The sequence below is a fragment of the Lonchura striata genome, chromosome 9 (genome assembly GCF_046129695.1).
Source record: "Lonchura striata isolate bLonStr1 chromosome 9, bLonStr1.mat, whole genome shotgun sequence".
Classification (NCBI taxonomy): Eukaryota; Metazoa; Chordata; class Aves; order Passeriformes; family Estrildidae; genus Lonchura; species Lonchura striata.
In genome coordinates this window covers 24,945,104-25,061,765 of record NC_134611.1, presented here as the reverse complement: position 1 = coordinate 25,061,765, position 116,662 = coordinate 24,945,104, and the positions used below count along the sequence as shown (strand labels likewise).

The following is a 116,662-nucleotide window of genomic DNA, read 5'->3' as shown; positions in this document are numbered from 1 at the left end:
TATACCAGCAAGTCCATATTCCTGGGAAGTGAAGCTGGGACTTGAACAAAAGGAACTGCACATGACTGGCAGAGTCACTGCTGTGCAGCCAGGCACACTCTTCTCTGGACAGCCTTTGGGACATTCGTTTGTATTCCTGTCCAGAAAAAAAGAGACAAAAAATAACACAGTTCCCCTCTGCCCTTCAGCAGATCCTCAGCAAAACAGTAAGTAGACTTGACCTTACTGATATTTTGTGAATGTGACAGAAATGGTGTTCTGCTTCAGTCAAATCCCCGACAACCTTCCATGGATCTCTGATGCATGGTACACATGCCTAATTAAAAGAAAACCCAATAAATTAAAAAATGTGCATCAGCTTGTCAGAAAATTGCCTGCATCTCCATTTTGACAAGGCCTGCCAGTGCACTGCAGTCTGTTCACAAGCACTGTCCAAGTGCTGTACTTGCATTTTACCATCTCACCACTACATATAAACACAGAGCAAGTCATCGTAACGACTCTGAGGTGCCGTAATCTTTTGTACAATTACAAAAATGTAACTGAAAGTCCAATTAGATATGAGTACATCTTCATAAAACAGGTATCGCACACTCAAGATTTCTGTAGAGAAGGCGTGCTTCGCTCAGCACCTCAGGAAGCACGTGAGAGCACGAGCACACGAAGCAGCCCCTGGCTGCCCTGAACTCGCCAGCACTTCACGGGACCTCGAGGCTGCCCACAAGCCTTCAGCCCGCGCCGCACGAGCAGGAGGCCGGGCGGCGGCGGACGGGCAGCGCCGCTCCTGCCCTGCCGTGTGCTGCTGGGTGCCTCGGGGGCGGCGGAGGGCAGGCCCGGGAACCCCGCTTGCTGCGGTGACACCCGGCTCGGGGTGAGAGCTCCCACCGGCAGGAGCACCGCGCCCCCGGCACGGGCAGGTGCCGCCGGGAATCCCGCCCTCGCCGGGCGGCAGCTGCGGCCCCGCCCCACGTTCCCTCAGCGCGGGGAGCGGCCCTGCCCGCCGGGCGGGCGGGCTCACCCCGCACGAACAAAGCGGCCCCGCCCAGCGCGGCCGCCGCCATCTGTCCCTCCCTCCCTCCCTCCGCCCCCGCGGCGGGGCGGCTCCGGCCCGCCCCCTTCGCTTTCCACTTCGGCAGCGGCGCCGGGAGGGCCCCGGGGCGCCTGCGGGCGGGCGGCGAGCGGAGCGACAGCGGCACCAGACAGACCGCGTACCGGGCCGGGCCCGCCCGCCGCGCAGCCGGGCCCGCCGCCATCTTCCCCTCCCGCCCCGCCGGTGCCGGTGCTCACGGGCCCGGGGCCCCGCAGGTGAGCGGGCGGGACGGAGGGCGGGGGCCGGCTGGGCTGGGGCTGCGGCCTCTGCGGCGCCAGGTGGGCGCTGCCCGGCGTCCTCGCCGGCCCCGGGGCTCGTCCGTGGTTCCCCCGCGGGGGGCGCATCGTCCCGGCTGCCGGCGACGCCCGAGCGCCGCCGCCCCTTTGTTGTGGCCCGGCCGGGGCCGCGCTCCGTGCCCGGGGCCGCGCTCCGTGCCCGGGGCCGCGCTCCGTGCCCGGGGCCGCGCTCCGTGCCCGGGGCCGCGCTCCGTGCCCGGGGCCGCGCTCCGTGCCCGGCCCGCGCTCCGTGCCCGGGGCCGCGCTCCGTGCCCGGGCCGCGCTCCGTGCCCGGGCCGCGCTCCGTGCCCCGGCCGCGCTCCGTGCCCGGGCCGCCCCGCGGGAGCTGCGCCGGGGCCGTGCGGCCCTGCCCGCGCTGGTGCGGAGCCCACGTTCCCGGAATGCTGCTGCGGGCTCGGCGCGGCGCAGCTGACCGGGGCGGCTGCTGTAAACCCGGCGGATCTGGATATCCTATATATTCGCGCGTGGAGGGGAAGAAAATGTTCGAACAGCGCGGGGTACTACAGTCATAATGCGCTAATATATAGTATTTGGAAGTTGTTTGGCGTTTCTTGTTTTTCTGCCTTATATTTTCACTGTGATGTGAAGTATTGCATAATTTAATGTCACCTTTTTGTCATTCGCGGTGCGGAATGCGCTGGGCAAGGCTTGTGCGTGTTGTAACAGGGGCTGGTGAATCCTGAGGCTCTGCGGTCACCTCCCAAGCGTGGAGAGACAAGGATTACCGGGTGGCTCGGGAGCAACAGCTGATCTAAGCAGGGGAACAAAATGGATTACTAGATGGCAAGCCAGCGAAAAATCTGTCCGAGGCAGGAAAGACTGGTGTGTAAGAGGACACCGATTTGCTGTGTATTGGAGGAGAAAAGGTCTCCTCGGAGTTCAGCTGTGCGAAGTTTAGTGACGGTTTTCTGTTAAGGCCTTAGTATGCTCAGTGCATTTCATTTGCGATAATGAATTGTATGATTTAGAGTGAAATGGGTGAGATGGGTGTCAGCAAGCTCTGCTGACTGCTGTGGGAATCAGTTGTGATAAAAAATGGGCCTATAGTCTTCCTTTTTTTCCGTTTTTTAAATTATAAATTCTTCTGATATGGAATAACTGAAGATGATTGGGGGCACTTCAGAAAGGCAGCCACCAGGGACTGGCTGCGCCCCGAGCGCTCTGTGGGCTCTGTGTACCCAGAAGTCTGGAGTGGCCTCTGGGAAGGCAGGAGAGTCAAATGTAAGCGACTGTGGGGTGGCTTGAAAGGTGAAATAGCTTAATGCAAAACAGCCAGCTTTTTAAATATGTATGACTTGTTCACACTGAGGTTTTCTGTGACAGCTCACCAGGATGCTGGGGTTGTTGGGTCTGCATCGCAGCTGTCAGTGAACTGAGGCTCCTAATTTGGCATTGAGTGTCCCTTTAATTGTGTCACTGCTCTCAGAGCATGACACTTAAGATTTGAACTGTAATTTTTTCTTGTATTTCAAAATAGAGACTTTATATTCCTTGCCTGGTTTTCTAAATGTATGTTCTAAGCTAGTGGCAAGTGATTTGAGTTGATAAATAACATATGAATAATGCTTACTGTAGAATTTCACTATTTTCTTTCAGTATTAAACTTTTAATTTTTATCATATGAATGCATATGCATTTTAATCTTCTTCTAAGAAAGCACTAGACAGTCTCTCTCTTTAAGCTACCTATCTTTAGATGCTTCTAGTTTATAAACATTTTCCTGAAATAGTATATTTATATGCATAAGTGGCTATAAATATGTTAATATTTTAAGAGTTATTGTCTTATTCTTTTAACACCATGAGAGGGTTCTTGCTGTTGGCATGTTCTTAGACTATGAGTAAGAGCAGAACAAGGGTGAAGCCTCTAGCTGGAGATTTAGCATTTGACATTATGTTCCAAAGAGCTTCTTTAAACAACATCTTACCCACTAAAGTTAAAGGGAAAGATGTGTCAGGTTTGTGGCAAGAAGATTTTTGTTGTCTTGATGCAGAAAAATAAATACAGAGCTAGCAGAAGATAAGAGGGAGTGGACAGGAGAAGGAAGGAAGATGTGGAGAAGTGCCATTCTGAAAAGACTGGGCAAGATAAAAAGGTTGTTTCGGAAGTGTAGTTAAAACAAGGCACCTGAAATATTAAGCTCTAATTCTTATTTGCTTTCATTTATACCTCAAGCTAATGCTGTGCATCAATCATTCTTGAGTATTAGAGCTTGAGCTGATTGTGACGTTCTGCACCATATGTGCTGGCAGAAAGCAGTACAGTGTGATGGACCAAAGATGCAGCTTGAGCTCTAATCTTGAGTTTCCCTGCTGTTGTTTGGTTTTGAATTATTATTTCTTTTATTTGTACTGACATACCACTGAATGGCAGAAAACCTCATCGATTATTATAGAGGGTGATGTGTAAGCCTATGTATAGTTATAATTTCATGATAAAATGCTGCTTATTACTTTGACAGCATAATGCTTGTAAGAGAAGTCTGAGTTCATCAGACTAAAAACCATCAACTGTGAAAATCTTCTCTAGTAGGTTTACTGTTCTTTTCTAGCTATTTGTGTTGCACTGATAGGGAATGCACACTGAATATTATCATAATACTTGTAATGGATGAGCTTATTGGCGTACTTCAACTCTTTCAGAAGTTCAGTATCCAAACTAAGTCTGGATATTGTTATACACTTTTCTTTACTGTACCCCAAAAGTGCTGTTACTAGTCCTATATCAAATATGGAGGGTGCAATCATTCCTTACCCTAATTTATGAAAATTAGGTAAATGAAGTTAAGTGTTCAAATTGTCAGGGGTTTTATGTTCAAGACAAACCTCTTATTTTTAAAAAACTACAATGGAAAATGGAAGACAGATGCTGAATTTTACATAATGTAGATGCACTGTGAATCAAAGTACTGAATAATAAGCTTATTTTGTCATCAGTATAATATATGATTAAGACAAGCTTGGAAACTGTGTAGGGTGGCTTCCTGTTTACACTTCTGTCCTGCAGAGCCTGTTGAAATGCTAGACTTGGTGTTCCTTTCTTCAAAGGAATTCTTAGTCTGATTTTTTTTTTTCCTGATGGAGAATCTCAGTATAGCTTTACCTAAGCCTTACTTTGTCTTTTGACAAGAAGGTTAATTAGTTTATATAAAACCACCAGTATCATGAAGCCTAATAAAAGAGAAGTGTAAATGCTTTAGGTGAGGTTGTGCATTAAGATGTTAATACTAAACTGCTGGTTAAATGTGTATTGATATTTTTTTTCCCTTCAGTGTATAAGGGTAGGGTTGAATTTTTTTTCTGGGACCAAAAATCCATATCCAATTGTCAAAAGAGGAAGTTTAAGCAGGGCTAAAACTTAAGGAAAAAGCATCTTTCTACAGGTTCGGGATTGTGATTTGTGGGTGTGTGTATCTTTCTTTCAGCAAAGCTTTCTGCAAGCCAGAGTTTAATTTTTTCTTTTACCTTTACTAGTTGAGAGTGTGCTTATGGTCTCTGGGCGTGTCTTTCATGAAACCCATCAAAATACATGGTGATTGGAGTCTTCTGTGACTAAAATGAGAATTAGACCCAGCCATTTTAAGAAGTTAGGCTGTTTCATCTGGCACAACTAGGTCTCTGTTGTTCCAAAATAAACTGTGCTCCTATAATCAAATGCTTTGCTAGTCAAATGTTCTGGCAAAAACTTAGGTGGAAAAAAAAAAGTTGCATATAACTGTGAGGAAGATGGAAAACTTGGGGGTTTAGACAGTAGTGCAAAAAACCATGTTATTAAGGCCTAAGGTACAAATATCCCTTCAAGTTCACTAGCATTGGTTTACAGTGATAATGAGGAGCTTCATGGAATAATTGTCTTTTCCTTTCCTCTCTGGTAAATAACTATTTTCTTGTTAATACTCTGACTGTTTTATTTGACTTAGTCAAACTCGGATTCTGTGCATCTTTCCCTAGTAGGAGATAGTTTGTTAACACCAGGATGAACTACATGAAGGCTGCATAATTTTTCAGGTTGTCTTGGCAGATGGGTTGCCCACAGCTGGTTGTCTTTCAGTTGCTGGATCTGCATAAGTGAATGATCTCATGAGGGAATTAAGAACAACTTTTATGTGCTCTTTTGAATTGTAAGGGAGAGACACTGGAAACTATAACCTATTGCTGTGGTTGTCTTGCTCTGTGTGGTCATCTCCCCCCACCTTTATTCATTTGTACTGTCCTCCAATATCTCCCCTTCTTCCTGGGGCTGTTGCCTCCTGCTGAGGGTTCCTCACTGGCCTGGTTTCTTCTCTGGTATTAAACTGATTATGAGAGTGCACTGAAGTCAGGTTAAGCCTTTGCTGCTGCCAGAGAGCAAAGCTCTGCCAGTTCCTTGTGCCAGCATGAGTGCCCATGTGCTCGAGTAAATGCTCGAGTTGCACTGGGCTCAGCACGCTGCCCAGCTGTGGGGCTGGCAGCTGGCTGGGGGGAGTGCAGAGCTGAGAAGAGGTACTGCCCCTCTTTGCAGTAGTAACATGGGATTAAACTGAAATTTTCCTGGTGTTAAATCATATTCTTATAGCTACAGGAGTACTGCTGTCGTGGAGGGGGGGTTTGGTTTGGGTTTTTTAGGGCTCCTGATAAAGCATTGCTGGGCAGATTGGCTTAGTGGATTTCTCCCCTCATCCACAGATCTTTTTCTGCAGATCAGTTTAGGAGTTACTTGTAAAGTCTTTGTACCATTTGAAAAATAAAGTTCAGGAGCTTCTACTTTGTCATACTTATTGGAATCAAGCAAGACTTAGCCAAAAGAAGAATTTAATTTAGGTTTCCTAAGAGGAGTACATGCTGCAGTTCTCGTATCCTTGGAGGAATTGTGTTGCAAAGGAGCTTGGACCTTGTAGCTGTAGGAGCTTTAAACAAACAGCCTGCTGGCCCCAGCTCCATCTGCCCTCTTTCTCTGGCTGGCTGGACAGCTCATTAGGACACTGAGCCAACCACATGAGCTGGGGGAAAAGCTCCTGCAGTGGCAGAAGTGAGGAGGGCTGTGGAAGGGCCAGGAGCACGCAGCTGGAGGCGAGTGAGTGCGTAGGGTCTGGCAGCCATCAGGCTCTGTCTTAGGCCACATTGGGCTGGCAGCTTTAGATCCTTCATGAGGGGAATAGACAGGAATAGTCATCCTTAGGAAGGAAGAATAGAAACCCCTGGCCTAGCTGTCATATGCTACTTCAAAGTTAAGGTAAGGAGAGATGGCATTTTTAGTGTGCTGTGCTTTTTATATGTATTAGAAATATTTAAGTTCATATGTGAGAGCTCTAGATGATGACATAGTAAGTGACTCTTATGCTCTTTGAACTTCACTGTTTGCATTTCAGAGAGGAAAATTTTACATATTGCTGACTTAGTAAGCACAATATTTTCACACTGCTAGGGGATTCCTTGGTATATTTGTTTATCTGGGCCCCTATTTATGCATAGGACAGAAACAGAAAAGTTGCAAGTGCATTGGTAGATCCTAATTATGGCTTCATAATCAACCTCAAAATGAATTACTTCCTATAAATCTGCATTTTTATTGGTAGCCAACATTTGCTAACCAAGCAGAAAATAAGATATTGATGAGGGCTAAAATTCTTTCTTTCCTTTTAGGCTGCCATCATGACGGCTGAAGAAACAGTGAATGTTAAAGAAGCTGAAATAATTAAGCTAATACTAGATTTTCTGAACTCAAGAAAGCTTCACATCAGCATGCTGGCACTTGAGAAAGAAAGTGGGGTCATTAATGGCTTGTTTTCAGATGACATGCTCTTCTTAAGGTAGGACTCCTTTTTCTGGTGCTTAAATATCACACTTAGGAAAACCAGGAGTTGGACTATGATTTAGTCACCAGCCCTGTGCCATTAAACAAGAGATTGTCCCCTCATCTTATCTTGCTTTTTTGTGGTCCCATTCTGTGGCCCAGCCCTGCAGTGTGTCCCAGCTCTGGAGTCGCAGACATCCTTCTGTGAGCTATTCAGAGTCACTGAGCAGGCAGCAGGAGCATGCATTGACATGGATTTTTTTTTGTTTGCATGTTCATTTTAACTTTGTTATTTTTCTGGCACACCAATGGATTCAAGTGGGAAGGAGCCTTAACAAGTGCCAATGCAGAATAAGTTGGGGAAAAACTATAGGCATGAATAAGATGGGAAAGCAAGGGCTGTTGGCATCTGTGATGTGGCATTATCTGCTTACCAATCACATTGCCCTGAAGGTGTGGTTTATTTACTTCTAGAAAGTTTTTGCGGTATTTTATGCTAAGATCAAGGCTGAGTGGTTTCCAGAGTTTTTCCCCAAAAATATTATGTCTTTCAAAATAATACTTAGATTTATCTTAAATTTAACAATGTGAAAGGGAGTATCTATTATCATCAAGGCATGAGGGTTGGTGCAATTTACCATTCAGGATATTGCCCTCAATATTATCAAAAAGAGTCAGTATCCATCCACACTAGTTTTTCAGCATTGATATTTTCTGTTCATGCCAAAGGTACTTCATAATATTGAAGCATGAGAAAGCAATTTATCCAGCTGTTCTTGAAACATTTAAAAATACATTTTATCACTGAACAAATCTTCTCACCTGTCTTCCCATTTCATTAAAATTTATATATATTAGTCTAAAATGAAATGAAAGAAGAATTTCAGAAAGATTCAAGTTATTAATCAAACTTTTTTGTTGTTGTTTCATTGTTAGCTTAGTTGGAGAAACTCATCCTTCCCTTGTAGCTTTCCCTCAGGCCTTTTATAGAGAGCTCTGTGTAATAGGAGGGCATGAAGAAAGAGAACTGCTCTGCCTGTGCAGTCCAGCCCACTGATCCTGTTGGAGCTGCTGTGCAGGAGACACAGGACCATTTTGTCGTTTCTAATGTGCCTTTAAAACTACTTAAAATGCGTCCTTCTAGTATGCGGTTAATTTTTCAAAATATTAAGAACAGACTTGGATTTTACTTTAGTATTATTAAACATTTATTTTGGCATCTGTGCAAAACATTGACTTTTCAAAGTGGATTGATGACCTATTGTGTATTTAAATTATTGTGTTCTATTTAAATGAACATCTTACTTAGAAAAGGGATGTTCTTGTCCAGTAACATTCAAGGAATGATCCTTTCTTTTACTAGGCAGCTGATTCTTGATGGTCAGTGGGATGAGGTTCTTCAATTTATTCAGCCTCTTGAATGTATGGAAAAATTCGACAAGAAAAGGTAAAATAGAATGTATGTCAGAGTTCATTTTTTTTGAGTTTTGGAAAACACATGGATTTCTAAGTAATTGTCTAGAAAAACAGTAGTTATGAGTTTTTCACTTTCGTTTTTGGTTTTTTGTAGCCTGTGTGCTGTTCTAAAATGTGTGCCTATGTTTTTAAACTTGTACTTAAAACATGTGTACGCATTTCTGTAATGAGGTGTCATGTGCCATACACTTTAGGAATATGATGCATGTTGTACAACCTTTTAATAGATGCTCTATCATACTTCTGTTCAAGATATAATATGATTGCTATACTTCCTTTTTTTCTAATTAGCCTTCTGATATTTATAATAGAATATTTCTGAAAGCATATTCTTAATATTTCTGAAAGGTACAGAAAAAATATTTCCTGTTTAAAAAAAATACATTGTGGTTACCAATTTTTAAAAATTCATATCAGAGTTCCTTGTCATGACAACAGCTGTGTTTAACTCAGAAATTCAATGTAAAATATCCTGCCTGTCTCTAGAATAATGTTTAACTACTCTGGAGCAAGATGTATAGTATTTATCTTCTCACCTGCAGGTTTCGTTACATTATTATGAAGCAGAAATTCTTGGAAGCCTTATGTGTGAACAATGCAATGTCAGCAGAAGATGAGCCTCAGCATGTAAGAATTGCTTCTGGTTTGGGGATTTTTTTGTTGTCAGAGAATCTCCTGCAACTAATCTGATTAAAGGCAGAGCAGAAGCTCCCAGCGTTAAATACACAAATTTTAGCTATTACCAAATGGTTCCATAAACACTGGTAAAGTAATCAGTATTCTTTGGAAGTGAGTGTGGCTCCCTGAGCTCAAATACAGTTTTACATAAAAGGGTTGCTTGAAACTTTGCAGATAGATCAGTGACCATATGCTGTGTCTGTGGTCCTGACCCTCAGATTTACTTTAGGCCACTATGCTGAAGTATAGGATTCTCCTTTTTTTTAATACTTTTACCCCCCTAGAAATATTCTGAAGCAGGTGTCAGAATCACAGAAATTTATTGTGGTAATTTGAGGCAGATGAAAGTTTGAATGAATTTTATGCTTAATTTCTGTTTGTTTTGGAGAGGAAGGTCAGAATTGTTTTTCTGAGGGAGCAGATGTTTTCACAAAGGACTCTTTCAGTTAAATGTGCAAACAGCAGGAGTTGTGGACTTAAGTTTTTGATATGGAAAGATACATTAACTCAAACTAGCAAAGAAGGAGTGCAGATTGTGAAATTAGTTACAGTTTTTCATTTATTTTGACAATACAGTAGTACCAAATTTCTAAGACAAAAATGTTATGCAATTAAAAATGAAGAATGACACTAGTTTTAAGGCAAGTGATTTTGGTTTCCAGACTGAATTGATTCTAATTCTCTGTCCCATTACACCTATGTTGTACTTCAGGGTTTTTTCTTGGCAGAGTAGAGAAAGTTAAAAGTATGTCCATATTTCTAGGTGTAAATAGGAGGAGTACTAGTCCTTTAATTTCTCAATCTGTATACTGTTACTTGGACAGCAGGAGAGGGAAAAAATCAGATTAATGTTCCTTATTTCGTTGTTGCCAAATGTGTTGGTGTGATGTGGGTCAAAGTATTGAAGTCTCTAGGTAACAAGAGTAAGTGGGGATTTTTACTGCTTTTTAAATCTGTGTAACTAAAAATGTCTGATTTTGCATATTTAATATGGTTCTTGGCTCTTAGCTATCAACAGGCTTTGTAATAAAGCCCTCTATTCATTTGGAGGTCTTACCTTCTGAGAACTCTTTGAACTTTTTTAACATTTTTGATTGAACAAGAGAAAAATCTCAGTGTAAAAGCTGCTAATCACTGGAAATTAGAGCAATCTACAAGGCTTTTTTTAAAAGCTACTGGCATAGGTTATAGAAATAAAGGGAAAAATAAGTCAGCTGGCTTTGAGAATGGAAGTAACCTTTTGTGCTGCAATAGAATTGGAGCTGCTCAGTCACAGGTTTAAAATTTTAAGCCCATCAAACCTGCAGTGACATGAAAATATTCCAAAAATGGGACTGGATGGGGGATTCTAGGAAGTCAAAGCATGTAGGAATTTGTCTCTGTTGCAACTATGCTTGGATCGGCAATCTCCAACTCTTACTGCTTATATGTTACTTAAAAAAAACATATATAGTAATAAATGAATGATAGCAGACAAATTTTGTTGCTGCCTGTTCTTTAAGTGTTTTTTCCTTGTGGGAACACATGCACTGCAGATTGCTGTGTTGATATTAATGTTTCCATAGCTGGAATTCACCATGCGAGAGGCCGTGCAGTGCCTGCATGCGCTGGAGGAATACTGTCCCTCTAAGGAAGACTACAGTAAACTGTGCTTGCTGCTGACGCTGCCTCGCCTCACCAACCACGCCGAGTTCAAGGACTGGAATCCCAGCACGGCTCGGGTGCACTGCTTTGAAGAAGCCTGTGTCATGGTGGCAGAGTTCATCCCAGCAGACAGGAAACTGAGCGAGGCCGGCTTCAAAGCAAGTAACAATCGTCTGTTTCAGCTTGTAATGAAGGGATTGCTTTACGAATGTTGTGTGGAGTTCTGTCAGAGTAAAGCTACAGGAGAAGAAATCACAGAAAGTGAAGTATTGCTGGGCATTGATCTTTTGTGTGGTAATGGCTGTGATGATTTGGACCTTAGCTTATTATCGTGGCTGCAGAATCTGCCAGCTACTGTGTTTTCTTGTGCTTTTGAACAAAAGATGCTTAATATTCACGTTGATAAACTCCTCAAGCCCACAAAAGCTGCCTATGCTGATCTTCTGACACCTCTTATCAGCAAACTTTCTCCTTATCCATCATCCCCAATGCGACGGCCTCAGTCAGCGGACGCTTACATGACCCGCTCTTTAAACCCCGCCTTAGATGGGCTCTCGTGTGGCTTGACAAACCATGACAAGCGGGTCACAGACCTCGGGACCAAAACTTCTCCCATGTCACACTCCTTCGCTAATTTCCATTACCCTGGAGTACAGAATCTCAGCAGGAGTCTCATGCTTGAGAATACTGAATGTCACAGCATTTTTGAAGAGTCACCAGAGCGGTAAGTGCAGCTGGAGCTCTGTTTTTGCCTTAGCTTATGTTGCACTGTTTCTGTGTTCTTACCTGCACTGTAACTCTAAACAAAATTGTAACACTGAAACATAATTTGGTTGTTTAAATTCTGTTGTAATTAAACTCTGTATTGAGGGTGTTTTCTTCCTTATGCTTTTATGTTCTAAATAGATTTTCATATTTGGGTTTGAGTCTTATGTATTCCATTTGGGCCTTCTTAAAGTTTCCTATCACAGAGCACAAATAAGCTCTGAGTATGTGATATGGTCTAGCTAGGGTTTGTTTTCAGTATTATTGTGTTCTTCCATTCCAGATAAATAAATGGACACAGTGAAATAGCTGTAACTCCCATCTTCTTTCTCCATTGCATTCTGTCCTCAAGTCTCGAAAAATAATTTTGGTCCTGACACTGTAAATTAGTTACTTAAGTATACTTGAGCAATTTCCATATCTCATTGAAGTTGGTGGAAATGAGTGTGGCATTGTTGTAGCATTCCTGTATCACGTAAATTGTTACAACTGTAGCTCAGCTGAAATATTTACTTTGTATTTTTTAAACCAAAGATGAGTAAAGCAGCTGAAGGTATTCTGGGTTTTGTATCAGACTTTGAGATAGTTGGGTCATACTATTAATAAGCTCTCTAAGGAAATGTAGACTTCTAAATTAGCTTTTGAGAGAATGTCTTGGTAACTGGGAAAAATGGTGCTTATGAGTTGAGAGTTTATCTTCATGTTTCTGCCTGGCCTTTCTTTTGATCAGCAGTTCTGTCCCTTTCTAATGGTTATAGTCAGACTTCCCTGGAAAGCAGATGCCAGCCCTTTTGGCCTCTTAGAGGACCAGATGTGTAGCTAGCCCTGCACTTGGGTGCAGTGGCCAGCAGATGACATTTGGGGTTGTGGTGATCAATCCAGGCCACAGCTGGTGTCTCTATTAGTTTTGCCTTGGAGCAATATTCCATATGTTGTGTTATGGTAAAGAGCAGCTGTAATTAAACCCACTAAAAAGGAAACAAACACTGCCAAACTGATGTCAATTCACCAGTGATAATGGAAATACAGTCATGTACCTCCTGAAGATACTAGTTTATGGTGAATCCTCTAATTTTACTACTCTATAGCAAACTTTAGCACTTGTGTGAGTAGACCAAGGTCCAGTGTTAAAACTGATTTGTGAGAGGTTTTTAATTCCCTTTTCAATATTGGAGTACTAGATTAATTCTGCACAAATAGCATCATTGTGCGGGCTAAAGAAGATGATTCATTGCTGCAGATCTTTAGGTAGGCCTTTTCATGTGAACTTTGCAACATGTTTTTTAATTAATAATACATCTCTTCAAAGTTAGGATTAGAGGGTCAGAATTAAAGGATTAAACCTGTAGGGCCAGAAGTTTTCAAGAAGGCATTACGTTTTTCAGACAAAAATCCAGCTTCAGGTGAACAGTCCAGCCTAAATGGCAATATTTTCAAGGATAGAAGCTGAGCTTTATGTAAATCTGGTCCTTGCTTCCTCCTGCACATGACAGAAACACTATATTTCTTTTGTAAGTTGAGTTCATTAAGCAATTGTCTTTCAGTTGGCTGAGTTACTTTTGCTAATGTACAGAAGTACCAAAAAACTTTAAAATAACTTCTAAGAAACATTTGCTCCAAGTCACTGAGTAAAAGACTTTAAGTTGACAAAACTGAAGATGAGCATCCAAGGCTTGGAATGTGTTCTGCACATTTACTGATTGATTGCCCAACCATTTTGGAAAGAGTGTCATGCAGAAATACTTGTAACTCAAGAAAAGCAAAACCAATGTAAGCACTTTTCTACCTTGCACTTTCTGGAGCATTGAAGTGGATGAATGTTAAACATCCATGGATATTGGTTTCAATTTAGATTGATAGTGGTAATAATTAAACTGACACCTTTGGGAGGAGTTTCCTCTCATCGTATATCAGATGCATTTTGTGCACATAATTGCTTTGAAATTGAAGATATTGAGTAATGTGTTTAAATTATGTAGAATTCAAATGTAGGTATAAAAAAATGAAATTGGGGTGTGCTATGGTAGTAAGGCTTTTTGGAAACTGATTGTGCTTTTTGTTTGTCAGGAGTTTATTTTCTTCAGTGTAACACTTTGCAAGTGGCATTTTTTTCCTAAGCAGTATCTTCAGTTTGATGTGACTTAAGTAGTTTGCATGTTTTTGTTACCAGATCTTACTCAAGAATGTTATCTTTCTCCACTTGATTTTCTACTCTTAATTTTTCTCAGTTAAGCATCTCTTCTTTTCCATGTTGCTGCGAGAAGTGATACTCCTGTGGAGCCCCAGCATCCCATTGGCAGTGAGACCTTGTGCCAGAGCTCTGCTCCAGAAAATGAACCACTCAGTGCAGCACAGAGTCAGGCATCAGCCAAGCAAGAGAAAAACGAGGTAGTGTTTGTTTGTTTAAAAATAATGAGGCCCTTTGAACTGGGTTCTGGTCACTTCATAATGATTTGCCTTTGTGTGGAGAATTTCATGCATGACAATGGGTTGCTTTGAAATCTTGTTTTTACTGTGGTAAAAATGCCATATTGCATCTTGTAAAAGCAACTACTACTTTTTGTCCCCCCATTGTATAAAGTTCTGCTGTCATATGAGTTTGTAATGCAGCTGATTAGAGTGCCTTGTGACATCAGCAGTCTAGCTAAACTGTTGTGTATATCTTTAAAAGGAAGGGGAAAAAAAGCCAACAATGTTAGATTGTGTTAAACAGTGCCTAAACTCTTCATGTTCAAGTGAGAAATCCAGCATGCAGCTTGTAATTTTTGGTATTAACATTAGGTTTTGTAAGTCATCTTGCATCAGTTGTCATCTAGAACATAGAGAAATTAAAACTGTTGTTAATTGTTAATAGAAAAAAAGGAAAGGCTGTTACAAAGACAGAATGTGTATGAATTGTCTGAACTAATGCAAAGTTATAGGGGTGTTCTTATATAACTTTAAATCATAGGTGACAAAGCTATCACTCCAGAAAACAAACAAAAACCCATGCAAGGTTTTTTATTTTTTTTTACTATTGTTTTTTCTTTTATTAGCATTTTTCTGGTTTTTTCTATTAGGTAAAAATGCAGTTTGCTTTTTTTATTCAGAAAATGTAGGGCAGTTCAGTGTGGGTAATCTGGCCTTGGACTAAAGTGTTTTTGGTATTCTGTTTGTTCATTTTTATCTTGTTCTCAGCTGTTATCAGAAAAGTGAGGTTTGGGAATGCAAAAGGCAGCAAGTCCTGGGCAGTTGGCAGTGTGGGAAGCTAAATACAGTATGTAAAGGAGAAAAAACTGAGAAAGGAAGTTCAAGTGATGGCTTGGTCTAGAAAATAAGGAATATTAAAGTTAAAACAGGCACCGGTTTCAGAAGTAAAATGTAACACTTGGATAGACCACTGCTGCAGGGAGAAGTAAATTGGGTCGCAGACTCATGGCAGGGAGGTGTCAATGTGGCAGAAAATACTAAATTTGGAAGGAAAGTATGACTTACGTAGTTTTCCAGATTTTGTTTTCAATTTTCAATCACTTTTTTTTTTAATGATTTTAAGAAATACTTTGAAGAATTTTGTAGGAAAGAGTATTTTTATTCAGAATTATGGCAGGATTGCTTCAACAGTGAATAGCATAGGCTGGCAGTGCTTTCTCTTTTTAATATCTAAATTGTGTCTGGTTTTAAGGAAGAATAAAATCATCACTCCTCAGAGATTAATCTCCTAGCTTTTTGATGCCTGTGTTGAAATACTGAACCAAAAAGTAAATATTTATTTTAAATACCAAAACTATTTAAATTCCATCTGTGTTTCTCATTTCTTTTTAGCTTCGTGATTCCACAGAGCAGTTTCAGGAGTACTACAGACAAAGACTACGCTACCAGCAGCACTTAGAGCAGAAGGAGCAGCAGCGACAGTTGTACCAGCAGATGTTGTTAGAAGGAGGAGTCAATCAAGAAGATGGAGCTGACCAGCAACAGAACCTTACTGAACAGTTTCTTAACAGGTCGGGGGAGTTTCATTCTTCTACCCACCCATGTCCTTCTGTAAATTCTCATAATGACCTGGTTTGATGGTTTGGGTTTTTTAACTTGTCATTTGTTATTAGATCTATCCAGAAACTAGGAGAATTAAATATGGGTATGGACAGTCTTGGAAATGATGTACAAACACTTAGCCAGCAATGTAATGGGAGCAAAGGGATTGCATCTACCAATCCAGCCAGTAACTTCACATCAGCACCCTCAGATGGTAGCCAGAGGATAACAACTGATAGCCCAAGTCTTAATACAAGCACTCCTCGCAAGTGTGGATCAGCTAATCAGATACCCTTCCCTGAGGAGTCACCTGTACAGGGGAATCAAAGGTAAGTTACTGGAGAGCATTCAGGGCTGGAATATCTTTTTGCTAGCACTGTGGGAGAGTTGTTTGTATTTATCTTTAGCTATCAAATTAATTTGTCATTGAATAGGGGTATGATCAGTTTTTTCTAAATATTTATGTAGGGATTATGAAATCTTTTTTTAACAGCATGCATGAGGAATAATGGTTATTTGTTATGGCTTACATTTTATGTTTGATTTTAATTTTGGACATTTTATTCCATCTTATATGCATAGGCTGTGAAGTGAATCTTGTTTTGGGGTGAAGGTCTCATTACAGTAAAACCACTGTTTAGCACTCTTCCCTGGTGAGATGGCCATTGCTTTTGGACAGTATTCATAAAGTTATTCATAAAATTATTTTGTATTATTCTAAGTTTCTGGAAGCTTCTTTTTTATGACATACAAACTAGATGAAGGGAGAAGAAGGGCAGAATGGGAACTGAATTTCTTCTGTTAACTAAAAGTGGTGCTGACCTGAAAGAAGCAGCAATTCTTCCACCTCTCTGTGTGTATATATTGTATCTATACATAGGTATGTTACAGAATGAAAAATACTTTTAACTTGAGTTCACTTGTTAAGTGCTTGGAGTTTCTGCAAAAAGGGCTGTCCCTTGTGAAGGTAATAGTTCAATGGCCATGATTCAGACATGTATAACACTTTACGGCAATTAGTCAGTTCTAAAAATGAAACTGTAACTGTAGTCCAAAAAATACTTACCAAAAAATCTCTCTGCTTTTGTTTTTTTTGTCTTGTGATGTTAAACACTTCACCAAATCAAAACAGTGCATCAGAGCATGCTGTCACTCAGCCACAGTCAGAAGACTCTTCAGGGAATTTATCTAGGACACGAGGCGATGAGGTGAGTTTACTTGTTTGTGTTATCAAAAGATCTAGTACTTAATCCTGAGTGTGACATCCTCTTACTGTTAAGAGATACTTAGAATTTTTGGTTGGTGCAGTGCCTACAGTCACAGAACCATTGAGATTGGAAAGGGCATCTGGAGACTGAATCCAAATGCACTGCTCAAAAGAGGGTCAGTGAGAGCAGGATGCTTGGGGCTGGGTCCAGTTGGGTTTTAAGTCTCTCCAAGGATGGAGGATGTTCCTCAGTCTTTGTGGGCTACCTCATCCCTTGCCTGACCACCCTCACAGTATTTTTAAAATACCAATAAAGTTGAAGTGGAATTTGTTTTAGTTTATTTTGTGTTCATTGCCTCTGGTCTTTTCACTGAGTACCACTGAGAAGAGTCCTGCTTCATCTTCTTCACTCCCCCAGTCATGTATTTGTATGCCCTGGTGGGATGTACACATGCACATGCTGAAAAGCCCTTCTGATCTCAAGGCCAAACAGTACCAGCTCTTTCAGCTTCTTCTCATACAACACATGTTCAGATGGGATGTCTTTTACAACCATTATTTTGTGTTTTCCAGGTTAAAACTTTGAGTGTTGTACTCCAGTCAGTATGGTCTGAAAAACCAAGGGAATAGTTAATAGAGAAATAAGTGCAATAAGTACATTCCAAGGTTTCTCCATAAATAAAAATCATAATCTTAGAAATGTGGCCATGAAGTCATAAAGAGGATGATGTAATAAAGCTTAGCATAATTTAGTGCGAACTTTGTGTTACATACAGGATGAAAATCTGATTCTATGTTTAATATTATATTTTGTTTAGAAACTGTGTTTGACTTGGACTGTTTTCAGTAAAAAGACTGCTTTGTTCCCCTTGCAAGCTTCCCACAGATCAAATGTGTTTACACAGAAATAAACTGTAGTGGGCTGTTTAGAAGAGCAAAAGCTGGTGGAAGTCTGAGGGAAAATGAGAAATACTAATAAGTATCTGTAAAAGTTAGTTGAAGAAAAGAGCTTCAAGAGCATTCTTGGACTTGGAGTAGACATTGTTTACAAAACTGTGCTTTGAGTGATCCAGCTTGCTGTGTTTCTACTTGTTAATATTTGGCTACAGTAGCTTTACCCACGAAGCAGTCACACCTGCTTTTAAATGTCCAGTTTTACAGAGAATAAGCTAATTTTACTGTTATCCTTCTACACAGGATGACAAATCAAAAAAGCAGTTTATTTGCATTAATACTCTAGAAGATACACAAGCTGTCAGAGCTGTAGCCTTTCATCCCAGTGGGAGTTTATATGCTGTTGGTTCCAACTCTAAAACTTTGAGAGTTTGTGCCTATCCAGAAGTAATTGACCCAAGGTAAGAAAGCTAATATGTAATTTATTTTTCTGTATCATAGCACCTCTTTCTGCTACAGCTACTGATACCTGTACATTTCATACTTTTGTTTTATTGCCATAAATACAGCAATGCTGTCTTTGGAATCCTGAACTGCTAAACAAAAATAAGATAATGTGCTGAAATATTTGTATATTTGTGGTCTGCTTCTTTGCTCTCTTTATTATTTGCAAGATGTATTGCCACAAGACCACACTTTTCATTATAAAAGTGCTGATTTTTTTTGTCTCAGCAGCTGGGCTTTTTTGAGTTTGCTGGTTGCTGGTGGTGTTGATATTCCAGCTGTAGCAGTGGGAGAAGGCATGTGTCAGTTCACAAGCTGGGCTTCACAAGATTCAGTTTCTGGCAGGAGGACAGATTTAGCAGTAGAAAAAGTTGTGTCTTTTTGACTTCTACAGCAAAATTTGCCAGAGTATGTCTGTTGGCCAGTTTTACTCTAAACATTGTTTTCTAGGTATATTGATTGGTTCCTTGACTGAAAAAGCATCATTTGTGGTTTACTGTGCACCTGTGTTTTCAGTTTTTTTTCCACCCATTTTTAATACAATGGGGAAAATATGCCTGAAAAGAAATATTGCCACATCAATAACCGTCTCCTTAATCCTACTTCGCTTACGTTCTTTTCTTGGAGGAGAGAAGAGCAGGCACCGAAAACTTCACTATTTTATAGAGAGCTACAAGTGTGCACAGTGATTTTATCTGGGACATCTTCCCACTTTAGGACTGATGTTCAGGCTTCCAAAGTGTTCAAAAAGTAATGTGATTTTCCTTTTCCTCCTTAAATATCATCAGTAAGGTAGCCTTTGAAGTTTAATTCCAAAATATTTATGAGCAATGTATGACACATCAAAAAAGAATTTATTTCTGTTACCTAATGCAAGGCAGCTTACTGGGCTTGAAGGGCAAACAGCCTCTTGACTGGTAAGCAGTGCAAAACATGTTGGCTCCTGCACAGCTGCTTATTCTGCTCATTAGAAAAGGTTTGAGCAACTCTGCAGCCTTAGTTTGTACTTGCAGTACACAATCTGATGTGACAAGAGACACAGTGCATCTGGACATGAAAGGAATACTGAGATTTCCTTCATTCTGAACTTGCAGTTCTTCTGCTTACTGTTTAACTATGCTTACAGTTTGCCTAAAATACTTCATCATGGGATTTACAAGTCAGCAGAGAGATTACATTATCTTAAAGATAGTCTAATCCTTGTAACAATATGTAAAAATAGACATGCATTCAAAATTATGTCCTTTTCAAAGAGCTATGGTTGTGTAGAATAATTGTTCTTTGAAGCTCTGTTGGGCTTATTAAACTTATTTTTTTAACTTGTCCTTCAAACTGATGAATTATTAAAGACAAGTTGGTTTGGAGTTGTTCTGGGTTTTTTTTTCTTTTCTCTAAAGGTATAATAGTAGTGTTGGGGTTTTTGCACACATTTAAAGTTAAACACTGACAGATACATATTACAGTTAAATAATCACAGTCCTTCTATGCAGTGGATTGGCAACATGTGATCTCTGACCTGGGTAGGTGCTCCCATGCCCTGAGAGAGACAGTGATCCTCCACTCTTAAGATGTGGTGAAATCAAATTCAGAGTGTGAGATAAGGCATTAGGCCATTTAGCTGTAATGTATTGAATGATTCTGATTTAGGCTAATCTGTAAATGATTTCCTCTCTGGCAACAAAATAAAATTAGCTGCCATGTAGGTTTCCTTTAATATTCTTTATTAAAGTGATGTTAATTTCCAAAGTTTTTCAGCAAGCTCAGATGATTGTCTTCTATCTTTTCTCTCTGCCTCTTCTGTTCAAGTATTTATAATAAGGTTTTTGAACTTTTTCAATACCAATTTAATTTGTTTCATTTCTCTTGTTGATGTTACTGGAGTGATTCGGAGATGTATACTCCAATACTTTATCCTACTTGATTTCTTCTTGTTGAGAGAGTGGAAAAAGAACATTGTAGGAAGGTAATTAATTGCAGTCAAGGAAATACAAATTACTGATACTGTTGCTTTTATTTCAGCAGTGTGTAAAGCTGATATGGTTTTACAAATCATAATCTATTATGTATTTAGATGCTGTCAGGAGTTTTGCATTAACGTAGAAGTTGTAAATCTGTTTTTCTTGCACAGGCTTGATTGAACTTGTGCATATTCAAAAGTGGCCATAGAATTAAGATTTTGATGTATGAAGGATGTAGAGAAAACTCACACCAGTTTCAGATTCTGGGGATAATGTTTTGTTATCCTATAATTACTATAGTTTATCTGTATCAACCCTTTACAGATGAAGGGACTGGGTAAGTTCTTTTTGCATGTTCAGTCACAGTAGGTAGAATGGGAAGATAAGGAAAAAATGAGAAAATGAGGAGATCCTTTTTTCTTTGATCACATATAAATGTTTCAGTGCAAGTAGTCATATGAATTTCATGTTACCCAAAATAACAGAAAAATAGTGTCTTCATTTTAGAATACTTTGTTTCCTGTAGAAATAAAAGGAAATATTATGTTTGGTTTTTTTTTTTCTTTTACCAGTGCTTATAATACTCCTAAACAGCCTGTAGTCCGCTTCAAGAGGAATAAGCATCATAAAGGATCAATCTACTGTGTAGCTTGGAGTCCCTGTGGACAGCTCTTAGCTACTGGTTCTAATGATAAATATGTGAAGGTGCTGCCTTTTAATGCAGAAACTTGTAATGCAACAGGTACTGTGCCACTGAGAGGTTTTAAATTATCTTTGGGGTTTTATTTGGGTTGGGTGGCTGTGTTTTGGTTTCATTTTGCAAGACTCTGGTATTGTTCTATCTCTTGGCAAATTCCCCACCATATACAGTACAACAGCCGGATATTCTTACTCACTTCTAGAGCATGGTTGTCAGTAAGAATTTATTTCCACTCCTAGTTCCCTTTTCTCTTGCCTAGTTCTCTCTTCTCAATCATCTTAAAAAGGTTTCTGTCCTAGCAAATACTACTTTCCATGCCCACTACTCCTCCTAATCAATATGTTGAATGTGGCTCTTACCTTTTCTGTTTGGAACTTAGTCTGCCTTGTCCTTGGTATGATCTTTTCCTCCTGCCAAAGAAAGCCTTTTGAGCTCACCAGAGTTTACAAAAAGAAATAAATGTACTCTGTAAGAAACCTTGTCTGCAGTTGGCTGTGTGATGGTTGGTCAATGTACATTTTGCAAAGCTTTAGGACGTAAGAAGCTCAAGCGACACTCAAACCCAAGATTCTTAGAGATTTTATTTGTACTGTAGTAAGTGAAATAGTGTGTGCTGTGCTGAAGTGCACAGCCATGTTTGCACCTGGTGGCATGTTCACTCCAAAATACTCTGTATTATCTCTGTAGCCACTTTAAAGAGCACAGCACTAACAGACAAAGTATGCCTTACTTTTGTTCCTTCAGGACCAGATTTGGAATTCAGCATGCACGATGGGACAATCAGAGACCTTGCTTTTATGGAAGGCCCAGAAAGTGGTGGTGCCATTTTAATAAGTGCTGGAGCAGGGGACTGTAACATTTACACAACAGATTGTCAGCGTGGACAAGGCCTGCATGCCCTAAGTGGTCACACTGGTAGGTACAGCATGGCTTCTGTCACACATTCTAAGCCTGTATTATATTCTAATAAAGTTGTTGGGTTGTTTTGGTTTGGTTTAAAGTAATTGTGTTTTTCTTTTTAGCAATACTTTTTTCTCCTCTCCCCATTGCTTTTGAGGTATTTTGAGGGGAGGTAGACAGTGTTTGTTGTTAAATGTGTTTGCTGTTAATCTAATATAGGGAGTGCCCACCTCATCCCAGAGAAGACACAGAGCTGGGTATTGCCATACACTGGTGCAGTGGATCATGCAAAATGCATTTTGTTAAGTCTCTGAATGCAAAAAATAATCCTAACTGTAATATTTCAGTGTTGGGTTAATGATGCTTAATCAAATTAAGAAGTCTTCATGTTTGCAGGACATATTTTAGCACTTTATACATGGAGTGGCTGGATGATTGCATCTGGATCCCAAGACAAGACTGTAAGATTTTGGGATTTGAGAGTGCCAAGCTGTGTTCGTGTTGTGGGAACAACGTTTCATGGAACAGGCAAGACTTGCTATCATGCTTCTAACCAGCCTGGCATGAAAATAGACTTTGAAGATGTGCAGGTCATATAGAGTGAATGTAAGGGGAGGTTGTGGCACAGAAGGGCAGCTTAGCTTAAAGAAAGAACTTGTGAGGATATCCATACCTGTGGGGTTGTTTGGTTTGTTTGTTCCTAAAGTAATATTTCCTTGCAGAAGATGAGTAATATTTTTGTCTTATGACTTTCAAGCAGGCACTTTTAAGTGCATTCAAATACAGCAACCTAACTGAAGTCCTTGAAACTTAGGGCCAGGGTGAATTCCTTGCAGTATTCCACATTATTTCATCAGAGTGACTTTCTTTCCTGTGATGGAACAGATACTTTCTCATGCAGCTTTAATACTGTCTTTGCTATGATTCAAGTGTGAATTATGGCTTCAGAGTGTCTAGTGCCGAACCATAAAGACAGTTTTATTCTTAGCTGGGTATGTTCATCTGTCTTGGTTTGAAAGACAGATGCCTGCTAGGCACGGGCCTCTCTTGGAATGGAGGATGTAAACTCCTTCCCTCCAAATTATTATAATTTTGAAATTAAGCGTCTCTCAGGCAAAGATACAAGGATAGGAATAACAGTTCTTTACTAGTATGTATAACAGGGCAGATAAACAACAACTCTGGCATTAGCACCAGACAGAACAGGAGCCCAGGGACGCTTCTTGACCGCAGGCACCTTCCCGTGGGTGCAGTTCCGGGCACCGCCGGCAGGGGCGCTGCTGCTCCCGGCGGGCAGGTGCAGTGCTTACCCCGCGGCTGCAGGGGGCGCTGTGGCGCGGGGAGCACGCGGCAATGGTGGGAAGGGATGGAGGAGAGGCTTCGCTCCACAAACCTTGGGGCAGCCGGTGCCCCAGCGGGACTGGGGAGCATGAAGCTGGGATGGCAGGGATGAGCAGAAATCCCGGGGTGGTGGACAGGATGCATCAGAAGCTCTGCAGCAGTGGCTGGAACTGTGGGATGTTCCGGCAGGGCAGGGCAATATGGGAAGGAAGAAAGGCAGCTCCCAGCTGGGCTATGGCAGTGGCAGCAAATTCTTTTCCTCAAGCCGCAGGTCCAACTGTCCTTCTCCAAAACCCAGAAAGCGAGAGACCGCAGCCAGCCCCGTCCTTTACCTGCCCCAAATCTTGCTGTATCGCTCCCCCCTGAGAGAAACGCCCAGAGAATAAGTGTAGCCAGATGCTACACTCTTACCACTTTGGCCACTTCTTTTGTTTTTCTTAAGTACCCAGTAGTTAGTTTCCTAGCAATTTATGGGAACAAATTCTATGCATATAAAGGAAAGAAACCCAACCACCAGCATCACCTTAAATTTGAGGCTGGCTTTCGGTGTTGTATTACTATGCATGTTCTTGTATATGAAAAAAAAAAGTTGTCTGTTTGCAAAAGCGCAGCTAACTCTGCTGTGGGATGGTTTCTGTGGCCCTGCAGGGAGCGCGGTAGCCTCGGTGGCAGTGGATCCCAGCGGCAGGCTGCTGGCCACGGGCCAGGAGGACTCGAGCTGCATGCTGTACGACATCCGCGGGGGCCGCATGGTGCAGAGCTACCACCCCCACGGCAGCGACGTGCGCTCCGTGCGCTTCTCCCCGGGCGCGCACTACCTGCTCACCGGCTCCTACGACATGAAGATCAAGGTGACAGACCTGCAAGGTAACACAGGCTAACTCCTCCTTGGGGCTTTTAACGCTGGAGTGGAGAACTTGGCGCAAGGATCGGGTTTTACTTTAAAATGGGAAAATGTAGTAGAGCTTTTAAAGGTTGGATGTGTATATATGTGATTGTGTCTGCTGGAAATTGGCTAGTTGTGGTGCTGAAAGTGTAGGCTGTGAAGTGAATCTTGTTTTGGGGTGAGGGTCTCATTACAGTAAAACCACTGTTTAGCACTCTTCTCTGGTGAGATGGCCATTGCTTTTGGACAGTATTCATAAAATTGACCCTTAAAAAAAGCCCCGAAAAATGATAGTAATTCTCATTTTTATTGGCATAAGTTAAGAATGGGAAAGATATTGGGTATGTCTAAATGACTTGGTTTTCTTGGACCATTAAATTTTAATCACCTTGTGTAAAAATGGTGGAGATCTGCATTTTTAAGTTGTACTGTGTCCAGTAATGCCTAAAAATTGAAACACTGGGGCCTTTTGTTATGCTCGGTGTGTGTGGTGGAGGGACAGGGGACTCAAGCAGACTTCATAACCTGAAATACAGATGTAAGCTTAAAGTAAGCAAACTGATTAAAAAAAGACCCTCCACCCAAGGGCTGGGATACTGATTCATGACACAAGTAATGATTTCTGTTCCTCTTCACAGGGGACCTGACAAAGCAGCTTCCTCTGATGGTGGTAGGGGAGCACAAGGACAAGGTTATTCAGTGCAGGTGGCACACGCAAGATCTTTCCTTCTTGTCATCTTCTGCAGACAGAACTGTAACCCTTTGGACCTACAATGGTTAGAGTGCAAACAAAGGCAACTATGCAGCTAAAGCACAGAGACCTGAGACTACAGAACTGTCAAAACAAGTAATAATAATGAGGCTTTGAGAGAGCAGCAGTTGGGCAGGAGAGTGTCTTATCAAGAGGAGGGGCACCTGTCACTGATTTTTCTGGTTTCTAGGAGGTCTTGGTGTTTTTAGTATATTCTTTTGCAGTGCTTCCAGTCTTCCATGTTGAACTCATGCTGCTGTGACCTATTGTAGTCTTGTTGCCAAAGTCTATGAGGAGAACTCTTCTGTTGTTGATGTGCACTCAGAGTAACATGAATGATGTGTTTACAGTTTGGTATTAATTGCATTCCTTGTTCTTTGCCTCAATGAGAATTTTGTATAGAAACTTAAGTTGAGGAACACTTTAATCAAGTCTGTATGTAACTAGTTACACACACACATAAAAGAACTACTTCCATTGTTTTTTCAGGTTTATTGTATTCATCACTTTTAAACAAGAGCTCAAACTTCATAACATCTCCATAGTTTCAACTTTTTAGTAAAAAAATTCTGAACTTTAAAGTTTAACTAGGTAGCAACCACTTCTTGATTACAGTCCATTATATAGTGGGGTTTTTTCTTTCTTTTCATCTAACCTGGGAAAAACGTTGCTGTTTTTACTACATGACATTTTGAACCAGCTAACATGTTGGAGGGGGAAAAGTAAAATATTGACTTTTTTTCAGTAGAAACATGTAATATTTTACTTTTTGAATGCAACAGAATACCTCTGTGTATAATGTACTGTAGAAAAGAGTGGATTGGCAGCAGTTGTCACAGTGAGCTTAATGGCTATCAATTTTTCAAGTAAAAGGGATACCATTAATGCTGTAATAGAAACCAGCATGGCTTAAAATGCTATGTCTGCATGATAATTTAAGAATTGTTAAAGTTCCCAGTTCAAAAGCTTATCTGAATTTTATTTCTTGCACTGTTTATGTCTGGGAAATTGCAGTTTTATTTCTACAAAACTTTAGATTCTAATGTTTATGTATTGTTATATTTTCATATTGTACAGTTCCTTTTACTTTTTAAAATATAAACCTTAAACTTTAGGTTATTTATTTATTTGAACTGCAATTACATTTTGGACTCTCTTGGTTACTAAATTATATGTGCACTGTAGCAAGCATTTTTAACTATCGTATAAAAGTGGAAAGGTAACTATAGAAGTGTATCTGTGCTATTATCTCAATAAAGACCTCCAACACCTGCACTTGTTTCATCTGTTATTTTTAATTCTTGATTTATAATTCCTCAGACCTACTATGATACAACAGTTTGACCTATGATTTATGTATGCCAGAATTATGAAATACTTGGGAGCTTTGATACTGCTTTCAAGTTTTGGAACTTGCAGTGCAGTTAGTAATAATACAGTGGTGTAGAGCTGAAAATCTTTTTTTCTCTTTATTAAATACATATACAATAATATATATGTATGCTATAATGATGTGTACACAAAGCTACTTTGGAGGAAAATAGCGTTTCTCTAGTTGTTCGTCTGTGGTCAAAGCTGTCAATGTAAGTTAGTATATCTATAGCAGTAGTGGTTTGCTGACGTGACTGTTGTTCCAGCTGTGTGTTGACAGGGCGGGTGTGGTTTTGCAGCCGTCCTTTGCCGCCCGCAGCGCTCCGTCCTCTGCCCAGCGCGGCTCCGGCGCGGGGCGGGGCCGCCGCTGCTCCCGCGGGGCGGGGCCCGGGCGCAGACGGCGCCTGGGGGCGGCACCGCCGCGGCCGCTGCTCCGCGGCGCTTCCGGGGCGGAGCCGGCAGCGGCGCCGGGGGAGCGGCTGGAGGGCGGCCCCGCGCGGGAAAGCGCTCCGGGTGAGCCGTGCGAACCCCTCGGGTGCCGCGGGCGGCCCGGCCGGCCCTGCGCGGTGTCGGGGCGAGGAGGAGCGGGGAGGTGTTCGGGCTGCGCGTCCCGGCGGAGCGCTGTCAGGCGGGGGAGAAGCGTGCGGAGCCGCTGCGTTATGGCCGTGTGGGCTCCTGCGGCTGCCGGGTGGCGGGGCCGGCCTGCGCCGCGCCGGGGCGGGGCCCGGGGCCTGGCGGAGCCGGGATTCCCTGCGAGGCCGGCCGGGGTGAGCTCTGCGTGATAAAATAGTGGAAAGCAGAGTTCATCAAGGGGAAGGTGAGCGTTGGCAGGAGTGCTCCAGGGCGAGCTGCCTGCACGCTCAGGAGCAGCGTCTCTGAGGGAGCGCGCTGTATCGCTCGCGGAGAGGGAGCGCAGCATTGTGGAATGGCAGGAGGTGTGGCCGTGCGCTTTTTGAAACTGTGCGGCCAAGGGGAACTAAGCCAAAGGAGTGACCCAAAAGGTGACCAAAACCTGGACGTTGCTCCGTTAACTCCCAAATATTTATCACTTGCCACACCTCAGCGTGTGCTAATGAAGTAAGACAGGTGCATGCTTTCCATGTATCACTAAAGGAACTCAAACTGCGCCTGAATACGAAGTGCGTCAACTGAAACTCTACCTTTTACCCTCCCTCAAAAAAAACCTCTAAACACAGGCTAAGAGGGGCGGAGGTCAGAGGAGACTCCACCTTTGTATCCTGGGTCTGTCGGCGGGCTGTGCCCCCTGCCTCCCCCGTAGGAATTCCTGTTGGGTCGGGCTCGGACACCGAGCGCTGCCTCAGGGAATTCCGAAAGGCGGCTTCTGTGCCGCTGTGCTTTCAGTCATCTCCCACCGTAACGTATTGTTTGTCGGTTTATTGCTCATATTTTTTGTGTTCATGTGCTCCTGCGGGCGCTGTGTTTATCACTGACAATCCAGCGTTTCTGTTGCTCAGCGATTTACAGAGTTTTGCACCTGAGGGTTGTTGGGCGTTTCTAGATTGTGGTCTGGCCAGGAGGGTTTGTTGGACATGACCAGACTCAGTGTGTCTGTCACGCTGCTTGTGAATCTGCGACTGTGGTGGTTCTTACTGAATGGGACTGGCCCACAGTGCTGCTTCCCTTTTTAGTGCTGAATTGGCCATCCCTCGGAATCAGAGCACAACCACTCCCAGCCCCTGTGGTATCTGCTGAGGAACAGCTGAAATGCAAGGGGAGTTTTTCTGCCAAATCTTCCTATTAATGTGACAGCAAAATTTGCTTTACTGTTAACATAATGCCCTTGTGGTGAAGTTCTGCACCATTTTATGATATTTAGCAATACTGAATTCTGTGCTACACCTGCTGATAACAAAGTCTGGGGTATAGATCCACTCATATAATGCAGTTCAGTTGTGCATATTATTGTCAGATTTTCCTTGGGAAAAGATATGGAAGTGAGTTTAAACCTGCTTAATGGAGAACTGAGTTTTTTTAAAAGCTCCACGTAGTTTTTTTCATGTAAGATTGTTTTTTTCATACAGCATGTTACACCCTGACCTAAATACCTGAATTTCTTGTTCTATACAGTGATACAGGATGCTCTTTCCTTGGGTGTTGTGTGCAGTTGTGCTTATGGGGAGCTGTAACGTTCAAGAAGATGAATGGATTGACCCCACAGATATGCTCAATTATGATGCAGCATCAGGCACAATGAGAAGACCTTATAAGGTAGAGAAAAAAAGGGTGTGTGTCTCTCCCAAAAAGTTAAATGCTGTTGGAAGATTGCTTTTAAACAGTGACAGTAATAATGATAGCAGTATGCTGTTTTTAAGGGCTTATTATGTTTTATCTGAATCCATACACAGAGAAGTCTTTGTGTCCATGGTTAAAATTGCAAGGGAAAAATAGTGTAATTAGCTCAGGACCTTTCCCTGCTGAGCTTCTGTTGCACTCAGATCAAGTCATATCAAGCAGGCTTTTTGTATTTCCACAGGTGGTGCTTGATTTATACAAGTTGTAGTACCACAGGTTACTGCTCTGAGAAGTACTGGGTTAAGGAACTATTTGTAAGTTCTCAGATATAGTGTTGAATATCTTGAAAATCAGGTTCCTAGCTGATAAAAGTTGGAGGAGTTAATAATTTTATTTTATTTTTTATTGCTGTATTTTATACAGCAATAGGAACCAATTTTCTATTTCTTGTGTGGGACTGTTGTGAATATCAATAGTGTTTTGTAGTGCTGGGCCTCAGCAGAAAGGTCAGAATAGGGATTGGGTGCTGTACTTTTAATGAATCATTAACACTGAAGAGAAGATGAACTAGGAAAAAAATCAGTTCTAACAAGATGAATTGTCTCTATGTTGTATGAGGAGTAGACTCTAAATCCATGACATGCATGTTGGTTATCTTGTGCATGTGTCCACACATGGCTCTATAAACTGGAGGTGGTTGTAAGGGCATCCTTGATTTTTGCCATTATTCAGCTCTCAAATTTGGTTTTACATTCTTGAGTAATACTGCTTAAATACTACAGAGCATCTTTTTCTGAAGCTTAAATGATTACGCAGAGTGCGTTACTGCTCTTCACAGCTTTCCTCATCAACCTCCAACTTCTCCAAGTACACCTGATAGTCATTAGCACCCTTAAGATCCAGCAGCAAGCTTTGGATCTTTAAGCCTGGAGCCCAACTGCTTAAACTTTTATAAAAAAAGTAGTAGCTTTATTGTTGCATCCTGCAAAAGTAGAACTACATCTTAAATTAAACAAATTACCACTTTGTGTTAGTCCATCTTTTCAGGATTTTTTTTCTGCTCTGCAGAGAGTTTTGAGGTGGGCAGGCTATGTGTCTCACTCAAGCCCCCAAAATCAAACTTTGTCTCAGCTTGAGTTCACTGATTCACGTGCTGTTGTGCTTCCTCTTGGAGACTTCCCTCAGTGTGCACACGTGGCTGTGCAGAAGCAGCACTGCTCCAGCCAGGCCTGAGTAATGAGCAGAAAACAGAGTGCTCTGGCGTAGATAAAGGCAGGCAGCCCAGAATGGGGTTTGTGCTTACTTGCAGTCTGGCTGGTGGCGTGGCCAGCTGGTCTGGGAATTCACCTAGCTGAAAACTGCCCCTTTGCCTGCTGAGTCAGTTTTTAGCCAGTGCCATTATCTAATCTGATGCACTCTGTGGATCACCAGCACTCGAAGGAGGGGAAAGGGCAAGAGGGGGAGGACAGGCAAGACCTCACCTTTTGAGAAACTCAAAGCAATTGTCCATCTGAAGGCTAAAATAACAGCAGAGAGGTAGCTGCAGTGTCATTGGGAGAGTATCAGCAGCAAAGATCTGTACTCAGTTTTTAGCTCCTTTCCTCCTAATGTGACTGTAGAAGTGTAACAGGGCATGTTGGTCAAATTCTTGGATTCTAAAAGTATGGTTTTCTTCTGTAATTTTAGTCAAACTATCATGACACTGAGGAAGAGGCTGTGGATACAGTCAGTGCTGAAATCTCACGTTGTTCCAGGGCAATAGACTCCTTGCAACACAAGGTTTGTTCTTCAGAATATTTTCCAGTGTTTTATAGTTTGTGCTTTCTGATGACACTTTTCTGGATAGTATCAAACAGGTGAGTTGCTGGCATAATTTATTCTCTACGGAAGGGGAACCTCTAGGCAGAGAGACTGGAAATGGTTTGAATTAATTTTCAAGTTATTTTGCTGCCTACAAGGGTCTGTTTCATGACATGTTTTATAGTGTGACAAAATTGATAGGAGCTAAGTGCTTCTGTCCAGCATCAACAGTTTAAAGGTGTGATGGTGATTACCCCAGGCTGTTGTCAAGCTGGTCAGTCCTGTTTGATTTTAAGGGGTGGGTTGTGGGCACAGAGACCAGGGCAATGTGCAGAGCTGCAGCTCTCAGGTGCTGCTGTCAGAGCCCTTCCCAGGATTTGGGGATGCTTGTGTAGCTACTGGGACCCTTACTGCCCTCAGCCATTTGGATCCACAATGGGATATGTGTCATTTTAATGTTGTTTTAGTTCCTTCAATTTTTTTGGCAGTTCCTTCTTTTTTTTCCTGATGCAAACTTTAAATGTAAGGAGATCCAGATGTTTATATTTGTTTTTAGCCTTACTGAAGTCAGGATTTGAATAATACTAGCAGACGTGAAATCTCCAGTACTGGCCAGTAGTAGTAGGTTCAGTAACTGCATATGCTTTTTGTCTAACCATGGAATCACTAAAGAAATGTGCCCCTGCTAATCCTGAGTTAAAGGTGTTAGTATATTTGAGGTTTTTACTCTCTTATGAAGAAGCTGGTTTGAGCAAAGAGACTAAAAGTGTCTTTTACACAATTGCAGATTGCAGAGTGTGAGAAGAGGAATGCCAAATCTCAGGAGAGCCGTAGCTTTTATATTTTTAAGCGATTCTTGAATAAGATTTTAAATGAAGGTGGAAAACTTGGCCTTGTAAGTATTTGAACATTTACTTTAAAAAATACTTAATTAAAATTAATTTGCATTACTGCTTTATGTAGTTTTCACAGTTACCAAGCATTGAGTAATTATGCTGGTGTACTTGAAATGAAATGAAGGGAACTGAATGGCAAAGGTTATAGAAATACTGCTGAGGAGTACTCATCCTGTACTGCTGAGGAGGCACAGTTGTTGTTTCAGCTGTAAAGCATCCAAAGGAAGGGTTTGTGAATTCAGTGTATCTAAACATCTCTTGCTGGAATGCAGCTATAGAAACACCTTGTTCTGGTCACATTGATGGCTGGAAACTGGAAGGAGCCAGATTTGGGTTGTCTGTTGTAGACTTACAAAGCCTGTACTGTAGGTCTGCCATGTTAACCTGCAGAGGGTGGAAGTGAGGACAGGTAACCTGGGAACGAGTACAGAGAGATTGTCCAAGCAGGGGCAGGCATCAGGAAAGCTAAAGCCCAAGTAGAATTAATTAAACCCCTAAGGATGTGCTGTCCAGGGGGACCCTGACAGGCTTGAGAGGTGGGTCCTTGCACAACTCATGGAGTTCAGTGAGACAAGGTGCAAGGTCCTGGACATGTGCTGGGGCAGTGCTAGGAAGAATAGGCTTGAGTGGAGAATGGACGGGACTCTCCCTCGGAAGAAAGACTTGGGAGTGCCAGTGAACCTGACAACATGAGCTTGCAGCCCAGAAAGCCAGCTGCAGCCTGGGCTGCACCCACAGCAGTGCTGGCAGCAGGGCAGGGAAGGGACTCTGCCCCTCTGCTCTGGTGAGACCCAGCCTGCAGTGCTGTGTGCAGCTCTGGGGTCCCCAGTGTAGGGAAGAACATGGACCTGTTGAAGCAAGTCCAGAGAAGGTCACAGGGATGATCAAAGGGCTGGAGCATCTCCTACAAAAACAGGCTGAGAGAGCTGGGGCTGTTCAGCCTGGAGAAGAAAAGGCTCTGGAGAAACCTTAGAGACCCTTTGAGTATCTAAAGGGGGGCCTATAAGAGGGACCTTATACAGGGATGTGCAGTGCTAGGACAAGAGGGAATGGTTTTAAAGTGAAAGGGAGGAGGTTTAGATTAGATACTGGGAAGAAATTCTTTGCTGTGAGGGTTGTGAGACACTGGAAGAAATTTTCTAGAGAAGTTGTGGATGTCCCATCCCTGGAAGCATTCAAGGCCAGGCTGGATGGGGCTTTGAGCAATGTGGTCTAGTGGGAGGTGTCCCTGACCATGAGGGTTGGAACTAGGTATCTTTAAGGTCCCTTCCAACCCAAACCATTCTGCGATTCTAGCCATCAAGCAATAGTAGCTTATTAGAGTTTCCGTCCAAGAATCACCTTATTACGTTCTTCATGCAGTGGTTTCAGCTGAGGTAGAGTGAATTTTCTTCCTGGGAGCTGGTGCAGTGCTTTGCATTCAGTGTCAGTGCACTGTTGATAACACGCTGGTGTTTCAGTGGTTGCTCACTGGTGCTTTCTCCAAGTCAAGGACTTCTGGGTGCCTCGTGCCAGCGAGGAGGTGCAGGAGGGGCTGTGAGGGAGCGTGGCCAGGAGAGCTGAGCTGAGCTGGCCACAGGGACACTGCAAACCACGGCTGCTGTGCTCAGCATGAGCTGGGGAGTTGGCTGGGAGGGGCTGATCGCTGCTGGAGGACGGGCTTGGTCAGCTTGGGGAGCAGTTGCTCTGTGCACCATTTGTTCATCTGGGTTTTATTTCTTTCTTTCTCTTTTCATGACTAGTAATATTACCATCACATTTTATTTTGTTTGCTGTTCTTGTCTCAGCTGATAAGGTTTACCTTTTTTCTCATTCTCCTCCCTACCAGAAGGGATATTGGAGGGAGTGAGTGGCTGCATGATACTTCAGTTGTTGGCTGGGCACTTTCATTATATTGTCTTTGGAGATTTTGTTTATTCAGAGGTAGAAGAATTGATCTTTAGCACTAAGCAAAATTACCGTGAAGTAAGGAACATTACATTTAGCAATGTAAAACTTCTTATTTTAGTTTTTAATATCTTGTATTATCCAGCTGTGTCTGAGGCACACATAGTGTATATGTAATTATTACTTGTTAATGACCACTGGTCCTGAAATTTTAGTAACAGGTGAGATAGTTTAGGGTTTTTTTGGTTGGTTTTTTTTTCAGTAGAATTGAAGGATTACAAACCAGTTGAATTTTGTTTCATGTAGTTTAGATTAACAAAAAGGTTATAGAATGATAGTGTGCCCCCTGTCCCATGTTTTCATCCTGCAGTCTCCTTCAGAAGGGTGCTGTACAGAATGAATATCATCAGTTTTGGCCTGTGGATGCATTTGTGTTTCCAAATAAGCAACTTTTAACCATTGTTTGCTTTGCTTTGAATTCAGCCTGGGGAAGATATGGACCATGTCCATTATGATGCTGAGATCATTCTTACAAGACAGACGTATCTGGAGATCCTCAGGTTTGTCAGTGAGGAAGCCTGGCAGCCAGGTGCCCTGGATGAGGCACTGAGTGATATTTTGGTCAACTTTAAGCACCATGATGATCAAGCTTGGCGGTGGAGATTTGAAGACACCTTTGGAATTAATCTGTATCATTTGGTTTGGGTAAGAGAGTAAAGGTTGATTATTGGTTTTAATTGCTTTTCTCTTCAGTTTCTCTGTGCTAGTCATTTAATATTACCATCTTAACTCCACAGATAAAGCAGTTCTTTCCATCATACTTCTAGTGAGTAATTTTGGTTGCTGAAAGATGTATTTGCTTTAAGAAGGAATTCAGGTGTTTTATTTCTGTGGTCATCTGTTCTCGACTGTAGCTTTGGTTTGGGACTTTTTTCTGGTGTGCATTTTTTTTCTTGTCTTTTATATCTGTGCTGACAGATTCATTATGCTCTACCAATTTCTTACCATTAGAACTGACACCTCATGCATTACAGATCTTTCATGTTTGTCTCTTGTTCATGTAGTTATTGAAGCTGTTGGCTTCTCCAAGAGTTGAAATATATGCTGAGACAAGTATATATTTAAACTCCTATAGGTCAGAGGCTTTTGCAAATTTTGTGGAAAAAAATTGTATAGGGTTAGAGAGGACACCACAACCATGGGAATTGTAAATTGCTAAGCTGGGGATCTCTAATAAGCTGAAGCTTTCTGAAGAAACTTTTACAAGCAGACATAATCTTGCAAGTAGCCTGTCTAGATTTGAGGGGCTCCTGGAAGCCAGGTGACAAAAGCAGGCTGTCACTGACCTCTGATAGGGGTCCTTAGGTGAAAAGACACTTTGGAGTACTTCTTTGAAGTCTTCCTGCTGGTACCCAAACTGTAACTTTGTCTCTTTACCAACGTGCAGGAGTTGGCAGCAGTTGTTCTGTGGTTCAGAGCAGGCACAAATTGCTCAAGCACTGGCTGACACCAATTTGATAATTTAGAAGTGTGGTCACTAATGTAACAAACACCCTAAGGAAGAAATAACTGAATATCACAAGAAACAAATGAGCAACTGCAGTGTAAGACTGTGACAGGGATGAATATTGGTACTGCCACAAAACTTGTTCTGCCTCGTGCTGCTCAGATGGGCTGTGGGAACAAGGAAAAACTTCTCAGCCATTCTGTATAAATGACAGTAAAAACGAAAGTTGGAAGTTTCTTCATGTGTACTGTAAGCTTGGAAAGGTCCAAATATGGGTTATACTTTTTTCTCTTTTTCAGGTGCTCTTGTGCTTAGTGTGTATTGTAATTGTAATGGCTACAGAACTGTGGACATGTGTTTTTCGCTTTGTTCAGCTGAAACATGTTTTATTTCTAACTTTTCTCGTCAGTTTCGTATGGAATTGGTTTTACTTGTATACGGTAAGTTCTGGACTCTTAATGGCTTTTTGGCTTAGAAATTTACAGTTATGAGGGAGTTAAGGTTGTTTTAGTTCCTTGGGTTAGTTTACATACAACTTTTAATTAACTGCAAAATGGAAAAAGGGATAAACATTTTCATTTGCATGTAGATGGGTGTATTAGGCGTAAAAAACAAGAGAAACCCTGACAACTATATTCTGCTGTAGAGGTGCACAAAATTCAGAGAGCACTAGAACTCTGGTTTCACTACATGGGCAAGGCAGATGTAACCTCTGAATAAAGCAGCTTGGTAGAAAATGTATACAGAAATATATTCAGAGGAGTTTTTTCCTTAAGATTCCCCGGTAGAAACTGTTTCATGTGATGGACCGGATAAATGCCTCATTAATGGTGATAAGTGGCTGATGGTACAATTAGATCAGTTTTACTGAGGAGGAATTTAAGATACCAGATCAAAGCCCAGCCACAAAATCTGCCCTCACATCTTGTCAATCACGATTGAACTGCAGCTTGTCAGACCCAGGGGTAGCAGAGTGCTGGAGAGTGGGATGGCTCTGGGTGGGGTTGGAATGCCATGCAGAAGGTTTGGATTGAGGCAGTGAAGAATGTCAGTTTTGCAACAGATGATTTGACTGAATTTTTCCGTTTTGATTATCAGTTGCAAACACTAAGGCAAAACTATAATAAATACAGGTATTTCTTAGGAATTATTTGAACATAAAAGACGATGTTGTAACTAGTAATTACATGACAGCTGTGTCTCTATTCCAGAAACATTTTAAGGAAAGATGTCATCAGTTTAGTTTTGTCTTGGACTTGTATCTTTGAATATTGGGGTCTAGTCCTTTGACAATTCAGACTCCTTTTGGAGAATAACTTGGAGGTTACCATTATCTCAGGGATTTTGTCAATTTCTAGGAAGTCCTTACAATTTAACTCCATTAAATTTTTAGGTAGTAAATTTTTCTAAACGCATATTACATGAGGAATTGTCATTACAAGGGGACAATGGGGAGGGAAATTCTCATTGATGTGGGGAACTATCCCAAGGCTGCTGAGAGCAAGCACAGATAGCAGAGGAGCAGCACTCCTGGCTGCAGCCACCTCAGTCCGTGTTCCCTCCCTGCTGTCCCTGCAGCTGGCCTTCGCTCAGCACCAGGCAGAGATGGCCAAGATGGGGGAGTTTGACAAGGTCTGTGCTGAGAAGCTGGAGTGGTATGGAAGTCTCATGGGTAAGTTGTTGTCTTGGTGCTTTACAGTAGTAAAGATCACAAAATACCAATCCATAGTATCCCAGGATACTCAGATTTCTTCATGGGTAGTACAGGGAATTCTTTTCAATACACGATTACATGGTTTTACCCTTTTCCCATTCCATAAGACCTTTTCTAGACCTTGGGAAGAGAGCACTGTACTTGGGGTATGTCATGGTGTTACTTCTTTTTCTTGTAACTTATCTTTCTCCAGCCACCATCCCCAGTACCATTCAGTGCCATTTACTAAAGACAGGCAGCCATAGTTCAGGACAATGATTTTTTTTTCATGTACCAGGCCTGTGAGTCCAATGGATTTCAGAAATTGGATATGTAATGGTTTTTTCAGGTGTTACTATTTTACACAGAAATCTGATTTTTTTTTACTGGGTGTTATTTCTATCCAGTGCTACAGCAGGTAGATGAAGGGTGGCAGCTCTTAAAGAGTGCTTGTTATGGTCTTCCTGTGTAATTTCTTGACTTTATTACATGTCAGTGATTTTCATTCTGACTGCAGTAAAACCAAACTATAGAAACACTGATGTAATGAATCACTTGTTTATAGTGTAAAAGTTCCCTTAAGATGTAAGACTTCTGATTGTAACTAAAACAGACCCTTGAATCCAGCAAGCAAAGCAGACAATTTCAGTCTCCCTGCAGATGAGCAGTAACACAGAATGATGCTGTGTCAGTAGCTGGGAACACAGTGTGCAAGTTCATAGTTTCCACAGATGAGACTTTTTTCCTTGAGGCTTCTGGGGACTGATCTCATCTAAAGAGCTTTCTTGATTATACATGGGAAAACTTCAGGTTCTTCTCTTTCTTTCCAGCCTTCCCTCCCCTTCCTGCATCCCCTTGACTGGATAAACTATACTGCCAAGCTAATCTCAGATGTGTAAAAATAAATCTCAGTTTTGAACCGTATCTAGAAGAGATAGGATCTGTAACTGAAATGCTCCTTTCTATATTGCTGCTGTGTCACAAAATATCTTTTTAAGTAGTAATACTATGTGTCTGCTTTGACTTCAGAATGGCTTAGAAGTACCTGGACATTTCGGGATGATCCCTGTAAGAAGTATTATGAAACTCTGCTTGTGAATCCTGCTTATATGGTTCCACCATCAAAGGTATGCCAAGCCCAAAGGGAATGCCAAGGCCTAAGTTGTTGTTTGTGTGACAACAATGGTTTTCTGTTTATTTTCTAGGCCTTGGCAGTAACTTTCACCAACTTTGTAACTGAGCCTTTGAAGGAAATAGGACAAGGTATTGGTGAATTCATCAAGGCACTTATGAAGGAGATTCCGTTAATTCTGCAGGTTCCAGTGCTCATTACGATGGCTCTGGGTGTCCTGGTTTGTATACATTCATCTTACATTTAGAAGCTCAGTTTTATTTTTTAAATATTAAATGTGTTTATATTTAAGTATCTATTATATTGCGTATTTCCTATTTGTACAGCTGAACAGATTTCTTAGCACCAAGAAATTACTTCTGCAAGGGAATTTTTTCTTTACAAAGGTTTCATACTACAGTTGGTCTAGGAATTAAAAAAGCCAGGTTTGGTATTCAAACTATTCCTCTCCCACTCCCCAAGTGGGATATAGTAGCATTAAACTGCTTAAGAGCTTAGATTCTCTGACAGTTTATTGCACCTTAGTTCCCGTTTCTTCTTTGAGTCATTACATTGTGATGTGTGTGGTTGGCATTTAACACAAAGGCATTAGGTTAGAGCTTTAAACATCTTTAATGTAGCACTAACAATGAAGTGCATCTAGCCTGGCCATTCCTGCAGCATGGTCAGACTGCAGAAAGCTTGAGCTGGAGCCGTTCTCTTCACCTGAGCTTTTCCTTCAGGGTCTTCCAGATACATGACAGGAAATCTGTGTGAAAACCATAGGCTGCAGATATTTGGTGTTTTGCTCAGTTTGGGTTTTTTCCTTCTCCCCCAGACTTTTTGCTATGGTGCAGGATCATCAGTATCTGCATTAAGACACTTAAGGTCTTCTAAGAAAAGTCTTCCTCTGCCTGCTGGTGAGCAGGATCAAATAGCCTTTGGGCAGTATGATGGGAGGACAGCAGACGAGTACTATGTGCAGCAGCAGCCCAGTGTCCACAGAGGCCACCAGGACAGAGGGGACGCTGCCACGAGGCCTCTCCCCAGGCTGAGAGTGGCCAGTAGGAGCCCGGACACGACACACGCCAGCAACAAGCCGGATGCACAGGTACCGAGTCCCACGGGTACCAGAGTCCCACAGAGCAGAGCCTGATCTGTCTCCTGGTGCTCTGGGAGCTGGCATTGAACTGAGCAGATTGCAATGGCACCTGCAAGAGCACATTTAAACAACACGCTTACACCCAGATCTGAGGGAAAGAGGAGCTAAGAAACTCCACGTTCCCCTATGGAACAGTTTGATAGAGGTGTTTTGGATGTGTTTCTTCTGGAAAAGTATCTTGCAATGGCTAACTGTGGCAAGAAACTACTGAATTAAAACTCTTTATGGTAAAGACAAGTTCAGTTTTGAGAGATCAGTATGAATGTCAGCCTGGTCAGTCATGATAACCCACAGAAGAAACGTGGAGGAAAAAAGCAGTGCTGACTTCCCTGTAAACTACAGAAAATTCAAAACAGATTTATGCTCTATATTGGGCTTATTTACACGTTCTGTTTCCTGAGGGGAAAAAAATACTGGTCGTGCTTTGGGTGAGCCTTACCCCTTGAGCTGGGATGCACTTGAAACAATAGATGCTGTCACTTTTGATTGCATAATTAATATGATATTATTAATAACCTATTTAATAGGTTATTATTAATAGGTTATTAATTTTTTGCAGAACAGGTTGTACACTGAATGTGAAGTTCATAGACCTGAAACTCTCAAAGCTGAAAACCTTACTGGAGAAGTTGCACTTGAGGAACAAAAACAGGAGACAGGAAAAGTGGAGGGAGAGACTGGAGAAAAGTGTGACCCTAATAAAAACCTCGAAAGGAAAGGTTCTGCCACGGAACCTTGTGAAGAGAAGAAAAAGAGTGTTTTACATGACTCCCACGAAAGAGAAGACCCAGGCTCTGCTGTAAGTTTTGTCTTATCTTTACTTGTCATGTACTTGCTAATTCTGCTCTCATTCTCAAGTGTAGAAGAGAGGAGAACATCAGTAAGCTGTTAGGTGGGGTTATAAAACCTGGGAGAGGGTACTCTGTCTGGAATCTGAAATAAAGGTGTTAAGTAAGATGATGCACACCTTTGTGGCCAGAAGAACACGGGCTTTTGGACTGTTGCTGCTTGTTGGAAATCAGGTTTGTGTAATAAGCTTTGAGTAATTCCCATAATGCTAATTACCAGCTTAGATGTCTCAGGTGTGTCTTTGGGTTTATGTTCTTTAAAATCTGTTTGGTTCTTGTCAGCTCAGTTTTAGGACAGCTGACAGATCTCCTCCTGGTGTAATGATTTGCAGAGAGTGAGAACCTGATGTTGTAGCAGGTGGTTTTTGGGCAGTTCAGAGCAGGACCAGGAGCTACCCTGAGGATGGACATTGCAGTGCTTGTTCCCCAGAACTCCCCCAGCGGGGCTCCCCAGTCCTGAGCCAGAGCCAGAGGGGAGCTGAGGTCAGGCACAGGAAGCAGCACCTGTGCATTTCTCTGTGTGGCACTGGAAATTTGGGGTGCCCATGGGATATGGTGCCCAGTGCCCACCACCCCTCTGATTCCCTGGTGCATAGGCACGTATCACACAAGCTGTAGAGCAGCATGAGCAGCTGTTTCTTGAAAGTAAGTACTTAACTTCTGCTGATTGCAGAACTGTTCTGAATTAATGTGGAAAACAGTTAGCTAAATAATACCAAAAAACAATAGTGCTTGAAAAAACTATTTTTTATTAAACAGAATTAAAACTAGGGTTTAGTTTTTTTTAATATAGAAATGATTTTTTCTTCCAAACTGTGTTTCTCCAAAGAGACTAAATACTAAAGCTATTTCTTCTTTTTTAAATTATTTTTTTTTAAAAAAAGTATAAAAGAAAACAGACCTTCTTTCAGGAAATACAAATCAGGGGGGAAAAAATCAAATTTTCTTTAAAAAGAACATAAAAATTTAAGTCTTGCACTAGATTGAGACAGTGGTAGAATCCACTAATGAGCAGTGAAAGAATTGACTGAGGAAAAAATCATAATCATTTTGATAGACTAGAGGCAATTAAGAGAGAGACACAGTACCAGTACCTCAGACACTGCTCTGAAAGCAGCTGCCAGATGCAAGAGCCAGGGCCAGCTCTCTAACTACGGCTCACCAGAGTGATGCTGCTGCTATTTCTGTGAAAATCAGGAGAAAGGAGACAAAGCTACCCATTGTAGTCATCTTAAAAAAGGCAAGTATGCTTTTCCAGCAAACCAGAATGATCCCTAGGATGCTGCTGTACGTGCCTCCGGGGTTTTCAGCTGGAATTGGGTTCCTTTATAGCTGAGGGTAAGTGGACTCTCTGCTCATCCATTCTCTTCGCTTGTGAGCGCAAAATCAGGCTGAAAAAATCCTCATCTGGTACAGTGGGGCCTTTGACAGCTCCTGGAGGAGCACATCTTTGATCATCCAGTCTGGAACCCTACAGACAGACCAAGCAATAAAAGCTGCATATTTACAGGAACATATGGAGTAAGTGAACAATATTAAGTGAAAAAAACTACTAAAAGCATTTGCTGTCAAATGTAAAGCTAGTAGAGAGATTTAAGTTTTGTTTCAAGTTAAACTTGCTAAATGAAATTACTGAGAGTCCAAGTGTAACTAAAATGACCCACTTGTCCCATGTGTCTTAAAATGAACCCCCCAGTTCAGTTCTTTGACATATTGCAGAATGAGATTTAAGAGTTCTTAGTTCAGAAGGAGATTTTTTAGCATTAGTGCAGGGTGTTTCTGGTCTTATACACCAGGAATATGGTTGTCTTCCTTTCCTTACACATGGACTAAAGAATGGCTGCAGTGGTGTGAGATTTGGGAAGGCACTCCTTGAAGGCCCCTTGGCTCCACGCTGTGCAGCTGGGTACAGTTTAGTGCCAAGGTTACAGAGCAGGTGGCAAACCCTGCTGGGCTGGGCTCTGCTCCCGAGCTGGGGAGTGATGTTCCCACAGGAACAGGTGGAGGGCAGTGTGAGCACAGGAGGGAAAAAAGCACAGCTTTCAGTGGTGGCTGAACCTGGTACAGGCACCCTTGAGACAAAAAGGCTCAAAGGCAGCAAGCCTTCTGTGCTTGCTTAAAACAGTCCATCCTGATCAGAGGAGATCATAAATATTTTTCCAGTCCTAAAAGAGAATATTTGTAGATTCTTTGCTTGACTCACAGAAGGAAACAGACAAGCTGCTATAACAGAACATGGTATTTCAGCAGGCTCATGAACACTGTCACTGTGGACTCAATCCCAGGTGCTGCTTTCTCAGCCAGGCTACCATACTTACTGACCTTTGGAAAACTCAGCATCTGAATTTTGAATTTTTGGCTGCTTATCAACTAATCAGACGTACCAGCAAGTCTTTTCAGTTCTTTTTGCATGCACATGCACATGCTCTAATTGAAAATCAGTAACCTCACCTGTATATTGCTATAAACAATCATGTAAACTTACTCTCATGGGAATGATGACCACTCTTGCCGTCAAAACTGGATACTGGATTATTTTAGTTGATAAATCAGGATTACTGGTGTATCAGGTGCCCTCTTTAGCCAGCCAGGTCTAAACACTTCAAACCATTTTACATACTCCTTGTAATAGCCTCACTTGTTTTTCTTCACTTTTTAAGCATTTCTTACTTTTAATAGTTATTGTGGTGTAAATACCAAAATTACACTTACTAGACACTGGATAATTAAAAAAAAACCCCAACCCTACCCTTTTGTTCCTTTATATTCTTCCTTACCTGTCAGATCAATACATATCTTAAAACACAGTGGCTCCCTTGCAGGAATTCAGTAGCAGGAGGCCCAAAGGAAGCCCCCAGGGACAGAAGCTGAGGAAGCTGCTGTTCAGGTCTCACCTGGCATTTAATCAGTATATCGAAGAAGTCGTCGTCCAGGCCCCCGTTGCTGCTGGCGAGGCGGCCCAGCCCGGGCTGGCTGCCGCGCTGCCGCAGGCGCAGGCCGGGCAGCTCGCTGAAGCTGGCGCGCTGCTCATCCAGCCGGCGGCTCTGCGAGCTCGCCAGCAGCTCCAGGAACTCCTCCGTGTGCGGGGACACGACCGACGTGGAAAAGGCTGCCCAGGACAGACACAACAAGTTAGAGTTAGCCTAGGAGTAAAAACGGTGCTGTAGTGAGTCTCGCATGCAAATGCATTTCGAAAATAGTATTTGCCAAAAACTCAAGTCAAATACAGATTTTACTTTAAAAAAATTACATTTTATCATTGTTTTAGGTGGACTAGAGGATGTTGCCACTGAAGCAGCTGAGAGTCTGTTCTTCTCCTGGAAGCAGCACCTCTGATCATCCATCCTGTTACTCTGGAACCGACTCAGCAGATCAAAGAACCCTTCATCTGCCATTGTCTCACGGCTGCTTTTCTGAAAAGGAGAAAATTTATAGTATTTGACCTTAGAGTGCCTACAGCTGGGACAACTGCATCAGAGTTTCAGTCTAGTGCTATGCGTGGTATTTACATCTCTGAAATTTATTAAATAAATTTTTTTTTAGTCAACCATCCCTATAGCCAGAGATCTATTCAAGGAGGAGATGCTAATGCTAGGGCAGCATTTTGGAGAGTGAAATATATTAGAAATGTCAGTTCGCTGAAGGGGAAAGAAACAGTGTTCTGATCATGGTAAAATGAGTTATTCCTCCTCAGCCATCTCAACCATTAATGCAACAAAACCCCAAATGCCCATGAGAGGAAAAAGAAACAAGACCAGCAATGAGCAGTTGCCACTGTCTCCTCAGGTCTATAACCAAATGACTCAGTTCTTTTATTTTGAACTGACTGCTCTTAAGAGTGTAAATAACCTAAAAAGTATGTCCAGAATATCTCCCACTGCCTGAATCAGAAAAACTAGATTTTGCTGAGTTTGGAGAACTGGAGTCTAGAAGAGACTTAGACCTCAGCTTGCAAGTAAAATTTCTAACTTCAAAAAATCCACCACAAATAAAATGTTTCATTAGTAGGAAAATATTAAAGCTGGCACCACCACTGAGAGAGCTGTAGAATGACAGATTCTGCATCAGTTCAGAGCCATGGTGTTTAAATCAAGTTAAACTGAACAGGACAGCTGCAGGAAGGTGTTTTCCACAATTCTGATCACACAAAGATGAGTAAAGGCCATGATCTACAGCTCACCACACTTACCCTGTGAGAGTTTGGAAGTCGATGATCAATGGAATTACTGGCATCCTGCAAAACTTTGGAGGTAGTGCCGTTTTTGTACTTTTTGCCTTTTAGTCGATTTACAAAATGAAGTTTTGCTGAAGTTTTGGCAACCAGTGGCTTCTGTTTAGCAAGAATCTCACTGTTCCAGTTTGGAACCTAAGAAAACAAGAGTCAGGAAATTAAGCCTTCTGATTTTACTTACCAATACTGCTAGCTCTTACTTGCTGCTGCTTTTCCTCCCCAAAATGAGGCAGTTTTACACTATTTTGTTCTTGCAGCCACAAGGATGTATCCAAAGAGACTCTTGAGCGCCGTTGCTGACTTCAGCTGTACTGACTACACATGCTGTGAGACTTTATTGATTAACATAACAGGCTTTGCCTCACTTGAAGAGACTGGAATTAGATATCCCAGTGTGGAGGGGAAAACACCAATTTCAGTCTGCCACTGGAATCATTTATGCAGAACTGCCAGCCCAGTATTGTAAGGCAGAATGTAAAAGAAATCTCTCACAGACTGACACAAGGATTTTAATCAGGAACTCCCATTGAGATTTCTGAGCTTGTGGGGGGGAAGCTGTTTTCCTATACATTTCTGAAGCAGCATCCTTACTCAAGATGGAGGTTGAAGATTCTGATGGTTTGCAAATTGGTTGAAATCTCAAAGTGAAATATGCAGCATGTATTTTAAGTCCCTATAAAATTACTGCACCCAAAGAAAAACTGTTCAGAAACGGTAAGCTAAAGCTTAGGAATTTTTTTCTGAATTACTTTCATGCTGCAACCTCAACTCCTCTATAAAGAGATGAAAATTCCTTTGATGCTGATTACAGAACCCCATTCTTTCTCATTCGTGCAGGGAATAAAGCAAACTTCCCACAAGCTGTTACAGCCATTACCTGTCACATGCTGTTACCTACGTGACAAAAGTATTATTTGTTAGTATCGTTAGATCTGCTGTTATGGAGCTCCTATGATCAACTAAATTAAAAAGGGAGGCAAATGGCACATCAGCACACCCTCAGGAATATTTCACTGCAGTCTCAGCAGCAGAACAGAAAGAAACAAAGTGCCAACCTTTTCTGGTGTTAATTTCATAAGTTCCATGTTCTCCATACTGTAACGGCGTCCTCTTGGTCTGCCACCTTCAAGAGACAAATTCATCTTTTTATTATTAAAATTTATGGTGTCACTTGACAAGCTGTGGCTGTACTCATCTAAGGTCCGAGGTCCAAGACACAGACACAGTTAGAACACACAGATAAACTAAGCAGTAACCTGTGATTCACAATATAAATCCTCCAGAAAAAGAGGTGCTGAAGGGGTCCAATCCTGCAAGAAACTTTTTTAGCTGCTGGGGAGAAAACCAAGCAAACTTTGCATCAACCCCAACTCAGTAAAGAACTCAAATGAGATTCTTTTTCAAGTTCTCTGTTGGGAAACTACTGCAGAAAGAGGCACATACCATTCAAACTGTTTTCCACTGCTTGGCTTTCTGCCATCATGGAGTTGTTTGTGCTGTAGCTTAGTCCAAGAACCATTTGAAGATCTGAGAGGTTAAGTCTGGCAGTGAGTTCTCCACTTCTGTCTCCTACCTTCAAGCAAATAAAATAAGCAGTTGTATTACCTTAACAAATACTCACATGTGTATGTGTAAAGCAATCCTTGTCCCCATGACTTCTGAAAGAAGGCGGCTGAAAAGGTTTTCCTGGTTGAAGACTGAGAACATCTTTTCAAATAAGCAACAACTAACAGGTAACATAAAAAAGCTTAAAATAATCTCTGCTAGGCCACTAAGTTGGGAGTCCATGATGACATTGTGAGTGGTGACACTAGAACTAAGGAGCTGACTGGCTGAAATAACATGGATTCAGCTGTCCCTGGAATAACTGAAAATGCATTCCATAGCTCAAAATCAAATGCACAAACATACCTCCATAAAACCTCTGTGAGTGAGAGCAAAAACCAACAGGCAAAATAATGGGAGTATGAAAATCATACCTCTCTTGAAATTTCCAGGTGCCTTTCTGCAAAGTGGATGGCTTGATCATGATTTCCCAGAGCAGTATAGGCATTCCCTAAACTCCAGCATGCTCTTCCTTCCCCAATTCTGAAAACAACACACGTTTGCATTACACCTCTACCTGCTGAACACCAGAGGTCAGTCAGGTTTTCACAGTACTGCCAAAGTAATTTGCTGGCCCAAAAAAATGGAGGTAATCATCACAGACCATTCTACCACCAGCATAATAAATACTGTATTTAAAGGAGTGTGATCTGGTTATACATAAATAAGAACAAATTTAATCAGAAATTTTAAGTTCACAGCAAACAAGTTCATTTTGTAATCATGGGACATTGTATAACCTACTTTGCTCCTCCTCAGTTTCCATGCCTTATTGGTCATTCGTATTCTTACTGACTTAAGAAGAGGTATATTTAAATGGTGCAAAAAAACTGGTTGCACCCAACACTATAAAAAAGACCTCAGAAATCAGTATTGTAATATAAACATTACTTGCTGCTGTGTTATTCTCCTTCCCCCATCCCCTTCTATATTATTAACTTGTGGACAAGTAGAACATGCATTCTTATGAAAGTAGGGTGAATGATTATAATGAACTCATGAAAGACAGATCTGCTTTTCTTTTCCTTAGTTTACACAGACGTGCTGATAGGAGATGATGTAGAAACAGTCATTCATCAATTTGTCTTTCATCTTAGACTCATTAGCTGAAATACCATTATGATTAATTTTTGTTTTCCATATGAAACCAAAGCCTAGCATTGGGAGAATCCACATTAATGCAGCTGTCACATGAGGAACAATGACAGTAGAGTTGAAGGTAACAGGATTTTCTCTGAGTGTTACACACACATTAAACAATCTCTTAGGGCTTACTTGTCATGCAGCTCCTGAGCAATCACAAGATGTTTGAGATGATAATCAATTGCTTTCTCGTAGTCCTGGAGCAGAGTGTAGGTGTTCCCCAGGCTGTAGCAGGCCTGTGCTTCCACAGCTCTGTCCTTCAGCTGCCGAGCCAGCTGCAGAGTCCTCCTGCAGGAGAGGGTCAGTCAGCTCAGAAACCTCAGAAAGCAGCACAAGGAAAAGCTTTCAGAAGTGCACATGCACAACTGAAAATCAGTTATGCAACTTCAACAAATTAGGGCAGCAGGCTAGCAAATGATCAGTTAATAAATTCCTATCTTGTAAACCCTTAAAATCTCACAATTGCAAAGTCTTCCACTCCCCTCCACTGCAGCCTACTTCTTTAGAGAGCAGGCAGATTCCTCAAACAGCAGCTTTTAATTTACTGCTTCATTAATGATTTGTAGGAGTTTCCCTGGCAGGTTGCACTGTTTAATAGCAGGGTTACAATACCTACATTCCCATCAGTAGGGCAGGACAGGCCTATACTCACCAAGCCAGCCGAGCCATGCTGGGCAAGAAGAATTAGTGTGCTCAGAGGGATCTGCTCAGTACTGAGGCTTTTCTCCCTAAGAACAGGTGTGCTCTGAAATCCCAGTCAGATGCTAGTAACACCTGTACTGTATTTTACAGTATAGGTGTATAGCCAAGCTTTTACTTTTCCAGGTACAGCAGCAGCTGCTTAGTGGTGCAGAGATGAAGACAAGTCTGGCTTGAGAACACAGCCTAAAGATGTAAATTGATGTTGCTGTACACCAGCTCTCTCAGCTGGTAAGCACACCTGAGGCAGCCACCCATCTCAGGGTAGGAAAGCTACTCACATCATTCCAGAACTCACCAAGAGCTGAGACAGTAATGCCTGCTTCTAGAATAATGGGAATAAATGCCTAGCAGTGAAAGATGTCTGTCTACAGCACTGCAAATAAACTACTTAAAGTATCAAAGTAGCTATAAAAAAAAAAAAAAGCATTAATGCTGCCCCTCCCTTAAAAGAACCAGAATAGTTAAACAACAAAGGAAAAATTTCTTTGCTAAACAAATGGAAATTTTTCTAAAGTATATGTTGAAACAATGGCTGTTCCACAGTGAGCTACAGTATCAGGCACAACAGAAGTAAACTATAAAGAGGTATAAATTGTGTTTATCAGCAGTCACTCACCTGTAGTATTCAGCAGCAGTTTCAAATTCCCCCAGGAATATGTAGGCATTTCCAAGGTTGCAGTAAGCTCTTCTTTCTGCTGATCTATCACCAAATTCTTTTGCAATTAGGAGACGCTTAAAAATGTGAAACAACTGCGTTACTTACTCCTCCTTGTACTTTGTGACATACATTTGCATGCAGAAATGCATTAAATATTGCAATCTTTAGGTCAACAATGCTTTATAAAAACAGCCAAACTTGAAGTTTGTGCCATTAAGATTTAAAACCTGCATTAAAAAGCTTGCAACAAGATCCAACACAACACATGTACTAAAGGTCAGGAGCAACCTGATATTCTGCTAGGACAGAATTCATTACTAGCACATTGTTGTACCTGTTCATGGGCTAAAACTGCACTCCTGAAGTTGCCCAGAAGATAGTGTGTGTTTCCCAGATTTCCAAAGGCACGTCCTTGTGCTGCTCTGTCACCCAGCTCTGTTACTATTGACAGGTTTTCCCTGTTTTGGAGGAGAGTGAGAAAGAGAATAGTGACTTTTAGAGGTTTTGGTTTTTTCTCACAGTAATTTAAATACTAATTTTAAAAATTCTTATATAAAGGAAAAGGCAGAGATACTCTGGCCTATTTTAATGGCCTTTAAGTAACCATGAATCTGAGTAAGAAATACTTTCTGTGAGATACCAAACTCCACTGCATTCTTACTCAAGCCAGTGTGCTTCCCTCTTGTTACACACACAGGTATAACGAGGCCCCGTTTCAGCCTGGTTTGAAGAACTCTGCTGGTTTCTAACTAAGGGTTGTCAGGTACAGTACAAGTGAGGGCATGATAAAAACCAGTGCACTGTCTTGTTGAAAAAAACAATCTGACAGGTACCTCAGTTCTGCAGATAAGCATTCCATAGTTTAGCTCATGGCACTGCAGATCTCCCACATTCTAATGATGGCACTACAGATCTCCCACATTCTAATGAACTACATGATCCTCCCAGCCCCCAACACTTAAAGCCACTACTTACTCATAATACTTTGCAGCTTTCTGTAAAGCATTTTTCACATCATCTGGAAGTTCCCCTGGATCATGAGTCCCAGCATTAGCTACATTTTTCCCTTTAGAGTGATATACATTTCCCAGATTATACAGTGCTCTTGCTTCTCCAACCTGAACCAGAAGTAAAAAAAGGCATTAAAATTTCATGCTTCAAACTCTTCTGTCACAACAACTATTTGTACAATCCACAGATGGGAAAAAGTTCCTTGACTACTTGTCAATACTCTGCCCATTCTGAACATGCTATCACCTACCCAGTCATAGCCCTCAATCCAACTGTTTTGCATACTACTTCTTTTTAAAGACCAAGATACATTCTTGAGGTCAATTACCATTAAAATTAAATTTAAAACAAACAAAACCACCACAAAACAGGGTAATATTAACCTGGACCTATAGTCTTTCAGTTACAAACAACTGTAGTCCAACTAATAGATTCATACTGCCTAGAAGAAGTAATTGAATATTCACTATTTCCCTCTAAAAGGTGCACATTCCTTACCACAGGGTTCAGGAATGTGTGTTAGCACTTTACATCCAATTTCCTGCACAATTCTTACCTTATCATTAAGTTCTCTGGAAATATCCAGATGTCTCTGACAGCAAACAATAGCTTCTTCAAAATTCCCAAGTACCTTTAAGGTGTTGCCCAGGTTCCCACTAGCTTTAGCTTCTCCCAGTAGATCTCCAATTGTCCTAAAATGGCAGCAATTAAGTACCCAGAAAACAGTGTATCATTTAAACTAATGTATGGTAGCAAATTACATGAATTTATGAAAGAGACCACAACTATGTAAATGTATATGTGTTCAGCTCATTTTGTATCTGAAATGCACTCAAACATTGTTCCGTCTGAGATTACAGACATCTTGTTCTGTCAGTGCTGTTTGGCCAGCTGCTGGTATTCATGGTATTGATCATCTGCTTAACATTTACTTCTTAAATTCACATATTTAAGAAGAGAATAGAGAGAAAATTCTTAAAGATGATTTAGAAAGCCAGTCCCAGCATTAGAAAGAGAGCTTTAACTGCATTTGTGTTTTACTTGACCATCTCCTTTTAAGTAAAAGCCTCCTTTAATTTAACAAGACACTTAACTGTAAGGTTTAAGATTTACAGTCTCCTCTGTAGCTTGAGGCACTACTTCATTTCTAGATTTTAAATGAGACTAAGGCAAGAGACTGCCACTGAACCACTCAAACTGTCATACCTGGGGGACAACACAACAAAACAAATGCCCCAAGGTCACTGCACAGGAGCAGAGTAAGGCAGGGGGAAGAATAGATTTATGCCTAAATTGAGGTTAAGTATATTATATGCCTATGTCTTTTATTGGATCTATACAAATCAGTAAAAGTCAGACACATCAATAGCATATGAAAGGGATAGGGTTTTAGGATTTCACAGTATTACATTATGAGTTTTACACAGATAAACATTAAGGAGTTCTGTCTAGTAAACGAGAGCAGCTTAACAATACGGAGAACTAGAAACACTGAGTTTTAGAAACACGAAAGGATAAAGGATGGACTTAAAGCAGCCATTTAATTATCCAGAAACCTGGTGAGGCCTCAGTCAGTTCTAGGATTATGCTGCTAGACCAAGTATTAGCTGCCAGGTTAGAGGGCACCCAAGTGACCTGCCAGGCCCCCCAGCCCTGTGCCACCACCACGTTCACTCATTAGCCAGTATTAATAGCAGGGTTTGGCAGGACAATGAACAGCTGCTTGTGTCTCCCAGAATGGGATGACCTGGAGAACAATTACCTTGCAAGAGTTAAATCGTGGTGATGGTATTCCAAGGCCTTTGCGTATTCCTGCAGGTAGAAATAGGCATTGCCCAGCTGGCTGTAAATAGCGCTCAGGGTTCGTAAATCTTCAGTTCCAACCTGCACAGCTGCTTCAAAGAAAGACACTCCAGCCCGGCAATCTCCTGCCTTGCACAGGCGCTCGCCTTCCAGAGCCAGCTCCAGGCAGGAAGCCTCCATCCTGCACCGTGACAAAAAAGGCCAACAGTCACTCCAAGTGCCACACTCTGTCCAGCACCTGAGCTCCGAACAGGGCATTGCTTTACTCAGAGGGCCTCTATTTGTTTAGGAGAGGGAATCAGCACCACACTACAACCAGTGAGCTTTGCTAAGGCTGAAATGGAAATTACAACTTCAGTGGTGAGGAGCAAAATAACATTTGAACAAACAACTGGAATTTCTTTTTTTTTTTTTCCGGTCTCAGAGAGGAAACCAAACACTGCTTTGTCTACAGGGAGCACACGAAGGGTTCAAAAACAGTTTTCACCATCTAGATAATTTCAGAAAAGTTACCTAGAAATCAAACTATTACTGACAAATACTGATTCTGACAAATGGAAGCACTTCAGATTTTTAGGGTGATGCCATAGTAATCTGCAAAATTATTCACAGGAAAAAAATTAAATTAGAATATTCTATGTATCAAAGACTGACTAGTTTTCCCCAAGTTGCTTCCTCTGTAATTCAGTACTCCTTGGCACTTAATTTCTTATACTAGGCACTATGAAAACTGCTATGGACTGCTATGAAAATTCTCGCTGTAAGAAAAAATATCTAGATTCAATTAATGACAAAATGTATGTCAATTCAAGTTGCTTCACTGATACACCATTATTCCAGAACACTGGAATACACTGGAACATTTTTTATTATTATGAACAACTAATTGTGCAATTATACAGGTACAAAATACAGCAGTCATTAATGAATTTGTAGAATATTACATTTTGAACATGAACAAAGAAGCTGATAGAAAACTACAATAGCATTCATGTGCATTTTTGCCTCTGTAAGCTCAGGAGTACAAAACATAATATTTTTTATCCAAATGTTTCCTACTTTCTGGTTCTGAGATGCAAGGGAGGCAGGGGAGAAGAAGATGAGAAAGCCAACAGCTCCAGGTCTCAATCTTGAAGCAGTATGGTTCTCCAGCTTTTTCAGGATACATGCATTTTAAAAAGCTTGCAAAAATATCAGCTTTTTTTTTTTTAAGATTTAAAAAAAAACAAAACAGTAAGAGACATTCTGTAATTGTTGAAAAAGTATAAGCTAATATTGCCAAAGAGTGGACAATCAAATGCTGGCTTTTGCAGAAGTTATTTTAGTGGAAATACCACATGTCACCTGTTTTGACCTGACATAGTGATGAAGTTTTTAACATACGTGCAATACATTTTTTTATTTCCTTAAAATAGGAAAAAAATTATTATACAAACATCTACTCACACCTGAACAGGAAGGAAATATTTTTGAAAACTCTAATGACTTCCAAAAGATTTAGAAGAACTGGTATCACAAGTACAACACAAAATTCTGCCATACCTGCTGGTCTTCGACGTGCCACAACTTAAGCACAGCGTGATGACCGACATGTTTACCTTTTGCAACCAAATGCACTGCCTGTTTGGTAGCTGCTAAAGATGCTGACAGCAAAAGGTAACTCCAGCATGAAGTTCTTGCCAAGCCCAACTTTCCAGGCTGGATATCCATAACACATGCAGTATTTTTAGGTTTGCAAACCCTTCTCAGAGAAGTTAGAGCATTCCTATTAGCTACAACACACCACCTGGCTCTCATGACATTGTGCATGTGTCGAATGTAAGAAAGAAGAAGGCAGAAATGATTAAGTACAATTAAGTACAAGGCAGAAATGATTACACCATCAGCAACTGAAGGTTTAGGACTTAAAACACTTCATTGGGTAATCTTAATCCTATCCAAAGAGGTTCTCTCCGGGCACCTCATGTTAACTGACACGTCCAATTAGAGTGACAGCTAGAAAATATGGTGCTTCTCAGTGCAGAGATTTGGACCATTTACACAGCCACACTCTTGGATTCTTGCTTGAATGGCTAAAAAGGGCAGAACTTCCAGCAAAACGTGTGTGTGACATAACAATGAAAATGCTGCACTGGGCTCTGCTTCCCTTAGTGAATTAGTTCCATTTAAAAAAAAATATTTTTAACTGTGATGAATCAGCCACATAATCAGTTAAAAAAAGGCAATTAAAGAATGTACAAGGGCAATATCAGAGAGTGCTGCAGTATGGTAGCCCCCCTGAGAAACTTCATTCATCTAATTTCACACTACACCAAAACTGCCAAAGGACAAGGCAGCATTACCATTTCATCAGGGAATTTGAAATACAATCATTTGACTTTGCAACACTAGATTTAGTATAACCTATAAAAATGAAAGATATGGGATCTTTCATACAGAACACAACTAAGAAGCAAATGGCTTAGACTGATGAAAATCAGGAGTTATTACAGAGTCTTTAAATTCAACCAGAATTACAGGAAGTAAATGAAAATAGGAATTAATAATTGCTTGAGTAAAAAAAGAATGCAAAAATTACACAACTCTTGAGAGGTTGTACTAACAGGTTGCTAGAATCCGTAGAGCAAATTAAAACTTTAATTCCATCTGGATCCATTCCTTCTGACCTACCATTTCAAAATCTAAATAAGCTATACTAAAATAGAACAGAGAAAATTAAATATTTATTCCCACAGTTCTCCGCACTCAATATTTTATTCAGGTTATATAAGAGTTATTAAATCACTCAGTTATTTTAAAAGTTTCCAAGGCTTTTCCATTGAGTACCAAAACTGGATTCAGAAGAGGTTTGGTTTTGGTTTGTATTTGTTTTTTTCTCCCCTCTGCTACTTAAAGGACTCTTATGCAAATTAACACTTTTTTTTTTGTTTGTTTTGGTGGTTTTTTTAGGATTTACGTAGGTGTTCTCCACCTGTCACTACTAATGGTTAAACAGCACTTTGGCAGACTAGACAGGGCCAGATTATCAATGTTTTAGGAAGTCATTAAATAGTTACAAGCAGAATATGACATTACATTCTCTGTTCCCTGGGCTGAATTGAATTATTTACTCAACACCCAGTGGCCAAACAAGAGATTCAATGTATCTGGAGAGAGGAGACGAGAACAAGCCTCATTCATTTGTGCACTTCTAAGGCAATTCTGTTCCTGCTGAACAGGATAGCATTCTTTCAGATACTGCTTGAAATGCTCACACAGGGCTTCATTTTGTTATGCTGTCCATAGCTGCCTGGCATCTTCTGAATAATTTCTCGTTTGTAAAACTGCCTCATCCTTATCTGGCCCTCAAAGCTTTTCCTCCTGCCTGGCTCCCCTTCTTCCCCCTCCCCCCTCTTCTTCTCTGACCTTTTTCATATTCTATTTTAAACCTTTATTATTTCTATTAATATAAACCCTAAGCATATTGCCTCATTGTTTTTGTCTCCCTCCCTTCAGCTGTTCTCATCTCACAATAAGGACAAGAAAAGAGGTAAGAATTAAGTCAGTGGAAGAAGGTAGTAACACTCACTGATTACTGCAATCTCTAAGCACAATTTAGAGTTTTACTCAGTTCAATTCCCACTAAGAGGGCTTTTAGCTTTGGAGGGGGAACACAGCTGTCAACAATTTCCCATGAAACACGTTGGTACAAATAACACACCTAGAGACAAAACAACCCTCATGACATCTCCCTAGTTCAGATGCACAGCATCACTAATGCCACAGCATCCTGTAACAAAGCTGACACACCATTCCTGACTCCTGCCCTTACTCTTGGCTTCTCCCTGTGAGCAGAAGCCTCCAAAGCAACCAGTGCACAGAGCTCCACTGCAGCTCCACTGCAGCTCCACTGCAGCACTGCTTCTGTCAAACTACACCTGATGGTGAGGTTAGAAACAAACAACTCACACACAAAGAAACCACATTCTGTCTTCTTTTGCTCCAGTCAAGATAAAAGCAGTTACAAGTTTTTGGTGTATGAATTTAGCAGGCTGAAAGAAGCAAGTTATACAAATATTAACCCTACAGATCATTTATTCATACAAATCAAGTAACATTAGCATTTTATTTTCAGTCACTAAACAACAACAACAAAAAAATCTCCTTCTACCAGCATAAGAATTTTTATAACTGCAAAAGTGATACTGATGAACTACTGTGGGGAGAAAGAAACACTTGCACAGTCAGAAACCCACAGTAAAGCCTTTGCTTAGGAGTGGGCTCCAACTTCATTAAAATCAGTTCTAATGGAACGCCAGAAGGAAGGAAAGAGCAGTCACAGCCAAACAAGCCCGGGATAATACCTGCAAGTAATTTTTTTTAAAAACTGGTAACTCCCTCTCCAGTAATTTATGACTTTTTATTTCCTCCACTAAATTTTAAACTCCAACAAAATAAAATATTTCCAAATTATAGCTATCAATATCATAATAAAATTCCAGGTCATATACTGAATTAATCTTCAGTTTCTCAAAACTCAAGTTTAATATGTTTTTAAATTAAAATAATTTTGCCATCATGTTTTTTAAATGTGAATCAGGTTATAGTTATTGCAGAAAAATTTAAGAAGGTCATGAATATTGTTATTGTTGATATTTTTAATTGGTCTCATTCAGACCTGTACTGAAATACAGCATAAAGCAGGAAGACATTGTGCCCTGACTGCACTTGCCAAGTTTTTTTTAGCCTGTCAGTTTAAACTAGTCAATTGGCCATAACACATTTTTCATCCATTTAGTTCTATAATAGCACACTGAACAGCTCCAGCTTTTGTTGAAGAGTGAGCAAGGATGTTCTGCAATTGTCTGGGGAGGACCGAGAGCACCAGCAGCAGTGTGGGGAAATGTGGTAGAGGAATGCTGGGAAGTGAGTCCCTTCAGGAAGCAGCACAGAGTTATCACACTTAGGGTCAATGCCACAGGATAAAGATTTTAGCCAAATAAAGAGAGAAAACAGTAAATTACAGCTTGTTTGCTAATTTTTCTCTTTGCTGACCATGAAACAGCTTCTCCAGCTGGCTGCACTGCCACCCAGGACACTGGACTTGTATGAAATGAAATAAAAGATTTCTCTTCTATGAAATGGAAGAGAAGGCCACTCCAACAATCTAACACTGTCAGAAGGTTGAAAGGATTAATTTTAAGCCATAGCATGTGCTGTCTTACAAATACAGGTTAACAGCCTTATTGCTGTTAGCTAGTGAAGAAAAGGCCTCCAAAGAAAGGATGATCAGGGTAGGGGTGGGGTGAGCACACAAGAACCACATTTTTTATTTCTTTTTAAACAATCATTTCAGCCTTCCAGTGTCCCTTCCTCTTGAATGAACTGCACGATTTACCCTTCCAAACACCATGCACTACACAATGCTCCTGTAGTTCAGCTCCATTAGAGCGAGTCTGAAATGCTAACACGTCCCGTGTCTGTAAAGGGGATTCAGAAGAAAAATTATAAAAAGCTCTCAGAAGGGAAATCCCATATCCTCTTCACTTGCAAGAACAGTACTTCTGAGTGCAAGGCACCAAGGCAGTTTCCATCTATCAATCAAACCTCTTTATTTTAAGCACAGAAAATACCTCGTCATTCACCAAAATAATAATGGGCCAAGTACAGAGAACATCAGCAGACAAAACTCAGCAATTTGCATAGGCAGTCCAACAGCTAAAAGAGGGAGCAGCCATTACCCTGCAGGCATCATACTTCATATCATTTTACCCCAAATACAAAGAAACACAGGCAATAATGTACTATGCCGCTACCATGCAAGTTCCAGTACTATACAATCATTTAATCATACTAATATAATCTGCTACATAGCAAAAGTGAATTTTCATCACTCAAAAATCAAGAAAAAAATGGAGTTCATTTTAAATTTCAATAACACTACTAGCAGAGATATCAAGCTATTTGTTGCAACTTGTTTAGCTTTCTATTATTAACAGCACTTACTCATTTACAGCAAAATTACCAGTCTTACCTGTATCGCACGTGAAAGGAACGATCTTCGGGCATGCTTATCAAAACATTATTTTCCGCCATTGAGTTACATTATCAGTAGAGAAAAAAATATTGTTCTGTAGTAGGGTAAGTGCTTTATTATGGGCAATTGTTGTCAGAGCACCATTCCAGTTAGTATAGTAAGAAGCTGGAGTAAAGATATCCTAAGCTCCTGTAGAAAAACTCTTCTTTATTACTGAGGTAAGGAGGTCACTGCCAGGCATCTCACACCTTCAGAAATGTTCATGTTCTTTCTTTCATCTGTGGCCCTTTAAGCTCCATTCAGCCACGGTTCTGCAAAGGGAACACAAGATGCTTGGCTTGAAGTCTCATGGTTAATAACTCATCAGCATTTGCAGCTGATGTAAAAGCATAACACTGCTCCTACGAAGCAGGAAACGTCATTCAAGAACTTAAAGGCAGAGCCAAAGCCTTCTACACAGACATGGCAATTCCTGTAGGCAAGTGAGAAAGCCAAAGGGATTTAACAAAAAACAACACTCTCTTCTCTTGGAGACTGAAGAATTTACCCTTGTTAGTATTTTCTGGCCTCATGAAGTTCCAGGAAAAAACTTAAAGGATGAAAACTACAGAATGAAAGGCATAATACAGAACAGATCACGAAGTGCTTTACATGTAAACACTGCTGCTGAAAGCCTGATCATCAGCTGAAGGCCCACAGCAGTCAGAACTGTGGGCACAATCCCACCTGCAGATCATCCATTCTGGAGATTGTCCCACCTGGAATACTGTAAGCACAGCAGCCAGCAAAGCTTTCAGCTCTATATTTGTTTTTCTTTCTGGTCCCAAAAAAAAAGGGGGGAGTGTGGGAGTTTGGAGGGCAAGCGGTGTTAACACTGGCTTCCTATTCAAAAATTCTGCAGCACTGCAATGTGAGCTCCAAGCTCTGCTTCAAAGGGATTGCAGAAGCCAGCATACAAATATTGGACATGTTTGGGCTGGCTAGGAAAATTTAACAGAAAAGAAACCCTGTAATCAAAAGTTTACCCACTTTTAAAGATATTTTTAGTAGAGACAGTGACATATTTATGCCTCAATATTACCTTCCTTTGTAAGTAAACATAAGAGTTGTGTAATTCACAAATGCATATTTCATCAAGAGACTGCAGAGGTGTCAAAAAGACAGGAACAGAGCTCAGACTCAAAGCTGTCATCAGAAGAACATGTAAACCTGTATATTTAATTGTTGATACAGCCCATGCCTTTTCCTCTCATTAGTTTTATCAAGTCCCAGCTGTGAAGATTCATGCTTCCTACTCTGCCTTGCATCCTACTCTACCTTGACAGCAACCCTCAGACTAGCCACATTCTTCCAATTAAACAAGTATTCTGCCCTTCCATGCTCATCACTAGAATTATTTGGCATCAACAAGAGGGTGTGGGTGTATTTTTGCAATTTAGAAGCATGACACCCACAGGTTACAACAGCACTGCAACCCACACACTGGGAGGCTGTGTTCCAGGACTCACTCTGCAGAAGTCTGTCCAGCCTCAGCTCAGGTAACTCATTCAGGCACATGGCCCTAAGCCCCCAGTCTACAGCAACCTTCCAGCACTCCTGCTGCTCAGCAAATCCAAGGGACTTGGAAGTTCTCTTCCACAGAGGAACGCACCACTAAGTAAAAAGTGTGTACTCTGGCAACCTCCACAGATCACAAAATGATGACTGTGGTAATTTCTTGTACTGTAATGGCAATTAACTGAATAATTTTTAAAGCTTTTTTAAAAAAAATAAAAAGCCAACTTTAATTTTTAAAAAAAGTTATAATTAAAGGAACATCAGTTTATTTAAATATCAGTTACTTTTAACAGTTCATTTTACATCAGGTGTTTATAGCTTCACTATATTTGAGCTACACATCTGTCCTCATTGTCTGATGCCACCAAGAGCTGGAACCACTACTCCTGTTTTTTCCCCTCCTTACTGGCCATACAGCACATTCCTAGTCTTGGCAGGGTGATACAGACACACCCACGTTGGCCAACACATCATCATCACAGACCCAACCAAAATTACTGGGTCTGCTCTTCATACCTGGCTTCTTCACGCGCAAGTCATTAGGATGTCAATTACACCTTCAGCCATGCCAATGTGTAATCAGTAACCAAACCTAAATCACATTAATTAGAGTGGGGAATGCAAAATGCAGGAGATGGAAGTCAAACACTTCAAGCTGTATACACAACCTTTAAATGCACAATTTTACTAAATACAGGAAGTCCTAAGGGTTTCCTCTTATTTCAAAGTAACAGCAAAAAGCCCACAGAGAAAAGACTGGGTCTCCTTCAGAAGAGGGAAATTAAACTGGTGTTACTGATTACACAGTTGTTTGATACCGAAACAGAAACAAACACCAGCCTCACCACCTCCAAATCAAATGAAGCAAGGCAGAGGTTGGGCAATCAAATGTAACAGCCCTTCATAGCCCACAACAGGCAAAACATGCACTGTATCAATTCTTCATTAGAAGAAAATGGTTAGGGATTACTTACCCTAGCTATAAACAGCTAAAGGATATTCAATTAAACCATCAATAAAAGGCCAGTTTGCCTCAACTAAATGCTTTATCTAAAAAGATGTGATTATTGCATGCAGAAAGTCACTTTTCTTTTTTCTGTTAAATCACAGATTTATATAGAAGCTATGTGAATATAGATGGGTTTTGCATGATGAAAGTATGTCTCAACCCTCTCTCAAGAAAAATTACATAAGAAGCCAAGGCTCCCCTATTTTTAATTCTCATCGGTATGTTTCAAGTTCCTGACAGTGATAAAACAAAAATTGCTATTTCTTTCTCCAAATCCTGTATGCAAGCTAGTAGTCCTAGTTATCACAGCTTCCAGACATGTGTTACATCTTTTAAGGCATTTTCCATTTCAGCAATGATTTGATTACATACCATAAATTTCATCTCAATGATAGACAATGAGTTTAATCAGTTTGCAATTCTTAGTTACACTGACTGTCTACAATAGATTTTCTCATTTCATTTTGACAGAAGACTGTATTTCTGCACAGGTGAAAATTCATCAGCAAGCAACAGAAAGCCAATGCTGAGATTTATTTGCAATACACAGAACTAATAATCACAAAACAGCTAGAGAAGATGGTTTTGTTCTTCATCACCTCAAAATGGTACATTTCAAGCAGCTTCATTTGCTCCTTTCCTCAACCCACACCTTCCTTTTTGGAGCTTATCAGATGATCAAAATTTGGATTTGCTTGGCTGATGCAGTCACAGGCTGGACAGCTGACGGAGCAGTCACTTGGGGGCTGGTGGAATATTAAACAGCTCCCTTCCTTCTGCCTTTCCCTAAAGGAGACAATCAAGTGATGCCTTCTCTCCCCATCTGCTGTTCCTCACAGATCTGTGGGAAAGGAGCATCTGCCAAATGAAGTCATCACCGACAGAGAGATTCAAAAGCTACTAAAGGAAAGTACAGATAAAGGCAGATCTACTGCACAAATTGCATTTCCTGAGAAAAACTAGTGACAGAGACTTCTTGTTTCAAGATAAAGACAAATTTCCCAATAGTGAACTAAGTTTGAATTTCCTTTCAGAAAGATGCTACAGAATGGGTAGGAAAAAAAAAAAAAAAAAAAATTAAAAGAAGCTCGAACTGGATCATTAAAAACAAAACAGAACTTTGCATACCCTGTGAATGAAGAACCAGACTACACAACAATAAAAATATACCAAGAGTCTGATTACTGAAATACAGAGATCAGCTTGGCTTCAGACCTTCAAAATATAGAAGAGCATATAAAAACAAATAGCACAAGGAACACTCAGAAGTAAAGCATTCTCTATTTTAGTCTTCAATGCTGTTCAAGAATATTTTAAAAATTTACCTGAGTTAATGAATAAGCCTAAAATAAGCCACCAAAAAGCCTTAAAATTTCACATCAAGTGTAATATTGTATTTACTACTAACATAGCAAACAGCATCATCATATATATATATATATTCCCCTATGAATGAGCCTTTAAGTATATATGTGCCATGCTGGGGAAAAGCTAATTTTTCCAAACCTTGGGCGCAGTACAAGTGACTAGTCATGAGAATGGATCCTGCAAATACAAGAAACAACTGTACTAAGACCACTGTGGTTATTCTTAGCAACTTAAACTCCTCTCTGCACCACTTCTGACAGCTGTCCAACAGCTGATTAGCTGAGTGCACATAGAAACCACCTTCACCCATGAGGTGGACTTGAGGTTTTATTCAGGATCATGATGATGTGGAGCAATACCTGCTCTGAAATACTGCCTTTGTCTCCTGATGGACTTCTCTGTCAAGCAGAAAACCCCAGAATAAACCACAGGGATTCTTTACCAGGACTGGCTTAGCGGCATGCAAGCCACTTTGCAGCTCATATCACACATTAATGGACAGAAGAGGAAAGCTGAAGTTCATAAACAGCTCCTGAGCTGCTCCTCCCAGGTGTGAGTGACAGAGCTGGTGCTGCAGAGCCTGTATCACTACACCCCGCCTAAACATCTTATACCATCAGGCTCATCAGCCAAGCTGCAAATAAATTAAACCACTATCTCATGTTCTTGGTTCAGATGCTTCCTCCTCCACCTCACCTATATTTACCATGCTGACTTATAAATATGGGCCCACACAAATCTTGGGTTCATTGCTGAGTATTGCAAACAGCCCTGAAATGGCTGGAACAGGTGGGTATTGCACTGGCTTTGGCCCAGAGGTGATGTTGACTTGTGATCCTATCAACCCACTGCTCCACCAGCCTGCAATTTCACTTATTCCAACAGAAAATGGAATATGAGAGTTCCTCTCCTTTGCACAAATAACACACACAGAGCTATCTTTTATATAGGAAACCATCATTTCCTTGCTAGAAAGAGAATCACCAAATTGTAACTGAGAGCATAAGGCTAGACAGTCATTTTGTAACCAGAACTGACAGTTGCAGAGCTAACCACCTTTGGTGAATCAAAAGAAAAGAATTACTAGAGTGAGGGAGGGAAACTTGATTCTGTTATCTCTTAAATTATTCCATCTCCCCTTTTAGCCACTTAATGCCCAAGACTTAATGACTTCAATAACCAGCAGTCTTTCCAGATGGTCAACAGAAGCACAAAAGGTTATAAAATACCAATAATAGAAGTTTGGATACTCATGACAACTTTCTTCAAAAAATTAAAATAATTTTTAAATTAGTAGTTACACAAACACTATCATTGTCTGTTACAAACTCCTGAGCAATCTGATTCTTCATTCCTCTCCCTAACTTCTTTCTAGCACTGTACATAAACCCAAATCAAGAAAAGGGTTTCTGTCCAATTATTTTAATTTACTCATCAATTTACTCTAATTTAGTCATAATTAGGACTACAGGAAGAAAAACCCTAGTGACAAAGGAGAACAAGTATCCCCAGAATAGTCCCAAAGAATCCCAAGTAGGTACACAAAATGGTTTTATTGAAAATATTAATAACTGTATGAAACAAGATAAGGAAAATATTGCATAAAACCCCAAAACTAATTTACAGGATATAAATCACACTAGCTCTATTTGTATTTTTTAAAAATCCTTTAAAACCATCTCAGCAATGAGACACTCATTTCCATATTCAAAATTAAGTTTAAAAAGACAAACAAACCCCCCACAACAATGACAGGTATCAAGAATTTCTGAGACAAATTTTGCTCAAATGAAGTGAGGCACTCAACACATCCACAGCTGGAAATGAAATCATGGATTTGACAACTATAGGAACACAACCCCAGAGCAGAGTCCAACATCCATCACCTAATTGCTAATGTGGCCCTGCATTATGATAAACATGGTAACAATAGAGATATTTAATTTATCACTCTGTTTGTACAGATTTTTGTTTGGGGTTTTCTTTATTTCACTGGTTGCCTAAACCCAACAGATCCTGCTCATGGTAGGTTCTAAACACAGGCAAGAGAAGGTTCAGCTCCTTCATTTCACAGGTCAACTCCTCTTGGCAGCCCCTGCACTCCCACCTCCAGCACAGCTGCAGGATGTGCTGCCTCACAGCACTCACTCTGCTCAAGGCAAACACAAGCCTTTAATGCGGGAGCATTTCCACCTGCCCTCTGGCATTTCCTGTATGCACTTTCCACCTATTCTGTAGGTTAGGAGGAGGATTTTTCCTCTGTTTGTCGAGTAGAGTACCTAGCTGAACGGCGTGTTTAAATAATGCCAAAGGTCTGCAACATGCCAAGCCTTCCAAACTCTGTATATCCTGCTTACTCCTTTTTCCCTTCTTTTTTTAAGAGAACCAGTATTTAACTGGCAAACAGCTTGCTACTGAATGTACATAATTACTGTCCAGTGTGCAGGTTAAAGAACGCAGTGCAGTAAACACAAGAAACCACAAGTATTTTTATTATACAGACACTCCTGCAGATAGTTAATGTAAGCCATCTATTTAAATCCTGAATTCGGAGAATCCCACACTACCATAAAATAAGGAAGGAGAACATGAAGTGCCAGCAAAATATAACTAATATGCCCATCATAAAACTAATCAGGCAACTGAAAACTACATGCAGCAAAATTAAGATTTCAGATACAAGAACAGTGCAGAATAAGATCACAGTTAAAACAGGACAGAATTTTTTTTTCACATATTTGATACATCAAGGTATAAGTATTCCTTATCTTTTTTTCTCTTCTTATTTTTTTGTCAGAACCAGATCCAAGTGTACTTACAAATCGTCACTTACAGACTGGAAACAAATATTATGTTGCCTTCTTTCCAACATCTCCCACAACTGGGGATAAGATTTGCATTCCAGCACATTAAGTGCACAAATGCCACAACAGACTGCAATGACAGTGCACAACAAAGCAGTATGTGATCCTTTTATTCACAGCCTAAGTTGAAATCATTCCCAATAAATCAGTAACAGTTTTGTTACCAAGTTCTGAAGGTATTTGAACCCTCCTCCTTTGGGACAATCTCATCATGCAAATGAACATATACAGGCCTCTCCCAGGCATCGAGACACTTCAGTTTGGGAAGTGGAGCATGTTATCCAGTGTGAAAGAACCCCACACAGGAAGGGTTCAGCACAAAAGTGCTATTTGCACTTAAGCTGATAGAGCAAGTTGATCACAAATCTCTCCAATAAAATGTTCCACCTAGCTTAGCTCCTTCTTAGCCTATGAAATCTCATAAAAAGGGATCCCGTTACATAAAAGAAAGAAGACAAACACTGTATAAGCATCTTACAAAGAAATAGAAGAAGTTATCTTAGAATTCTATAAACTAAAATTAAAAAAAAAAAACCAATAATCCTTAGAATCACTGGCAGTAAGACACAGTAGCAATTTCAGTGAAGCAATATAGCTACTGTTTCAAAATTCCTAGCTGGCATTGTGGCGCTCATTCAGGGCCAAAGCAGACATTCAGCATCAGGAAGGAATCCTTACCTCTCCAGCAAGGTTTTACGTTGCAGGGAGCAGATGCAGCTCTCGCAGAACCTCTGTTACACAACTGCAACGATCCATGACAAGTTAATGCCAGCAGCACTGCTTGGTGCATCACCTGTGCCCCTCAATTCCCAAGTACTAACAGCAGCCATCAACATCCTCTAATGAGTCTACAGCTACAACCTGCAAAGTTGTAGTGCAGGATGAACACTCACAACAGTGAAAAGAAAATGTGTTCCTTTTTTGTACTCTTGACTTCTTACAGACAGGTACAGTGTATTTATAGCACACCACCTATAGAGATTTAAGGAAAACAGTATTTATTGAGGTGCCAATAGTAAATCGTTTTGCATATTCATTGCAACACTTGGGATGCAGCTACAAATCTATTCAGAATTTCCTCAACGCAGTTTCTTCCATCAGTGTGATGGCTACTGGACTGCAGCCCATTTTGCCCTCACTGCCAGTTTATTCACTCTGTACAAGCATTATTACACTGATAGAATTGGTCACAGCAGCACATCCTGTTCTCTAACAAACCAACTAGATAAGGTCCAGGCTCCAAAGTGCTACAGGCAAGAAACAAAACTCCTAAGAGTATACTAACATGGCAATGGGAGGAAAAATAGTGTAGTAAACAAAAGTGACAAAGAAATAATAGATTTAGAGAGCCTTCTTTATAAATCACATGTGGTTTATATTCCCTGTAACCCAGCTGAATGAAAGCTTTCCTTCCTATTAGTAAAAGGTTTATAATACAAAGAAGTTTTATTATATGAAAAAGTAACATATTCCTCAAACACTGCCAAATTTGAGTCCCAAGAGGCAATTTGACATTAATCATCTGTTCAACACTGTATGTGTTTCAGACAATCTCTTGCCAGTCCTTCCACTTCCGCTTTTCCTGTATGTCGCATTCCCAATATTGTGGTCTTCCACAAAATAATACCACCTTTTCCTTTTTGGTTATTATCACTTGTATAGTTTACTTGCTACTAAATGTCTAAAGAAAAGTTTAAGGGTTTTTTTTTGTTTTTTTTTTTTCTGGTACCTGCTATCTCTCTCTGTTTTATTTGCAGAAGCAGTGCTAACAATATCAGGTTGATCCCTCAGAAAGTCTTAAGACGATTGCTCACTCCTTGAACAAAACCAATTTCATTAAGATGTTAACCTTAAAAGCTACTGAAACCAGGACTATAGTTACAGATCTGGGCAAGACTAAGTTGTGGAAAGTGAAACTGAGCACACAAAGGCTACAATAAACCTGGAGGACAAAAAGTAGAAATATGTTGGCTATGAAATTTAAAAAGTGGAAGATGAAGAGAAATTAAAAGATTATAAATGCTAAAAAAAATCCCCTTATGTTCAATAGTTAAAACTATGGACAAAGAGCACTTCTTTTTAGAAAAAAGCTTTTCAAAACTTTGACATTTGAACCATCACTTTGTGAAGTAATTCTTCAGCAAGAGTAGCAGCAATGTACAATCCTAAATAGTTTTAAGATGCCTGAAAGAGTTACAAGAGCATTTAAACAAAAGCATGTTAAATAAAGCAACTGATAAGACTCATACAGGTTTCCTCTAGTTCAGTGAAGCTGTCTTAGATTTCAGGTAAGTTTTTGTCCCAGCTTTATAAGGAAGTAACTGGAAGTACAAAGTCCTTCCTACCAAAGAGGGATGCACAGTCCAGGAAACTTGCTAACCATTAATTAAACTAGTAAGAAGGAACACTTGGACAGGCCTACAAACTAGTTTTAACACACTATAAATATATATACACACCGAATTTAGAAGGCTTGTATTATGAGGAGGCATTTTTGCTAGCATTGTCAGGTCTAACAGAATTATCATTTTAAAAAGAGATATAAAGTTTCCAGACAAAATTTAAGCAGGGACTGGAATCTCTTAACTGATCTTTTTGAGATGCAAGCCTCAGCACGCTCTTCCAAATTCTGAGATGGTTGCGCAGCTCTCCATGGCAACCCAGGATACATGAGCCCCGGAGTCACTGGCAAGAATTTAACAGCAACAGCATTAGGCTGCAAAAGCTTCTAAAGCAGAAGAAAGGCCACAGCTTCAGGGTGGGATAAAATTTGTGTCTCGGCTATCGGGTCAAAAAAGGGTTAGAGAGCAATTTCTGATTTACTCCTCCATTTAAAAGTGAAAAAGCAAGAGAAGCGCAGGAACTACACTAGCAAGACCTACAGATAAATGGGACTAGGTTGGGTAGGATCAGAGTTTAGATATGCCACAGCACAATGCCTAACTCAAACTCTCGAACAAGAGTTCAGAGCTTGCTCTATGTGTACCTCACTTCTCGCGTTATGCTTGCATATGCTTTGGTTCCGGTTCTGTCACCAGCCTGTTTCGCTCCTGCCCTTACGCCTTTATTCACCCATGCCGCTAGCAGCGGAGCCCAAAGCCGCCCGAAGCACAGCCCTGCGGAGCCGCCTCCAGGGCGACCGCGGCTCACCGCGCCGGGCACGGGCACGTCCTGCCTTTGTTCGCCCAGGGCGCCCGGCGGCTGCGGCACCCGGCACCGCGCTTCATTCGCAACACGCCGCCCCGCTCGGAGCCCCGTTCTGGCACCCAGCGCTCCCCGCCGCACCGCTCACCTGCGTGCCGGGCCGGCGGGGCTGCGAGGGGCCGGCGGGGCTGCGAGCGGCCGGCGGGGCTGCGAGCGGCCGCGTCTGCGTGCGCCGGGCCGGCGGGGCCGTGAGGGGCGGCGAGCCCCGCCCGCCCACGCGCAGCCGCTGCTCGAACCCGCCAATCGCCGCCGCGCGCGCCCGGCCGCGGGGGCGCGGCCGCCAACGGCCGGCGCGGCCGCATCATCCGCACGGGCCAATGGCGGCGGCGGGCGGGCCCCGCCGGGCCGGAACGAACGGCACGGCCGCGCTGCTGCGCCGGGACCCGCAGGAGAGCGAGGCTGCAAGCTCGCCTCTGCCGCCCCGAGCGACTGCAGATAAGGTGAAACAACGCTTTTATGAGTTGCGTTTTATTTGATGCACGGGGACGAGAAGTAAATTGGGAAAAAAGTTTATGGTCTTTCTCTAGAGCATAAGCTAAAGAAACACTTTAGAGTGGCGGGGAAATGGGGTTGGGGGATTTGTTTGCGTTTTTCAGCCTGAGGTTGAAGTCTAGTACCACTCGTGGCTCTTTTACCAAGTTTTTTTTTTTGTCTGTACGACTACAGCCGGGTTAACGAGCAAGGACAGGTAGCTGGCAGCAGCTGCTGCTCCCGATGCTTTTGTCATTTATGTCTTATTTCCTCCAGCAGAGTTACACTAGTGCAAATAGGGAAGCATCCATGTCAGTAGGATTGTTCTAAAACGACTACAATAGGCAGATAATTAAATATTAAGTACCTAAATAACTAGGTATTATTGTCATATATAGTTGAGTATAAAATAACTATTAATCATACATTCCAGATTTTGATCCATGCAGTAATAAAAGCTCTGTCCACAACTGGCAAAGCAATGGCATTGATATTCTAAATAAACTGGATATGAAGACTACAAAGAAGTGCAAACTGCTAGACTGGATGAAAGCCCAAATGAATAATTCATTTTTGGATGCATTAGACTGTAGCACAGAGGCAACTGAGGAGGAACATGATTACTTAGTTTATGATGGAGATACTGGAATAGGCTGTAAATATAACAATAATTCAGATAATTTGAATGCCTGTAGTTGTACAAAAGATATTTCTGGTATTTTAAACTTAGACAGTTCGGAAGAGAACAAAAACATAAAAGCAGCAGCCAATTATGAAATTCTTCTACAGCCTGAAGAATTCTCCAGTCATCACAGAGGCACCAGAGGAACAACTGGAGTTCCAATTGAAATGCCTGGAAATGAAGCTTCCTTTCAAAAGGAACTACCCGTTGGTAGTTCCAGTAAGCCAGATAGCAAAGAACATGTAACTACCTCCAAGATGTCCAAGGTCCTCCTGTGTCATTTTCCTAGGGAGGAATTACTAAGCACATGCCACTTAATTGAATGCGAGACAATACCAGAGGTGTCCTTTACTGAAAGTATCGATGACACTGGGAGCAAGCCTGAGCCTTCAGAACACAGCAAAGGCTCTTTAGTGTATGAACAATGGGCAGCGAGCTCTGAGGAGTACCCCTTAGAAAAGCACAAAGAAGTAAAGGCTTGTGACAAAGATGGAAACTTGTTAAATGGAAATAGATCCGTTTCAAATAAACCTATTTTTTCTTCTGGTCAGTGTGGGTGCAGACAAGAATACTCACAACTGATTAATGAGACTGGAGATACACACACCTTTCAAAACATGAAAGATGAGAGAACCCTGTTTAAGAGAACAGTTTCACCTTGTGAGCTCAAATATGGCCAAGGGCAAGCTCACTACTGCCTTCCTGACTTCTCCGAAGTTGCTTCACAAGTTCAAGTACCAAAGAAACCTGACAATATTACCTCAGTTCCTTCAACTGAGAGAGCAAAACCCTTTCCTGTTTTGCAAAGTAAATCAGTAACTGTGAACAATACTTTGGAAAATAAGAATTACTTCAATTCTGCTGAAGTAGAGAATCAAGAAGAAAGGAGTATTTCAGAACTGCTCCAACAGCTACAGGTAATTAGGATACTTGAAGAAATGCTTCATACTGGCTAAGAGTGGTTTATTGTAAGAAGATATTATCCCATAAAATCTAACATGACTAGCTCTATAGGCACTCTGTAGGTATCAGTGAGTACATCATCTGACTCAAAAACTACTTTACAAATAAAGTTCTGTGAAACTGACTTTATACAGAATTGTCATTACCAATTATTTAAAAGCTGAGTATTATTTAATGCTCCAGTGTTAAATACTGGAGTATTGTTTGTAATGATAAAGCATCCTATCAAGTCATTAGGAAATCCACTATAAAGTGTTATTTCTAGTGTTAAATGTTTAAATTCATAAAAAATACTTCAAGTACATTTTTAAGAACAAGTATTTTGTACTTTGCCCATGTTAAGACATCTTTGCCTTTTTTCACATCTAACACTCTGAGACTGGTATTTATTGACAAGTCAATTCTTTCTAAAGGATTTTTTTGAGAGCAATATTTCTCTTACTGCTGTGAATTTATTTTAAATCTTGTTAGTCATCAGATAACTGCTGCTCAATTTCATGCCCTGACATGGAGCTCACACACTGGGTTTTAGAAGTTCTTAATTCTGTTCTTAGATTTACATCTTAGTAAATTGCTTGAGATACAAGTTTTAATAGTTTTCCCTATTATTTCCCGGCTTCAAATGAGATGCTGACACAGCATGCTGACATCCAGAATCATATTGACCATCTGAGATTTAATCCTAAGGTAAATCTCTCAAAATACTTTTTTTTGAAGTAATTCTGCTTTACCTCTAGGACTATGACTATCCTCTAAAACTATTTTGTCACATTCGTATTATATTTTCCCTTTTCCTCTATATTTTCACAACACAGAGAAGTACTTTAGGTATTTATACGAGACTTTACATGTCTGTCAACTCAGAAAACTAAATGGTACTGTTACAATAAACATTTAATTAATATTTTGTATTTTGAGTTAACGTTTTTTGTCCAGGTCCATAAATGTTCTAGACATTGTCTCTATAATGAAGGTTTTTATTTTAACAGATACTTCCTCTGTCAGACTTTGCAAATGCCAACACTGCCATTTCCTCAGGACACACTGGGACATCACCTGACATCATCGCATTACGTGCTCCTGTCCCTGTACAACCTACACACAGTTTGCTTAAAGCAAGTAAATAAAATTACAGTAGCTATGCAAATGACTATTTAATGCAATTTGATTACATTTTTGGGCCAAAATTGCAGTTATCAATCTTACCTTTTATGTTATAGGACTGCAGCCTGGAACAGCAGCATCAGCACTACCAGCAGCTGGGACAGTAAAAGCACAGTATCTAAATCCTTCTGATTCACTGCCAGAACTAACACTAGGAGAAAAGATGTCTCAAATACTAAAGGATCAGACAGAGCAACTGACTAAGAAAGTAAGAACTCTGTTTTAATATATACTTTGCACTGATGCTCAAATTCCATACTCTCTTGACAAATTTGTTTAAATATAATAATCAAGTCTAATATTTTGTCTTGAAGGTCGAAGACTTCTCTAAGCATATGATCCAGGAAACACTCTTTTTACAAGACAAATACCTGGTAAATTAATTTATGTATTTTGAGCTATCTTGAGCACTTGAAATGGCTGTAGATTTACAATTTTCTGGCAAGATTCTTGATGCTTACCTGAAGTGGATATTTACTCTTCAATTCAGACTGAAGGTATGAGATTAGGAAGCAAAAATGAAGGTGTTCAGTAGGTGGACAAATTCTTAAATCTTTTAAGGATTATGACTTAAAACTATTAATAAGAGGCCTGAAGTTGCCACATAAGTTAGGAATTTTGATATGTAGGGCATTCGTTCAGAATAATTTTTATTATTTTACTTGGACACAATAGAGCAGCACAGAGTATTAGGTGAATATACAAAATGCAGTCCTGTTTCAATTCAGAGAAATAGCAAAATTCTTCCCAACAGCACTGCAAATAACATCTGGCTTACATAGCAAGACATAGTGATAGCTACTTCTACTAAGTTATCATGACATTTTGTATTAAATTATTTCTTATTGATGAAGGCATTAAATCAACTGAAAGGATACCTTGATGCCTTGGAAAGAAATTATTTAAAAGCTAGAGAAGAGCACCACAACTTACAGCTGCAGAACTACAAGGACAAGCCTATCAACCTTGGAGAGTTTGATCCTGAGAGGTTAGAAGAGAAATGCTAAGTAGTACATCAGTCTATTTTCTTTGAGTGTCTTACAGATTTTGCTTCATTTATCCATTAGAGTTTTCCTGAAGTGAAAATATTATCTTAATGTGGTAAACTATAAGTTGTTTGGCCAAAATTCACCTTGGGCTTTATATATCCTACTTGTAATTGGGATATCTATTTGAATAATTTAAATACTTAAAAGGGACTCTAACAACTCCATACATCTTATTGTTTTATTTTATGGGAAATGTACTGCAATGTCCACCATGGTTTTCATGGTAAGAAATAAAAGTTCACTTTAGAGAGTTTTAAGTAACTGTGAGTTGTGATTGAATTTAGAAGGGTGGAAGGAGGAATATTCAGACTTGGCATGCTGCTTGAAGACATTCAAGAACAAATGGATGGCAGCAAAGGCAGCCTGTCATCGTTACTGACTTCCTATGAATCTGCCCAATCTTTCTGTGAGGTAACTGGCTTTTATTAAACACTACAATTATTCTGTTTTATTAATGTAAGCCTTGAGAATCTAAGTGCAGTTGTGTGATTGTATGTTCTCCTCTAGTAAGAGCATGATGCTTTTAGATAGCACATTATTTCAAAAGAAAATATTTTTAATGAAATATTAATTTCATAATATTAAATAATATATATAATGTATATTAACTTCATAATAGTAATTAACTGTAACAGAAACCTAAGTATAAAAACTAAACTATACTGAATTTTCTTACTTCCAGTTTCAAAAGCATTTATTTCACAGTAAGAAAATATGAGTAGCTAATTTAACTTCTGCAAAGCTGTTTTGGGGACTTAATCACTATCATTTCGTGGGAGGAAAAATTACTTTGTCCAAGATCTTCAGCTGCAGAATTACTAGAAGACCAAACAGTATTGTGCTAGAGAAAATTGGGTTTCTCCCAGGTCATAAATACACATACACACTCCCCCCCCCAAAACAAATCTTGCCATCTTCTACAAATCTACAGGTAAGTCTCAACAAATGCTTTCATAACCAATGTTTTAGGTAACTTGGGCTTCAGAGAAAAATGGTAAGAGAGCCTGAGGAGATGCTGTTTGGTAGGAGTGTTTCCTTGCAATGCAAGGCCCCTGTATACCTGTGTCTATGCTTTGTTACTTTGTACAGAGCTTGGCAGTTTCAGGCACTGCTGATCTTCCACAAACAAGAGGTACTGAAACTCTATTTTTTCACAAGAAGCATAACAGAGAAAGAAGTCAGACAACCGATGTAATCCTACCAGCAAATCAACTTTCTTTAGAAGGCAAAAAGTGCAATCTCTGTCTGCACATGTAAGTGAAAACATGGAAACAGCTGTTGAAGTTTTTTAAAAAAACATACATAAAATTAATTGCTGAATAAGAAAATTAGGATGATTGAAATCTGAAATGCAACACAAATATTTACAGAATAAAAACTGTACAGAATTACATAACTGCATATCTAAGAATTCCTCCTAGCCTGGTCTCCTTACCTTTCTCAGCCTGAAAGTATTTCCTGAAGCCAAAACACCACCATCACTTTCACCTAGGAGTTAAATCGTACTTCTGTATAAAATTCATGACAGCCACACAAATTCAGGATGTGAATAACTAGTCAGAGTACAGTGCCAGTAAAAGATAATATGCCAATATTTATGTGGTATTCTCAATTAAACAAGAAAAGGGAGGAAGGAAATCCTTACATAATTAACAATCTAAACCTTGTGAAAACTCTAACCACCAGCTTCACCCTCCTGGGAAGCATTTTACAGGTGTTAAACATCTCAATGAGATTAGAAAAATAAAATAAGGGGTCCCCCCTTGACCAATCTAAGGTTAAAAAAAGATAACTGAACTAAGTTCCAGTAGAGAAGCAGAGCTTCTGAGAAAAGAATGCATGCAGCGTAGAGCACAGCCATAGTAACCTATATCTGCTTTATTTAAAAGGGCAGGTGTTAATAGTTGCCTAATAAAACTCACCTAAAACTCACTCTTTTCTGTCACTGAAAGAATATTAGTTCAATCTTCTGATTATTATACTCATGGACAGGCAGAAAATTTTCCAAATATACTTGGTGATCCTGTACACCCAAAGTTAAAAATATACATCAAATGACTCAAACAAGGAACTTTGTTCTTTTTTTCTCAGAAGGTACATCTCAAATATTCTTCTAATTACCTAAAGGCATTAAATTAGAACATTAGTAACAGCTCAAAGTTACTAAGACACCAAATAATATTTCATGTATATTGTATCAAAACACTATCAGTGGTAACAGATGGATGTATCTAAGATTTCATACTACTTTACTATTCCAATACAGGATTATCAAGATCTCTACTTTTAAGAATTTTTAACAGCTGTGGGAAGCCAGGGTGCTTTTGTCAGAATGTATCCTTTAACTAAAGGGTTCATTATTTTTCAACTGGTTAATTATTAAACTTTTTACCACTTTTTCAGATAACTGACACAAGTTTTCTGTGAATAAATCTGATTTCTTCTCAATTATGAAGTAATTAATCAATAGTAGAACAAGTTTATAAGTCTCATCATAGAAATACTAAGATATAATTAAAATATTCTGTTTTCATGCTCGAAGAAATACAAACATGCAGGAAGGAAAAACTGGAACATCTCCACTCTTCGTGCAGAGAAAACCAACTGATTTATCAGATACCAACCTGAGTAAGTCATGAAGGCATAAAAAGGTCAGAACCATGCTTAAACCTGCTAGGGAATCCTGTGAAGAAATACATTCCTTTTATGTCTCAACATGAAAATTGTAGTTTTAACAGATGTTACTGCTTAGCAGAGCACAAAACACAAAGAATAAAAAGGAAATTAAAAAGAACACCAGGTCAAATTCACTGTGGAACTCTCAGTGACAGATGAAGAGACAACAGACACATTGCAATGCAATTTTCAGTTAGATATGAATGAAAGATTTTTGACTTGGTCAAACATTGAAACAGTTTGCTCTAGGGAGGCTGTGGCATCTCTGCTCTCAAAGATATTCAAAACTCAACTGGACAGGGTTCTAAGCAACTTCATTTAAGTTGGGCCTGCTTTGAGAGGGGACAGAATCAGATGACCTCCAGAAGTCCTGTCCAACCTGAATTACTTTATAAATCTAATTTAGCTTTCTACATTAAGTTTCCAAATAGTGCCACTACTAACATTTTACATTTTCAAGAGCATGACAGGGATGTGCACAATGCTTTGGTTTTGCTTTTTCTTCTGAGTTGCATTTATTTCATGTTCTAGAAGATTATTCCAAGCTTGACAACTGAGACACTTCATATCAGTCCTTCCACTTTCAGTTTTTGGATTCAACTTTGTTATTCTGCTTAAAAACAATTTTACCTTTCCACTGCACAATATTTTGAAGCTTTTAGTAATGAGCAACTAAAGGAGAATAGCATGAGCTGTCCTACATGCAGTCTGAATATACAGGTTTTCTTACCTTTTTGTCTATCAGTTGTCCTTGACTTTTCTGTGATATCCTTTCAATTTACTATAATACACTGGGATTATTGTTTGTACTGGTTGGTGCAATAGTTAAAGCAGTGCCATACTAGAGCTGCTCAAATTCTCATCCCATTCCTATTATGCTGCACTGTTCCCATTACACTATGGACAGGGACATTGAGAGCTTCATTAAAGTAAAGAAAAAATAAAAAACAGTTTTGATCTGAAAATAAGCACCACCAGAAAATTCCATTCAAAGCTTGCAGACAGGGCTGAAAGCTAATCTTAACTCAATCCCCACTCTCCTGGGGGTGAAAAGTACTTCCTCAAATTGCCGTAGCATTAATGGCAGCAAAAGACTCTGAAATTATGGTGCTGAAAGCCAAATAATTACCTGAGTACATTAGCAAATGCTTCTCATACTTCAGACCTTTTTAACTTATTTTTTCATTTTAGGCAGCAATTCAGAAGACTTCTTAGCCTTTGATTCTTATAATTCACAAAGCAAGGACCTTGTCAACTGTGACAGTAAGTTACAAATCATTAAATATGAGATTAGGTGGAGAGAGACAAGATACAGTGATTGCAAAAAATATTAACATCTACAAGGAAATGTTGCTTATAGTTTTGTTTTTCTAAACTCCACATCTGCTTCCAGGACTTAGATGCAGATGCCCCACAGGAAGCAGAGCTCAAGTAAAACTCAGGAATTACAAAGAGTCTGTTCAGTCTTGTACCCTATGTAGAAAAAGCAGCTCTAGTTCATCCTGTAAGTATGATGTGTAATTAACAAACAAAGGCCAGCTCTTAAGGGGCAGAAAGCCACACTACACATACCAGGACACATTTAATTTAGTATAAGCACTGTATATCCAACTTTTACACACCTGGTCAAGTTTAATTTCCATGCAAACAGATTTAACTTTCTCTGGTACTTTATGAGAGGAATCCCTTTCATATTTCATTCACAGCAGGAATATCTCCTTTTGCAGAGACACATGAAAGGATATGAAAATTAGGCATTACTGTGCCAACTTTTATAGTGCCAGCCATTACCTAAAATAGTATAAACAAGTACTAAAGGAAATTCCAGCTCTACCCGCATATTGTGTGACATGCAAAGTCAAGGGGAGCCTAATTAAAAAAAATTAAATCATCTGAACATGAACTTTTTAAAGTGACTTAGACTCTCTCTCTAACATAAGAAAAAATGCTTAAAGAGAAATATAAAATTTCCTTAAGAAGAAAGCATAAACTAGCTATTTGTCTCTAGCAAGCCTGTGAAACTATAAATCAAAGTAGTATTCATTATTAAGATTATGACACTGATTATTCTACACTTCCCCACTGCATGAAATTGAATATACACCTGCATTCCATTTGCCAACTAAACTCAAGAGCAAGCACGAAAAAGTTAATCTGTCCTCATTTACAAAAAACTTTAAACATATTGAAGTTTTATTCAGCAGTGATAGTTACTTGATCTTTCATTTATGCTAAAGAGAAAAAAAAGTTAAAATACAAAGAAAATTACTTTTTTTTTGTTTTACACATGGCCTCAACAACTCCAGCTTATTCACAGAAGAGAATCTCCACTCAAAAGGCTCAAAAACCTAAACAGCCAGGTGAAGTTGTAACCAGACTTCATGAAAGGTAAGCTGTAGCAATAAATGTGTAGTACAACAAAAAACCCCATTGCTGAAGATTCAGCACGGAAAAAACACACCAGTTATCATAAGCAGGAATAATATTTTATCTTTTGCAGTGCATGTTGTATATTAGAATTTCACTTTTTAGTGAAATTATTTACTTGAAGAGCATGTGTAAACAATTAGATTAGTTCTTCACTCCTAATGTAATGAAGAGTAAAAATGTAACTTCTTTAGCTGACACATTTAGTAATGAATAAAAAAATTCACTTTAAGAAGATTCAAAAGCGGGCCTGTATTATTAGGATGCAGTTCTGTTTGCTACCAATTACTAATCTATAAGTAATAATCCTACTTTTAATTTCTGTTAACATTAAATTACACCATGAGACAGAAACAAAACTGATTCCTAACAGTAGCACAGACTAGACTGAAATGCAAACAAGTGTTGTCACAGTATTTTTTGATAGCTTTATTCAATAACAGTAATTGCCTGGAAGTAGAGCAGCTGCATTTGAGAATCAGTGGCATAGAACACTGAGAGAGAAAGTTACAGCAGCAGCAGAGTGCTGCTATTATGAGAAATTTTCTTAGTCTGCATCCTCGAACATTTTATGTCTTATTGCAATGCAGACAGAACACAATGATAAACTGTGCTTTACAATTCAATGGAAAATTCTACTCACCATAAAATTAATTTGCAACCAAGTGCTATCAAGGTGTATGTATGTGATTCATAGTTTAGAAGTTCTTTTTCTCACTGAAATTGTATTTTATTCTACATATTTTATCTTTAGGAAATCCTCTGTGGCTGCCAAAACCTGCTGTTCAAGCACATATGGTAAAATTATCCTCTCACATCAATACATACCCAGTAAGAAATCTGCACAAAGAAAATCTGCAATTAACATCAGAAACACAAATGCCAACGATTCCTATGCAAATGTAAGCCTTTTGAGTGAAAATTAAAAGCCATATATTTTTCTTGAAAGGATTACCTCCATACATCACGGCACTGTAGAACATCCCATTCTTAGCAAGCTGATTACAATCTAAGCATGTGTAGTGCATTTGAGGGCAAGACAAGAGGGAGTTCAAACCCCAAGCATTTTGGCTTATATGTTATTATATTTCTTCATATAGGTATGAAGGCTTGTTGTGCAACTCAGTCCCTCTATAAATGGTGAAAGAGACCAAAAAATAGCACTGGATCTTATCTTTAGAATTGTGTTTCATATGCTGAAACAGCCTAGCCTAGAAACAGCCTAGCTAGAGGTTTTGAGAGCTACCCACTATCAAAACCTCAAGAAAGCCTTCTCAGTACCAAAAACATGCACCACACTGGAGCTGATACATTAGAAAAGTATAAATATCCCTCAGTTCAAATGAATACATGATCAAAGAGAGAAATAATTAACAGGTACTCCAACTTGAATCCTAGAGCAGTCTATCACAGGACTCAATTTTTACTTCTCAACACATATTCAGAGTGAAAATTACAAACAAAACCTTAAACATCATCTTTTTCAGTACCTATGTACACATTTGCCTTCACTAAGGCCACATTTTATTATTTCCAACAGGTTTTAAGTTCTACTCTGGATCATGCCATAGAGACAGCAAACAGTTTGAAGAAAGCTACAGAGCGAATGGTACAAGCAGTTTCAGAAGATCTAGCTGAAGTTAAAAGAAAACAGTTTTAATTATGTAGTTCAAATGCTATATTGTTCTGCTGGGTGATACTGAAGCATTAGTATCTCTGCAAAAATCAAATTATGAAAACAAACATGAAAAAGTCAGCTAGCTAACTTTGCCAGTTGTTCTGTACCTATTGGTACTAAGCCAAACCAGAGCACACAGGTACTCCACATTTACACTCAGGCTTAGAACTGTAAAACAATTTAATAATTCTACTGAAATTCTTTATTAGGTTGGCTAATCCCCATTACTGTGTACAGATGCCTTCTCTAAGTATTCACTTAAGACAGCTTAATAAAAATTGGCTTAAACAAGCAAAATTGACTTCTGATTTGGATTCCCCCCCACTCCCCAGTGTGAGAATAAATCTGTCATTACTATATATCATTTCTTCTCACACTTCAAGAGAAATCAGCCTCTGCACCCGAGACATCTAGAAGTAAACATGTTAGCATACCAAGTCATAGTCAACACTTGGAATTATTTTGGTTTTAGAGTGCCCTACACTGAGAGCTGTTTGTTTTTAAGAAACCTCCTTGTATGTTGCAATGACTGAATTACACCATTTGTTGTTTATGTATTTGTAACAACTAAATTGATTCTTTCAATTTGATGTTCTTAATTTGTCAGATATATCTGGCTTTGACATTTTAGCTGATGGCAAGTAGGATGGAAAATTATGAAACAATAAAATAATATATATTAAAATACTGTATAAATTTAGTGAGCCAAGAAAAGTCATCTATTCTTTTCCTTCTAACACCCATTTAACCTCAGTGATTAAAGGCAAGCAGTTAACAACCTTGTTTTATCAGGGATGCTATTCACTGAAGGACTGATGAAAAACAAATTAGAAATGCCAGTACATTCCTTTAAAAGGACAGTCATTTTCAGGCAAACCTGAGCTATTTCATCAGTGGAGGACACAGAAATAATCCAGACTCTTTTCATACAAGCAGTGATTGCTAAACTCACTGCCATGTGCCACTTACTCACTAGCCTGAGTCAATGGCTTTTTTCAGGGCTTCTTCCAGCCCTCGTTCTTCACAGCCAACAATACCATTCAACTCTTTTCCTCCTTAGCCTCTTACTGTATATCTTTATAATTTCATTTGCCTCTCCTTACTATCCCCTGGTTTTGCTTTATTTAGTTTAATGTTTGGAATGTCCCCATTATTTACAAATGGGCTTATTAAATGAAGTAATTGCTGCAGCTTCCTAGATGCAATTAAAAAAGAAATTCATCTCTTTCACAGAAATATCTCCACATCACAAGAGCAGCTTGTTCTGAACCTTTTGTTTATCCTGGATCCCTGCACCTGCTGTCCTGTGCCTGACAGCAACAGCCTAAGAAAGACCAGATTGAATAAGACAATCACAAAGTGAAATTCCTCAGTATATCCTCTGGCAAATTTAAAGCCCAGAATCCTTTCACATCAGCAGTAACATTTATCCTTATTAGCCCTATAAATACATGTCTTATGTTGAGGATTTTTCCCCATATAACAATTTAGAGCATGTCATTACTGAGTGGCATCTTGAATGCTAAAGGTCCTTTCGTTCTGATTTGACAGCTGCAGGTTTCACCTGTCACTTCACACACTGAACAGGAAACAACCCTTCAGTCTGAACACTAACAGAGCTTTTGAGACTTCCATCACACACTCCACCATCATCTTTTTTCACCCTTGATTAAGGATGCTGGTCTAGCCTTTCTTGGAATGAAGATTGTTCCATACCTTTGATTTTCCTTAGTAATTTCTGAATCTTGTCCCAATTTCCAGATTCAACCTTAAAAACCAATTGCTGGGCCCACATGTAGCATTAGATAAGTATTTTAATATGCATAATATGAAAATATGAACTTTCAAAATTATAATATACCTGAAATACAAAGTCTTTATTTATCCTGACAGAACTCTTGCCCATTCTTGATAATACGATTTTTGATCTAGAAAAAACGTAGCAGAGAAGATCCTTGGGGGAAAAAAAACCCCAAATATCTGAATATAACTTCCACTTACCCCTTCATAAGCTGTTTTGATCTACATATTGGTGCCAGATTTCCTATCATATAGCATTTTCATTATTTCACCTTTACAGTAACATTTGGCTTTGCTTTGCCTGATGGAAAAAGTGGATAAGGGATACAAAAAAAAACAGACTAAGACTTTTGAGTTATCAGCTATCAGGCTGAGCTAGTGATAGCACTTAGACCTGAAGCAGAGACATGGAAAAAGATTTAAGTGCTGAAGTTATCCAGAATTGTGAGCTGGTATTTCTTCAACTCTGTGCAATTAAAAAAAAATTCAACACAATGGATTTTATATACTACTGAAATAAATTATTTCAGTCCTTAAGGGTAAAACACTGATAACCGCTATTTTTTTCTGTACTTAACTACTTTCCAGCTTAAGGAATAGGAAAAAATTGCACCTACAATAGCTATAATATAGCTGTTAAAACAAACTTGTGTTCCTCTTGCCAAAGGTGTAAGAAATATATATAATTTTAGTGAAAATTTTCAGTACCAATTCCAAAGTATACATCTTTAGTAAGAAAACACTGAACATAGCATTTCTTTGGTAAGTACTTTTACTCCAGAGTTTTACTGTGATAGAGTTATAAACTAGAATTCACAAAAAAAAGACAGATATTTCTGCTACATTTAAGTGTGTGAGGTACATGGTATTTGATGAACCAATTGATTTAAAAGTGTTGCTTCTGTAGTCCAACTAAAAAAGTCAGTGTAGATTCAATTCCAAATTTAGGTGCATTTGAAAGCTACAGCCACTTATTCTCATCACATCCCATAAAATGTCCTGCAACATTTAGAATCATTACATCATGTCCTCCCCTTTCATTCCTCTCTGACGTAGGGAAAGAACTTGACCTTTTTCCACCTTCTAATTAAATCTGAATGAATTCTTCTAACAAAATCATTCTCTTAAAGTATTGATTAACCTGAAAGCAAAAAAAAACTAAAATAATGAAAAAAAATACTCATCATTGGGAAAATGTAAACAAAAGGACACTAGTAATCTATTCTTTTTCATAATAACATTTGTCTTGGATTCTACATACAACAAACTAACATTTCAAGACACATAAATACAACATCTTGTTAAAAGTTCTGTAATTTTAATTAATTTTTAAAGAGAAATCTAAACATAGCCAGTATTAGAGAATTCATACAATTTGATTTTTTATTCCCTTCAATGCAAATTTAAGTATTTCTTAGTATGTAACAAAAATTTTAAAAAGTAAATTCTTTTGAGTGCAGTAATTTTCTTTGCTTTGTGTTTTTCTTTTCCAAGTTACCAAGCCCTTTCAAAGACTGGGCTGCTTCCCTTTTTGTCCTTTCCCCATGCCTCCACTTCCTCAGAGATATGCTTAGCTTTGGAATTTCTGTATCACAGGCAATTAAAGTTCTGAAACAGACAGACTATGTAGACAATCATAAGGAATTTGCTAAGAAATTAACTTTTAAAAAAGTTTCAGTAATAATCTCTGTATATACTTAAATATAAAGTGTACTTCAGTGCACAGTTGACAGCATTTCTCCAAAGTTGTTTACTGTGATTGGAATGGCTCAATAATTCTGTGATTAACTATCTCCCTTACCCAGCACCATCTAAATAGCTTTTAGATTTTTCACAATTACACATTTTAAAAATTTTCAGCAAGTTATTTTTACAGAAAACCTTACAGTTTATGACACTGAATTTGTATTAAACATTTTTACCATAAACCCATATTTACAAGTTCGCTCTTGAAGTCCCTACCCAAGAGCCTAGGCCCTTTTTAATTCAGTCATTTTTAGAAATAAATGCCATTATAGAAAGTTTTCACTTTCTCAAAGAGAAACTTTTCAGCTTTCTCAAAGACAATTCCACTTTATATATAATTACAATAATTTTTAGCATAATTAGTTAGGAACAAACATGCCCTTTTGAAAAGTACTTGCAGTGTAATACTAAATAGAATCTAAGAAACAGATGTGTTTATCTCTTAATCTCTCTGTCTTCTACTCCCCCAAAAGCAGCAAATTTAAATTATAACATGACCTCCCATTAGGAAATATGTAGTATTGAAGTGCAGTATTTAGAAAAGTCAGTTAGAATATGTACATACTGTTTGTGTTTTTTAATGTATCATAAACATCACCATATCTATTCATCCTTAATGCAGACCATATCCTTGGGTTTGCTAAGGCTCTTCACTTCCTCTAGTAGTTTTCTAGGTGTCAAAATATGAGTAGAACCTGACAAAAGAACATAAGCATGAACTATATCAGTCAAATTCTGACTTTCAGACATTCTCTCTTTAAAACATCAGTTACATGCCAGTGTTTTTTCCTGCACCTGAAAAACTGACGAGTGCAACATTTCCAAGTGTTTTCACATAAAGCACTGTTGCCACAGGCCCCCTGCCGGGTAATCATTAGCATTGACCCTATGATTGCAGAAGGCTGATTAATTGCTTATTATATCATCTTCTACTGTGTCATACTAAATATTACACTAACAAGAGCTATCACTAGCTAGAAAAACCCACGACTCTCTCTTGAGAGTCCTGACACAGCTGTGGATCCAATTGGTCAATGAATCCAAAGCACCATCACCAGTGTCCAATCAAGCAATCACCTCAGGTAAACAATCTCCAAACACATTCCACATGGGCACAAACACAGGAACAGCAAATGAGATAACAACTGTTTTGATTCTCTTTTCTCTGCTTCTCTCACAGCCTTCTCTGGGAAAATGCCTGGGAGAGTCTGTGCCTGCTCTCTGTGGCCAGAGAGGTGCTGCCATAAAGCACCATCATGTGAGTGTCACCATTAGGTAGGCAATGTCCCTCTTCCCACATTCAGGCATCCAGATCAGGACTCATACTTTGAACACAAGTTTCAAGTCCTGCTCTGCCCTGTTTGAAAGGCAGAACTGAACCTGGGCAATTGTCCCAACCTGCAAGAAACCTGCCATTCTGTGAAAGGGTGAGTTAATAAGAGGCTTTACCCTAGAATCAATAAACTACCTGGATTCAAGATTATCACAAACAGTAGTGTTCCACAGAAATGCTACTGGCTTTTACTGACTAACATTTCCTTGAAAAAACAAAATTCAAGTCTGGAGCAGCTAAGAAAATTCTTATTATTCTTCAATGCACAACAATCTCTTTTGTTCTCACAGAGAGTGACTATAACTTCTGCCACAAAGAGTCACCCTGCAGTTCTGAAGGCAACAAGTAGTGTCACTCTGAATGGGCTAATATGCCTGGAGTTCTGAATCAGGAACACAGACAAATGTTAATTTTTCAGTAATCCATGTGGAAATTTGTCAACTATCACCTTCCCTCAAAAACCAGGATTATAAACAAAACTACAAGAATCATCTCTAAACAAAAAGGAAGATGGGGCTGTGGTGAGTGCCAGATACCCCAGTGAAAGAGTCACCTACACTAAATATGGTGTTGTAAACAAGTTTCAGATGAAGAAATAATCTGGTTAAACTACATTCCTGTTGTCTTGATCTTTCCATTACTACTCAGAACTAGAACCAGCATTAAACTTACCTCAACCATCACCACTGAAACCAGCAAATAAAAAATAAACCAAAACAAAACCAACCACACTCAAACACACCTACAACACCCCTGAATATTTTGAAGGTAACAGACTCTAGATTTCAGAATCAAGGTCGGCATTGTTTTAGGGAAGAGTATTTATTTAAAATCATGGTAGATGGTAGATAGATTTAATCTGAATCTCAAGACTAAATTTAAATGCCAGATGTAGACCTCTCAAGCAATTTAGAATGCTTTAGATGACCCAGCACCCAGCCATCACCTGGACCTGCAGATGGACACAGGTGTGTGGTAAGGTTTTTTATCTGTTCCTGCATATTATATATACATACAAGTTTTAGCACCTATTTCCTGTAGTGCTATTTAAAATTCATTTGAAGCACAGCAGCTGATGGAACAAGCATTTAATACCTCTAAATTGCTGAGAGATCATTACACCAGCTGCCTATTGCCAAATCTTAAGCAGAGGAGTTTTCAGGACCGAAGCAGTTAATCATTGTGTGGTTTATGTAAAGCCTCCAAGTAGCTACAATAAAACTAGAAAATATTGCAAAGTCAACTGAACTACACTGAAAAAGTGTTTTGGGGTTTATGTTTAGTGTTTTGGGTGGAATTTTGATTAGGATTGTTGGGTTTTATTAATTCTTATCTTCCCTCCAATGTGAGAAATTTAGCACTAGTCTGCCAGCTTTCCTACTTCCAAAAGCAATGAGAGAAGCAAGTACCACTGAAGGGAAAACAGAAGTTTGTGAAGAAACTGCAATACAAAGAAATAGAGGTCTCTTGAAATCCTGTTTGCTACACGCTGACGTCTCTGACATAATTCTTCTGTAGAGCACCTTCTTGTCCTTGATGTGGCAAAAAAATCCCTTCAGACACCAAACACTTGAGATAACTGGCAAAGATGCTTTTAAGTGCATAGTTTTAAAAAATACACTGGCTATAGTATTAGTGTGGTGAAGCAACAGAGGGAAACCAAGCAAAATGATTGCTACATTTTCCAGAACCACCTGGAGTACAGCACCCAGCCCGCCCTTTCCCGTGGCAAGCTTACCAATAACAACTTCACAGGACTTGTAGGCCTCGGTGACCTCGTAAGCGCTGCGCATCTCCGAGTACGTGACCCCTCCAATCACAAACACAATCAGCCTTGCTCCACTCCTGCGCTCCTCTCTGCAACTCGCTCTAGGCTTCTGGCGTGCACTGCAAAAGATTTCATAAGGTGACATTTATACAGCTTGCCTGATTAATTTTTGGTTAGAATTATACAGTCAACAAGCAGTAGCAATTTCTGTCATTCAGTTCATGGCTTGATTATAATTTCAGTAGAAGTATTTAGATCAATTGATAACTTGTTTTTATTAAATTTTGTAAATTATCACATTACTCAAACTGTTTAGGTACCACCAGGGGAAAAACAAACACAAAACAAAAACCTTGTTGCACACACAGCTAACATGCCAAGGATTCCTGACAAGCAGCTTAACTCGGCATGCTCCCAATTCCAGTGGCATTTTTCATGAGAGGTTCATTTGAAAAAGCTGGAGTCTTAGGTTTTTCAATCTCTGAACATGAACAGAATCTCTAAAGAAAACATTTGTCTGTTATCAAATCAGATCCAGATACCTAGGAAAAACAAAAGCAGCCTGAAGTACTTAGAAGTCTAATACACAGGTAGTAATTGCAGACACAGGTTAAGTCACCTGCTGTCTTGCTCTCCCTGCTACACTGCCTTCAAGATTCCCACATTTCACCAGCCCATAAGACAAAGATCAAGTTCCAGCATGCAGTGACTTGCTCTGATCATCCTAGTGCATATCCAGGAATAGAAGGATACACCACAAATAGTTTAATTAGAAGTGGATGTAAAAAACCTATTCTCCTAAGGCTGTGTATCTCTACTTTTTGTTTTTTATTTAGAAAGGTACAAATTCCAATTCAAGTGTGTCTTCCACATTTAGGGTATGTTTAATGTTTTCTTCCCTGAATTCCAGCATCTGATTAGTGCAGTGAGCATTCCTGAGAGAGGAACACTCTTAGTTAGCATTCCTGCGATAGAAACATTCTTGGGAGTCTTGATTCATTTGTCTCCCTTTTTAAATAACACTACAAAAAGCAATACAGCTCTCAAATGGGCATGTATTGGTCATGAGGTTCATGAGCTAGTGGAATTAAAAAGAGAAAGAAGGAACAGTACAGGTGAGTTAAAAAAAAAATCCAAAAAAATCACATCTCAGTGATAATCATTAAATATGCAAGTACACACTTCACATTCATTACCAGATAATTAATTTCAAGACCTCCAGCTGCCCTGGCTTGCCTAAACCACTCCCTGGCAACAGGGGTCAAATGCCTAACAGGCCAGTATTTCCTAATGAGAGAGCCTATAGAAAATGAATTTAATTTCCTGATGTAATTGACCAAAATAATGCCACCACCACTAACATAGCAGAGATAACTTCCAGAAGTAAAACATACTTTTTCACCTAAGTCACAGTACTGAACATTCATTCCTGAAACTACTTCACTCTAATAAGCTCAATGGTTTAAACTTCTCATTCTGGGAATATGAAATGTTATTTCTAACCTTGAAGTAAAATGGAGATACTACTAACAAAAAAGTTATATATTACTAAGAATTATTAAAATAACAACCAAGTTGAGCATGTTTTAGATTAAATAAAAACATAGGCTTGGCACATTAACATTACCTTACATGTGTTATTTCACTGTTCAGTAAGCACACTTCTATAAGGCTTTAGAAAATAAATGACAGAAATACTGAGATCTGGGTAAATTATGTTTCAGGAAATTAAAACATTTACCTTACTGCTCCTGAACCATTCCAGGTGGGAGGACAGCGGGAACAATAAGGCCAGTCTTTTGAATCTAATTTGTTTTCTATAGCATCCTGAAGTGCAAAATACACACTTTAAAAAAGCATACAGACCTTAACCCCACCAAGTTTCAGCTTTCAGAAAGGATGTCTAACTGGCATTTCATGCCAAGATATGCAGCCCAACAAATATGTTTTTATAAACATATACTGATTTAACTAACAGATTTTCAGGTTTCACTAGCAGTTTTTCATCTGTAATAACCCTAATGTATTTAATTTCTATATGGCAATGTATGAGAGAAGTCAGAGTTCCCTAAAAACATAAATGAACATTAGAAAGCCACCAAGAATCTATGAATGAGAGCACTGGGTCAGACTAACACTTCAGTAAACTCACTATCCTGTATGATACCAGTCACTGACTGATGCTTAGGAGGAGGTTTAAGAACAATGAAACTACACTTCCGGCAAATAACACCTTCCAAGCTCTACCACACACCAGTTTAGATTGGAATTGCAGTTTAAAGACCCGTTGGAGTTAAAACCAAGAAGATACAGATCTCTAAATTATACCAAACAGTGCCAACCCCAGGACAAGCTGTTCTAAAACACTTACTGCTTTCACTTTCATTTGCTTCACCTTTAAAATGACCTCTAATAAGGAGTATTACTAACAGCAGTTTAATGCTCTATATTTGAGAGACTAGAAGTGACCACTTTGTCCACCAGATGTATTTAACAAAATTAACTCAAAATACTACGGAATTCAAAAGATGGGCTACAACTGCTCAGTCAAGTAAATTTCTGCACTGCACCCATGAATTAATTAGTTGGTGGAATTTACCTCCATAACATCTTTGATAACAGGAGTCCACCTGGAAAGCTGAAAGGTTTCTTCTTTAGAACGGTCCCTTCTTACGTATTTATGCTGCTGAGCGACAAACTGAAAATATATTCAAAATATGGCTGTATTATTTAGTGTTTGGATTTTTGAAACTTACTAGCAGTCACTAGCATAAGGAGGGGGATAAGTATGAGATTTTAAAGAAATAATAAAAATTATAAAGAACAATAATGAATACCTCTACAATTCAGGATACACTAGAAATACTAACTTCAGAGACAAGGAACTGAGTAAGTTGGCAGTTTCCAAAATCAACTAGCTCAAGCCACCACCTGATAATTGCAGAAGGAACATTACGGATATCTTACTTTAAACAACTAACCTGAATAATTTTCCAAGGATTTACCACTTAAACACATTACAAAAAAAAAAAATAAAAATGATTCCAGCAATTATCTGCTTCCAAACCCAGACCTGGATAATATTGCTAAGAGTCGCCAAAAGAGGTGTAGGTCCTTGGACAGTAGGAAATTACAAAATAAATAAATACATTCTTACTGAAGAGATAACAGGAACATCAAGGTATTTCCAATTTTTTATCATATCACTATCACTTTCTATGTGTACATTCTGGATCAGCTTGTCCAAGTTCTCCTGGGTAGTTCCTTCAATATATGGAAAACAGACAACAATTACCAATGACTGTAAGACCAGTTTTGTGTCACACATTCTTCTCAACAACAAATTTTTCTCCACGGTCTTAATTTTCAGGTTGCCACAGACATGGAGCTCCCCCTTTAACAGCTTCAATACCATGTGAAAATAACAGAACAAACGATTGCACACTTGCAAGAACAAGAATGATATGAAAACACCATGAATCTACATATTATGTATTAATCTACACTTGAATTACATCTCCTAACTCCTTGCCAGTAGGATCTTTGCTACTAATCTGAGAGAAAACACAAAGGATGGACAGGATTTCTTTCAAACCCAGCTATCAACTCCAATGCAGAGACTTAGGATAACTAAAACCACTGTACTGTCCTAAAACTTGAGTTCAAGCTCATAGCACCGAGGAAAAAAAGTAGGGCAATTTGTCATACCATTTGTGCTGAAGATATATAGGAGAATAGCTCTGATTTTGTCATAGCTGTCGTGACTTTTGTTGAGTAGAACTGGAAGGAGGACCCTCATAGAGTCTTTTACTTTTTCACCTTCTGCATCAGTTCCAAGAGCCAAGTCCTAAATTAATTAAAAATAAAAACAGACACCATGGTTAAAATCATTGAACTAATTTAAGTCAACATTGTCCTGTGTGTTTTGAAAGGCATTTTTATGAAACCACAGGTTTCAGGAAACAATCAAGTTGCATCAATTTAAACTCAGTATGACAAGTCTGACATTTATTTCAATAGTTACAGCATTATAATAACACTACATAACCCTCAAACACAAAAATGTGATATCTAGAATTCTTAGAAATGTAAATTATAGTCACAATGTAATGCCTCACCCTAAAAGGTACTTTTCCCAGACATTTAAAAAGGGCTTCCCTCTGCACAACATATTAAAGCAACCTCATAGGAATTTTGAGCCGTGAAAGCAAAGGTGATCCTTAAATTAGACAGATTTCAAGACAAAAAAGCCTCCAAAATTCTTAGGAACACCTCCTTATTGGGAGATTAAGAGCCTTGTATATTACATTTAATTTTAATACTACCACCTCAAAAACTGATCACAAAATAAAGGCAAGAGATATAGTAAATTAGTCAGTTAAAACAAGCTTCTATTCCTGCAAATAAAAAAGTGGCACTTGGAATACTTGCAAAGCTGCTCTTTGGCTTGTGGCTTTTTTAAACATACCTGTTCAGTTTTACAGAGCCTTTCTACATTAGATTTGAACTTGCTCATGCAATCTTCTGCTATGTTAAGATGAAGAACTTGCTGTAAAACAGAATAAAAAAAAGAAAAAATCACAAGCTGTCATAGCTTGACTTTTTTCCTAGCATATCCATCATTTTTACTGGTTACAAAAGTCAATCCTTTGGTACCATCACACATTTTCTATGTTTTCCCCTTCACTTAGAGACCGACCTCCTTAATACTTTGTAAAACATTAAACAGTTCAATCCTCAAAGCACACAAACTATTTCATTCTTTTACATAGTAAAATGAAACACATGGAAACTAGTTTTCTTCTCTAAATTTTACAGTAGGCAAAAACATGAATTTGGAGAACAGCTATACAGAACACTACAAGAAAATGATAGACTAAAACTAGATTTCAACAAAAAGTTAAAATGCACAGAATTATTTACTGCAAAATTTTGATTACAAAAGACACCTTACCTTACTAATCTCTTTACGATAGAGTGGCATCTTCTTCATCAACTGGGACAGAGCAGATATGGACAACTGGAAAGAAATGACACAAGTTGAAAATCTGTTCCCCCTATAAATGACATTATTATTTCTCTTCCTGTTGCAGCTTGCTTCCCCCACAACCCCTGAAAATTGCAGTTGAGAAAAGTCTTAATTTCCATGAGTTACATGGATCTGATCAGCTGAAAACAACTAAATTACTAGGAAAAACAATATCTCAACTTCAACAACTTACTTTTCCTTCTGCTGCTTTTGTTTTTGATGAAGCATCTTTCAAAAGCTTTGGTATTTCCCTGAAGAAAAGAGGAAAATAATGAAAGGCAACAGCACATGAGTTCTTAAATATTTTCTTAAAATCTTAAAAGAACTGTGCAACAAGAACTTCTGAATGAAAGCAAAAGCCTGAAATACAGGTCTATCTTCAGAAAAAAAAGAGTGATTTTCTACAAAGGAAATATTAAACATACTATTTGCAATATTTTCATAACGTCATTTGATGCAGCAGCTTGGTAGTACAGTATGCAAAATAATCCCTTCAGATTTAAAATATTTGAAAATACTTGCCAGGAAATGGCTTGATTTCCATTTACCTCAAGAACTGCATTAGTATAACTGCATAGCTGGGTACATACTGTACTTCTGAAGCATAATTTCTTCCTGGCATTGATTAGTTAACTGAATCCAATCTTGTTAGCAAACCATGTACATTACTGCCCGTACTCCCACTGAACATCTCCAACGCCCTCCCTCCCAAACAAACCAAGCAGTTGGCTTTGTTATTTATGCACATACTCTAGCACATCTGCGATATGTTTGTGCCGCATCTTCACCCACAGGTCGTCATCTTCCTCCAAAATTGCTTCCTTTTCCTTCCCACCAGAGCCGTCTGTTTTGTATCTTCCAAGAGAAAATTCAGATAATTATTTGGGGTTTGGGTTTCCCCCAGTTCTCATCCCTCATTACAGTACTATTTATAACAGTTTCATTAATATAAATTGTAACAACACTAATAGACAAAGATTTTAATTTATAAGCCAAGCTAGTGCCTGACAAAATATAATTTACAGAAGGATTTTACAGATTACATACATAGACACAGCAGATGAATTTTAGAAAGATTCTTCGGGGCAAGAGCTTCTGGACATTCTTTTAAACCAGCAGTAATTAGAGTTTTAAACATACATTTACGTGCACCTCAATTTCTCTTCAGTTTTGGTTTCAAACACAAACTGCACAAAATAATACACACTGCCATTGCCAAGTGCAGCTTTCTCTGTGTATTCTAAGATTTTATAACTAAAGGAAAATGAAGTTACATACACCAACAAAATGCTAAGCAGGACAAATTACTTCACATATAAAATAAACTGTTGCACAGCATTAAGAAGCAGCTATTATGTGATATAAACAGCAATAAACCTAAAACAAGACCACAGTCATGCCACATAATATTTTCATATTTACAGAAACTCACACAGTGCAGATTGCCAGAAAGCAAAAGAATGAAAAAAAATTACAAGATTAATGATGAAAGTCAGATCACGACTACCTAGAAAACATATTCTTCTACATCTTCATACCCATCAATCAAAGCCAGACTCATAGAGTCCACACTTTCTATTAAAATCTTCACTCAGTGCTTCTAACTGAAGATACACATTCCTCATTTCTTGGCTAAACAATGAGGCCATCAGGTCTCTTTTGCTGTAGTGGGTCATCAGAAAGCAAAGTCCTACCAAAACCATTGTTGACAAAACAATCAGACAGTAAAGCACAGAACTTATGCAAATTAAATTATACTACTCCAAAACAGTGCTTATAAACTGAGCATGACTGATTTAAATGTGTATTCACAATAAAACATGTACATTCTAACAACTACACTAATTAAATTACTGGAGCTATAAAAGTGAGCATACCTGAGAATCTAGCTTTTTTTCAGTATTCACTTAGTGGTATTGCTTGTCTTGTTATGCCAAAAAAATTGAGAATACGAAAGAAAATCTAGAGAATCTCAATGTGTACTCCTAAGGCTGTGCTTCAGGAGTAGTACAAGGTTCTTAGGTTTTAAAAAACTTGATTTGTTGGACTCAAAACTTAGCAAAAATGCCAATTAGATCGTACCTAATCTCAACTAAGGGAGGAAGTCAAGAAAATGATGAAGCTAAAAATCCAAGAGGAAAGACTAACAAAAAGTGAAGCAACTATTATGCAATGTAAGCAGTTAACATTACCATGGTGCAATTGAGCTAAACAATTTCAGGGATTTTATAATCAAGAATGAACTATTTAGGTGGGTTTTTTTTAAGTACTTGCTTGTAAGTATCATTTTCAATGGGTAGTAGATCATATGCCATTGCCTGGAAGGTGAGCTCATGGAGTACAGTTGATACTGGGTCAAAACCACGATCAATTATTATTAGTTGGGAGTGGGTTTTAGCCTAGAAAGCCATCAAACAAACACAAAGTTAAGACATACAGGAGAAAGTTAATGCATGTTAAATCTATTTACATTTAGTCACAGCACTGTAGATATTTTTAGAAAAATAACTGAAAAACACTGCACTAGGGTCCAAGCATTTGTTTGAATGATTTAATTATATACAATATTTTTAAAGGCTAAGTTTAAGGCAATGCTCTTAGCCCAATGGAATACATTCAGAAACCTGAATTTCATTAGTCTAATGAAAAAAAAGTGTAAAAGAAAAACAAACAAAACCCCAAAAATGCTGCCCGGAGATGTAATAGACAACTATTGTTTGTATTGCAGATCAGATAGTGCTGCAATAGAGGAAAAGACCTCCAAATATTCAACTGAAAGTTTCATTTTGGGATTTAATGAAGTGGCAGTGGCAGCAGGAATACTTATTTCTGTAGCAAAGTGCAAAGTCAAAATCAGAATGGGTTACCCCAGAGTTTTCTGTTTAAGTAGCTGCCCTAATCAGGCCTTATTTGTAGTGACAAATCAAACGGTTATTTATGTGAAGAGCCGTATCATTGTGGACAATAAGTCCCTTCAGGGGAAACATTTCAATTCTGCAGTAAGCCCCTTCTACATATGGCCTTATGGAAAGTGATATTAAAACAACATTTATCCACTGGTCTTCAGGTTTGTAGCATCCTCCTACATTATCACAGGACTAATTTTTCAAATAAAATCAGTTTGATCACACAAATACATCTTTACTTAAACAGTATTACCTCTACACTGCTTTCATACACAAAAACAACTAAATGGCAACTAGTTGCCTTTATTATCAAAGAAGATCTATATTTGTAGAGCTTAATTGTTGAAGAATATTTCAAAGATTTTTTTTTCCCCAGACATACAAAAAAAGTTAAAAAAAGAAATCAAACATTTTAGTTCACTGTCTACCTTTATTTGGCTTCTCTCATCTGTTTTGTAGTAGTTTTCAAGACTTTTTTCAACAAGCTGTGCAAGTTTGCTGGCTCTATCAGATGGTCCACTAGGAAAAAAAGAAGCATGCAAAAATAACTTGCATTTCTTCATCAGTACACTAAAATACTACCTTTAAAACAGAAAACTCTCTAGATTGATCCTCTGCTTTCATGAGTTTCTGAACTCTATCCTAAGTAGTTTCAATATATTTCCACTTTTACATTATGATTTCACTCTTTGAATGCTTCAGGTATTTTACACAGCAGAAACAGCTTCAGCCAAAAGACTGGCATTAGCTGGCACATGGCCCAGCACCTAAAATTTCACTCAGAGGTGGGAAACAAGAAAGAAAAAGAGAAAGAACAGAAAAAAACAGTCAAGCAACTATTTGTTACCTTGGCAGAGAATAAGACACCACTTCACATTACACCACAGAATGCAGTCCTTGAATAAAATTTCAGAAGTCTACTTTGACTTCAAAGATAAATCCCTTTCAAAGCTCAAAAGAGGCATTCTTCTCGATATCTCTACTACAAGAAATCCTGATCCCATGTGCCACAACAATTTCTGAATTCCTTGGTGCCAAGCAGAGCTGCAAATGGCTGAACAGCAGCGGTTCTGTTAGAGGATTATGCATGTGCCATACAAGAATTCACCATATCAGTGTCACCCTACTGACCAGAGATGGAACAAACCATTCAGAACAAGACAGGGTATAGCAAGTACTGTTACATGCACATACACAGAGTAACACTGCTCTACCTACACTTCACAAATTCCTATCATTCCATATTTCAGACTTGTGGATTAAAAACTATTAATCCACAACCACAAGAAAAAAAAAAAATCAAACTCTGCTGCAGCCTCAAGCTATAACCAAATAATGAGGCAAGCACTATAAATGAAAGCAATTACTATAAAACACTAATTTTGCCCCACCTTTTATATCGCACTCCTGGATTCTCATCTAACGTGGCACATAAGGTAACAATTTGTTCAGCCATGACTTGCAGTACAGCATCTTTGTCCTTTGTCTTTTCCAGAGTGGGACTGTAGCAGCGGTAGAATGCATCTGGGATGTTGAGAGTAAATACCTGCATAAAGCAAAAGCAAGCAAAAAAGGGCCTAACTTGCAGATTGCCAAAATACCTGGTAAAAAGTCCACTAATAATTTAAAACTATATGTTACAAGAAAAAGTCATACATAGGACACTTAAGTAAAAAAAAACAAGCAAACCCACACTTCATTCCTCTGTCCTGCTGAGCTCATCTTCTTGTTCTCAGACTTTCTCCCTATTACTCTTCTACATAAATGACTATTTTTCAAATTACTGAAGGAAGGACAGATGGAAGGAAGGAAATAAACACCCATCAGTGCCTTGTACAGAGCCATACAATGCAATGTCAGAATGATCGTAGAAGGTATCAAGGTTAAATTGGTTTAATATAAAAATTTACATATTGTATCTGCTTTTAATATGAAGAATTTACCTTAAATAGCTGAAATTCTTTAAATGCATTAAATCTTGATTAAAGCAGCTTAGTACTACAGAGATGAAAGGCTTTTTTAACAGTTTTGTAAATGGAATGCAAACATGGGTACAATCCCATTGTCAGTAAATGGATTTTCTCTAGTTTCAGATGGACTCTGTAACTACAGAGCCAAATAAGAATGTCCATCCAGATAAAGGCATTTGCTTCACTCGAGTAGATAATCACCTGGACTTTGACCAGAGCTCAGCCTGATTATTTACTCCTAGCATCCCAGGAAGCAGGAAGACCAGTTAACATTGTTCCTCTGCTAAGGATTCAAAAGGTTCTCACAACCCCAGGTACTGAGAATACAAAACTTAGTAAAAAGCCTTGGTACAGCAAGAAGAGTGCTGCTTATTTTCAACTACAGAAAAGTAGTCTTGATTTCTGCTTTCATGGTGAGCCCTCCAGAGAACCAGGACTGCAACATTTTCATAGGCTTTATTTGGTACAGAAAAGCAGCTTGGGCAGGGCTCCCAAAACCAGCTTGAAACACAACTTGTAAACATCAACCTCACTGGAAAGAAAACAAACGGGCCACAACACTCATTATCCTCTGATGGATTCTCAACCAAAATAATAAAGAACCCTTCATAATAAAAAGGAATGTGTCTTCAAACCAGGAAACTGCACCACAGTGAGGCAGGGCTATGTTCACCTGCCACTTGGTACACATAAGAGTTGTCCCCTTGATAGGGGGTAGGTTGATAATGTTTGACATGGGAAACATTTATGGTTAGCTCTGATTAGTTCTCCAGCTCCCAGAACTGGGCAGAGTTTGGAGGCTTCACTGTCTTAGTGAGTATCAGTGTGCCCTCTGTGTCTGATGAGGGACATGAGCAACTAATTACTTTTCAATACAACACCCACTGTGTGGCTGCACATGGAAAATATCCATTGGTTTCCACTGGTAGTATAGATGTTTAATTGAGAAAGCAGGATTTCCATGCTCTCCTCTCACTGAAAAGACTGGCAAGTTGTAGTAATTTTTGTCCTTTTGTTCTCCTTTCCCTCACCAAGTCCTACTTACTCCTATGTACCAGCTACCCAACCTATCAAAGTAAAACCTCAGTAGTAACAGTAGTACAAATCAGCAGTAACAAACTCTTACTAAAAACCAGCCAGACAACTTGCCTGGTCTTAGGGAAAAGACTCCTTCTTTAACCTCCCTATTGCAACTGACACCAAAGTCAGCTTTGGTGACCTCATCAAAGAGGTCAAGTGCAAAGAGTAAAACTTTGAGTATGAGAGCATTTGTTTTCATCTGAAAAGCATAAGGAAGCACTGGAAATGTGCCCAAATGGAAATATCTCGCACAGAGTTTGTCAGTCAAACTAATAGACAGCATTTGAAAATAATCCTTCAGACTATTGTCAAGGTTAAGAATTAAACTTACCTGAGACTCATAAGGGAAGAATGAAATGTTGATCTCCTTGCATTTCTTTATAGATTTTGCACATGAAGCCTTAATTTTATTGAAGAGGCTGTCAGGACAAACTAGTGGAAAAAAAAGAGACTCTAAGTATGAATAATTTGTACTATTCCAACTGTCAGATCACTTACAAGCATACAGTATTCAGAGCAGACAATTCTAAATTAAGACCCAATTAACCATAAAATACAAAAAAAAAAAAAATTATCTACTCTTCCTGAAGTGAAATAGATAATATAATCAATATTTTGTTTATGAGATCTTTTTCAGAAGCTCAGTTTATACTGGCTTTTTTGCAAGCAAAACGTTTGAACACTCATTAGCAGTCTGCAACTGTGAAAGATGTTGATTTTATCAAAGTAAAGATTTCTGCTATTTCTTGTCATGTAAGAGTGAAAAAAAATTTCCCAAGCTACAAAAATAAATCACACGTATATATCTAAGAGCAAAACACGGAGATATGGCATTTTATTATAGATCTCTAAGGTGTTCCACCACATTTCCAGGCTACATTGGATCCCAGTCTATAAATTGAGTTTAAGGAATACATCAATGACATGAATACTATACAAATTTGGAAGTGACAGAGTTATTTCTCTCAGGAGCTATTCCTCTCAACTGGAAAAGTTCTGGCAAGTATTCAAACTGAAAGCTTGCCCACTTGCAACCCAGGAGCAATACAGCAAGATAGGAGTACTTTTCCAGAACAATAACTGCTGCTTCAGCATGAAATTCAACAAGAAACCAAACATTTGGATAGTTATTTAATACTGCTTTGAGAACATCCAGGAGCAGATACACACAGTCCACAGACAGGCACACCTCAGTCTCTGCCTTCAGCAGCACATTTGGGTTTTTTGTTTTCCCCTCTTTACAGCCTTTTTAGTCATGCTGACTGACTGCAAGGCCATGTGCAATCACATTAACCCTGCTCCCAGTAATTGCCTATGCTACACAATTAATGTAATGTGTGCAAGGGCTAAGGAGGCCCCTTCTTTCAGGGAAGGGGAAAAGCTGGCTCAAAGGTCTGAAGGAACTACCTGAAGCAACTGATTACTAACACAGCTCTTGCAGAAAGTTCTCATGCAGTTACATTTTTAGTACTATTTTGTTTATGTTATAGTTATATAGAGATACATAGTTTGACTTGAATTGTCTTCCTCCACACTCCAATATAGGAGAAGACTGGAATACTTCAAAATAAAACTACATTACCTAAATTAAAAGCAGAGGTGGAGAACAATCAAGACTGGTAATTGTGAAAGAAATTATTATTGCACAGCCTGTCAACCCAGATTATTATGACTTAATGACTTGAGTCTCAAACCCTCTAGCAAAAAAGAGGACCCAAAATTTAATTTACTCAACTACAGACCAGAGTAGTGAGTAGCTTACTTATTTACCCGTACGAAGTTACCAAACTCCAAACCAAAAGCTTACTTACAGTCAGTGAAATACACGTATGCTGCTTTGTATCTGCTGGACGATTTATTGATGAAGTCATCAATCAGTCCATCTACAGACTTATGGGGGCAAGAAAAATAAGGGGAAAAAACCAAAACAACAGCATCATGCCAGTGTTTTGCCTTTCTACACATACCAGACAAAGCTTCTCCCTCCTCTCCTCCTGCTCTATTACCAAGTCCCACTTAGGAATAGTGCATTTCAACAAGGAAACACTGAAGTTTAAGATTTTTAATTCCAGATGAAGAATAACAAGCAGATGAAGAATAACTGATGGTCATTCATGCACCAAGCTCATTTCAGGTAGCACACACATCACAATATTTGCATCATTTTCCAGCTGTAACAGTGCTGAGAGTTTGTAGGAAGTAACATCAATCTCTTATTAGAGCCATTACTTTGAATTTTATTTTTCAATGTATTGCATCATTATGTGATACAACATGTTTTTCAGTGAGGTTGCAATTGCTAAGCAATGATACAGTACCTATATTGACCACAAGGTACACATTTGCAACATATTCCACAGTGGCACTACTTTGTCATTTCATCTTGGGGAAATCAGACATCACATAGAGGAGCATCAGAGAAAATGCAGAGATTAAGTATTGCACAGCTGTACACAGTAAATAAACATTTTTAAATAAGGGTTTTTTTCAGTCTGAAGGACCTTGCAACACTTTAAAATACTAACCTTTTTTGTGGGAGTTATTAAATATATTGCCTTCATGTTTGGGACAGGCTCACGGGTTTTATATACATTCTCCACCACTATAAAGTAAGAAATATTACATTTTTTATAATTAGGAAGATTATGGATCTTTAAGGAAAACACTGCACATATTTTAATATAGAGTTGGATGTACCTTCTGCCAAGAGTCTTGATTTATTTCTTTGTTATTTTATATATAGAAGGTTACCACAAGGCTTTTTCAACTCTCAGTCAAGTGACAACTAAAGCTGTAGGACTAAATTCTTCCGAGGTATTCTACGCTTCTACAACAGAATGGCAATGCAAACATACTCCAGCTATGGGGCCCAGTAGCAACTCTCTTGGCAAGACAGTTCTTTTTCCAGCACAATGAAGGACAGAGAGAAACTATGCAGGGCATCATTTTGGACTACAGCCTCTTCTGTCCTTTGTTTGACTATGTCCTGGGCAATTACTCTGTTTCAACATAATTGCAGGCACAAATTAAGACATTTTTCAGCAAATCAGCTTCATTCATCTCTTGTTTTTATCTGTTTTAATGAAGTCATTACTGTATAATTTTACAATACACTAGCTTGAGAATGCAGAGATATTCTTGTGGCGCAGAAATTTTGTGGGGGAGGAACAAGGAAGATAAGTAATGTCAGACTCTCTTTCCACATCCAGATGGATGTGGAAAGACAGGTTCCTTTCAGCAGTGTGCTCACTAAAAATAAAAGGTTTGTTCTTGATGAAAAGGATGCATGCTCACCAAAAGTTTCCCACAAAGGATGAGTAGCATTTATGATTTAAAACCCACCCAAAAAGCAAAATTAATACAGGTCTACTATTATATTTCCAGAATAATCATGTTATGTGGAATAACTGGAATAAGAATAGTACTGTGGAATAAATAACCAAGCCTAAACAACAACCTCTTACACAAGCATTTCTGAAAATCTAGACCTAAAGCTAATTAAAACTACTTCATTTACATTTTGGGAATTTACTTCAATTTCAAAAATAGGCATCAGCAAACAAACACCCATTCCCACCTCCCAAAAAAACCCACCAAAAATGCCAAACCAAAAACCACCACAACAATCAAACAAACAAAAAAAAAGTAAAAGCGCAAAAACCACCAAAAAACCCTAGTCAAACAAAAAAACCCTTAGAGCAATCTTTAGGAGAAAAAATTAATGGGGATGTAAGCTTTCAGGCAGAGAAATATTTGTGGCTTTTAATTTTTAAAAAATCCATCACAATTGACCAATTACTATAGGAGTGTGAAACTCTATTTTAATATCCCATAACTCATTGTCTTCATCACCCAAATAAAGACCATTTCTTCCAAGGGTACTGTCAATTTCAGCCTTTCCCTTTTTCTCACCAGGATATTGCCATTGGTGTGTCAATAAGAATTATGCTTACCTGTGACACCCTCTGCCAGCAGATCAGACATTTTGCAGCACAGTGACAGTAATTTAGTAGTGTAATCATCTAAAAGCATTACCTAAATATATTATAAAAAAAACACACAAGTACTTAGATATATCAATCAGCTATATTAAACCCATGTCATTTCTTCAACAACTTGCCATAAAAGTTTGAAGCTAAAACTATTTTATGATTCTAGTTTTTTCATTACCTGCATATACCAACATTGCAGGGGGAAACTAATCTCAGAAGGCAGCTCCTAATGTACAGGATTTCCAAAGAAAAGCTCAATCTTAAATGCGAACTTTGTTCCCCCTACTCATAGTAGAAAGTACTTTGAAAGTTTCACTTGGACACAAGTATTTTGAATTCCTGCTAATTTACCCCATGGCCTGCTCAAATATAGCTGTATTTAATTTAAAACAGCTTTATCGTTTAAGCAGTTCTAACAGATATCATACTGCTAAATACTGCTCCACGTGTACTGCAGAGCAGTGTAATTTTTGAAATTAATACAGTACAAGTCTTCCAAAAGGAAAGTGAAGATAAACACAGTTTATAATTTTTCTTCACATTTAATTAAAAAGAAAAAGAGACTACTAGCCATTTGTTCTTCCTCTACTAGCCTCTAGACTTTTCAACATGCATTCTAGAGAGATCTGAATTATCAAAAGTAAAGTCTAATACTTGGACAGAAATGAATCTTGAGTGAAAATACCTGATGTTTACTTTATGTATTTGTTCTCTACTCAGCAACACAGATTTCTTGTTCATGTTATGACAGAATTCTTATTAAAAATTTAACAAAATTGTACCTTCCATTCTTCCTCTTTGGTGAAATCATCAAATACTGCCGATTTCAGCTCTGTAAGTAGATACAGTTTACCAGTTAGAGGAATCAAACTGTTACTAAGAAAGAAAAAAATATTTCACCCATTTAGACTCATATGTTCAGAGCCCTAAAAAGAGAAAGGAAAATATCCCATACTGATACATAGCTGCACAGAATTCTTCACCACAAACTGTCCCTGCCTGTTTCTAGGACTGTACACAGGTGTAATGACAAATTTTTAACCACATGAAAATTTTATTAACATTCATATTTTCTGACAACACTCCTGCCAGTTAATTAGTCTTTAGCATTACACAGAATTCCTTTTAATAAACCAAGTGTCCAACAACCTTGTCCAAAATCTCAAATATTCTATTTTTTCTACAATATTTGCCTATAAAAGACACTGGAATACAGAAATGCATAATTCAGTTGTCTTGAACCTCATTTCTGCAATTAAGAAACAGAAGCCTGTTTTCTGCCATAGTAAAATGAAAGTTTATTCCAAGCTATCAGTGTACCAGACACTGTGTACTTGCCTCCGCACTACTCCCACTCTTATTTTGCCCTCAACCTGCAGCTGCTTCACCCAAATAATTGGCCTACAATGGTTTATAGGCTTTCAAAATAATTTTTCTCCTGCAAGCATTCTGCATATACCAAAATCAAACCCAGGTTAGTGCTCCATTTTTGTCCAGGCTTTCATTTTCTGCTCACATATTTTATACTAACCATACACCCTAACTACCTTTCAGATTTTGTCCTCTCTGAATACATTTAACTACTTCACAAAGGCTTTTTTCCTTCTATCTTTACTTCACAATCTAGGAAAGAGCTATACACAATGCTGACAGAACAGCAGGCTGCCAAATCCCTGTGTGGAAAAAAGAAGCAAACCACACCTTGACAAAATTAATAACCTGTTTATAACATACTTCCTGAAAAAAGGACTGTTAAGCATGTGATACAAAAAACAGAATTGCTAAAATGCTGAATCACTTACAAAAGTCACTATAGCTATCTATGGCTAGCTATTATACGTGTCTACAAAACAACTTAAAGTTGTGAAAAAAATTCCTGACTGAATTCCTCATGAAAAAGACTTCATTTAGAGATTAACTATATAGAGCAGCTCTCTGTATTTCATTATTTTATCCACAGGAACTACTGTCTCCTAAATACAGGTAGCTTTCTCTGTCCTCATAACTGTGGGTTTAACTGACAACAAACTTCTATGAATTAACTTTTCCAAACACTTCTGCTTCAATTCCACATGCCACAGGTGTAACTTCTCTGCCTATTTACAGAGCAGGAGCAAAAAAAGCATACATTTCTGAAGTTCCTCATAATCAAGCTTGTAATATAAGTGTTTTATTATTCACACTGCTTCGCTGTCATTCTATTCTTTGCTCCTCACACTGCCAACACCATTTTCAAGTCTTTATGGCCCTTAATGATACACTTATGCTTAGATTAATTATTCCCTCTTAAGGTCCAAGTCCTCTATAAAATATCTAAGGACAAAACATGGACCTTACAGTAACAGGTATAAAGAGCAAGACAGCAGGATAAACAAAGCAGCAAAAGTGGGGATTTCTAAGGATTAAGTTTTAAACAAAAGTATCATACAGGAATGATGTATCATACCCTTCTCATACAGGAAGGGTACCGGTGCCAGCAATTAGAACTGAACTCCAGAGGGACAGTCTGCTTTTCACTTCTAGTGACACAAACAAACAGCTTTTAGGTGGAAGCAGAAGAGAAAAACGAAAAGAAGACAGCAGCAGGACCTCGCCATTTCAGTGACAGTCGCCAGGCTGGCTGAGCAGCTCATGGAGTCACAACCTCAGTACAATTAAGCCCGGGATGAGGTGGCTGCTAATGCCTTTTCCCCAAAGGTCTCACACTACCTGAAATATTACCAGCCTTTCTACTCCAGCAAGGAAAGGCGCAGTTATAACTTCATTTTCTGTAACAAACACCAGCAGAACCTGCTCCAAAACAAGGAGATAAAAATCTGCAGTTCACTTGTAAGCCTACCTGGGAACACCCTCCGCTTTTTCTATCGAAAACCGTGAAGCCAAACACAAAGTGGGAAGTGCACTCCGTGAGAGATCCCCTTTGGGGCCGGAGTAGCTCCGAAAGTAGTAGCTCGGAAGTAATAAAGAAATGCATGAAGAGCTGACTTAAGTTTAGGCTCTTCAAAAGCCCGTCAGGTGGGCTGTATCCTGCAGAGCTCACCCTTATCTCGGAAAAAGGCACAAGCGACTCTTTGCAGCCCTGTCACTGAGGACACCTGCGGCAACGTCGCAAGCCGGGGCAGCCACCTCCCAGCAGCGCGCCGAGTCACCGCCCGTAATCGCCGGCAGAAGCCGCCACGCACAGCGTCCGCCGGGCACGGCTGCCCACAGAGCCGCCCGGGCCCGACCCAGCCCCGCTCGGCCGCCTCAGCTCCGACACGCAGCGCGGCTCCGGCCGCGTCGGGAGCGGCCCCGGAGCCCCCCTCGGCGGGCACCCCCCATCCCACACACGGAGCTACGCGGAGCCCGCGCCTCAGCGGCGGAGGCTCCCGGCCGGCCCCAGGGCGCTGCCGCCGCGGGGCCGGGGAAGGAGCCCCACAGTCACTCACTCTGCCACACGAAGCTCTTCAGCCCCCGCACTGCCGGCGCCATCTTGCTGCCAGCCCCGCCTGGCAGCGCTGCCTTCCCCACCTCTTTAGGGGCGGTGGCGGAGGGCGCAGCCCGATCTCGGGCGGGGCGGCTCCTGCCGGCCGGGGTCAGCCCCTCAGGAGCCCGGACCTGCCGGCCGGGAGCCGGGCGCTCTTCGTCTGTCGCCAGGGGCTCCGAACTTGCCACTAGGGAAGTGCCGGGTGACGAGGGCTCGCCCCCTGCTCAGGTGAGGCCGGGACGGTGGGAGCCGCTCCCGCCCCCGAGGCCGCCCTTGGCGATATGTGGGGAGCTGGAGACCGCCCGGCCGGGGTGGCTCCCGAAACCTGCCCCGGTCCCGGCTCCTTCTGGGGGAAAACCGGGGCTCCCTCACGAAAACCGCCCCCAGGTTCCCGCTGACATGCGTGTAAACCACCAAGGAAAACAGTGTCGGGTCGTAGCGGCTGTTGATGCCTATAATCACCTGTCAGAAGTTATAGTTCGAAGACAAAGTCCTGTTCTCAAAGGGGAACCAACAGCCGGAACAAATAACGCAGGAATGCTAGGAAAAATTCTCTTTCTACAGCGCCAGGTATGAGGAAGAATATTTAGTTCCCAGTCTGTATGGCAGTGTATTGTTCAAAGAGGAAGGCATCATACCCCATGCCCTTAAGGATGAGAGCATCATTCCCGACAGAAAAGAAGATCCTTGTGAGTGGGCAAAAATGCAATAGACAATGAGCCGAAGACAAAATTTCACTTAGCTTAATTGTTTTGTGAGTTGTATAAACCATACAGACTCCGCACCCTGTGGGAGAATGGAAGAGACCCCCACGAGCCTGCGGCCAGAAGCCGAGCGCTGTGGTGGCCCCGAGTCACCAGGGCTTGGTGGCCGCTGCCCAGCTGTGACCCAGCAGGGAGGAGCGGCCAGCCCGGCGCGACCTCCTCTGCCCCGGGCCGTGCGCCTACAGCGGCAGCACCGCTGGCAACGGCGCTGGCATCGGCCTCAGCTCGCCCCCGTGCGAAGCTGCAACGACGTTCTGACAAGATGTGCAGCACGAAAGGTAAATCATTAGCGTTTACTGGAGTGCTTCTCAGCTGCCTAGAAATTATAAGTGCCACTTACTTGATGTAAAGCTATTTTCGCGATGATACTGTATTCTTCAGAAAAGTAAACTAAAAGTTAGGGTGGAGCACTATCAGATATCCGCTTCCGTATTGGTATTCCATTACTACCGCAGTGTTGCACTGTTTACATATGACTGAAAAATAATTTTGAAGTGTGTCAACAACTGCAAACGGGATTAATAGGCAGGTTCAGAGGGGAAAATGCAGAAGCAGTACAATCTGCGTACCTGTACCAAATCCCATTGCTTGTGTACTCTTTCCATGCTTAAGAATCTGAGCAAATACATCATACCAGTAAAATGTGTTCATAAACATAATATTATAGCTTGTTGTTACTAACATTCTTAGATTTAAAATTTTTAAAATAAAATATGTTACACTGTATTTCTAATTTTGTTACATCTTCCTTTTCAGATATTTTCAGCAAACACAGGTAAATACTCAAAACGTTTTTTTGGTTTTGCCTGCCTAATTTTGAAGGGGTCTGAAGAGAAAATCCACTTACGATTTTTAATAAAATAGTCTATAAGTTCTAGCAGCTTTGTAAACAAAAATTGTTTCATGTTTGATTCAGGCTTAAAACTACATTTGATGTCTTTGTAAATTTTAAATCTGTTTCATGATTTCAAGAAAAAAATCACTTTGCTTCAGCTCTAAAAAACTGGGCAGCAGATATATACCATTAGCAAAAGACAAGAAAAGCAACACTGACTGAGCCAGATACACACCTCCTACTCTGGCAGTGTGTAACCTTAAGGTGTTGTTATTCAGGCATTACACACTGTCTAATAACTGCCTAACAGTTAACATTGCTGATACATTAAACAGCACTGGAATTCACTAAGCTGATTTAAAAATTTGGTCAGGATTGGTTGCAGGGTCTCTCCAGACTGAGGTAAACACACTTTTATGGGTCACGCTAGCTCCAGATCACAGGAAAGGGCCAATTAGTTGTATTTGTAGATGCTGTTTCTGTACTATTTACTTGTATAAAGCTCTGGACTTCATGACAAAAAAAACCCAAAAAAACCAAAAAAAAACCCAAAAAACAACAACAAAAACCCCAAGCAATAAAATTATCAACTGAACAAACAACAAAGATCCCACCAAAAAGCCCAAAACAATGCAACCCCACTCCACTGTCTCTTGAAAAGAAGACTTGAGAACCAAGAAAATTCCTGTTGAATACTTGGAGGCAGGCAGCATATGGATATGCTAAAATGGATGCTTTCAGAGCAGTAGCTGTGAAATCATGTGGACTAACAAATTAGGTAATTAAAACCAGCTAGGTTATTTCACAGTAATTACTTCATTAATGCTTAATTTTAAAAAATTAAATTCAATGCATAATAGTAAAGATGTATTAGTTAGAATTACACAAACACTCTCAAAAAATTTCTATATATTATTTAAAATACACATTGTTTTAAATTTCATTTGACACAGAGTAACAGCTCAAACCTTAGATTTCAATCTACTAAAGGAACTTGCAAAAATCTACCCTTCAGCTGATATCAGACTCTACCCAAATTTACTGAGATTTAGTGTTCTACTGCTTTTAATTATTGCTGGTGAAAAGTAAGAGATACAATGACAACCTCATTGCAAAACATCAAAATTGGCACTTAAATGCTGTTTTACCCTGCTTAATAGCTGGTGGTCATCCATACATGTGAAGCTGCATGTGCTTCACAGTGGGTCAAAGGGCTCAAAGATCTAAAGCCAGCAGAATTCATCAAATTCCTTCAGGTTCCTCTAAAGAGGGGAACTTGTATGCTGTAGGAAGCTACTAATATTACTATTCCAGTACTTAGCATTGGAGCCACAGGTAATTTCCAAGACAGATGAGGCTTCACAAGGATATCTATCTTAGGCTATTATGGGCACATGGCAGACTATGGAAACTTGTGGTTCATAGTGCTTTGGTCATGGTCATTTACCCTGAGAACTGAAGAGTGCACACTGTGAGACAACAGCTCTGCAACCAGAGCTCCTCCAGCTAAAACTGGCAGAAATTTTCTTCTAAAGCCCCTGGGATGAATGTCCAATGCTGCTGTACTGCACTGCAACAACTGCACCAGAGTGGGCAGCACTGGTACTTCCACTAGCTCACCCCTACTCATCACAGTTGCTTTTACAGCTCTGCAGTTCCTTCTGCTTTTTAAGGAAGGGCACATGAAATAATAAAATGGCATCAGAAAGACAAAAAGGAATTAAAGAGACCCTGGATACAAACTGAAGAGCTGCATGACAGTAAATCCCAAGGTGTCTTGATTCAAGTAATTTTCACAGGTCTTGGTTGGCAGTGAATATTGTGTTGCCCATTACACTGCCAACTCAAGTATGTAATATTGATAATATTAAATTCACAGGTCAGAAAAGACTACTTATAAAATAGGAAAATAAAAGCAGTCCTGAAATTACTGCACTTGTAGAGATCCTGGATGAGCCTGTCTTTGCACAAGCTATTATCAAGTATTCACCATCTTTGTTGTAGTGAGACCGTGCTTGTCCACGTTCAGGTCAAACATTGTCTCTCAAACACCTGCATTTTTTCCTGCAAATAAACCATTCTTTCAATGTATTACCCAAAAGTCTCAGAAGAGGAAGAGCCCTGAAGGAACAACTGGAAATCAATAATCCATTTTCCCTGACAAACCACTGGTTCTGCAGCCTCTCTGCCGAAGAACATACTTGTTTCAGAAACTGAAGGTTGAAAACAAGGCCAAAAGAAGCCCTCTAGACACAAACAAGATAAATTAAAGTTGCCCTTTCTGGACAGAATCCATGCAATCCCTTGGCAGATTGCAGAGACTGTTCCAGTTATCTACTAGACAGAGTATCTTTTTTCTTCTCCAATCTTAAATGAAAGCTCAGTATTTTAGCTTTACGCTGCAAGGGAATTAATTTGTTGAAGCTTACATTTTGTTTCAAGTTCAGACTTAAAATCAGGTAATACAAATATAAGCAGACGATCTTAACAACGTTAGTACTAAAAAATGTTGATTACTAAGGATCATGGTGATAAAGACCATTACAGTTTAGAAAACAGGAAGAACAGGGAGGAAGAAAAAAACTTTTCTTCTTGGAATACTATGGAATGAATTATACTGTTAGAAGTCAAAACACTGTTTTCCTTGGACGTTTAAAGCAAAATATGCCTAAATGCCTTGCATCACACAGAAACAAAAAAAAGGCACAAATACTGTATTTCTACCTTCAGGTTACTTCATGATTGATTCCCACTTCACATTCTTCCTATCTTGGGGCTGTGGCATTTGTTTGCTACATCTTTGTTGTAAGTTGCTTATTACATAAAATCCCTTATTCATACAGTGTCACTTGATCTGAAAATAAAATGTGGAGGAACTGAAGCATTCTTTAACTGGCAATGAATGTGCAGGGAAAAGCTGACGCTCAATACAAAGGAATTGAGAGTTTATTCCAGATGGTTCTCCTCACTTAGTATACAAGTCATCAGAATAATCTATGAAATAGACTTGGACTTTAATGATATGATCTTTTTCTATAATGCATTTTGGTTTTTCCTTCTAACAACCTGTTAAAAAAAAAATCTGCCAGATGAAATGTTCAGCACAAACTGTGATCTTTACTATTTGTAGAAAATATGAATTAAAAAAGGACACTATCAGTTAATTCTTATTTTAAATGTTTACACTTATAAAATGCTTTGGAAGCATGAAACTGAAATCCTTTGTGATATTTTTCTTCTTCCTACCTCCCTCTTCCCATCTTAAATGCCTTTATTAGCCCAGGATTATCATAAATGACAGAGTGCAGCTGCTTAAAAACATTAAAGGACCACAGATGGATAAACTGTGTTTTTTATAAAAAAGGAAGCTTACAAGGATTTTCTTCAAACAAATAAAATGCATAGATGGCTACGGTACTCATCCATCAACCTTTACAGTGTCCGCTTGAGGTAGCCTTTCTACAGAATTACTAGACAAGCCCCAACATAATCTAAATCCTTGCATCAATGCCACTATCTCTGAAAGTCCACTCAATTTAACACCACTGGTGATCAACACAATACATTTTAAAAGCTTTGGACAAAACAGCAGGTACAGTGGACATAAATGTTAGTTCTAAATCTGCAGCCCTCAATGTACATTGTATGCACATAAATATCTCAGCTATAACAGACATTCCAGATCCATCCCTAAAAGCCTTACTATTATGGAAAGCATAGCCATGCTAACTTCAGGATACAAACCATAATTCCACGTCTACAAAAGGAAAGTATAATTAGTGGCAGTTTATTGCCTCATACAAATTTATCCAACATGGCAACCATGCCAAAGGAATTAAAACATTTTCAGGACATATGTACAGACTGTACATTTCAGAAACATCTGAACAATAAAAATGCAAGAACAATCTCGGCATTACAAATTAAACTAAACAAATGGTTTGAAACCGTCAATGCATTGAATGGGTTTACAAAGGCACTTCCCTACCGAAAATAGGAAATGACAATCTGCAGCCTAGAGGGAGGTTGGAGAAGAGTGCTCATCAACTACTGCACAATCTCAACTTTAAGAAAAAATAAGCAGGATTTAATCAAACATTTATAGGATTCAATGTGATCCACTTCTGAAAGAATTCACACAGTCTCATCTTTGTTTTTCTGTTGCTTTTCTTGGCTCTCTCGTTCTGTACTTTGGCTCCTTCGACGATCATGTTTGTCAGAATGGTCCTTGCTATCACTGTGATCATGTTTGTGGGAACGTTCTTTGCTTCTGCTACGCTTCCTAGATTTTTCTTTGTTGGGACTCTGATCTCGTTTTCTGGACTTCTCAACACTATCTGTTCTTCCTCTACTTCTGCTTCTACTTTGTTTATTTGACTTCTCCTTATTTTCATTTTTATGTTTACTTGATTTTTCTTTGCTCCTGCTTCTGCTGCGCTTACCTGTGTTCCTGCTTCGGCTCCTACTCCTATGCTTTCTTTCCCGGCTCCGACTTCTACTATGCTTTCTCTCTTTTTTGGAATCCCTCTTGTCGTCGCGGTGTTTCTTCTCATCTTTGTCATCCTTGTGTCTCCTCTCCTCTGTGTCACCCTTACTTTTCCTTTCTTTTGACCTTTCTCTAGATCGATCTTTTTCCCTCTCACTACCTCTTTCCTTATCATAATCTCTCTCCTTTTTCCGACTCCGCTCATTTTCTTTCTCTCGTTCCCTATCCCTGTCTCTTCTATCTCCTTTCCTGTCACGACTTCGACTCCGGCTTCTGTATCTGTCCCTGCTTCTGCTTCGCCTCCGTTCTAGTGAGCGATCAGTACTTCGAGATCTCCGCCTTTCTTTTTCTCTCTCCTTTGCTTCACGTTCTAATCTCTGCCGTTCTCGTTCTCTTTCTAGTTCTCTATCAAAACTAGATGATCCATGGCCTTCCCGATGGTGACTTCTGCTTCTGGATCTTCTGGGAGACCTCCTGGGACTGATGGATCTTGGTCTTGGAGACCTTTTAAAATAGAAGACATTCCATATGAAACACCTCCTTCAATAGTTAAGAAATCCTCTTTCCAATTTATACTTCACAGACAGAGCTTGTATTTAATCTTAAATACAAGAAATTATCTGATTATTTTAATCCACTAGCATCCATAAACTGTTGCCTTAAAATCTATTTCAGTGAAAAGACAATACGTTGCCTGTAATAAGTAGTTCAATATTGAACTTTTAACATTAATTTTTAAAATAATGATTATGTGACCTTGAACGTCTACGTTCTGCATGCCGGTCGATTTCTTCCATCCCCTCCTTGCCATCTTTCTTGATTTTTCTAGGTCTGCTTTTAATTTGCTGGTCAATGGCTTTCTGGACTGGCACAGGAATTCTTGGAAACAACGTGGAAAACCATTCAAGCTTAGTGAGGAAGGAACGAAGCATCTCCCCTATGGTCATAATGCAACCCCCACCTGCCTTCACATCCAGGTCCTGCAAAATACAAGCAAAAAATATCCTGATGGTCAAAAATATTCTTTACTGATTTAAAAAAAAAATGCTGCTACATTTCTGTCCTATTGAAGTCTCATGATTATGAAAGTTTACTTGTCTTATATTCTAATATATTTCCTTAGAGAAATTCAGCTCTGCACCCTTTGGATTTGGCAGAACGTTACAGATAGGGAATGGGACTTAATATATATGCATGCAGGCACACACTAATCCTGCAGCCATCTGGATGGTAAGGGACTGTCGATGAAGAGATTAACCGAAAATCCCCTTACACAGTCTGGTTATATGGTATGATCTTGCATTGTATTTAAATGCTACAAAGTTGAGAAGTCCTCTGAAACTACATTTAATACTCCATTTTGTGGATATACAACTGTGTACCATCATACCCAACCCTGTGGCCTAAATCATTTATGAACTACATCATTGCCTATCTAAAAATGATCATAGAAAAACCTCTAGTACAAAATGGCATCCTAACAGAATTGGAAGCAATAGCAAACCAACTGCCATGAAGCAGTGAGGTTTCTAATTTAGAAATATGTAAAAAAAATAAATAAATGAACAAATAATTGGAAACGCATAATCCATGATGACCATTGTCTCTGAAAAGGGTCATTACCGCATGAAGGCCTTCTTGCTATGCCCTCTCACAGCTCAGGACATGTTAGTCAGCTATTGTCAGTCCCAAACCTATAGTGCAAGCACACAAGGAAAGTGAGATTTGTTATCTAAACAGGAAGAGAAAATCTGAACGTAAAACTGCTTGCACTCACACACATTTAAGTGTTCAGATATACAGTTTTTCCAAATATAATCGCTGCAGAGATCTAAAGAAGAAAAAGAGGAGTTAAACGTAGCACCTGGAGAGTACGTACAGTTAAACAAAATAAACATAAGAAGCATTTTGAAAAGTAACTCTGCGTCCTGGAAAGGTTTTCACAGCAGGATGACAAAAGATGAACTGCTTCCACATATTTAAGAACTGGATGGGGGAAAAAAATCCTGTGGGTTTAAATAATTCCATATATAAAAATTTGCTTCATCCTACTGAATTTGACCAGGACTGGTAAGAAATTTAAGCATCCCCAAGCAGTTGTCCTATATAACACAAAGGTATTGATAGCAGCTGGGAAAGAAATACTAATTCCAAAAATATAGGGGGAGATTTTAAGCAACAATAAACAAACACATCTTGACACCCAGTATCAGCAAGAACTGAAATGTATAAACTAAAAACTCTGCTTTGAATAATGAACCAGTTAAGACCTGCACAATACATCATACTTGCAACTGCTTTACTGTCCTTGGAATTGACTTTGTAGGACCCTGAGAATGAAGCCACCCAACACTTCTCATAAATTACAGTCCAACGTTATGGAGGAGAATTCATATTGCACTGCTTCAAGTCCAATTTGGTTTCATTTTTGTTAAAAATCTAATATAGCAGGGGTTTACCTGAAATCATCAGTTTTTTCCTTTGCTCAATGTTTTTGATACTTAGCATGAAAGAAGCCATTTAAAACAAATACACTGCATTGCAGTTAGACACAGGTATAATTAACACTATTTTTAATACCAATATTTGGACATCATTTGCAACTACAACATTTGAAATTTCTTCAAGTAGATGCCTACTGTCACGCTGAAGATGGTAAGTGATCCTTCCTGTTGTAGTCTGAAATTTAAGATACCTTTTCAAACCTGCTCAATAAATCCTATTTGCAGCAGTATTGCAGACTCTGTATTCAACTTCATAGCCCAAGAAACCTCACCCACCAGCTCCCTACTGTTTCTCCAACTCTGTATCAGGACTAGGATACCAAAGGCATTCTCCTATCTGACTGCATAATAATGCAACCTCTTCACTGAATTTCTTCAGTTAGCAACTCATCTCTTCATCTGCCGCATTAACAAGGACATTAAGATTCCAGAAATAATGCCACCTGATGCAGTAATAAGTCTTTTTTCTTCTCTGAAGAAATCTCGGGTTTGGTTGTTGCAGAACATGAATAATAACCACTACAAATCTAGCACTTGCATGACTTACTACACCTTACCTAAAAGTAACTGTGATTTTAAAAAACACACAGAAGACACATTCACACAGCCTGCTGTCTGCATTCTGATTCAGTATGCCTGTTCCGCGTGGCTTTGCAAATCTGACACAGTAACATATTAACCAATGAAAAAAACCTGGTAGACCTTCAACATCTAAGAGAAAACACCCAGGTCCCAGCTCAAACCTGTTTCCTGCACTAATTAATGTACACAATGTAAACAAGAACATAACATTGTAACATTCAAACTACAGAAAACCCTATCAAGCAATATTTAAGCCTAAAGTAGTAACATGAAAAGAAACAAAAGAAAATAAATTATTACCCTCGCCGACATACCTCTTCATCATCAAGAAAGGATTCAAACCAGTCCCATAGATCTGTAGGTGGCTGTGTGTACCTTTAAGCACAAAAACAATATAAAAGTTTAATACAGCTTTCTGCATATTAGATCAGTCATTAGTTGATGATATTGATACTTACCTAATATACATAAATCCAAGAGCCCTAATGTATGGGGAGTCTGTATGAGTGATAAGGCCCATCACTTGTTTACGAGTGAGCTTCAGTGTAAATAATTTGTAGAGCAGACAAAAAGCAGTAGACACAATTCCTCCAGTTCCAACACCACGCACCTTTCAAAAGCAGAAAGTTAAGTGAGGATGCAGGAAGTCACAAAGACATTATTCCAAACCTACAAAAGAATATGAGAACTAACACACGATAAAATTTGAATCTACAAATAAAGCTATGTGGAAAAATCTACTTACATCCACAGCTTTGGAAGCAAGAAGTATGTGTCTATTCTTTATAATAAATATTTTATATCTAGAGACTGAGCAAACATACAAGCACATTTTATCTATGCTTTGAAAAGTTATTTACCAGACAGAAAAATTTAAGAAGGCACGTACTTCTACTTACCCCTCCACACATCCCTGTCTGGCCTGCTGTTTTTCTGCTGCCCTTTTCCCATGGTTCAACATGTGTAACCTGAAAGGGTGAGGTGGGAGACAGAAGGAAAGAAAGAAAATTCCAATTAAACTTCCATAATGTTTAGGTGATCACACAAGCCTGATTTAACAATGGATATCCTAAACCAATCTTAAAAAACTGTCTTCTAGCAAATTCAAGATGAAGTCTGCTTTGTCATTAAAGCAAAGCACTTGGCTACTTTAAATACCACATTAAGAAATTACAGACAAAATCTTGAATGAAATTTAAAACAAATAAATCCCATAACCCCAAAGGAAACATCCATGCTTATTCTATACCCCATGTACTTTCAAATACTTTATGACTAAACCGCATCATTACGATTTTCTTGGGAGACTGAACAACTGCCTTTATTTAAACCATCTCCTTACAAGTTTAGTGATAACTGCTGATGACAGCTACATATGTCAAAATATAAACTCTCATATTCCTAAGTCTCATTCTTGAAGTAAACTTAACTAAAGATTTGTTTTCTTTATCCCTTACTATTAAGACAAAATAAATATGTTTATCAAAGGTAGTATTTTAACATAAAGTCATTTTTTTTTCTCTTAGACTGCAGGGATGTAAAATTTGCCCAAGACAAATCTTGTGAGATACATTTAGGGATGAGTGCACAAACAAAGTTATCAACACCATTCATAAAACTTGGCAATAAGAGTCATAAACAAGCTCAGAACCACATTAATTGCCCATGCTACATTTGAAATTCTGAAATTCAGAGAAGCAATATTTGGCTCAATAAACAAGTATATTTCCTAAACACATCCATTTAAAATACATATATAAGACAAAAAAGGATACAATTGTGCTACATTGCATTGGGACTAAGAGTTCATGCTGTATGGTACTCCACAAATTAAGATTCTTTAACAATACATTGAATAAAACCAATCACATGAAATCAGACACACACTAACAGCAGAAGCTGCTGAACTGTTTGTTTGGGTTTTTTACAGTCGCTGTCTTTGCCAAACAGGAAATACGAGAGATGCCAATACCGTAGAATTCAAAATCCACTATGACTTCCTGTACTGTTAGCATGAGAAGTTCATAAATACTACATAAATAATACTGTATATCCTCCTGGTTATGTCGTGTTGCCTCTCACAGGAAATAAAAAGTATTTTTTAGTCAAAGGACTGAGTATAACATTATCACAAATGCTAGTCTTCAACTTTAATTACAGTCAATGTAAACATGCTGGTTTTGACAGGTATCAATTAAAACAAAGAACAAAACCCTGCAAACAATATTAATTTCAAAAAGGAGTAATTAAGGTTTTTATCCCACAAAGACTGATTTGTATGCTTAACTTGTTGGAAATACACAGATGAAATGAAGTTGAGGACATGCACATGGTGTTAAGGTCAAGGATAAAGAAAGAGGAAGACCTGCACTTCATAGATACAGAACTGAAACACGAACCCAGAATTACAAATGAATTAATTCAAATATCTGGACACAATCCATATCTCCAAAGATGGTTCTTATCACTAGCTGCCTGTTTGACTTACAATCACCTTTCCTCATAATCCAGCACCCAGCATTCTAATATTTTCTAGAAGAGCCACTTGTTTCTTAGACAGACAAATACACTTGAAGATACAGCTGCTATGACAGGTCATTAAAAAAAAAAACAAACACAATAATTAATTTAAAAAAACAACTAACAAAAGGAAAACCCACAGCAATTATTCAGGAATCTTAAAACATTAAGAGAATTCAGATCTTCTTAATATCAATGAAGCAGCTTAACCATCAGGTTATCTTCTCCCTCACAGCCATTACTCACAAGTCAGTAAGGGGCTGAGTTTTCTCTTTATTTAGCATGCAGTTTTGAGTCACTAACTGTCAAGTTCAGTAAACAAATCAGATCAATATGCAGGTTTTTAATGGCTTGTCAAAATTCTTCCCAAATTTAAGATAAAACCACTTTTAGAATGAAAGAGTAGGTCAAGCAAATGAACTATCTGATCTACTGCTGCTGAGCTCTACCAGCACAAAGATGACAATTACTTTTTAGTGCACCTGAAGGGGTTCACTTTAAAAATACAGTAAACTCTCATTTTGTCTAAAAATATGTTTTTTTCATAACTTTTTCAGTTCTAAAAATCAGTTGTGTAAGTAAACTCTGCTACTTTTCATTCAGATAGTCATGAGTCTCACACATGCAGCATGTAGTAAAATAACTGGAGAGATGTTGCTGACAATATATGTTACACTAAGTACTAGGAGAAATAAATAATCAGCTCCAAAAGACAGAGCACAGGCAGAGAAATGCTACCTTTACATGAAAAAACAGTAGCATAAGAAAGCATAAACTGCCAAAAATCTCAAAATACTGTGATGGAATTATTTTTCACAATTATAGTGCCTTAAGTAACCTGATTTGGCTTGGATAAATGAAACAAAAAGGCTACCTTTGCTTTTTATTTTATTTATTTCAAATATACTGAAACCCACCAGCTGACACAATAACATTATCAAGCAAAATGAATTCACCTGAAAAAATACGCCAATAACGACCAAAACACAGGTGATTAACGGAATTATCTAAATTTTGGTTTCGTTATAAGAACAAAGAAAGTGGCTGCGTTGATTAGCATTAATTATGCATACCTCTACCTGGGAGAGTGGCTCGATGGAAGCCTCGGTGCAAAACTGATTCAATCCTGCTAACAAAACAAGAACCGAGACATAGGTGCCCTGATACAGACCATTCATCTCCCCAGCACATCTTACCTAACGCCAAGAGAAGCAGTAAAACGAACTCGTTAAGTTGTACGCTGAGTTACGGAGGAGGGAATTCTAACATGGAACAGAGTGAAAGCCGCACGCCGACACCGAGGGTCACCGCCGTGGCTCCTGCGCGGTGGCGGCTCCGCGCCGCGGGCAGGGCCGGTCCCGGCGGCACGGACCGGCTGGAGGCGCAGCCCTCAGACGGCCATTTCACCCCACCGCCCCGGCCCACGCCGCCCTCTTCAAAACCCATTTACAGCTCGGCAGTTCCAAATCCGACGCGGAACACGCCTCTTTGGTGAGGCAGAGAAGGCAGAGCCTCGTATTCCCCCAGCTCAGCAGCACAACCGGTACTTCCTCCCATCCCTCACCGCAAGATAAGGGGCGAAAAGGCGCGGGCCGCAGCCAAACCGGGCCCGGCGCCAGCGCGGCCCGCGGGCTCACCTTGAAATAGATCTCGTCCACCACTTCGTGGTAGGTCTTGAGCTCGTAGAGCTGCACCTTGAAGTAGGGCGACGAGAGGATGTTGGTGAGGATCATAGGGTTCAGGTTCATGGTCTTTTCGTTGCCCCACAGCGGTAGCACGTTGCCCTGCTTGCCCGAGGCCGCCGGCTTGGGGCCCCCGCTCTGCAGCGGCTGCTGCACGGGCGGGACGGCACCGGGCGGGTGCTGGGCCACCTGCTGCCCCTGGCAGTTCGCCACCGCGGGGCTGTTGTTGGCCATGGCGGGTCGGCGCTCGGGGCAGGCCGCGCACACGGAGCGGGGCCGGCGGGCGCTGCCTCAGCCCCGACAAGATGGCGGCCGGGGAAGTGACGGCGGCGCCTTCCGGGGCCGCGTCACCGACCCGCGGGAGCGGCGGCGATAGGGCGGGGGAGCCGCGGAGCCTCCGCGCGGCCCCGCCCGCTGCCAGCCCGGCCGCTTCCCGCCGCGCTTCCCGCCCTCGCCTCGCGGCAGCGCGGGGACCCGGCGGGCGGGACGTCACCGCCGGGGAGAGTGAGGGATTCTG

General features: G+C 39.6%; 6 protein-coding genes across 12 annotated transcripts; 3 read left to right on the top strand and 3 right to left on the bottom strand.

The window, feature by feature from the left end:
• The first annotated feature begins 1,151 nt into the window (after positions 1-1,151).
• WDR47 (WD repeat domain 47) lies at positions 1,152-26,148 on the top strand. Of its 2 annotated transcripts, none has more exons than XM_021547187.3 (15): positions 1,152-1,305; positions 7,008-7,174; positions 8,522-8,605; positions 9,177-9,261; positions 10,878-11,680; positions 13,983-14,109; positions 15,523-15,701; positions 15,804-16,061; positions 16,865-16,940; positions 18,137-18,294; positions 20,868-21,037; positions 21,740-21,910; positions 22,292-22,423; positions 23,885-24,103; positions 24,761-26,148. In XM_021547187.3, exons 2-15 carry the CDS (start codon positions 7,017-7,019, stop codon positions 24,901-24,903), a joined length of 2,763 nt encoding a protein of 920 aa, XP_021402862.1. In that variant the 5' UTR covers positions 1,152-1,305; positions 7,008-7,016; the 3' UTR covers positions 24,904-26,148. The 2 variants fall into 2 exon arrangements, with proteins under 2 accessions (XP_021402862.1, XP_021402870.1); XM_021547195.3 differs by having other exon boundaries at positions 1,156-1,305; positions 13,986-14,109.
• A 543-nt stretch (positions 26,149-26,691) lies between these two features.
• On the top strand, positions 26,692-42,953 carry CLCC1 (chloride channel CLIC like 1). 4 transcript variants are annotated; one of them, XM_021547160.2, is made up of 12 exons: positions 26,692-26,757; positions 28,333-28,473; positions 30,184-30,276; positions 31,085-31,192; positions 33,564-33,785; positions 34,887-35,027; positions 36,166-36,259; positions 37,310-37,407; positions 37,486-37,632; positions 38,230-38,502; positions 39,113-39,352; positions 42,670-42,953. In XM_021547160.2, exons 2-12 carry the CDS (start codon positions 28,342-28,344, stop codon positions 42,676-42,678), a joined length of 1,557 nt encoding a protein of 518 aa, XP_021402835.1. In that variant the 5' UTR covers positions 26,692-26,757; positions 28,333-28,341; the 3' UTR covers positions 42,679-42,953. The 4 variants fall into 4 exon arrangements, with proteins under 4 accessions (XP_021402835.1, XP_021402851.1, XP_021402841.1 ...); XM_021547166.2 differs by lacking the exon at positions 26,692-26,757 and adding an exon at positions 26,772-26,872; XM_077785487.1 differs by lacking the exon at positions 26,692-26,757 and adding an exon at positions 26,970-27,011.
• GPSM2 (G protein signaling modulator 2) lies at positions 40,131-56,677 on the bottom strand. Of its 2 annotated transcripts, XM_021547130.3 has the most exons (14): positions 56,568-56,677; positions 50,514-50,735; positions 49,308-49,443; positions 48,716-48,858; positions 48,075-48,198; positions 47,699-47,814; positions 46,513-46,668; positions 45,612-45,720; positions 45,076-45,205; positions 44,688-44,755; positions 43,591-43,767; positions 42,652-42,814; positions 42,296-42,510; positions 40,131-40,872 (listed from the first exon to the last, which is right to left on the bottom strand). In XM_021547130.3, exons 1-14 carry the CDS (start codon positions 56,627-56,629, stop codon positions 40,708-40,710), a joined length of 1,986 nt encoding a protein of 661 aa, XP_021402805.1. In that variant the 5' UTR covers positions 56,630-56,677; the 3' UTR covers positions 40,131-40,707. The 2 variants fall into 2 exon arrangements, with proteins under 2 accessions (XP_021402805.1, XP_021402796.1); XM_021547121.2 differs by lacking the exon at positions 56,568-56,677 and having other exon boundaries at positions 50,514-52,604.
• Positions 56,678-56,792: 115 nt separating this feature from the next.
• STXBP3 (syntaxin binding protein 3) lies at positions 56,793-102,854 on the bottom strand. 2 transcript variants are annotated; one of them, XM_077785486.1, is made up of 20 exons: positions 102,735-102,854; positions 100,089-100,138; positions 99,268-99,349; positions 97,840-97,916; positions 97,126-97,204; positions 95,646-95,746; positions 93,656-93,810; positions 92,693-92,783; positions 91,633-91,757; positions 90,109-90,213; positions 89,552-89,609; positions 89,284-89,349; positions 88,798-88,878; positions 88,038-88,176; positions 87,487-87,593; positions 86,929-87,027; positions 86,071-86,156; positions 84,300-84,448; positions 81,794-81,923; positions 56,793-56,881 (listed from the first exon to the last, which is right to left on the bottom strand). In XM_077785486.1, the coding sequence occupies exons 1-19, from the start codon at positions 102,775-102,777 to the stop codon at positions 81,832-81,834; spliced, it is 1,785 nt and encodes a 594-aa protein (XP_077641612.1). In that variant the 5' UTR covers positions 102,778-102,854; the 3' UTR covers positions 56,793-56,881; positions 81,794-81,831. The 2 variants fall into 2 exon arrangements, with proteins under 2 accessions (XP_077641612.1, XP_021402768.1); XM_021547093.3 differs by lacking the exon at positions 56,793-56,881 and having other exon boundaries at positions 80,781-81,923.
• On the top strand, positions 66,911-77,979 carry AKNAD1 (AKNA domain containing 1). The gene is made up of 15 exons (XM_077785485.1): positions 66,911-67,012; positions 67,477-68,642; positions 69,316-69,375; positions 69,678-69,807; positions 69,909-70,060; positions 70,167-70,226; positions 70,707-70,840; positions 71,186-71,312; positions 71,991-72,154; positions 73,444-73,529; positions 74,769-74,840; positions 74,971-75,081; positions 75,884-75,965; positions 76,759-76,906; positions 77,545-77,979. Exons 2-15 carry the CDS (start codon positions 67,554-67,556, stop codon positions 77,662-77,664), a joined length of 2,535 nt encoding a protein of 844 aa, XP_077641611.1. The 5' UTR covers positions 66,911-67,012; positions 67,477-67,553; the 3' UTR covers positions 77,665-77,979.
• Positions 102,855-107,707: 4,853 nt separating the features above from the next.
• Positions 107,708-116,447, bottom strand: PRPF38B (pre-mRNA processing factor 38B). The gene is made up of 6 exons (XM_021547080.2): positions 116,101-116,447; positions 112,843-112,911; positions 112,402-112,553; positions 112,258-112,318; positions 109,614-109,837; positions 107,708-109,361 (listed from the first exon to the last, which is right to left on the bottom strand). The coding sequence occupies exons 1-6, from the start codon at positions 116,377-116,379 to the stop codon at positions 108,506-108,508; spliced, it is 1,641 nt and encodes a 546-aa protein (XP_021402755.1). The 5' UTR covers positions 116,380-116,447; the 3' UTR covers positions 107,708-108,505.
• Between the last annotated feature and the right edge of the window lie 215 nt (positions 116,448-116,662).

Coding starts and splice junctions, on each gene's coding strand:
- WDR47 (XM_021547187.3), top strand. CDS start 7,017: ATGACGGCTGAAGAAACAGTGAATGTTAAAGAAGCTGAAATAATTAAG. Junction 21,911..22,291: donor TGCCCTAAGTGGTCACACTG/GTAGGTACAGCA, acceptor TCATGTTTGCAG/GACATATTTTAGCACTTTAT. Junction 24,104..24,760: donor CAAGGTGACAGACCTGCAAG/GTAACACAGGCT, acceptor TCCTCTTCACAG/GGGACCTGACAAAGCAGCTT.
- CLCC1 (XM_021547160.2), top strand. CDS start 28,342: ATGCTCTTTCCTTGGGTGTTGTGTGCAGTTGTGCTTATGGGGAGCTGT. Junction 30,277..31,084: donor TAGACTCCTTGCAACACAAG/GTTTGTTCTTCA, acceptor ACACAATTGCAG/ATTGCAGAGTGTGAGAAGAG. Junction 37,633..38,229: donor CGATGGCTCTGGGTGTCCTG/GTTTGTATACAT, acceptor CTTCTCCCCCAG/ACTTTTTGCTATGGTGCAGG.
- GPSM2 (XM_021547121.2), bottom strand. CDS start 50,812: ATGCCCTGTTCGGAGCTCAGGTGCTGGACAGAGTGTGGCACTTGGAGT. Junction 46,669..47,698: donor ACTGCTGCTGAATACTACAG/GTGAGTGACTGC, acceptor CCTCTCCTGCAG/GAGGACTCTGCAGCTGGCTC. Junction 40,873..42,295: donor ATATACTGATTAAATGCCAG/GTGAGACCTGAA, acceptor GTCTGTCTGTAG/GGTTCCAGACTGGATGATCA.
- AKNAD1 (XM_077785485.1), top strand. CDS start 67,554: ATGAAGACTACAAAGAAGTGCAAACTGCTAGACTGGATGAAAGCCCAA. Junction 70,841..71,185: donor GGAGAGTTTGATCCTGAGAG/GTTAGAAGAGAA, acceptor GATTGAATTTAG/AAGGGTGGAAGGAGGAATAT. Junction 72,155..73,443: donor TGCAATCTCTGTCTGCACAT/GTAAGTGAAAAC, acceptor TCATGCTCGAAG/AAATACAAACATGCAGGAAG.
- STXBP3 (XM_077785486.1), bottom strand. CDS start 102,777: ATGGCGCCGGCAGTGCGGGGGCTGAAGAGCTTCGTGTGGCAGA. Junction 97,205..97,839: donor TAATAACTCCCACAAAAAAG/GTTAGTATTTTA, acceptor TGCCCCCATAAG/TCTGTAGATGGACTGATTGA. Junction 93,811..95,645: donor TCTTCCCTTATGAGTCTCAG/GTAAGTTTAATT, acceptor TGCTTTATGCAG/GTATTTACTCTCAACATCCC.
- PRPF38B (XM_021547080.2), bottom strand. CDS start 116,379: ATGGCCAACAACAGCCCCGCGGTGGCGAACTGCCAGGGGCAGCAGGTG. Junction 112,912..116,100: donor TGGACGAGATCTATTTCAAG/GTGAGCCCGCGG, acceptor TCACCCTTTCAG/GTTACACATGTTGAACCATG. Junction 112,319..112,401: donor CTTGGATTTATGTATATTAG/GTAAGTATCAAT, acceptor TTGTGCTTAAAG/GTACACACAGCCACCTACAG.